This window comes from Sceloporus occidentalis, unplaced genomic scaffold (assembly GCF_023333645.1).
Source record: "Sceloporus occidentalis isolate IW3139 unplaced genomic scaffold, rSceOcc1.0.p SCAF_5, whole genome shotgun sequence".
Classification (NCBI taxonomy): Eukaryota; Metazoa; Chordata; class Lepidosauria; order Squamata; family Phrynosomatidae; genus Sceloporus; species Sceloporus occidentalis.
This window is the reverse complement of record NW_028316985.1, coordinates 185,045,672-185,166,268: the sequence shown is the minus strand read 5'-3', so window position 1 is coordinate 185,166,268 and position 120,597 is coordinate 185,045,672. Positions and strand designations below refer to the sequence as shown.

Here is a 120,597-nt window from a genome sequence, read left to right as displayed (position 1 = left end):
TGGGAGTTACAGTCCAATAACATCAGGAAGGCTGTGACTTACTTCTTGTGCCATAGCTGCTTCTTGCTGTATTGAAGGCTGATTTCTATCACCTGGCATTCCTCTTTCCTTCCTCTTTTTTCTTGGTTGTCCTTTCATCTGTGCAGAGTCTTGGTATTTTTCTTTCTTTCATATGCTTCTTTCTCCCAGGGATGTTGGCTGTACTTTGAGTCAGTTGCTTCTTCACTCCCAAAGTGTTGCACAGCTTCTCCTCATGTTGAGAAATGCTTAATTCTGACCAAAGTTAGTTGTGCGGCACCTTGTGAGCGCACACACTGAGAACACTACTAAAAACACAGGATGAGTTTCAGCTTCATGAAAAGTTGGAGGTGTGCAGTGTGGACAAAAATAAACCCAATAATGGGGGTTGAAGGAGCAGGACATTAATGATGATGATGGTGATGACAATTTCTCTAAGGCTTGAGGCAGAGTACAACATAGATGAAAACACATAAAATCATTAAGCACATAGGTTCAAACACATAAACATAGGACACATTAAAATCATCTAAATAAAATTAAAAATATACCAGTTTAAAACTCATAGATTAACAAAGACTGGTGTTTGAAATTCAGACAGCATATTTAGCTAACAAATCTCTCCTGGCAGGTCATTCCACAATTTGGGGGTGGCTGATGAAAAAGTCCTCTGGGAAACCGTTGCCAGTCTAGTCCTGGCCAGTTGAAGTCAATGTCCTCTAGAGGACCTGACTATATGGGGTAGATTATATGGGAGGAGGCAATTCTATAGGTAACCCAGACCCAAACCATGTAGGGCTTCAAAGGGAGTAAACAACACTTTGTACTTTGCCAGGAAACTCACTGGCAGCCAGTGGAGTGATTTTAATATTGCTGTGATACTCTCACTCCTAGATATACCAGCGATCAGTCTGGCTGCCATGTTCTGAACTAACTGGAGTTTCTGAACACAGTACAAATGTAGCCCAATGTAGAATGTATTCCAAAAGTCCAGCCTTGAGGTTACCAGCATGTGCATTACTTTTGGTGTGAGTTTGAATGAGGGAGTAAAACCAACCATTTCAATGGGACACGGTGCATGCAGGAGGCCTGAATTGAAAAGCATAACATATACCATACGTAAGGAAGCTAGTGTGATGCAGTGGTTTGAGTGCTGGACTGGGGGACTCTGGGAGACCAGAAATCAAATCCCCATGGAAATCCATGGAGAAATCTTAGGCAAGGCAATGTCAAGCCTCTTCTGAAAAAAGTCTTGCCTAGAAAATCCTAGGAGAGGATCACTATAAATTGGAGTCAACCTGAAGGCACACAACAGGCAATACTACACATGCAAGAACTTTCATTATTAGTGCAAACAATAATTGAGTATAGAACTTATCATAAGCACCTAAAATGTACTTTATGAATGCAATGATCTATAGTGAGCCTTCTGCACAGCATGAGCTCCTCAGCGTTACTCTTATGTAACCACAAAAAAAGTAAACTGAGAAAAGCAGCATCTGAAAAACTTTGTGCATCCCCTATATTTGACAGATCTGTCTTTCTCTACTGGTCTTTTGGCAGTTGGATGTTTGCTTTTTAAACTGCTACCCACACAGAGTGCAGTATGGATCTTGTAAATGGGAAACGTAGCTCACAGCATGACTCTTAATGTTTATGTGTCCAACCCTGAACTCTATAGCCTGCCAAATATTTCTGGCCTAAACCTTCCGAGTTACCAAGTTGTACTTAGGTGTTATCTTTATAGAGTATTTTGGCTCCCTAGCTCAGCCCTGGCTCCAAATATAAAAATTCATGGTACAAAAAAGAAAAACCATCCAAGGGCTCTAGAGTTCACAAAGTAAGATCTGAAGCCAGGTCCTTGAAGTTTGAAAGCTGCTCTAAGCTGAGAGGTGATGGAACACCAGAATCTCTTCAGTTTCTGGCCTGGAAAACCTATCTTGAACGATAATATTATTCTTCATAATGGGTCCTTTAATGCTACACAATTATAGTACTGTGATTTCACTTTAATTGACATGGCAACATGCTATGCAGGCCTGGGATTTGTGGTTTAGGAAGGGGTATTTGGAATTTTAAACTCAAAGAGTTCTGCTTTCTCTGCAAACTACAAACCCAGGTGTACATAGGATGGAGCCATGATAGTTAAACTGGAATCATAGTGCTATCATTTTGGAGTGTGAAAGGGCTCTTAATGATAGCTATGTGAGATCATCCTATGCTGTCATTTGGTGGCTTTGTTTTAAAAAGGATTTTTAGGCAACAGGGCTTATGAAATGGAGACCACAAGTTTAATGAGTCATAAGTAAAAGTGGCTAGATGGTTCTGTCAAAAGTCCATAATTCTGCTTAGCTAGGCAGTTTTAATGCTGAGGTCTGCAGTGTGACACCCACATCCACCAATGTACTCAAAGGCGCATTGTTGTTGTATGCCTTCAAGTTGTTTATGACTTATAGTGACTCTAAAGTGACCTTATTACAGGGGTTTCTTGCCAAGATTTCTTCAGAGGGTTTGCTACCCTTTCCTTCTTCTGATGTTGAGAGAATGTGACTTCCCCAGGAGGGTTCCATGGCTGAGCAGAGACTTGAACCTGGTCTCCATGCATCCTAGTCCAGTATAGTCAACCCTCCATATCCATGGATTCTGCATCCACAGATTCAACCAACCATGGTTCAAAATATTCACACAAAACATTCCAAAAAGCAAACCTTGATTTTGTAGTGTTGTACAAGGGACACCATTTTACCATGCCATTGTATACAATGAGACTTACACCATCCATGGATTTTGGTATCCAAAGGGGTCCTGGAACCAAACCCCAGCAGATATCAAGGGCCTATTGTACTTAAGCCAGTATACCACACTGGCTCAAAGGTACTGTAAGGTTGAAATTATTGCCCGTTTAGCATTCAAGAATGGAATCTGGAGTAGATTGATGGCAGCAGTTTAACATTGCAGTGCCCTGTAGAGTTTGCTTGAAAGCACAAAGGCTCCCTCAACAGGCAATAAAACCAGACTTATATACATGCTAAGCCAATACAGCAATAACTATTAACCAGGAAAAAGGTTATGAAAGTACTAGTAACTAATAATGAGCAAGCAGTATTTCCAAAGTATGCATGCTGGATTTCCTTGTTGCCGCTTGTATTTTAACCAGTATCTCTTATCTGCAGAAGCATCAGGATAGTTCATGATGTCAGTCAAAATGCCCTGTCTGGTCTTTAATTTAACTTGAAAGTTCTGAGCTTTCAGTGTTTTATGTGGAGGAGCAAACCTTTTTCTTTTGCATGACTCCTGCCTTACTTAAACCTTAGACAGTTGGACCCCCGCATCCATGGATTCTGCATCCACGGAGTCAACTAACCATGATTTGAAAATGTTCACACAATCCATCCCAACTACCACCCCCCAGTGAGCAAACCTTGATTTCAGCATTTTATATCAGGGATGCCATTTTACTATGCCATTTAATGGGATTTGAGCATCCATGGATTTTAGTAACCCCAGTGGATACCAAGGACCCATTGTAGTCACTTTCTGAACTTTCCTCCTTATACAACTCTTAGTATCTTCTGGGCTTTCCTGCTCCCTTCCAGTTCTTAATGAAAAGCCAAAAAAATGCAGGTATCTATAAGTGAAATATCTCAGCAGGAGCAATCTTTCTTCCCTTTCTTCTGTGTGCTGTTGGGACCTGGAGATATTATTCAGGAAGGAGTATGTATTTTCCCTGGAAAATGATTAACCATCCATTAAGAACCCAAGCCCTCCCTCCAGTCCATCTGCCTTGGTCCAGGCCTTGGAGGTAGAGAGGAACTGCTGGACCTCTTACCCTTTCCCTCCACCGCTCCCTTCTCCTTCTGTGTCATGTCTTTTTAGATTGTAGCCCGAGGGCAGGGAACCGTCTAACTAACAGCGCTTCATAAATAAAGGTTAATAATAATAATAATAATAATAATAATAATAATAATAATAAGGAAAATAGCAGGCAGTTCCAGGCCAGGAACTCAGCATCTTCAGAAACTTGATTCAAAATAAAAATGGGCTTGAAGGAAGAAAAAGCATCTTTGTTGCTCCTGCTTGCTTGCCTTGTAGTGTGAGGAGTGCGCTTGCAGGAGTGACCTGGGTTATTTGGGAAGAGCCAGGAGGTCATTTACAGTAGACTGTAGAGGGCTGCAGGCCTGCGATGTAGGTTTGGGCTGCTATGTACCTCTGGAGAAGAGAATCTGGGAGAAACAGCCATCTGTGTTAAAAGTGATCATGGCATGGGTTGGGGGAAGAAAGACCAAGTGTGGCAGGTCTAGGGTCCAAGTTTCTGTTTTAGGAGCTTTGTGGGTGATTCAACTGTTTTTTAACAACACACACACACACACACACAGAGAGAGAGAGAGAGAGAGAGAGAACTCTGGAAGTCTGCTTCTGGTTTTGAAAAACCAGCGGGCATCCTGTGGGCCATATTACATCCGTATTCCGTTTGCAGCTGCACAAGTGCCGTTCTGAGAGTGTAACGGTTGCATGCGCAGTTGGACATTCTTGGATAGTGTGTAAATACTCATCTGGGACTTCAGTGTACTACTTGATTCACTGGCAGCAAGCCCATAGCAGCTGTGCAGTTAGTTGCATAATGTTGGTATTCAGTAGAAGGGGTGTGTGGCTACTACTACAGGAATGTAGGTTTGCAGGCTGGATTATTTTACATATTAAAAATATTTTAACAGTTTAATTTTAATGCAGTATCTATTGTGTGCTGTGGGCTATATTTCAGAGCAAGGAACTGGCAAAACTTCCTTGCCTAAGAAAACCCTATGAAATTCATAGGATCACCATAAGTTAGTAGGTGACTTGAAGGTAATATACACACACATTGCTCACTATATGTTTGACCTGGAAAGTGTATATCATCTTATTTTGTCATAGCGTAGTAGTTTGCAAACTCAGTACACAGTGAACTCTGTTATCTGATGATAATCCATTCTATTACCTTTGCTTGTGTATATACCTTTCCAGGGGTCATGTGTTCCACAAGCACTGTTTTAAGGAGGGCCAATCAACCTTCTTATGGTCTTTGAAGCATCTGGGATTCACAGAAAAATGGTGATCTGTGGGGCCAGGTTAAATCAGGGGTAGAGAATTGGCAGAAGCAGAAGGATGGGTATATTTCAGGAGTGATTTAGTTGTGTTTTTCAGCATGGCAGGGGGTTGGACAGGATGGCCCTTGTGGTCCCTTCCAGACATCTTGTCATGTAACTTTGCTTAGCTTGGACAGTGACAGGAGATAGCCCAAGATATCTCCTCCTTGCGCATGCAAGAATGGGCTTGCACCACAAGTACCCAGTGCACCATTTTCAAAGTATAAACTCCAGAATTCTCAATCTGCTGTGCTGGCTAGGGATTGTGGAAGCTCTATTTGGAGGGTTGCTTTTTTGGAGTATTTGGTTTATATGATCCTAGAGCTGGAAGAGACCCCAAGGGCTATACAGTCCAACCCCATTCTGCCATGCAGAAAGACACTATCTAAGCCCTCCCTGTGACAGATGTCCATCCAGCCTCTCTTTAAACCCCTCCAAAGAAGGAGACTCTTCCACTGTTAAACAGCTCTTACCATCAGGAATCTCTTCCTAAGGTTTAAGTGGAAACTCTTTTCCTGTACCTTGAATCCATTGCTCTGTGTCCAAGTCTCTGGAGCAGCAGAAAACAAGCTTGCTCCATCCTCAATATTAATCTCTTCAGCTATTTAAACAGGGCTATCATGTTCCTTCTTAACCTTCCCTTCTCCAAGGTAAACAAACCCATCTCCCTAAGCCTCTTCTCACAAGGCTTTGTGGTTTCCAAACCCTTCACCATTTTGGTTTCTCCAGCTTGCCTTTATCCTTTTTGAATTGTGATGCCCATAACTGGACACAGGATTCTACGTGAGGCCTGACCAAAGCAGAATAGAGTGGTACTATTACTTCTCTTGATCTAGACACCATATTTCTACTGATGCAGCCTAGAATTGCATTGGCTTTCTTAGGAGATTATCACAAGGGAGGGATCCTGTGCAAAAACAGGATTTAAAGTGAAATAAGCACACAAAAGCGAATTTATTATCAGATGACTTCTGGGTTAACACAACATTAACCTGGACAGAAAGTACAAAAGACACGCAAAAGCGCGATTGATTTTCAGAGGATGTCACTGTTAAGGTGCATTAATGGGACGACATTAACCCAGCTAGAAAGTAGACAAAATGCAATTCTTTTTACTTCCGGAAAATCCAAAAAAAGTTTTAAAAAATCACGTTTTGTTGACATTTTAGCCAGTTCAATGTCGCATTAACGCTGATGTGTCTGAAAATAAATTGTACTTTTGCATGTCATCTTAGGGTTTTTTTTGGGAGGTTTTAAATCCTGTTTCTGCAAGGGATGCCTCCCGTGTGATAAACTCCTTAGCTGCAGCATCACATTGCTGGAGAGGAAGAGATGCAGGCTATGCAAAGCTGTCAAGTGTAGCCACTGTCCATCTGGATGTATTCTCTGATGGACGTCTCTACAAAAGTCCTAGGATTGCCCTCCCTAGGAGGAAAGTTGCCCACCGTTGTTCTTTGTGGAGAGTCTTTGCTCACACTCTCGGATGATGGATGCTTTGTTTGGGCTGCTGGCGCTGTGCCTACCAGAGCTGCGTGGAGGGGATGAAGCAATAAGTGGCTAATGCTGCTATTTCCGAACACATTCTGCAATGAATCCTTTTCCGGGGGTAAGTTACCACACCTTTTCCTGGTGATAGGACTCTGACTCACCAGCTCCCGGGAAGACATCAGCAATATCAGCTTCATCTACCTCATCCTCCTTCCTGTGCTGATTTCCATTGTGTTTCTTTCTCTTTTTCCAAGGGTGGGAAGGGAGAATGCCGAAAAGATTAATAACAGGATATTGGGTTTCCCATCCAGCATCTCTGTGACATTCACTTTGGAAAATCAGATGCAACCTTCCTGTCTGTCGCTGCACAAGCTTTTCAGAAAACCATGCAAGATGGCCATGCCTGAGTATGTTCCCCAAACTTGGAAACTCTTAGAACCAGCATGTGGCCCAGGCACCATGCTGGCTGAGGGATTATTGGAGTTGTCCCCAAATGTACTATCTTTGAGCTCTGTTTATTGCTTAGATTGGGGTCTGGTTTCAGCAGAATTTAAAATTCTCATAAGTCAAGAGCAGGTTTGGGGACCAAAATTATGGATTTTGCTATGACCCATGCATAAGTCGGGTTATGGCCAATGGCTCCGATATTACATTTGCCAGTTCTTTTAATACCCTTGGATGTAGTTCATCTGGTCCTCATTTCATTATCTGATTAGGCTTATCATTGCTTTGTAGAAGTATAAAGTATATTGTTATCTGGTCATTCTGGTGTACAACGGACAAAACATTTGTGATAGTTTACCTGTGGTCATTTTCAGACAGTTTGAGATTAGCCATAGTGTTCAATTATGCTTTCATAATCATACACCAAAAGCTATCTACTTTGTTCACATTTTATTGTAACAATATTTAAAAAAAAAAACGAAGGAAAAAAACTACAGCTTTAAAATTTCATGTCCTACCATTATCTTTACTGAAAAGACATAATTGAGGATTTAAGCTCCATTTAAAGCGGCCTTGTTCTGCCTTGCAGAATTTCTCTCCGAGGCCCTGATTGTTAATGCCTTTTAGTGCTGTGGACCGTCGCCACTTAACTCTTGAGCAGATAGTCAACTCAGAGAGACTGCCCCTCTTCCAAGTAGATTATGCCAGTGTTGAACAGCTTGCTATGATTTTATAATCCTTCCTAACTTTCATTGGGATTTCCCCCCCTCATAATTTGAATCCACTGCCTTGAGTGCTATCCTCAGGAGATGGAGAAAACCAGATGGATCCATCTAAGAACCAGAATTGTAGAGCTAGAAGGGACCTCAAGGGCCATCCAGTCCATACAGGAATACACAATCAAAGCACCCCTGACAGAGGGCCATCCAGACTCTGTTTAAAAAGTGTCTTTGGAGAAGGAGACTATACCACCCTCCAAGGGAGCGTCTTCCACTGTAGAACAGCTCTTACCGTCAGGAAGTTCTTCCTAATGCTTTTTCCCCCTGTAGTTTGAATCCATTACTCCATATCTAGTCTCTGGAGCAGCAGAAAACAAGCTTGCTCCCTCCTCAATATGACATCCCTTCAAATATTTAAACAGGGCTGTAATATCACCTCTTAACCTTCTCTTCTCCAGGCTAAACATCCCCAGGACCCTAAGTTGTTCCTCATAGGACTTTATGGTTTCCAGACCCTTCACCATTTTAGTCACCCTCCTTTGGACATGCTCCAGTTTCTCAAAGTCCTTTTTTAATTGTGCCCAGAATTGGACACAGTATCATTCCAGGTGAGGTCTGACCAAAGCAGAACACAGTGGCACAATTACTTCCCTCGATCTAGACACTATACTTCTATTGATGCAGCTTAGAATTGCACTGGCTTTTTTAGCTGCTGCATCACGCTGTTGACTCATGTTCAACTTGTGGCCTACTAGGATTCCTAGATGCCTTTCGCATCACATTGGCGACTCATATCCAGCTTGTGGTTGCCCTCCTCTGGTTCTTCTACATCTCAGCTCTTCAGATATTTGAAGCCCCCCTCCTTAAAATTGTTCAGAAGACAATAAGCCCAATAAAGGGATGAAACAGGTCAGAAATGTATAGGTGATTACAAAGGGGCGCATATCTTTGTTTGGGTGCGGATTCAGTTTCCAGCTCTAAGAAAACACAGCGAATTTTCCACTTGATCTGTTTCATATGGATTCTAAATGGGATGTAAAGATTGCTTTATTTCTCCCTGGAAGAAAAGTCTCTCTGTGGTTCAGCCCAACAGCTGTGAGACCATGTAAAATATGAGCCGCATGCTGTGTGGGATTTCCTTGTCTTGACACATGGGGCAAATCTTTCTGTGCACTTTGTAGCGGCTTTAAACCAATGCAAAATGGCTCCGAACTCTAAATAGCTGCAGCTGGCCTAAGAGGGATTCACAAAGGAACAAAAGCTGTTTCTTTGCCCTAATCCTGCATCTGCTACTCAGAGACTGCTGCCTCTTTTTTTAATCCCAGAGACTCTTTCTGTGTTTGTTTGCTTTTGCAAAGTTCTAGGTCTAGGCAAGGTTCTAGATCTCATGGACAAAGAGAAAAGTATCATAATGTCTTACACCAAAAATTGAAATGTCATAAAGTAATTGAATCTTAGAAATGGAAGGGGCCACAAGTGACAATCTAATCCAAACCCCTGTCATGCAGGAAAACAGTTTAGGGCCTCAACAGACCGCTCCTTTTTGTGCCGGATTGGGGCCATGGCAGCCGCACGCCATGGCTTCAATCTGGCCTTTTGAGGGCGCATAAAAGAGCTGCAAAAAGTGGGTCCTTTTTGCACCCTCGAAAGGGCGCCATAGCTGCAATAGGACAGCTATATGGCACTCCTTCAGTGTTGTGTCATTTGGAAGCAGCACTGGAGGAGCGCCATGATGCCGTGCGTCGTGTGGAATGATGCATGGCATCATGGTGCCCTGGGGGCAGAGTCAGGGTGTGCGTCATCTGGACACGACGCCCCGACTCCGCAGTCTGTACAGGGCCTAAAACACTCCCAAAAGATGCCCATCCCAACACCAAAGAAGGAGAGTCCATCCCAAACCCTGAAGCAGTCTATTCTGCTGTTGAACAGCTCTTGCCATCAAGAAGTTCTTCCTAATGTTCAGGTGGAATCTCTCTTTTTTTTATCCCTTGAACCCATTGGTTGATGCCCTAGTCTCTGGAGCAGCAAAGAGCAATTGGCTCCATCTTCTACATGATTTTCCTTCAGATATTAAAGATGACTATCACTGACAATGGAGGATGTACATAAATTCAACTTAGATAATGAAACTGATATAATCAAAGATTTCCTGTACCTTGGATCAAATATTGATCAGAACGGAGATTGCAGTTAAGAAATGAGAGGAAGACTAGGAATGAGAAGAGCAGCTATGAAAGAATTAGAAAAGACCCTAAAGAATAAAGCTATACAACAGAGCACTAAAGTTCGGATTGTCCAAACTATTGTATTCCTCATCACCATGTACGAATGTGAGAGCTGGACCATGAAGAAAGCAGAAAGGAAGAAAATAAACTCATTTGAGATGTGATGCTGGAGAAGAGTGCTGAGGATGCCATGGATAGCCAAAAAGGCAAACAAGTTGGTCTTTGAACAGATTAAGCCTCAAATACCCCTAGAAGCCAAGATGAGCTAACTGAGGTTGAATTCAAAGATATTGCCATGATAGTCCGTAGAATCAGTACATAGAGAGATCTTGTAGCACTTTTGAGACAAACTGAGCGAAAGAAATTGTAGCATGAGCTTTCGTAGACTCGGTCTACTTCATGCAGCTGAGGAAGCAGACCACAAAAGGGTTTACTACAACTTATTTTGCTCATTTTGTCTCAAAGATGCTACAAAGTCCCATTGCATACTCCTTAGGACTTGGTTTCCAGACCTTTGATAATCTTGGTTTCCCTTTTCTGAACCATATTCTCTGGACCATATATCAAAATAACATGTCTCAAAAAGTCAAAGTGTTTGGGTGCATGTGTGTTTTATGCATTACTTTAAAATAATAATAATAACAACAACAATAATAATCCTTGTGTCTCGTACTTTTCCCTCTCTGTATCCATGCCGTTCAAAGCAGGTGGATGACAGAGATCCAAAAAGAGCACAATTTTGGTTTAAACAGATGTTATTGCTATGAGTGAACGTGGCCAAATGGAAATGTTGCATGTTAAGCTGCCTGGACAGCAGTAATTCAAAATCCTGAGCAAGACAGAGAAAAGGAAATAAGCTAGACCCACCCGACGTAATACTAGAAGTCAAGGTCAAAGCAACTCAAGGCAGAGAGCAGCTTTTCCATATGTTGCAAATCTTGATGCCACAACATTCAGTAACAGGCCACAGAATTAGAGAGCTTCATTCTGTAAAGCTGTAAGAAGAGAAAAAGTGTATAGGGGCAGTATGAAGTAATTTTAAAGGAATAGTTGTGTGTCCAAATGGATGCCCACTGGAGAGAAATGGACACATAAGATTTAAACCTCCAGAGGCAGTATATCTGGCAACTGCATGAAGTGGAAACCAGCAGCTGGTAAGGCCTATGTGCTCATTCTCTGACTTTCTGGCTCTTAGCCTGGCCATAGTTGGGAACCTTATACTGGGAGAGATGCGGGGGGATAGCCAGTGTGGTGTGGTGGTTGGAATGTTGGACTACGACACTGGGAGACCAGGGTTCAAATCCCCTCTCTGTCACGGAAATGCATTGGGTGAACTTGGGCAAGTCACACTTTCTCAGCCTCGGGAAGGCCATGGCAAACCCCCTCTGAACAAATCTTGCAGAGAAAATCCCATGATAGGGTTTGCCTTAGCATCACCATAAGTCGGAAATGACTTGAAGGCACACAACCAGAAGATGAGGGATGGGCAATGTTTGCGTCTGTCACCAGATGTGACCCCCTAGGGCTGTCTTACAGTTCCAAAGCACTCCAACACCATGGTTTTTCTACTCAAATGACTACTCCTGGAATCCTACAGCGGCAGGGATTTTTTTTCTTTCAAAAGAATCGCAAGGCATCAAAACATTTTTTGAAACCAGAAGTGGGCTTCCAACAAGTGGTGGCTTCCTGGTCAGTGGAGCAATGAGTCCACTCCAAGTTTTACTCATGCTTTAAAGTTTTGTCCAGAGTGCTGAACTCTTGTTTCTGGGTAGGTTCAGCCCATATCTCCTTTAAAGCTAGCCAAAATAACTCTGGAGACCAGGGTTCAATTCCCAGCACAGCCACGAGATTCACTAGGCAGGTCACACTGTCTCAGCCTCAGGGGAAGGCAATGGCAAACCTCCTCTGAACAAAACTTGCCATGAAAGCCCCATGTTAGGGTTGCTTTAGGGTCGCCATAAGTTGGAAACGATGACAACAATTATTTTTGGGAGACATTGTGGCCCCCTGCAGCAGGAGCAGAAGATGGTCCTCTAGACCTGCCATGGTTGCTCATCTCTGGGGCAGAGAGAAACCAGTATAATGGAGTCTCCTTCCTTGGAGGTCTTTAAGCAGAGGATGGATGGCCATCTGTCGGGGATGCTTTGATTGAGAGTTCCTGCATGGCAGAATGGGGTTGGACTGGATGGCCCTTCTTGGGGTCTCTTCCAACTCTTATGATTCTATGATCTTTCAAAGAATGCTTTCAACCATTCATATTGAAAGTTGTCAGAAATGAATAATCAGCCAAACCGACTGTCAGATACTCATCAGTTCAGGAAAAGGGTGGAGGGAGGGCAGGAAAGCAAGTTCAGAAACAGCCCTAACTCCTAGCAACAAAAAGTAAACCAGAAAACTGCCCTGCCACGGGAGGCCTGCACTGCAGGGTTGGAAGAGCTCTAAGCCCATCGGATGGATTGGTTGGCACTGAACCAGCCAAATGGGGCGTGTCTGTGTCTGTGTGTGTTGGCTGACACACTTGGAAAGGAAAATGGGGCAGGAGCTGAAAGGCTTCCTGAGAAGAGATTCCACTCCACCCTGGTGCCAGCTGGGAGATGGTTGGGGGCACAGAGCAGGGCTGGGAATCTGGGATGGGTGGATGCCCTGCAGTGCGTCGGTGTGATGGACTGTACAGAACCATTGTGTACCCAGAAGGAGTGGTGGCGGGGAGCTCAAAAAGTTGAAACACTAATGTGGAGTGCTTATTTGGGAAGAGCCAGCCTGGTGTAGTACACTGAGTGCTGGACTGTGACCCTGGAGACCAGAGTTCGATTCTCAGCTTGGCCACGAAACCCACTAATTGGCCTTGGCCAAGTTCTACTCTCTCAGCCTCAGGGGAAGGCAGTGGCAAACCTCCTCTGAACAAATCTTGCCAAGAAAATTTCATGACCTTAGGGTCGCCGTAAGCTCAAAACAACTTGAAGGCATACAACACACATAAACACGGCAGTCGTGTGGTCAGATGGTAGATCTAGTGTCTACGTGACACAGAACTCTTCCTCAGAGATGTAGACAGCTGCTACTCAGTGACTACAAGTCATTGGGTAGAATCCTGTTTGTGACATACAGTACCTACCTAGGTGTGGCCTTGTCATCATTGTTACTGCCACCAAGTTTTTGACTTATGGCAACTTTATGGATGAGAGGCCTCCAAGATCCTTGGTCATCGACTGTCCTATTGCTGTCTTGCAAACTCAGAGCACTTTAGCTTCCTTGAATGAATCAATCCACTTGTTGAATCATAGAGTTGGATGGGACCCCAAAGACCAGCCAGTTCAATCCCCTTCTCCCATGCAGGAACTCTCAATCAAAGCATCCCTGACAGATGGCCATCCAGCCTCTGTTTAGAAACCTCCAAAGAAGGAGACCCCTCCACACTCCAAGAGAGTGTCCAATTCTGCTGAACAGCCCTTACTGACAGGAGGTTCTTCCTAATGTTGAGGTGGAACCTCTTTTCCTGTAGTTTGAATCCATTGCTCTGTTGTAGTTTGCAGCCATTGGAGTGTGGACTCCATGATTTCCTACTGCCTTCCACTTTACTAAGCATTATTAAGTGTGGCTTACATGTGCATAGTCTCTTTCTTTTCACCAGGTGCAAGGAACTATTGGATTGTGTCCCATCCAAAACCTCCCTCCAGGCAGCTTTCAAGCCCATTGAATGGCTGCTGTTTAATGCTTACTGGTTAGGAAAAGTGGAGATGCCTTTCAAAGAAGATGTGGTTGAAGAATCTAATCCTGGTCTCCAGAGCCATACTCCCAACACTCAAACCACGATGCTGTTCCCACCCCTCAAAAAAAAAGGAATTTTGGTCAAACTTTAGGTAACTTATTGCTTGGGAGCATCTTGGAACTAGAAGGCATGACTTGCAGGAAGGGTTACCTGTTTCAGTTCACAGTAATTGGAAATAACTTGAGTGCAGGTTTTGCCTTATTTTGGAAGCCACCTTGAGTCCCAGAACTGGGGAAAGGCAAACGAATGGGCAGGAGAAGGCAAATCATCCTCACTACCACTTTAAGAGCCAGTCTGGTGTAATAGTTTGTCAGACTAGGGCTTCATTCCCACCTTCAGATAAACTGGTGTGCGATCCAAATCGATGGATTGATTCGACATCAGTTCATAGTTTACACTATACATGCCCCGATTGCATTTTCTGGCATCAAAATAACCCACTTGTGGTTCCCATTCACAAATGAATCGATTCAAAATTATTTGGCTCCAAATTTGAATTGATTTAGATCCACTCCTGATTCACACTTGCATTGAATCGATTCAAAAGACGCAGAAAAAGTCAGTGTCAAAAAGACGCGGACTAAATGGGTCTGGTGCCTAGCCCCCCTCACCGAATTGCTTCAGCAAATCGATTTAAGTGGGAACCAGGGTCGTTTGAAACAGTCCAAACTGAATTGCGATCTGGTTTAAAAGGTAGTGGGAATGAGGCCAAGGGCTCTTGGAGATCAGGGTTCAAATCTCCTCTCAGCCATGTAAGCCCACTGGGTGACATTGGGCAAGTCACACTCTCTCATGTTCAGGGGAAGGCAATGGCAAACCCCTGTGAAGAAACTTGCCAAGAAAACCCTGTGATAGGTTTGCCTTAGGGTCGCCATAAGTTGGAAATGACTTGAAGGCACACAGCGCATAGTCTTTTGGGGAAAGCTAGTGTGGCATAGTGCTTTGAGTGTTTAAACTACAACTCTGGAGACCAGGGTTCAATTCCCAACTCATCCATGAAACCCATTTGGACAAGCCACATGCTCTCAGGGGAAGGCAAGGGCAAACCTCCTCTGAACAAATCTTGCCAAGGAAACCCCAGGATAAGTTCTTCTTCAGGTCACCATAAGTTGGAAACAACTTAAAGGCACACAACAACAACAACAGCAGTTATTTGGGAGCTTGGAAAAGCATATTTGAACATCTCTACTCAAGCCATCCACTTTGGGCAAGTTTGTGGCTGTAATATTTTCTTTCCCTTTTGCTTTTTGTCTTTCAATATTCTTTACAGAGTTCTATAATTTCATTTTATCAGCATCATATTACCATCATTCATCGACAGTTTACAACTTAACATTAAACTGGTGGTACTCAGACTTTTTACCCTTCAGACCCTCCTTTACATCTACAGACGGATGTTGCGCATCCCTCCCCACTCGACGTAGTATTATGAACAAAAACATTGTATTTATTTAGTGTGCGTATTTTCATTTGCGCATTCATGTATACTGTATTTATATTTTCCTTTATATACTGTAAGGAAATGGGCTGTTCTCTGCGTCCAAGTCATTTCCGACTTAAGGCGATCTTTTCACAGGGTTTTCTTGGCAAGATTTGTTCAGAGGAGGTTTGCCATTGCCTTCCATTGAGGCTGAGAGATTGTGACTTGCCCAAGGTAACCCAGCAGGTTTCATGGCTGAGCCGGGATTCGAACCCTGGTCTCCAGAGTCATAGCCCAGCACTCAAACCACTATGCTGCACTGGCTCTCATTATAAAGAAATAACATTATACAAATGAGAAAAGTTTTATTTAAGTCATTTATACATGTATAAATTTTACACATAAAAAAGTTTGGGAGGAAGAAAAGGAGAGATCATGGCCTCCAAGTCTCACTCCCCATCATTTGAGAACCGCTGCATTAAACATTAATTGCTAATATCATTCTACAGTTATAAAACATTTCTTGATAAATAAAACGCACAACTTAATATTGCTTCTTGTTTCCTCTCAATCTTCTATCCGAGGCCCTTTCTGGGCAATGTGCATCTTATCTCTTGTTGTAAATCTCCATCCTCCTGCCTTGTTAGTTGGAATGCTATTCTTAGACAATTTTCTCTGTTCTTCTTTTGCTGGTATGTAATTGTGATCCTTCTAATCTTTATGCATGCTTTCTTTCAGTTTCCATATTAGTCGAGTTTTTCCATTTCTTTTTCCATTGCTTTTTAAAAATCATTTCCCAGTCATTTAGCCTTCTCTGTCAGAGAGCTCTGGTGCCAAAGCAAACTACAGTTCCCAGAATCCCATAGGATGGAGTCCTGGCAGTTAAAGTGGTGTCAAACTGGATTATTTCTACAGTGCAGATTCAGCCATCGAGATTTATTCATTTATTCTTTCCAAGTATTTATAGGTACAACTTTGTCAAAGGTAGCCTCCCTATAACATGGCTCCCTCTTAATGTGATGGACCTGGACTATAACTCCCATCAGCAGCAGCCCCAATGGCGGGACTGATGGGAGTTGTAATCCAGCATGTCTGGAAAATTAGGGAGGAAAGGATCCATGATGGATGAGATCCTACGCTGAGGAAGTGGACCATAATTCTTTGCTCATGGAGTTAGGTGGCAATCATGTAATGCGGCCTCTTTATTGAAGTGTAATGTTGCACAACTAAATGCACATTATGCATCGACATGCATGCCCAATGTACAACCATGCACAATCATACACAATGCACACTGATGTGCGGTGTGCATTCATGTGCAAAACATGAACGCCTCCATTGCACAATGGTGGAAAAGTCTGATCCAGAGGCATAAGCAGTCGATGCCTCTGTATGTCACCAGCAGGCAATTCAAAGATTTTCTGTTTTGAGGGTTTGTTTTTGCTGCTAAGCATATTCTGAGATTTCCCTCACAACCCCACAACACGCACACAGACACAGACAGACGCACAAAGAACAAACCAACACTTTTTAAAAACAGAAAAGAGGATCTCTCTTGACGCTGCAGGAGCAGAACTGGGACAGCATTGATTTTTATCTCTAGTTTCCTCCTCTGGGGAATACAAAACTTCAACGATAGAGAAGAAGGTCAAGTGCAGACTGTGAAAACACAGATTGCTTTCAACCCAGTACGAGGTGCTCTTAAGCAGAGTTTTCGGATAAATAGATGCAGAGATCAAGTTATTTGCAATGGAATCCGTTTTTGTAGCAGTGCGGGTAGAACAACCCTCAACCTCCAGTGTTAAGTTAATCAAAGATTATGTCCCTGCCTTTGTGGCAGAACTTAATACCCAAATACAAAGAAAAATCCATCAGCAATACCTTTATTGGCCAACTAAAATGTACAATATACTTGTTGCAAGCTTTTGAAGCTCTATGAGCTTCTTCATCAGGCAAGATGTTACAAGCCAAACAGGAGGGGGGGGGAACACACAATTGGAGATGTTAGTTAGGTGCCTGCATGTTGTTTCCGTCCTTAGTAAAGGTGTTATGACTGGGAGGATATCTTTTGCAGACAGGCTTCTCCTCCTTCTGGCCATGGGGCAATAGGGAGATTTGCAAAGTCCAGGAAATTTAAAGTCCATTTGAATCTCAACAGGGACCCCTCTTTTGCAAACCAACATGTCTCCATTCCAGGTCACAGGCATCTTTGTCATGCCGAATGTTACTTAGGAGTGTGGCCTCACTAAATGAGGAAGGAAAAATATGACAAGAAGTTATATTCTTGACTAAAAGAGGGAAAGAAGGCGTGTTGGAGTTCTTTACTAAAATGGAATGCTTTTGTGCCTAGGTGGGCATATCTGTGCATGGACACAGGTATGCATTCAGGCTCCAGCTCTCTCAATGGCACTTGAGTCCATGCTGGTCCTTTAATAAACCTCACCAAGGACTAGCACCTTGCAAAAGCTGCCTCTGTACTCACTGTTTGGCAAATTTACTCTGGATATTTTGTCCTGCCAGAATGATCAAGCGATTGGCTTGGTGCACTGGTGTTCAGAGGTACTCCAAGGTGTCACTCAAATTATGATCATGTACCACAACTATGGGCAAAACAGAATACCTGTTTCTGTAAAAACTGCAAAGCTTGTGATGCACTGGGACTTGGACTTGGACTTGGACTGGAACAGGCTTGGACAAAAATAGCTGAACATGCACAGTGGGCTTTTCTTTACCTGTACCATAACTGGCCCCAAACAACCAAGCAAGATGAGGCAAGATCAGTATTAGAAGCAGAGTTTGGAAAGTAATAAAGCATCCATTGGAAGCAACTTAAAGGCGTGCAACAACAAAAAATCGTTTTTCGTTTTGTTTTTATGTGCCTTCAAGTCAACTCCAACTATTCCTTCGCGTCAACTGCAATTATTATTACTATTTCTTACATGCTTCTCCCCATGGATTGAGGCGGGGAACAACAACAAATTAATACACAACAGATCACATCAGTTATAAATACATAAACCCCTTAAAATGCATAACATCCATTTAAAAGAACGAACACAATGGGTGCAATTTAAAACAATCAATCTGTAGCTTAAAATTCTCTCTCTCTTTTTGCAACCATTTGCTAAAGTTTTCTCAGCCAGATTTATTCAGAGGAGATTTAAGGTTTGGGCAAAGTTCCTTTCTTGGAGGGGTGGGAACAGCATTGTGGTTTGAGCGTTTGGCTACGGCTCTGGAATCAGGGTTAGATTCCTTGCTCAGCCATGGAAGCCCACCAGGTAATCTTGGGCAAGGCACACTCTCTCAGCCTCAGGGGAAGGCAATGGCAAACTTCCTCTGACCCCAGGACAGGGTTGCCTTAGGGCTGCAATAAGTTGGAAATGACTTGAAGACATACAACAACAACAGCAAACATGTCCAGCAGTTAGGGTTGCCATAGGTCAGGACCTCCAAACTGGGAGAAATGTAGGACAAATGTAGAACAAAATTTCAAATGGAGGACACATTTTGAAAAAATGGAGGACGCTCAAAAAATTGGTGGTTTTTTAAAAAAAATTTCATATAAATGCATGTTTCTTAGGCATGATAAAAATGGAGGACATTTGGCATTATTCCTAGACAGATGGCAGAAATGTACTTACCTTTCTGGCCAAAAACCAGAAGAGGAGGAAGAGTGGAAGAAGCAGAGGAGGAGGAAGCGGAGAAGAAGAAAAGGAGGAAGAAGAGGAGGAGGAGGGGGGGTAAAGGAGGAGGAGGAAGAAGAGGAAGTAGAGGAAGAAAAAGGGGAGGAAGAGGGGAAGGATGAGGTGGAGAAGAAGAGGAGGAGGAGAGGAGACAGAAGAAGAGGAGGAGGAGAAAGAAGAAGAAAGGCTCTTTCCCCTGCCTTGAAGCCTCCCTGGCCGGAGGACGAAGCTTCAAGGCAGGGAGAAAAGGGTCTCCCCGAGGCGAGACCCTTCGTCCCTGCCTTGAAGCCTCCGTGGCCGGCGGGGAAAGCGGCAAGGGAGGGGAAAAGGGCCTTGCCGAGGCGAGACCCTTTCCCCTGGCCCTCCCAGGCCGCCTCCCTGGCCGGCGGAGGAGGCCAAGCAGGGAACAAGCCTTGCTGAGGCGAGGCTCTTTTCCCTGCCTGGCGTCGGTGGGGGGGTGGGGGGTCCCAGGGGCGGGGCCAAACTGGGGCGGGACCGTGTGGCCACACCCCAAACCGGGAAAGTCCCACCCCCAGGCAGGATATGGCAACCCTACCAGCAGTGGCATCACAGTGTCACCCAGTGCAGGGCTTGGAAAAGGTTGTGGTGGTGGTGGAGACTGTGTGTGTGTATGTGTGTGTGTGTATGTGGACTGACCCCTTGTCTGGCCACCTGACCAGACCATTGCAGTCTCCAGAGGCCATGTTTAGCATACAGTGTGGCTACTTCCTGAGCAGCCTGTGCCAGACTCTGAAGGGAAGGCACTGGTCCTGCCCAGTAGTGGCCACTGCTGAGGACAGTGCTGTATCCTCTGGAGGGCCTGTTTGGAGTCTGGTGCAGCTGCTGGCTATGAAAGGGAGGCTACATCTTTTCTCACTTGCCCAGTAGTCTTGCTAGTCTCACTGGGTGTACCAACCCACTAGGTGACACCCCAGTGAGTTGTCATCCGGTGCAGTCTGCATCTCTGGCACCTCTTAGTGACAACTCTGACTCCCAGCATCTTGCCAGCCAGGGATTTTGGGAATTGTCATCCACAAGGGGCACTTCAAATATATAGCTGTGTTAGTCTGTAGAATCAGTATGAAGAGAGATCTTGTAGTACCTTTGAGATGAACGGAAAGAAAGAAGTTGGCAGAATGAGCTTTCTTAGACTTCAGTCAACTTCCTCAGATGCATTTGGACTTGGAGAACGTGTGAGAGAACTGGGCTCCTTTTTTTTTTTTTGGAGGTTTTTAAACAGAGGTTGACTCAATGTAGCATAGGGGTTTGAGTGATGGACTATGCATCTTGAGACCAGGGTTTGGTTCCCTGCTTGCTTGGCCATGAAAGCCACTAGGTGACCTTAGGCAAGTCTCATGCTCTCAGCCTCAGGGGAAGGCAATGGCAAACCTCCTCTGAGCATATCTTGCCAAGAAAATCCCAGGATAGGGTTCCCAGACCCAATCAACCTGGCAAAATGAAGTGAGGACATTATTTGGGCATGATTCTATGCAGCACAGGTTGTACTTTCTCTAAGACTGAGCATACTCCCTTGGGCTGAACAGGCTTAGATGCAGAATTCAGAAAGTAATGAAGTGGTCCCCATACGTTGGAAAGGACTTGAAGGCACTCAACAACAACAAATAGAGGCTAAAAGTGAAGTTGAAGGCTTTCAATGTGAAGTCGAAAGCTTTCATGGCGGGCATCCATGAAAGGCTAGAAGGTTAGAGTGTATCAGCTAGAGAGGAAAGAAGAGAACTGGAAGGATAAGATGTTTGAAAGGTTAGAAAGGAGAGGGAAACATAATAGAAGATGAGGAAGAATGGAGGGGGAAAGATTAAAGAAGAAGGGGAAAGGGAAGAGATTTCTATTAAAAACTGGTTATAAATAAGGGAAAGGAATACAATAGGCCCTTAACATTTGGTGGGGTTGGGGGCTCAGGACCCCTGTGAAAGTGGAAAACCCCCAAATAAGCAACCACTAGATTTTTCAACCTGAGGGAACACCTCTCTAGGAATCTCTGGCACAATTCTATGCTCAGCATCTGTGGGAATTTGACCATAGAATCATGCTGGAGGACCTACACATGCCCAGAGAAGTGTTCTCTTTAAGAGTGTCTAGGTCCTCCAGCATGATTCTATGGTCAAATTCCAGAAGAGCCACACTGGAGGACTAAGATATTCCTAGACAGAACATAGTAATGAAATCCGTTAATAACCAAATTTGCAAATGACAAATTCACAATTGTGGAGGTCTGACTGTGTATGTGTGTGTGTATGGGATGAGGTGGCTTAGTGGTTAAGATGCCATTTCTGATGATCAGAAGATCAGAAGGTTGGCATTTCGAGGCCCGAGTGCCACATGGGTGAGCTCCCATCACTAGTCCCAGTTTCTACCAACCTAGTAGTCTGAAAGCATGCAAATGCAAATAAATAGATGGGTACCACTTCAGTGGAAAGGTAAAAGTATTTGGTGCAGTCATGCTGGCCACATGGCCACCAGAGTAGTCCTCAGACAATGCTAGCTCTTTGGCTTAGGAATGGAGATGAGCACAGACCCCTACAGTCAGCTACAACAAAACATTCATACCAAGGGACTACCTTTACTTTTATATATACATTTACATATACGTAGGTGTGTGTGTGTGTGTGTGTGTACGTAATATGCACCTTGAACATATGCATATGCATGAATACAGAATTGATTCTTAGGTTTGTCTGGTTTACCTATGCAATATATATAACCCAAAACCCCAACAACAACCAACAGTGGCTCAAGGGCAGGAGGGCTTTGCCAGCAGGGCAGAAGCGGGTTGGACTGGATAGCCTCTGGGGGTCTCTTGCAACACTAGGATTCTTGGAAATATGTGTGTGTGAATGTGTGTGTGTGTGATGGGGGAGAAGCCTGGTCTGGGATTTCTTTGTGGGGGCAAGTTGGGGGAGAGTTACCAGAACCTTGGAGTGAAGTGGACACCCATTTTCTCTCTCTCTTTCTCTATGTGTGTGTGTGTGTGTGTGTGTGTTTTTTTGTCTCTTAGCCTCTCCAGCCATGTGGTTCTCATTAGGGAAAGCTGAGCCAAGAAACTGGGAGAGAAGGGAGGAAGGAGAGAGAGAGAGAGAGAGAGAGAGAGAGAAAGGGCAGGGAGGGCTGGAAGGAGGGAAGGAAGGGAGGAAGGAAGGAAGGAAGGAGGGCAGCCCGAGAAGGAGGAGGAGGAGGAGAGGCAAGGCAAAGGCGTGCGTAAAAAGCGCATCAGGCTCCAGCCCGGAGGCGCCCTGGAGGGGATCCGACTGGGATGGAGAGGGGGCCCCTGTTCCAGGGCTGGAGGCACTCCTGGTCCCTGGGGGTCCCTTGGGGGTCCCTTTCTCTGCCTGCCCTCCTGCTCCTGCTCTTTCTCCCTGGCCAAGGAAGCACCTCTGGAGGCAGAGAAGGTGAGCTGCTTGGAGGGGACTTTGGAGAGGTTTTGGAGACAGAGAGAGAGAGAGAGAGAGAGAGCTTTGCGCCCCTCCATCTGGGCAGGAGACGGGTTATCTTGGGGAATCCTTTAGGAGAGGAATGAAGAGGGACTCCTTTTCTATGGGACAAGCCAGGAAAGGGGCTGAGGGGGGCTCTGGAGAGAGTTTGGGGGCTGGAGAAAGGGGGTGCAGCTTGCAGAGGCGCTTCCTTTGCGCAAGCAAGGTTTTCCTTTTGGAGTCTGGGGTATTTGGTTGGTGGGGACAAGGGATCCTCTCCATGCCAGGGATGATGGGGGCCAGAATGGCTTTCAAGGGAGCTATTTGAGGAGATAGAGCCAGGTGGCACCTTCTTTCCACACCGCAGGAATGATCCAATTTCAGAGCACTTCCAAATGCCAAGGGCTCCAGGCAATGTGCCACCACCAACTCCAGCTCTCAGAATCCCATTGTCTGGACCCCTTGTCCCTTGAAGTGCTGGATCATTTCTGCAGTGTGGATGCAGCCCTAGAAGTAGCTGGGTGGCCACAAAGCACAACATGCTGCTGGTGCCAAACTTGGAGTGTATTTTAGACTCAGGAGGAGATTGAAATAGGAACCCAGGTGAGAAAGAGGGAGGTTTCTTTTGGGAGAGAAGAGAGGCAACAGGGTCCCCTTTCTTGCTGCTGGGTTTCTTGTTTTCTTTTCTTTTCTTTGGACTGGGGCACAAGGCAGGTTGGGGGTCCATTGTGGTGAGGAATCCTCTTCTTGTTGTTGTTTATCTGTTTCCTTTATATTCAGTCTTTCTCCCAAGAATGGGACCCAAGGCAGCTGACAACTTTTTACAGCCTAGACAAAAGGCAACAAAAGTGAAATGGAAAATGTAACCTATTTTAATACTGTAATGATTTCATCCTGTTTTTATGTATTAGTTTTGTATCTTTTGAATTGCACTGTATTATTGCACTGAGCTGACCCACAACCAGTTGTTGTTATTATTACTGTTATTAGGGCCTGAGCTGACTCACAACCACAACAGCTTTGGGAATTGATTTTTTTTCCTCAAGGAAAAGGGTTTTTATGGCGCTTTTCGGCTTTTATTCTTCATAGAGGCTATCTATCTATCTCTTTGAGGAGAGAATAAAGGAAGAAAGCCATTTGGGGTACAGGATTGTCCTAGGACCCAGCTGGGGACAAATCCCATGGTCCAGCAAATGTGGATGAACCACACCTCCCATCATCCAGACTTACTGTGGTGGATGGGAACTGGGGTCCCAGATTTGAAGATAGCTTGATATTCCATGAGAGCCAGCTGTAGTAACTCACTGGGTGATCTTGGTCAAGTCTCACTCTCAGCCTCAAGGGAAGGCAAAAGCAAACCCTTTCTGAACAAATCATGCCCAGAAAACCCCACGACGGGTTCACCTTAGGATCTCCGCACGTCAGAAACAGCCTGAAAGCACACAACAATGATATTCTACTGCTTTAGAAAAGGTCTTGTATCACCAAAGACTGGAGGCATTATTGCACACGGGTGAGCTGCCTGGCATATAACAATCCAGTGTTTCTCTTCTGTGGGCCAAACCTTTTCTAAAGCAGAATTCAAGGATATAGCCGTCTTCATCTGTAAAATCAGTACACAGAGAGATCATGTAGCACCTTTGAGACTAACTGAAAGAAATTGGCAGCATGAGTTTCGTAGACTTCAGGCTACTTCTTCAGATGCATTACATGCATCTGAGGAAGTAGACTGCATCTGATGCACCTGCGGAAGTAGACTAAAGTCTAGGAAAGCTCATGCTGCCAATTTCTTTCTTTCAGTTAGTCTCAAAGGTGCTACAAGATCTCTATGTACTGATTTTACAGACAAAGACAGCTATATCTTTGAATTCTGCTTTAGAAAAGGTTTGGCCCACAGAAGGGAAACACTGGATCGGTTGTTATATGCCAGGCAGCGCACCCATGTGCAATAATGCCTCCAGTCTTTGGTTGCGTGCGGCTGCGTGGCTGCTGATGTTTCAGCTTGTTTATGGGGGGATTCCTTCCTTCTCTCTTCACATCCTCTCTCTCTCTCTCTCTCTCAGCTGCTAAGCTTTGGCGGTGCTCCATTATGACTCTATATGGTCTAGTCTGGGATAGATGCCTCCTGCTAAACCTTCCGGGGGCAGGCTAGGGAATTCAGCTGCTCTTTCCCTCCCACATGGACTGAGAATACTGCAAGTCACTTGGGTGGACCAGCAGCACCTTTCCATGTGTTCACTTGCAAAGGGTTGGCATGGAAGGAGAGGTTCAACTGGAGCTGGAGCACTGCACTGTCTTCCCAATGGGAACCAACAATTCCAGGCCTCCCCAAGACCTTTGTCTGGTGTCCTGTTGGTGTTTTCTCCTCTAAAGACACCAGATTCAGTCTGATCTTGGAAGCTAAGCAGGGTCAGCCCTCTTATTTATTTATTTTATATCCCTAAAATATATAAATTTATTATGATCAAACCTCAAATAAACATCAGTCAACAAACATGAAAATAAATCACAAATAAACATCATAGTTTCCTTGGTTTGGAAACTAGGCTTCTGTCAATGCAGCCTAAAATAGCATTTGCTTTCTTTGCTGCAGCATCACCTGGCTGGCTCCCCCTAACAGCTTAGCTAGAGTTGAATTTTGAACCATCAGCGGATCAGATGATGATGGTGCTGATTTGTCTTTGAGGGCTTTAGCACCTTTTCCACCCCTGGGGTAATATATTAAACAAAAATCCCTCGCTCAGGGCCAATGGTGGGTGGCATAGATTTCCTGGGCATTTTCACTTCTGCTCCTTCTGATAGCATCTCAGCCAAAGAGCAAGGCATCCCTTTCTGTCTCATTCCTCTCTTGGTTCCAAGAACACTTTCTCTTCTCCTCTGTGGCCTTGTCTGCACTGCAGAAACAAAGCAGTTTGACACCACTTTAAAGGCGATGGCTCAATGCTATGGAGTACTGGGATCTGTAGTTGTGTGAGCTATGTAGCCTTCTCTGCCAGAGAGTGCCGATGTCCCATCAAAACTACAAATCCCAGAAATTCATAGCATTCAGCCACGACAGTTAAAGTGATATCAAACTGCATTATTTCTGGAGTGCGGATGCAGCCTGTGTGGTGGCTCTTGGACTTTTCTGTGCAAGTTTATCACCCTAAAAAAAGAAGCGAGTTGGGCTTCTGGGTTTGTTGACTGGTTTGTTTTGAATCAGTTCCTTCTTTTTCTGCTTTTTAGAGGACTTGGCATTGATTTTCGGTTCCTCTGTTTGACCACATGCAAAATGGGAATGATTCCCTCCTTTGAGTTGCGGCAGAGGATTAGAGGGTTTTAGGAAATGGACGGAGGCTGCATCTGCACTACAGAAATAAAGTAGCCTGACACCGCTTCAACTGCCATGGCTCCATGCTGTTGAATCCCGGGATTTGTAGTTTGTGGTGGCACAGAGCTCTCTGACTGAGAAGGCCAAATACTGTATCTTCCAAAATGACAAATCCCAGATTTCCGTAGCACTGAGCCATGGCAGTTAAAGTGGCATCAAGCTGGATTATTTTTACAATGTGGTTGCAGTCAATGCAGTTGTTAATCACTGTCTTTTAAAAATATGTTCAGTTGATATTAGGTTTCTTTGAGGTTTCTACCCCTAGCAAAGGTAAAACTCTTTCTTTTGGACTACACACACACACACACACACACAGAGGCACACAAACATATATCATATATGTGTGTTTCTAGGGGGAAAAATGAAAAAATTGAAAAAAGGAAGAAAATCAATTATGGAATCTTTTATTTTAGCATGATTCAGGAAAAACATGGACAAAAATGTTTTTCCCCCATTTTATTTCTGCAGGCCTTCACATCTCTACACACACACACACACACAATCTATCTATCTATCTATCTATCTCTATCTATCTATCTATCTATCTATCTATCTATCATCTATCTATCTATCTATCTATCTATCTATCTATCTATCTATCATCTATCTATCTATCTATCTATCTATCTATCATCTATCTATCATCTATCTATCTATCTATCTATCATCTATCTATCTATCTATCTATCTATCTATCTATCTATCCGCACACACTTTCTTTTGGACTATGTATATTCTTTTGCACCAGAGAAGGAGGAATGATACGAATTCCCTTTAGTAACTGGATTATATTGTTTAAAAAGGAGGAATGGAGAGGAAGAGGGGAAAAAAGGGAATGTAAGACTAACTGATTTCCCCCCTTATTATAGCATGAGCCTTTGTGGATATAAACCAATTTCTTCAGATGCAGCTCGGAATGATATTTTCGTTGTTTGATTCCAGGGTTGTCCCCAAAAGGAGAGTTTGTCTTTCCTCGCTGGATTTTGGGAGGACGCAACAGGCGAGATGCCATCGTGGCGGAAGAGGTAGGCTTTGCTCTTGAGATGCTCGTAAAGCCTTGTTTTTGATCTTCTTCTGGTTCCCGTTTCTTTCTGGATAGAATCCTGTTGGTTACTGCCATCTAAAGTAGACCTATGGAGTTAATGGTGAGCCGACACATAGGTAAATGCAGTTGATTCAATGCCTGTTCTCTAGCTGGGATTAACAATAGGATGGAGGCCTCTTTATACAAGTGTCGAGACTTTGGAGGACCAAGACGTACAGTCCATGGATTCTTTATCCATCAGTTCAAGCATCCATGGGTTCAATATATTAATATATATATATTTGATAATTAATTTTGCTCTAGACCAAGATACATAATTTTATTTTTCTCCTTTCAAGATATTACGACACATTAAAGTCTAATATTACATCACGTTATGTAAGATTATAAGTTTACTTATTGGTACAGCTGTGTCCTCTCCCACAAATGTTTAAAGATGTCACCGGATGGACATGTAAAGAAAGTGACAGATAGGACGTAAATTGAAATATCTTGTTTAAGAATACAGGGAAATGTCATCCAGGAGGCCACATCTTAGTTAAACTCAGTTACCAGGTGTGATAATAACAAGAAGCATTACATGAAAAGTATGCTGGCAACAACAGAGAAAACTGTTAAACGGGAAGGAGAAATAAAAGGTTACAAATAACATTTTCTGCAGAGGTTGGGAGAATAGGTGTGAATGGATGCGACTATGTGCAGGAAAGTGAACACAAACGTCAATGCAAATGTGCAAATATGTGCACCAGTTTGCATAGCACACTTATGGGAAAAGTGGCTCTATGACTCTATGAAAATGTTGGAGGATATGAGATGGTTCAGGTGGGGCAGCTGCATCTGAATCTTCTGCAAAGAAGGGGGAAGGAGAAGTGAATTTGGATATGGAGAAAGCCTGAGCCCCTTAAACAGCTGTCATCTTTTGCTTTCCTGCATTCTCACAAGGTTGGGACAGAGAGACATTTGCTCTCAGTTCCTGAGTTTCTTCCCTCTTGCTTGCATGGATCACTTTGTTGGCTTGAGATATTTGCGTTTGTATTTAGCAAGAGACACAGTCCTTCTGAAGGCAGCCTTTGCCTTTGCAGCTTCTGGGAAGCCTTTGCGGCTTCTTGGAAGCACTAAGAGAGAGAATTTGTAGTTTCAGACATTAGGAATGCTCACGATTGGAGGGATTCATCTGGCGTCTGAAACATTAGACCTCTGCAAAATCACACCCAGCGCATGGAGACTTGGAGGAAAAATAAAACAGGATTGATCAGTGCAGGAGGGAGGGAAGAGGTCCTGGCCGATCAGACATAAAATGAGTCGTAATTTTTTTCTTTCCCTTTTAAAGACTCCATAAGTGGATTAATGGGAAGTGTGTCGGGTGGGGATGAGTTCCAGTAAAGCGAAGCATGAAGAGAAATAGCACGAAGCATGAAACGGGATGTGACGCAGAGCAATAGGGGCAATTGAGGGGAGAGACAACTTGGAGGAAAGGCTTAAGGCTCCCATGCCTGGGCAGCATGGTGTACTGGTTTGAGCATTGGACTATGACTCTGGAGAGCAGGGTTTGGATCCCCATTTGGCCATAAAAACATGCTGGGTGACCTTCGGCGAGTCACACTCTCTCAGCCTCAGAGGGTGGCAATGGCAAACCCTCTGAAGAAACGTGTCAAGAGACTCCATGATAGGTTTTGCCTTAGGGTCACCTTAAGTCAGAAATGACTTGAAGGCACTCAACAACAACCTGGGAATGATGGGCCCAATGCTGGCTGCCATTGGTGCGACACATTTAACAGAGCATCTGTTTTCACCAGGGTTCAGAAAAGTCTCCTGTTTTGGTCAGCACATTCAGCTGGCAGGGGATTCTGGGAAGTGTAGTCCAAAACAGGATACTTTTCTAGCCTTTGAACTGAACCTGAAGTGCAGCATCCAAACCTAAGGAGGACATGATGGAGAAAATACTTTTGTTTCCAACCCAGTAACACAAAATGTTGGTTTCTGCGAAGCATGGCTTGCTGGGGGAATATGGGAAGTGTGATTTAAGACAGGACACTTTTCCAACCTCTGAACTGAACATGAAGTGCAGCATCTAAACCTGAGGCAGACGAAATGGCGCAGAATCCAACATGTTGTGTGTCTGGTTGGTTTGTGCAAAGCACAACTTGCTGAGGGATTCTGGAAGGTATAGTCTAAAATAGGAAACATGTCATTCCATAGGATGGTGCTACGGCACTCAAGGTGATGCCAAACTGCGTTATTTCTACAGTGTAGATGCACCCCAAATCCTATTGTTACTCCCGGTTAGAACAGAGCCATTGAACCAACTGGATTTGCCATTCTGCAATGCATTGAATCTCTCTGCTCTGGTTGGGACTAACCCACAGGTTTCCAGCCTTGGTTAATGGGGACTTGCAGGACTGGCTTGTTCAATTCATTCTGCATTTCAGCAAGAAAGGAGAGCAGGGACATGAGCGGCTCATTTCTGAGTCTATATTTAGACCCCAAAGTGGTTGTGACCAGGGAATGTAGGGCAGTTGTAGGGTTTATTTTTACTTTCTCCTCGGTGTCCTCAGTGCATTCTTTTGGGAAGTCAATGGAGAGGGTATAATTTGGGGCCAGGCATGGAGGCTCCTTCTGTTCATGTTTTCGCTTCTTCCTGCAGCCCTTGACTTCCTTGCTGACATTTCCCAAAGGCCCAAACCCTCAGTTGCAGGGGGCAAATTACAGAGAATGGAGATGGAATCGCTGGTTCCTTTCTAGGCATTACAGCTATTTTAGCTGGCCAGAAATACATGATAATTTATTTTAAAAATTCCTTCTGGTCTAGATTTAGGTCGGGGCTGTAGAAGGCGCACAGGATCATCCCAAACCACAAAACAGTGGCACCTTTATTGGGCCAATCCAAATTCACGTTTTGCACATGTCTCAAGCCTTCCGAAGCTCCACTGACCTCTTCATCAGGCCAAAGTGTTTAAAATGACACAGGAGAAAGAAAGGAAAACAATTGACCATGTTAGTCATGGTTCGCTTTAGTCAGATTTTTATTTCAAAGTTTCTAAGCTGCCTTGGTCCCTGGGCAGAAGAAAGGGGGAATATAGATTGAAGGAATAAATAAATAATAGATCAATCCATTTTGAGATCTCCTGGGATGAGGAAGGCTTCTGTAAAAATTTAGCACCCAGAGGTGCCGCCTTCAACATTTCACTCCTCCCTCCCTCCCTCCTTCCCTCTTTCCACAATGTTGATGCCAAGCGCCAGCTCTTTATCTGGGAGGATGCCAGAGTGGCACCAGCGTAAAGTGAGTAAGCGGCATGAGCTGGCACTGAGTAACTCAGCAGCTGGCAAGATCTGGGCTTGGCAAAGGAAAGCAACAGGGAGGATGCAGCTGTAGGTTTCCATGGCAACAAGCATCCTGGCAAAGCAGTCCAGGGCACAGACTGCCCAAGACCTGGGCAGCTGGTGGAAGCTGGAAGTTGTGGCATAGCAAGGCCTGGGTGGCAGATCCTTGCCTTACACCCATAAAGACATGTAGACAATGATGGGACTGAGAAATGGGGAGGCTGTGAAGGAAGCAGCTGCTGAGTGGAAACACTGCTGCAGAGGAAACTGAATAAGCATGTGGGCAGGAGATGGCAAGCAGAGGGTTATTTTAATGCCCCATTTGCATTTTCTTGATGCTTCTTCAGCCCCCCCCCCCCCCCCAAGTGCTTGTTTCTTCTTTGTAGAAGAGAATGGCTTCTGGACTGCCAGAGCAGGCAAGGATGCAGTGTGTCTTGTGGTCCTTGTTGTCTCCCAAGGGGTTTTTGCTGGCCTTAGGCCACCGCGTAGTCCCCAACTTCATCCCACTTTGATGATTCCCCCTCCCCCCCACAAAAAGTGGGACTCTCCACTCCTAGGTCTAATCTGCACTGCAGAAGTAATGCAGCTTAACACTGCTTTAACTGCCATGGTTCTGTGCTATGGAATCCAGGGATTTGTAATTTGTTGTGGCATCAGAGCTTTCTGGCAGAGAAGGGTAAATAGCTCCCCAAACTACAAATCCCAGAATTCCATAGCATTGAGCCAGGGCAATTAAAGCGGTGTCCAACTTCATTATTTTAGCAGTGCAGATTAGACCTGAGAATCAAAGCTAAGCACATCTGTGCAGGTCTCAGAGCAGGAAACTCAAAGATGGAAACCTCTGGCCTTTTAGACCTCTTCTGCAAATAACGGTACAGCTTCTCTTTTCCTGATCAGTTCTTGTTGTTAACTGCTGTCAAGTCGAATTTGACTTATAGATGAGAGACCTCCAAGTCTTGATGGAGTCCATCTGGAATGCAGTCTTCATCTTTTCCTCTCACTTTCCACCTTACCAAACATTACTGCCTTTTCTAGGGAATCATGTTGTTTCTTGGTTTGGCCAAAGTACAACAGCCTCAGTTTAATCATCTTGACTTTTAGGGAGATTTCTGGCTTGATTTGCTCTAGGATCCATTTATTGGTTTTAAATAATAATCTTAAAAATCATTATACAATTGGTCCTCCAAGTCCATGGATTCTTTATCCACGGATTCAAGCTTCCATGGTTTGAATATATATATATTCTCCAAAAGTCAACCTAGATTTTGCCATTTTGTGTAAGGGACACCATTTTACTGTGCCATTGTATTTAACGGGACTTGAACATCCATGAATTTTGGTATCAAAAGGGTGTGTGTGTGCTGGAACCCAAACCCAGCAGAGAGCAAGTTCATGATACCTCTGAGTGTGGTGGAGTCTCCTTCTTTGGAGGTACCGAAGCAGAGGCTTGATGGCCATCTGTTGGGGTGCTTTGACAGTGTCTTCCTGCATGGCAGATTGAAGTTGGACTGGATAACCCTTGAGGTTTTTTTCCAACTCTATGATTCTAAATTGTCTTTAGAAGACAAACCCAGCTTGCAACAGGAATCTAAGTTTTCTCCAGTCTAGGCCTGCCCCAAGCACCACTAGGGGATTTCCTCTTCTTTTCTCCGTTTATCTCCTCTTCCATACGTCTTCATTTCTCAGCTACAGTCCTCATCCTTTCCCAAGCTAAGATACCAGGCCTGACTCAATTGGCCGTTCTTTGGGAATGACTCAAAAGAGTGAGGGTGCTGGGTGGGGACTTTCTGAGGTTCCTTTGGAGACCTTTTGCCTGGCTTGCTAAGAGCTGAGAAGAGTCAGGAGCCAATTCCATTTGGCTAAGGAAGGGAATGCATTTTTGCATTTTGAGCAGTGATGGGTTCCCCCTGGTCTTCAGGCAACAGGGATGGGTAGTTTGTCATATATTTGGACACAGAGCCTGACTTATCCCAAGAGCTCTCTTAGTTTGGCTTCAAAATAGAGTGGAAAAATCATTATCTTTGCCCAGAGAGAAAACGTACAGCTGTTGTTGTTGTTGTTGTTGTTGTTGTTGTTGTTGTCATCCCTTTTTGGAGAGCCAGCGTGGTGTAGTTGCTTGAGTGATGGACTTTGACCCTGGAGAGCATTGCTTGCCATTGCCATCATCTGAGGCTGAGAGTGTGTGACTTGCCCAAGGTTTCCCAGCTGGTTTACATGGCCAAGATGGGATTTGAACCCTGGTCTCGAAAGTCATAGTCCCACACTCAATGGTGGGACTGAGAGAAGGGCCTCTTCTGAGGATCTTCCCTTTTTCTTTTTTAATTATAGCTTCCAGGATTCAGAAACCAGTTTGGCCAGTTGCCCTGCAGATTGAGGATTATGGAAGTTGCTGTGAAAAGTTACATGGCTGCCATCTTCATTCACCAGACTGCTAAGCCAAAATGCAATATGAAGGTGAAACTTCACTTCTTTGAGCCAAACATATTTGACATTGTCTCAGAGAAGGCAGTTTCCTTTCAACCATCTCTAAAGTTTGAAACTTTGAGCGAGAGCTGAGACGATTCTAGGAAATGGGTGACATTGTGTGTGTTGATTACAAATGCCTCCTCCCTCTCCGTTGCCTCCATCCATAAGAACAGTTCTTTCAATTTTTGTCCTTCGTTTTGCTGGTTTGGCAGCTCTTTGTTGTTGCTCTTGTTGCGTTCTGGCACTGTTCCTCCCATTGAGGGGCTCGGATAAACCTCCGATTATTGCTTCCCATTGTTTTCCTTTGCCTTGGGCCCAGTGGGGAGAACTGGAGGGGGCTGGGAATTGCTGGGAACTGAAACCTCAGCCTCTCGGGATGGATTCAGCTCTTGCTTGAAGAATTCCCAGTGACTGTGGCGGTGGAAGGGCATGTTGGGGTTGGGGAGAGAAGAATAACAGGGCCAGAGGCTGAAAGGGGATCTGATTTCCTTCCTTGGGAATATGGGGACTGTGCTGGGAACAAGACGGTACCAACCAGGCCGGTCGCCAAGGGTGAAGCGGAGGCCAATGTTGTGTCAGGATTAGGTTTGGAGAGCAACTCCATCTGTGGCTGGAAGTGTCAGTTTCTGGAAGGCTTTCTGGAGCACATCTGGTTTCCATAAGCCTTTCCATATGGTTCAGACTCTCTCTTTCTGTGTACAATAGAATCCAAAATCCACAAAACTGTGAAACCTTTATCGGACCAACCAAAATGCACAAAATACACGTTGCAAGCTTTTGAAGCTCCACTGGCTTCTTCATCAGGCAAAGGTGTTATAAATCATACAAGAGAATTTGTGTGCGTGTGTGTGTATGATGTTACTCACAGACCTACTGTATATATTGGCATGCAGTTGTTGGAAAGATGGTTTGGAGGGATATCTGTGCAGGCAGGCCACTCCTCCTTCTGGCCACATAGGTTCTGGGAGTAAATTCCATTAAATTCCAAACACAAAAAAATGCTTCATTTCCTTGAAAGCTTGCAAACATGGGTCTGTGCATTTTGGTTGCTTGTTACACTGTTTTGTGGATGTTATTTTACTTTTCTATATGGACAACACTGCTACCCGCAGCAATGTTTTCTGTGTGTATGGAATCAGAGAATCATAGAGTCAGAAGAGACCCCAAGGGCCCTGATCCAGTCCAGCCCCATTCTGCCATGCAGGAACTCGCAATCAAAGCATCCCCATTGACAGATGGCCATCCAGCCTCTGTTTAAAGACCTCCAAGGTAGGTGTGTATGTGTGTATGAAAATGAGAGAGAGAGAGATTCCAGTTTTGGGGGCATTCAGAAGTGATGGTCCACTGGTATCTATCTGTTTGAGGAATGTGACCGTACACCACCTTGAGTCCCCTATATTGGGATAAAGATGGTATATAAGTAAATATAATAATAATAATAATAATAATAATAATAATGATGACTGGTTAACAAGCAACAAACCAAAAAGACTGGCATCCTGTCAGTGGGTTGTTATGTGCACATATTTTCCCATATGCATGTGGTTGTACTAAGCTGACCATGATTCAGAACAGGGTTGCATAAGTGGAGTAGTTGTTTCACTTGCAGTTGTGCTTTCTTGGATGGTGCATAACTACTCTGGAAAGCAGCTGTGCTCCAGGATTTGATCCAGGATGGCTGTGCTGACCAGGCATGTATCACAGAGAGCTGGCTAATCTTTCTCAGCTCTGTCAGCCTGGGTTCTCTGTGCAGCAGCAGACAAAGCGAGTTTGGGATCGGTGGGATGGAGATGCAGTGGTCAATCTGGCCTCAGTCTCCCTCACCAGGGACCCCATCTCTCACTCTATGGGATTTCAGTGTGCCAGTGCAATTCTAGGCTGCATCAATAGGAGTATTGTGTCTAGATCCAGAGGAGTTGTAGTACCACTCTATTCTGCTTTGCTCAGAGTTTATCTGGAATATTGTGTCCATTTCTGGTCACCACAATTCAAGAAGGATATTGAGAAGCTGGAGTGTTTCCAAAGGAGGGTGAAAAATCTAGAAACCATAAAGCCCAATAAGGAGAGACCTTGGGAGCTGGGCATATTTAGCCTAGAGAAGAGAAGGTTACGGGGTGACATGATTATGATAGCTCTGTTTAAGTATTCGAAGGGATGTCACACTGAGGATGGAACAAGTATGTTTTCTGCTTCTCCAGGGACTAGGACACAGAGCAATGGATGCAAGCTACAGGAAAAGGGATTCCTCCTAAACGTTAGGAAGAACTTCCTGACAGTAAGAGCTGTTTGACAGTGGAACACACTTTCTTATGGATTTCAATGGCTTCCCTGTGCATTTTGATCTGATAGGTGTTGGCATGGTCCAGAATTTCAGTGTTTTCAAAGAGTATATATTTCCCACTCTCTTCCATGCCAGCATTCTCCGAAGATGCCGCTCACAGCTGCTGGTGAAATGCCAGGAAAAAACTCTTCTAGAACACGGTCTCATAGCCTGAAAAACCCACAAAAAACTATGGACGCCGGGCTTGAAAGCCTTAGACTTCACACAGATCTCAAGCTCTTTCAAGATACTTTCAAGTCAAGTCTGAAGTCAAGCCTCAAGTCTGGGGCCCAGCCTTTAACGTGGGGTGCATTTTTGGAAAGGAACAGCAAACATGTTAGGCAATGGGCGTGAGGTGGGGGTTGAGGTCTGCTTGGCAGCTTGTTCCCGTTGAACATCAGAGGATCCTTCTAAAACTTTTCCAAAGCTTTAGAAGGATCTTTCCACCTCAGACCCATTGCCTAACGCATTGGCTGCCTTTGGTGGCAGGTGGAGCCTGCTGCTCAAAGCGAATGGCACTAGCTGGTCAGTCACTATCGAGCCAGTGTATCATTTTTGCCAAGCCAGGTCCAAGTCAAGTCACTGCGTCTGACTTAAGTCTGAGTCAATTGGCTTGAGTCTACATAAGTGATAAGTAAGCTCATTAGCAGATGCACAGTCATTTGAACATTGTTGGTTTTCAGGAGAAGGGTGGAGTAGCCCAACCGCCACTTAGCTACGTGCCAGATGTTTGCATCCCCCTTTCTTCATTTCCAGCATCGATTCCTCTGATTTTACATTTGAGGGGAACCCCTCCCCACTTTTTGGCAGATTTGCCGTTCTGCAATGTGTGGAGGTCTTTGCTGTAGAAACTGCTGCAACGTCTCCACAACCACAGCCAGAGCTTGCCAGACTCATATGTGCCTTGGAGGCAGAGGCGGTGGTTTCTTCTTCCTTTCTGGTTTTACAGTTATTCTTATTTTTTCTCTTTAATAGGAGCACCTGTTTGTCATCTGGAGCCTGGAAGCTGCGGTGCCTGTTTTTTTAGCCTCTGCATGTTACAGGGTGCATCTACACGGTAGAAATAATGCAGTTTGACATCACTTCGAAGTGCTGTCACTCCATCCTATGGATTCAAGGGATTTCTTGTTTTACAAGGTCTTTAGCCTTCTCTGCCAAAGGGTGCTGATGTGTCACAAAACTACAAATCCCAGGATTGAGCCATGACAGTTAAAGTGGTGTCAAACTGCATTATTTCTAGTGTAGATGTCCCCGCAGTCACCCAGGTTGCAGCCACATAGCAGAATTAATGCAGTTTGACACTGCTTTAACTGACATGGTTCAGCGCTATGAAATCCTGGGATTTGTAGTTTGGTGAGGTATTTAGCCTTCTCTATCAGAGAGCTCTGGTTCCCCAGCAAACTACAAATCCTAGGATTCCATAAGATGAAGTCATGACAGTTAAAGTGGTGTCAAACTGCATTAATTTTGTAGAGTGGCAACAGCCCCAGAGACAAAGGGGAGCGGATGAGAGACAAAATCCCCTCTTTTTGGTGGGTGCCATGGATTACTTGTTTGTTTCTTCCCAACCACTGGCCCTTTTTGACCTTTGATAGGGACTGGACTATTAAAAGCAGGCTTGCATAATTCTTCTTTCTGCATAACCTCCTTGAAGTGTGCAAAGTGTGTTTATTGTGGCTGGAACTTTGAAATAGTTCTTTTCTGAATAACAACTCCCAGAGTCATTGTTGTGGTTGTTGGGTGCCTTCAAGTCATTTCTGATGTATGATGACCCTAGGGCAAACCTTTCCAGGGGTTTGCGATTGCCATCCTCTGAGACTGAGAGCATGTGACATGCCCGAGGTCAAGTTTCCATGGTTGAGCAGGATTCGAACCCTGGTCCCTCAGAGTCCTAGTTTAACACTCAAGTCACTGTGCCATGCTGGTTCCCTCCCAGAATCATACCCTCCAATATTTTGCAGGTGAAAACTGGGACACATGTAGCCAAGCAACATCATAATGTGGTCAAGATGGCAAAATCTGTTAAGGAGGATAAACACACAAGTGAGGAAAGGGTGCAGATGTTTGCTTTTGCCTAAGCCAACAGGGAAGGGCATGTTTCTGTCCCTTCCTCTCCTTTCCACTGCTGAGTTAATGGAGTGCATACTACTTTTTGAAATCAGTTGGCAACAATGGAACTAAGCTGGGGACAAAGAGGAAAGGTGGGAGCAGGAGAAAGAAACTGGGACATTTTAAAAGCAGCTGAGAAAGTGGGATGGCAGAGGATTCAATGGGAGAGATGGAGGATATGCACAAACTGGGAAGATTCTGAGATTTGTTGTCCAATTTTTTTAAAATCATTTTGTAGTCTTCCACCTCTTCCGAATATAGACTAAACATATGCTCCTAACTTTTTCATATGGAGGATTGTATCACCGTCCTGAAAGAAGAAGAAAGGGGGGCAATCCAAAAATGCAAGAAATTATGTAGTAGTTTATCACACGCACAGATGAACACAGCATCTATCCGAAAGACAAAGTAGTGTGAATGTGAATGAAATTGTCACACACCCATCGGCTTCTTGATTTTGAATTAGCGTGGTTTTGCGCATGCACAGGGAGGACAGGATCCCATGGCCAACAGTAATCCCACGGCCGAACTGGAGATGCATTTCATACTAACACAAATGTGAATTTACTGCAAATTAGCAGTGGAAAAAGATTTATAAATTTGATATTTTTCTGAATTCAGTTATTCCTGGGATGTCTCCTGATTGCGTTTGGATTGCCTTCCGTTTGCATGCAACGTCGTTTGAAAATCTTTTGCGAACTTACATGAAATAACTTGGATTAACCTTTGGTGTACCTTCCAATTTTCCCCGTGTGATAAAGTCCCTAGTCTTTCTCTGCTGGCTTCCTGGTAGAGGAGCTTTACAAGAATAAGCCATTGTGGTCTATGCTTGGCAGAGAGGGAATGTGCCATTCAACCCATCTTCTGAGCAGCTTTTGTTGAATGGCCCACATGTCGGTTTCTCTGAGCCTGGAATGCACATGGAACAGGGAGGGTCCTGTCCAACCCACTCCTTCTGGACTCTGTCCCATAATTGCTGTCTTCTGAATCGTGAAAGAAAACATTTTGTTTTCCAGGCAGGACGGAAATAGACCTCCATCACTTGACAGCTTGTGCTCTTCAGCTGTTGAAATGGAGTTCTCAATTTGGTGCTGGGGTGGGCAAAGTGTGATCCCAGGGTTGCATTGTTCTTTTGTGGCCCTCTTTGTGTCCTTTTCCGAGCCCCAAAATTGGGCTGAATAGCCTTGTGAGAGGTTCTTCTACCTATCCTACCAGATCATCTGGGAGACATTGACTAGTCAGCCAGGACTAGGTTGGCAACTGTCAGTCAGAGGACTTTTTCTTCAGCCGCCCCAAAACTGTGGAATGACCTGCTGGAAGAGACTTGACAGCTGAATATGCTGTCTGGATTTAAAACAGCATTGAAGACTAGGCTCTTCTGGCAGATGATTTCTAAGTTGTGAATTTTAAATGATGAATTTTAGATGTGGATTGTTTTTATATGTGCGCACCTTATTCGTCCTTTTAAACTGATGTGTATTTTAATCCATGCATTTAAACTGATGTTGTTGATTACTAATTGTTGTTGTCCCCACCTTGATTCATGGGGAGAGGTGGGCAAGAAATAATAATAATAATAATAATAATAATAATAATAATAATCCTATGGCTGCCACCACTTGTGAGGGCTTCCACGTATCCCCACCTCTGCCACCCAATGTGAGGATCTCCTCCTGTGCTACCTCTTTGGCATCTAGATGCCCCTATTGCTCCTGCATAAGTCTTTATGCATTTGGTCACCCGACTGAATGCCACCCCTCTGCCACTACAAGCACCACATGTCTGGAATCAGGCTTTCCAGTATCCCTTCTGCAGCATTCTCAAAGGTTACAGGAATGTATAATACAGAAATGATGTAATTAATAGAGATTGAGCAAAACATCAAATATAACATCAAAGATCACCATCACAGAACCTATTTCTATATATGGTTATGAAAGCTTGACAGTGAAGAAAGCTGATAGGAGGAAAATCAACTCATTTGAGATGTGATGCTGGAGGAGAGTGCGGAGGATACTGTGGATTGCTAAAAAGACCAGTAAATGGGTCCTGAAGCAAATTAAGCCTGAGCTCTGCCTGGAAGCAAAGAGGATTAATCTGAGACTGTTGTACTTTGGACACATCATGAGAAGACATAACTTGCTGGAAAAGACAACAATCCTTGGCAAAGTAGAAGGCCAAAAGAGAAAGAGCAAATTCCAGATGTTGTTGATAGGATGACTTTCCACACTGCAGAAATAATCCAGTTTGGCACCGCTTAAACTGTCATGGCTCAATGCTATGGAGTTGTGGGAATTGTAGTTTGTTGTGGCACCAGAGCTCTTTGACAGAGAAGGCTAAATATATCACAAAACGACAGTTCCAAGAATTCCATAGCACTGAGCCATGGCAGTTAAAGTGATGCCAAGCCAGATTATTTCTACAGTGCGGATGCAGCTGTGGAGGTCTCAAGATGTTGCTATTCCCGGTTCAGGTGTTTTTGGAGGGACATTCATGCTTGCCAGACCCTCCTCCTTCTGGCCATGTGGCTATTCCAGGAAAAAAATTAAGTTCCATTAGCAAGACAAAAAGAGATGCTTCTCTCGAGATCCAGGTTGCCTCAGTCCAGTCTTACCTGAACTGAGAACAGATTCATTTAATCAGCTTTGCTTCCAGGCAGAGTCTTGACAAAATGTAGGCTTGAGGATAACATGATCATATTTTTTCTCTCCTCCTGTATGATTTTCAACACCCTTTGCCTGATGAAGAAGCCAGGTATCACTGTTTTGTGGATTTCGGATGTTATTGGACTTTGCTATATGGTCAAGATATACCAATAAACATCACTGATTTTCTAGTAAGAGGGCTGGGAAATAGTAATAACAGCCAGGCTTAAAATAATAATAATAATAATATAGTGGACTTTTGGTTTCTGCTGGAATTTAGTTCTAGGATCTCTTGTAGATACCCAAGTCTGTAGATGCTTAAATACCATTAAATGCAGCCGCATAGTGAAATGGAGTTGTTTGGAATTTACAGTATGTTTTTGGAATATATTCAAGCCATGGATGTTTGAATCCATGGATAAAAATTCTGTGGATCTGGAGGGCCAACCGTAATAGTTAATACAATCTAGTTTAAAGTAGCCAGCCCTGCTAGCAACCCTATTTCCAAACGCTGCTCTGTTCCTCCGATTCTTCTGATCCAGTTGTGCCTGTCTAGGCAGAGGAAGCCTAGATTAAAGCCTCCCTCTCTAAAAACCTGTTGCTATTTTCAGCAAGCTGAGTTCCTTTCTCTGTCTCTCTTTCACAGATGCCATCGCCTGCCCGCGGAGAGGTGGCGGTGACAGTCGAGGGCAAAGAACTTGTTTTGGTGCTGGAAAAGAACCAGTAAGTGTGTGAAATGCCAGGACTGGACAAATATTTTGTTCAAGGAGAGGCAATATTCTGGACACAGTATGTACAGTTTGACTGTGGAGTTTATCACCTGGGACAAATCTTGTGCAGAAACTAAATTTAAACTGAAAACTACCTGCATTTGCAGGTTGTTTTTCAGACGACGTTCAAGGTTAACCCAAACAGGAAGTTGAAAAAAACCCGCATTTGTGTGATGTTTTTCAGATGACGTTTGCATGAAAGAAATAATGTGAAAATAACTTGAATGCAAAGTCATCAAAACCAGCTCCTTCTTACTTTCGCTAAATTGCAAAAGTACAAAGGAGCTTTCCAAATCCCATTTCTGCACAGGATCTTACAATTTCACCCTCTGTGGGATGAATTCCTATATCATGTTGATTGAGAATACTTGCATATCTTTGCTTATTTTGCGTTATTAGTCCTGCTTCCACTAGAGAAAACAAGAGTCAAATCTCCACCTTATGACTGATGGGAATCCTGCATGTACCCCTCATATTCTTGAATGCTGAAGCCCTATGCATGATATCTTAAGCATCAACCACGGTTGCACACTGGATGCCCCTCAGAAAAAAACCCCAATGTTTAACATATGAGGAGTAACACACTTTTCAAGGCTATGCTCTCATCTCAGGATTCCTCCCTCTCACCCAGAGGATCAGAGAAGTCCTGGTCCTGAGATGTGGGAAACCTGGTTGGAAGCCATGCTGGCTAGGAACAATTGGAGTTGTAGTCCAAAACATTTGAAAAACAACAAGCTGAGTCTAGAATGGTGGTTCTCAAACTTCAGTCCTTCAGAAGTTTTAAGCGTAAACCCTTCGAAGCCCCAGCCAGCTTGGCCAATGGTCAGGGATTCTGGGAGCTGAAGTCCAAAACATTCGGAGGAGTGAAGTCTGAGTACCACAGCTCTGGACATAGTCTCCAGATTTGTCGGGCTTAAATCTGCATCATCCCCTGCTAGCATGGCTCTCATCTAGTGTTTTGAGAATCACAGGTCTGGAAACTCTCTACATACTGAGATTACCCCATTCTCTGAAAGCCTCCCTGACACTTTTCCAAATAGGAGAGGTAGAGAGTGACTTGTTAAAAGCCACTATGAAAATATCAGGATTGTTGCTATGTCTGAGGCTGTGTCTGCACTGCAGAAATAATGGAGTGTGACACCATTTTAACTAGCATGACTCAATGCTGGGATTTGTCCTTTGTTGTGGCACTAGGGCTCTCTTACAGAAAAGGCTAAATAGCTCACAAAACTACAAACCCCAAGACTCCATAGGATTGAGCCATGGCGGTTCAGGCGGTGTTGAACAGATTAATTCTGCAGTGCAGATGAAGCCTGAGGAAGTCTGGAGCTGGAATCTTTCCTACAACCTCTCCCTGCCCTCCTCTGCCTGGCTCTCTTTCTTTCCCTTTTGGCTCGGGCTTCTTCGGTTCTGTTTGAAATGCACGATCATAAAAATGGCTCTGTTTTGATTTTTTGGAAAGCTGAACGCAAGCAAGGGAGAGGCTGTCAGGTTATTTGGTTTTCTGCAGCCAGGTCTGGCTGGATCCTACAAATCCTGGGGAGTTCAGAACAAAGAGAAAAGAACAGCTTTCTGGGATAAATCTTTTGGGAACACAAACCCCGTCCAGGGGCCAAGCTGGGCGGAATCTAAATTTGAAAAATGTTGTGGTTTTGGACTACATACCTGTGAATCCCCAGCTGTCAGTTGGGGTTCTGAGAAATGTAGTCTGAAAATACAGGTACAGGTACATTTTGTCCAAGCATCAAATACAGATACAGGTTGAGTCTCCTTTAACCAGAATTCTGAAATGCACAGTATTCCAAAAAACCAAAACTTTTTTCATGAGTAGCTGAAATAGTGACATCTTTGCTTCCTTATAGTTCATTGACCACACACTTTGTGTCATGCACAACATTACTCAAAATATTGTATAAAATTACTGTCAGGCTATGTATGTATTGATATCTTGTAGCACCTTTGAGACTAACTGAAAGAAAACGGTTGGCAGCATGAGCTTTTGTTGACATAAGTCTGTTTCCTCAGATCCTATGCATAAATAAAGCAACTTATCCTTGATTGGATACTGTCACTTTTGGGGTATTATTTCATGTGAAATTACTGCTGTTGCTGCTTCTGCTGCCAGGCGACTTCAACCCAGGTCCCAGATGCGCTCAGCTGGCCGCTTTGCAAAAATGGGAGCATGCTGTTTTCGCAAAGCGTCCGGCTGACCGTGGCTGGGACCCAGGTTTAGTTGCCTAGTGGCAGTGGCAGCAATTTTACATGTGATAATACCCACGTTTAACCCCAAAAGTGACTGTATGCCATCAAGGATAAGTCGTTTTACTTAGAGTGCAATGAACTCCAAAGATCATGCTGCCAATTTCTTTCTTTCAATTAGTCTCAAAGGTGCTACAAGATCTCTCTGCATACTGATTCTACAGACTAACACACCTGTATCTTTGAATTCTACCAGGCTATGTGTACAAGGTGTATATGAAACAAAAATGAATTTAGCCTTGTTTGGACCTCACAAGAAGTGATTCATACAAGCGGTGGTGCCAATGGGTGGCACAGTGGGATGCCTATGCAAACAGCCGCTTGGCATTGCAATGGTGTGCCTAAGATAATGGGGGGCATGTTCAGGGCCAGAATAGTCCAGGTTGATCTGGAGCATTTTGGCCCATGCAGACACTATGTCTGTTAGGGTTTTACAATGTAATAGCTACATTGGGACCTCGGTTTCTGCTGGAATTCAGTTTCAGCCCCCCCCCCCCACCCATGGATACCAATATCCATGGATGATCAAGTCCAATTCAATACAATGGAATAGTAACATGGTGTCCCTTATATAAAATGGCAACATCAAAGCATAAATTCCAAATAGCAAACCCTGAATATATAAAGGACCCCATTTTATTATGATGCTGTATTTAGTGGGAGTTGAGCATCCATGGATTTTGTTATCCACTGGGGGTCCTGGAACCAAACCCCAGCCGATAATAAGGAACCACTGTATTTTGAAGCCGTGGATGCTTGAATCTGTGGATGCAGAGGGCTGACTGTATTTTGGATCCATATTTCCTGATGAAAGGGCTAAAGAAGAAGCAAGTGACCGCACTTTTGCAAAACCCAAAGAATCTGTCTGCTGAAATCTAATCACTGCCTGCAATACTTTTGATCAGAGCTTTCTGACAAGGAGCTGCAGCACTTCTAAGAAATGCTGGCCAGCATATCAGCGTATTTTGCTTTTCCTTCAGTCTGCCAGCAGCTTAGAACAGAGTTGTTGCTGGTGTTGTGGGGGCTGTAGTTGAACAAATCTTAAAGACATGAGCATAAGGAAGGCTGCTTCAATTGACAGCCAGGGGGATGTTGCTAGACAAACTTGCATCAATTGAAATGTCTAGGAAAAAACATGGGGAAGGTGAAATGTGCTGGAACAGAGGCAAAATGAAGGCATCTCTTTCCAAACCAGGAGCAGAGAAAGGTGATCTTGAAATCTGGACTTCTTCTGCCGGGAGAGTGATAATGTTGCATTTCAAATTTGTGGTCACCTTTGGAATGATTTCTGGAGCCGATTTAGATTTAGCCCGGCTGCTAAGGAGGCTGTTTTCTCCGGCCCTGCTTTGCCTTTGGATTCAAAAACCCACTTGACTTACTAGGGATTCTGGAATGTTATTTCTCTGCTTTTATATATACACATGGATTTGGTGGCGGCTCAGGGGAGGCGTGGACCAGGAGGGAAGACGAGAAAAGCAAACAGAGGCCAGACTCGGCTCATGTTCGTGACGGTTGCCAGCTCCCCTGCTGAAAACCTCACTTGGTTTGGAGGCTGGCCCAGGCAGGAAGCGTTTGGGAGATATAGACTTGATCTTGGAAAGCAGCACAAAGGTTGAGAGGTTGGCTGTTGTGAATTTCATCCCCTCCTGCTCTCCAATCTCTCCAAAATAACCAAGAAAAGAGAAAGAGAGAGAGGAGGAGATGTTTAGCTTGGGACAGCGATGCCTGAAAATGACTGTGTTTTTAAACCCCTTTGCTTTAAAGATCCCTTCTTGGCATGCATAGAGCTTGTCAACCACCAAGGTATATTTCGCCTGCGCACTCAATATTTTGATCGAAAGTCTGGCATGATTTTTTGAGGTGTTTGTGTGAAATAAATCGACAACGTGGGGTGATTCCAGACAAGGCATAGTCAGCCATGGCAGATGCCTTTAATGTCAATGCAGGTAGAGTATCTGCTCCAGGTTTTAGTTTGAATTTCCAAGGTGTTGAACCTAATTCCTATCTAGGTTTCACCCCTTGGATCACTCCTTTGGACTAAAACTCAGAGCAGATTGATCTGCCCGCTGGTTTTGAAACCATAAACTGCCACTGCACATCGGTGTAGCTATCGTGTCTCTTTTTCCTTCACAGATACTATTTTTCTAGTTAGCAAAATGATGGGAAAAGCAGTGTCAAAACATGAAGCAGGGGTTGTTTTCATCGATGAAAGATGTCGTCGTCTGGAATCCCTCTACCGTTGCTATAACTTCATGCTTGGCACCAGTTGGTTGCAAATGAGCCATATCTTTTGGACATCTCTCCAAAACAGAGAAATTCTGGAGATCCATTTTGGGGGAGCTGAGGCTTGTGCCTTAAAGGTCTTCTTAAACTAGATCAGGAACATGGAACAGGGCACGTACGGCAAGGGCGCATATGGCAAGGGCAGACTGTATTCAAAAAGCAAAGAGAAATAAACATGTTTCTTGAATGTCAGGAAGAAAGAGAATCCTGGAGGGACAAGAACCTGTGTAGTTTGGGCCTTAATTGTGTGCAAAATCCACAGTGTTTATCTGTGCAAAAAGAAAGTGTGAATTTTACACAGAATAAGTCCCAGACTGTGCAATTCTTAAAGAGATTTGGGCTTCCTTGCAGAACAAAACTAGTGGGAATTTACATCCATAGTCCCAGTGCTGGGTTGGACACTCGGGGAATTAAAGAGGGAACCAAAACCTTTTACATTTTGGAACTTTCCCTGCTCTGTCTTTCTGTTTGAATGCTGCAGGAAAAGGGATTGCTGGGCTGCAATTTGGAAAGGTCAGGTTTAGGGCTTGTGGGTTTCACTGATCCTCTCCTCAAATCATTGGCAAAGTCTCTCTCTCTGCTGGACTTTCTGCCTCTCCAAACAGATATAGACTGGTTCTTGTGATACGAATAACAGCAGCCTTTATCTTTTGAGTTTCTTAGAACAATGGAAGGAGGTGGTGAATTGCCACATTCACCTTCTGAGATATATATATACAGAGAGAGAGGTTTGAAGGTTTGTTTTATAAAAAAAACTTCTTCTGAAAAGCAAACCCATTTCATGTGCTATCGACAGAGGTTGGGGGGCGGGCGGATGAGGGCATTGGGCCCCCAATGAAATTTCCCTTCAGTCCCCAAACTCCTAGTATTGCAGTTACTTAAAGCATCAGCTGAGCATTTAGAAATCCAAAGAAAAGGGACAGGCAAAGTGGCGGCGGAATGCAAATACAGTACATGGAGATCTATATGTGAACCATTTCCAAACTTCCATGGTGAGGCAGAGTCCATATGGAGAGGCAATGCCATCATTTTGCCCTTCGCCCTGGCTATAAAGACTATCTGGTGTAGTGGTTTGAGCACTGGAGTATGACCCAGGAGACCAGGGATCGAATCCTCACTCTGTTAGAGAAAACCACTGGATGAAGGGCCCAGAACTGACCAGTGTGGAAACTATGCTTCTATTAATGTAAGCTAAAATAGTATTTGCCTTCTTTTCAGCAGCATGGCATTGCTGGCTCATGTTCAGTTTAGGACTAACAATAATCCCAAGGTCCTTTTCGCATGTAGTATTGCTGAACCATTCATCTCCCACTCTGTACCAGTGCATTTAGTTTTTGTAGCCTAAATGTAGAATTTTGCATGTTTCTCTCCTGAATTTCATTTTTGAAATCTCTGCCCAATTTTCTAGTTTATCTAGGTCAGTGATGGTGAACCTTTAAGAAGTCGAGTGACCAAACTGTAACCCCAAACCCACTTATTTATTGCAAAGCCATGTCCCTCTGGCTTTTTAGTAACAAACTCTGGCAAACTCTGTGCTGGGGCAACAGCACATGTGCCCACAGAGAGGGCTCTGAGTGCCACCTCTGGCACACATGCCATAGGTTCACCATCACTGATCTAGGTCCTTTTGAATTCTATTCCTATCTTCCAGCGCAAAGAGATCTTGTAGCACCTTTGAGACTAACTGAAAGAAAGAGGTTGGCAGCAGGAGCTTTCGTAGTCTACTTTCTTTCTATCAGTTAGTCTTAAAGGTGCTACAAAATCTTTCTACTTACTGATTCTACAGACTAACATGGCTATATATTTGATACCTTCCAATGTATTAGCCACCCCTCCCCAGTGTTGTGTTACCGGCAAACTTGATAAGGATTCTTTCCAATCCATCATCTAAGTCCTTGATAATAATGTTGTAGAGTAATGGCCCTGAGACAGAGCCCTGAGGCATTCCACTAGAGACTTTCCTCCAGTTTGAAGTGCAGCCATTGATGATAACTGTTTGAGCAGGATTTTCCAACCAGTTATGGATGCATTTGACAGTGTTCCCAGCCATTCCACATTTAATCAGTTTGCTAATCAAAACATATGAGGGGACCTTAGATGCTTTGCTGAAATCCAGATAAATGACACCCATAGCATTCCCACCATCTACTGAACTGCTGATGTGGTTGAGAAAAAGAAACAAGGTTAGCTTGGCAGACTTTGCTCTTGATAAACTCACGCTGGCTCCTCCTGATCACTGCATTGTTATCAAGATACTTGCAGACCGATGCCTGTGTAATCCACCCTAATAATTTTCCTGTTATTGAGGTTAGGCTGACTGGTCTGTAGCTCCTGGATCTTCCTATGTTTTGCCTTTTTTGGAGAGAGAAGGGCAGCGTTTGCTTATCTCCAGTCCTTTGGCACCTCATTTGTTTCCCAAGATTTCTGCAGAATGATAGCAAATGGTTCAGAGAGTACATTTAGCAAGTTCCTTCAGTATTTTGGGCTGCTGTTCATCTGCAGATTTGGATTCCTTGAGATTAGCCAGGTGATTCCTGACTAACTCCCTATCAATCATGACCTGCAGTCAGATCTTTTGCCAAGCAGTTTACCTAAATTAAAACAAAACAAAAACATTAATTACATTGATGTTCTTGTCTCTCTCCTTTATCAAAGTGAGATCAGGGAGTAGGCCGGTGTTATCTGCTTTCTGAGAAATCTGTGGTTCTTGAGGGGCAACGGAGGAGAAGCGGTGCAAACTTAGTGTGCCCAATGCTGTGAGGTTTGGGCAGGATGAAAAACCACGAGGGTAAATGCTGCTTGATGGTAAAACAACGCAAAAACGAAGGGCGGAGGTTTCCTGTGATGTTATCTACTACAGTCTGCATGGCTTTCTGCAGATGTGTTTTTGGTGCAACTTTTCTCCTCATTCCCTTTTTTGCTAATGTATTTCATCCCAGTCAAATAGAACAGCTTTTCCCAGTCTGAAGCCCTTTCACGCTAAACATCATCATCATCATCATCATCATCATCATCATCATTATTATTATCATCATCATCTCATCTTTCTCATGATATAGGGACTCAAGGGAGCTTATTTTTGTTAGCTAAAGTTAAAAACAGTACAAGTGTTAAAATGTAGATACAAAGTTGTTTTTTTTAAAACATTAAACAATTTAAAATTTAAATTAAAAAATATTACACATTAATATTTAAAATGTATTTGAAAACTCTACACAAAACTCTATGCGTGTGTATTGTATGCCTTCAGGTCAATTTATGGTGACCCTCTCATGTTTCCTCTTCCTCTATCTGATACGCATCCTGTCTTTTTCCCAAAAGGACTCAGAACAGATGATCAATTACAATTAATATAATGCAGCTAGAACACTCTAAAAGCCACCTTGAAATGGAATTAGACTATTTAAAAAATCCCCTGAAATAACAAACATCAAATTAAAAATGACTTAAAAAAACAGTTTACATCCCTCCACCTTCCAATACGAATCCTGGCTTGGCTATGGAAACCTCCTGGGCGACTTTGGGCAAGTCACACTCTCTCAGCCTCAGAGGACAACAATGGCAAATCTCGCTGAGAACAAGTCCTGCCAAGAAAATCCCATGATAGGGTCACCGCAAGTCAGATACGACTTGAAGGCACACAACCACAAAACCCCCCAATGCGATTTAAAGAACCTTCCCAAAATGAGAACTGAGAAGGGAAAGGGGAAAAAGTCCCTCCTGGCCTTTTGCTTTTGATTAATGCTCCTGTCTCCATTTCTGCCTTCCCTTTAAAAATAAGAAATAAAACCATTGGATCCATCATCAGGAAGTGATTTGTCAGCAGCGGAGCTGAGTCCGATGTTAATTCTCCCGCAAACCTCCCAAAGAAAAGCTGCTGAAAGACAGCAGACAGCTGTGGGAAAAAGCCTGGAATGTGACTCCGGGTGCAACCTTTTATTTTGTAAAAGGGGGCGATTGCTAGCATGAGGCTGAGTGAAGGGAGACCCAGAAGATAACACCAAGGCCTGTTCTTTCTCTCCAGGCGAAGAGAGCATTGCAAGTCAGAGGGTCTCAAATGCAAACAAGGGAACTGGTGCGTGGGTGGGTCTTGCTGAGAGCATCTTTTCCCACAGACAGAGGAAAAGTGGGGTGAAAGGTACTACAGAGACTTCTAAAATGAAGCCTGATGTGGAGGAAGCATACGGAGGGAGAGAAAAATGTCTCCCAGAGGTGGTTGCCACGTTCACAAAGTGGGGAATCTGCCCTCAGTTTTAGGATGCATCTGCACTGCCGAAATGTTGCCGTTTGATGCCACTTTAAGTGCCATGGCTCAATGCTGTGAGGTTATGGGATTTGTAATTTGTGGAGATATTTAGCCTTGAGTGCTGGTGCCACGACAAACTACAAATCCCTGGATTCTGTAGGATGGTGCCGTGGAGTTAAAGCAGTGTCAAGTGGCTTGGTTTCTGCAGTGCAGATGCACCACGCATCAGAACGTGAAAGAACTGTCCAAGGTGCTGGACCTATTTTCATGATAAATTTCAGTAGATGGGATTAAGGCCCAGTGCAGACGGGTCTTAAAGGCCGGCTTGGGGGTGGAGTCAGGGCCTAGCATCCACATGATGCACGCCCCGACTCCACCCCGAGGGCAGCGTGATGCTGCGCACCGCTCCAGACAGCACACAGTGTCACTGCACTTCGCTGGTGCTGTGTCCACATGATGCAGCACCGAAGGAGCACCATAAAGCTGAAGCACTGTGGCTACTGTGCCCTTTGCAGGCCACAAAAAGGAGCTGCTTTTTGTGCCCTGCAAAGGCCAGATGGGGGCCACAGTGTGCAGTTGCTGCACCCCGCCCCCCCGATCCGGCAAAAATGGAGATGTCTGCAGGCCACACCTAACTCTTTGAAAGTTCACAGTAAACCCCAAAGTGGACTCACTACCCTACAGGCATGGAAGCCACTCCCTGGCCTCCATTGCATTTCCACCACTTTTTGGAGTCATTTGACTAAAGGATTGGTGGGAGATGAAGCTGAACAACTACCTGTCCGAGGTGCTGGCATTGAGACATGGCAGTTAAAGTGGTGTCAAACGATTGCATCATTAATGGTTGGGATTTGTTGCCTCAATATAGATGTAGTGAAGGCCAACAAGCTTTGCTGGTTTCCAAATATGATGAGGCAAATTCTAAAGAGGAGCAAGGGTGCAATGGCACAGAGAAAGCAGCGGTAGTGGGACCAACTTGTGCTGCCCCTAAGGCAAACATATCATGGGATTTTCATGGCAAGAGTTGTTCGGAGGAGGTTTGCCATTGCTTTCACGTGAGGCTGAGAGAGTGTGACTTGCCCAAGGTCACCCAGTGGGTTTTATGGCTGAGCAGAAAATCAAATCCTGGGCTCCAGAGTCATGGTCCAACACTCAAACCACTATGCCATGCAAGTCAGAAATGAGATGAAGGCACACAACAGCAACACGCTTGTCTAACTTTGAGCACAGCTGAATTTTCCCCCCAGAGCAGCTGGAAAAAGGCAGAAGCTGAAACATCTTGCCATTATAATCAAATATTCCTCTTTTGGTGGTCTCTCATGAGAGAGAGAGAAGCAGGGAGAGGGAGACCCAACATCCACAGTACTGAGGAAGCACCAGCCTAGACGGAAAAGTTTTGTCCCAGGCATAGAAGTTTTGTCTTATGAAATCATGCCATGATTTGCTGTCTGCGTCTCCAGACAGACAGTTTTGAGACAGGAACCCAGCGATGGTGACGGTGGCGGTGGGGAATCGAGGGGTTAACTGAAAGATGTTTGCAAAAAAGTTAAAATAAATAAATCAAGAAATTGCATGATTCATGACAAATGCATGTTTTCCAAAGCCTGGCCTATGGAAAGCCAGACAGGGAAAGGCTGACTGGACAGAGAGGAGATCCTTGCTGGTCTTTCTGATGTGTGTGTCAGCATGTGATAACACCGCAACACGGCTCCATTTAAGGCAATTATGCAGCTGATCCATTTGGCTGTGTTTTGTTTTGGGGGAGGGCTGGGGAAACATTGCTGATTGTCTCTGAATCCAACAAGTATCCTCTTAGGAGAATGGGGTGCCTTTCTTGTTTTAAGGAGACTTTGGTTCAGCATCCATGCGTTTAATTCTGTGTGCCTTCAAGTCGACACCCTTCAACATTTCACAGAGGGAAACCAGGACACATGTGTCCAAGCAACATCAGAGTTGGCAAAAGATAATAATGAGAGAAAGAACACACAAGCTAAGAGAGGCTGCAGCAGTTTGCTTTTGCTATAGCCTTCTGGGACATTTTAAAAACAGCTGAAAAAGGGGAATGATAGAGGATGAAATGGGACTGTCCCAGTTCATTTCTCTCATACAGTGGTTCCCAACCTTCCTATTGCTGCGACCTTTTAATACCGTTTCTCATGTTGTGGTCACCCCTCAACCATAAAAAGCAGTGTTTCAGTTCCTAAGACCATTGGAAATATATGTTTTCCAATGGTCTTAGATGACCCCTGTGAAAGGATCGTGACCCACAGGTTGAGAACCACTGCTCTAATGAGTGGCTTTGGTAACTAGTTTTCAAAGTAATTTTAGCCTGCAACAGCCATGGCTTTAATTCACAAAATTTTCATCACGATGTTCAGTGGAACGAGAGCAGGTTTTCTACTGTTAGTTGTTACTGAATGGGGAGGAGGAAGAGTGACTTGGGTGGCTGCCTCCTGCTGCAGTCCAGAAAGCTGGCTTTGTCTTTTCTTTTGCCTTTCTCTTGTGATTTGCAAGGTGTAATATCTGAACTGGCCACTTGGGGGTATCAGAGAGCACTTTCCTGTGTTTTCTAATGGCACAAAAGTCACAGTAATGGTAACTTGATAGTAACGAGCAACTCACCAGGTCACCTTTCTGGAGTAAAACATAGGGACCAATTGGGTGATTGGAGTGATGAGTAGAGTAAATACAGCGGGTCCTTGCTATCCACTGAGATGTGGTTCCAGGATCCCTGTGGATACCAAAATTGGTGGATGCTCTAGTTCCATTATATACAGCCGTGTAGTACAATGATGTGTCTTATATAAAATGGCAAAATCAAGGTTTGCTTTTTTTGGAATATTTAAAAAAATATATATTTTCAAGCTGTGGATGGTTGAATCTGAAGATGCAGAATCTGTGGATATGGAGGGCTGACTGTAATTGGGACTCTTACATATTAAATTGGGACTGCTGGAGTCACTTTGTAAATCACCTGTTCGTGTACAAATGATGCCATCAATTTCATAGTGTTTTCTTAAGCAAGGGCACTCAGCGATGATTTGCCATTGTCTTTTCTGAAACACAGCCTACATCACCAGGCATTCCTTGGTGGACCTTTGCCCAAGTACTGACCAGGCCTGATCCTACTCAGCTTCCAAGATCAGATAGGATTTGGTGCTTTCAGGGCATTTCGGCAGCTGATTCCTTCAGAATCTTCCAGCTAAGGCAAAAATCAATGGAACTGGAAGGAGAAAGATGTTCTTGAAGGATCCAGCACTAATACAACCCTGTCAAACTGCTATTTAAAACTCAAAGATATAGCCATGTTAGTCTGTAGACTCAGTATATAGAGAGATCTTGTATCACCTTTGAGAGCAACTGAAAGAAAGACGTTGGCAGCATGAGCTTTCCTAGACTTTAGTCTACTTCCTCAGATGCTTTTTGCTATTTAAAACCTCCCACGAAGGAGAGTCCGCCGTCTTCTACTTTAGTCCATTCTACTGTTGAAAAGCTGTTACCATCAGGAAATTCTTCCTAATGTTAAGTTGGAATCTTCTTATTTATAATTGGAATCTGTTGGTTCAGGTTAGCTTTCTAAAGTTTTTTCCCTCTCTCTCCCTCAACTCTTCTTTCCACAGAAGGCTGCTGTCCCCAGAATACACAGAGACGCATTATACAAAAGACGGGCAGATAGTGACTGTATCGCCCAACCACACCGTAAGTAAGATACGTGAGGCTGCAAAGGTGGTAGTCAGAATTGCAGCATTGTCCCCTGGGTTTTCAGTCAATCAAAATGAAATAATCTCAAAGAGGTTAGAATATTGGAAGATACTTCACAACGGATGCTTTCCCAGGCTTTGCGATTTGACTTGCGCATTACATTACATGCACAGTGAATGCTGGAAAGGTATAATGTGTGCTTCCTTTGGTGTTTCAGGTAGAATGTCTAGGTTTCTATGAATACTTGGGGATTTGCCTGGTACTGTCTAAGTAGATGTTGAATGAAACCAACTTTGCACCAGACTGGGTCCAAAATCTTTCTACAATCTTTATTTGGGTCCCTTGAGATAACAGTCCCAAATCTGGTGACTCTGATCAAGTATGTGGTTTTGTATGGCAGACCCAAAGAGAGACAGACATTTTGATTATAGATATTATAATTTGTATAAAATGCATATAACAGAATGAGTGTGTTCAAGTGCCTGAGATACTCCTTCATTTGAAAACAAAACAAAACCTTAAAATAATATTAGAACTCTTGTTTGGTAGTAGCAGAAAACAAGCTTGCTCCATCCTCAATGTGACATCCCTTCAAATATTTAAACAGGGCTATCATATCACCTCTTATCTTTCTCTTCTCCAGGCTGAACATCTTATTCACACTGTTGACTCATGTTCAACTGGTGGTTTACTTGGGCTCCTAGATAGATCCCTTTCATACATATAAATCTTGTTCAGCCAGGCATCCCCCATCCTATATCTGTGCGTTTCATTTTTCCTCCCTAAGTGCAGTACCTTACATTTCTCTGTGTTGAATTTCATTTTGTTAGCTTTGCCCCAGCTTTTTAGTCTATTCAGATCATTTTGAATGTTGATCCTGTCCTCTGGGGTATTAGCTACTCCTCCTAATTTGGTGTCATCTGCAAATTTGATAAGTATGCCCCCAATTCTGTCATCCAAGTCATTGATAAAGTTGTTGAATATCACTGGGCCCAGGACAGAGCCCTGTGTCCATTGCATGTTTCTAGTTCATCCATCAGCTGGTGCAGAAAATGGGGTGCTCATGGCTGACCAAGAATATTTTGCTGCCTGAGCCAGAACAGCAAATGGTGCTACTTCGATTTCACAAATGGTGCTACATCATCCTCAGTTCAAGGAACATAGTCCTCAAGGCCAACCAGGTCATTTTTAACACTTGATGCAGAGGAACTCTTTGAAATGCCTCTGCCTTGTCCTTAGGGGCAAAAATGCAAGAATATTAATTAAGAAGAATTAACTGTTCCCCCCAAAATCTGGTCCTTGAAGCAGCTGCCTCATTCTGCCAGATGAGAGAGCCAAGCCCAAAACCACTGGATGGTTCATTGGGAATCCAGGGTTTAAGGAAATGCCAGTCTTGGTGAATGGTTGAGATAAGTGTGGTGAAGCATGGCACACAAAGGGTTCATTAAGAGGATAATGAGACCGAAGGCTCCTGCAGATTAAGAGATTACTTAGGAACGATAGGATTCATTTCTCCCAATGAGTCATTCCAAAGCAGTCTCTGGATTTTCTTGAGAACTCTCTTAATCATATTTTTGTCCCCAGACAGGATTGTAACATGATTTTCTTTCTTTTCCAAAAATCAGTCTTTCTTTCTTTCTTTCAAGTAATTTTGTTGTAGAAGATCAGTCAAGGCAATATATGGTTTTCTTAACCCTTCGTACCTTTATCATTATGCATTGATTTCTGTAGCATTACCAGAATACAGTAAAACTTTAAGGCATGATGTAACACTTGGATCCTTGTGTCTGGGATCAGTAATAGACTGGATGAAGGCCTATGCAGAATCTCATGGAGATGCTCTCTTTTAGGTGGTTCAGCTGTTCCTGGAATGCAATTTGATGCCACTTTCATTGCCATGGATCCATCCTACAGAATCCTGGCATTTGTAGTTTGGTGAGGCACCAGCCTGGCTTGGCAGAGGAGGCTAAAGACTTCATAAAATGACATATCCCAAGATTCTTTGGATAGTTCTTATAGTATAGTATTTAAAGTGGTGCAAACTGCATTATTTCTGCATTGCAGATGCACCCAATATGATCTGAGGAGGTGATATCCCTTTATCATTAAGTGTTTAGCTTTGTCTTGTTTTGACATTGAATAAACTGAGGCTGTCACACTTTCAACATATCATGAAATGGCATGACACTTTGGGAAAGGCAATACCCTCATCCCTATTCCCTCCACATTTGCAACTCTGACTTTTGCAGATTTGATTATTCACAAGTTTTCTTAATATGTTCTTTCTAGGAATATCTAGGTCCTCCAGTGCAACTCTAAGGTCTACCTTAACCAAAAGTCACACTGAAGGACCTAGAGATTCCTAGAGAAAACGCTCCGCTAGGCATCTGTAGCTCCTCCAGCACAACTCTACGCTCAATGTCTGGCAGGTATTGACCACAGCATTGCACTGGAGGACCTACAGATTCCTAAAGAGGGGTTCTCTCAGGTAAAAACTTAGCATTTTTGTTATTTGTGGTTTTCCTATATTCACGGGGGTTCTGTGCTCCTGACCCCAGCAAATGTGGAGGGGCAAGATGGGATATGCATGAAATGAAATGAAATGAAATAGAGCTGGGGGCATTAATGACATTAATGCCAATTACTTGACAGTTTCACCAGTACCCAGAAACTGTGTTGCTGCTGCAGGATAATCTGGTTCTTGCTGAAATTTGCATGCACAACCCACAGAAAATGAGGTGTCTTAGTTACCAATTGCTTCCCTCTGTTGTTCCAGGACCACTGTCTCTACCACGGCCGCGTCCGAGGACACGAAGGCTCCTCAGTGGTGCTCAGTACATGCTCTGGAATCAGGTAAGACATGGATTGACCAAAGAGATTAACGGCCACTTGCTTCCTCCCCAACACATTCAGGTGGCAAACCTGTGGTCCGTGAGCCAAGTGTGCCTGGTGAAGGTCCCTAACTGGCTCACAGCTTTTTACATGCCCTGCCATGAATGGCTGTTAAGCGTTCAAAAAGCTTAATTTCAGAAGGCAGTGGCAATTGATATGAATGTGCGTAATGGATTTGTGTGAGAGGGCGGGAGTAAGTGAAGTTATATGAAGGGCTGTGGTTGTGTGCCAAGCAATGCCTGATGAAATTCCCTCTCATAGAATCAGAATCCTAGAGTTAGAAGAGACCCCCAGGGGCCATCCAGTCCAACCCCATTCTGCCATGCAGGAACTCTCAACCAGAGCATCCCCAACAAATGGACATCCAGCCTTTGTTTACAGACCTCCAAAGAAGGAGACTCCATCGTACTCCGAAGGCGTGTATTCCACTGTCGAACTGCCCTTGCTCTAAGAAATTCCTCCTAATGTGGAGATGGAATCTCTTTTCCTGTAGCTTGCATTTACTGCTCCTTGTCCCAGTCTCTGGAGCTGGAGAAAACAAGCTTGCTCCCTCCTCAATATGACATCCCTTCAAATATTTAAACAGGGCTCTCATATCACCTCTTAACCATCTCTTTTCCAGGCTAAACATACCCAGCTCCCTAAGACATTCCTCATAAGGCATGCTTTACAGGCCCTTCACCATTTTAGTGGCCCACCTTCCAGTTTGCAATTGCCCACCCATGAGAAACCGGAGATTGGTATATTTGAGCCATTGATGCAGCATGGTGGGTTTTTAAAATTATGTTGTGGAGAATCTCTAAAAATTAGCGCAACAGTCTCCATACCTAGAAGAAATATGCATGTCAGTGGATTTTTGCCCAAATTTCACCAATTAGGACTCTGAATTTGAGGCTCATTTCCCTGCAATTTGGAGAATTCATGTTTCCTGCAATGTGCATAAATACAGCTCTTCCTTTTTGTAACCTTAATTTTTTGTTCTGTAAAGCATCCTCACAGCCATCAATTATTTCGCATTTAGGGCTTTGGCCATAATGCTGCCACCACCCAAAATGGCATGATCACAACCGCAAAGCTATCTTTTCTGAGATAAAATGTAACTGCTGGGAATCTCCCTGGTCTAATCTCATTCTCTTGTAGATAAGATTCCAATGCCTTTTTGTCACAAAACGACTCAGGGTCATTTGGCTTCTCCACATCAAGATTGTTTTTGGGTGGGAAATCATCTCCCCAAACAATTCAGGATTCAGAAGGCCACATTCTCAGTGGGAGCTTTCCCAAATGCTATTGTTTTCTGCCTTCAAGTCAATTCTGATTTATGGTGACCTTAAGGCCAACCTGAACAAATCTTGCAGAGAAAAACCCATGATGAAGGCAGCAGGAGAAGAGGAAGACCATGTTATAGATGAATGGACTTCATCCAGGAAACCACAATGGTCGCCCTGAGTCTGCAGGACCTGAGCAGGACTTGGGGGTCTCTCATTCATAGAGTCACCATAAATCAAAATTGACTTGAAAGCACTTCCTAACCAGAAGAAGGGGGCATGCTGCTTGTTTACTTGGCTTGTGTGACAAGTGACACCTTTGGAAATTCCCTCTTCTGTGCAACCACTAAAGATACAGGATCCCTCTCCAGTTTTCATTCTGGCAAGACTTTTCACTCCATCCTTCCTTCTCCAGCTTGCCATTCATGAGAATGGCCCCAAAGCTTTAAGAGCAAGTATTCATTCTCTATTTGTGAACCCTTTCTAGGAAGTTGATCACACGAGGGCAAGACTGGAAGTCTAAATGGGGTTTATCCCATCAAAATTGCACAATTACTTTTAAGATTTTCACACACGGTGGTCACAGGATTTTCCTGTGAATGATTTCTTGCTGTTTATTGCCTGGTTATTCCTGGGTTAATGGCGCTTTAATCACTTTTGATCGTGATGTCATCTGAAAACCTTATTGCGAATGCACGCAATCGTGCAATTTTCACGGGATATTCCCAGGATAATGATACTTCAATCATGATGTCGTGTGAAAAGCTTAACCCCGAATGCACAATTTTCACAGGATAAACCCATGGGATAAACCCCTTGTTTAAATATATGAAGGGCTGTCGTATTGAGCATGGAGCAAGCTTATTTTCTGCTGTTCCAGAGACTAGAATATGAAGCAATGGATGGAAGCTACAGGAAAAGAGATTCCAGCTCAACATTAGGAGGAATTTCCTGACAGTAAGGGCTGTTCTGCAGTAGAAGACACTCCCTTGGAGTGTAGTGGAATCTCCTTCCCTGGAGGTCTTTAAACAGAGACTGGATGACCATCTGTTGGGTGTGCTTTGGTTGTGTCTTCTTGCATGGCAGAATGGAGTTGGACTGGATGACCCTTGAGGTCTCTTCCAGCTCTGTGATTCTATGATTCTACACTTCCAATTGCCCCTGTGTGATAAACTCCTAGGTCTGGAGATGGAGAGAAAGGAAAGGGGAGATACTTCCCAGGGGTTCTTTTACAATCCCCATGCCCTTTTCCTCCTCTGCTTTTTGTGCCGCCAGTCCCTCCATTACAGCTTATCATCACAGGACTCAAAATAGCCCTGGCAGACCTTCGTTTCTGTGAGCTCCTTCTTGAGGAACGCTGGCAAGTGAAGTCATCTCTCAGCTATGCATCCTTACACGGACACACACACACACACACACACACACACACACACTATTAAATTGTGACTCAGGATATTAATGGACACAAAAATGAGTTGCACAGCTGGAGGCGAGCCTCATGCCTTCCTCGTGTGCCTTTGCCCGAGGCTGCAACTGAACTGAGAGGTCAGCTGGGTGAAGATCCCATTGGTTATAGGTCCTCAGTCCCGTTACGGAATTAAAATTGGCTCTCTTCATTCAAAGCTCTTGCTTTGGTTGTCTTTTGGTTTTGTTTTGCTTGCATTGCAAATTTGCATCCCTGAGATTTTTGAGTTTAATATCCTTGGGGGGGAAAGTCATACGAGGGCATTTTCTTCTCTTTCCATCGTCAGAAAGAAAGGTTTTATATTTGAACAAAGAGCAAAGTACATACCATGCAACATTTCAAAGGTGAAAACTGGGACGTGTATAGTGGGGCAATATCAGAGTGTGGTCAAGATGGCAGAAGTTATTGTTGTTCGTGTGTGCCTTCAAGTAATTTCTGACTTACGGAGACCCTAAGGTCGAGGGTTTCCTTGGCAAGATTTGTTAAGAAGAAACTGAGAGTATGTGGCTTGCCCAAGGCCACTGAGTGGGTTTTTATGACTGAGCTGGGAATCGAACCCTGGTCTCCAGAGTCGTCATCCAAGACTCAAACCACTATGCCATGCTGGCTCTGCCAGTTATTAATAATAATAATTATAAAAAAGACAAGCTAAGAGAAGCTGCAGCGGTTTGCTTTTGCCCGAGTTTACTGGAATGAGCAAAATTCTGCCTGCTCCTCTTTTCTCTCCCCATTGAATACTTTTGCACTTTGAACTCAGTTTGCAGCAATTGAAATAAGCTGAGGACGGATAGCAAAACTGGGGGGAATAGAGAAATCGGGACATTTTAAAAGTAGCTGTAAAAGTGGGACAACAGAGGATTAATTGGGAGTGTCCTTGCCAAACTGGGACAGCTGGAGTGTGGGGATGTGTTCAAAAGGTACCTACAGTGTCTTCATTCACTCCATGATTCTGGGGTGCTGCTACTCTCTGCTTCTGTCTTTTGTCTCCTCCTTGCTGTGGAATCCCATATCTTAGTATTTTGTCCTATCATAGTGGAGAAAGGCAAGCAGGCACAGAGAACTGGTACACACAGCTTTTAAGCCATGGTTACATCAGGAAAAAATGGCTTTGGTTATGTTTATTGCATGACGATGGCCTATAGCTGCTCTGTTCCCGACTCATAGCTCCTGTGTCACTTTTCATTGACAGGGGAAACCCATCAATGACCTTGCAAGTGACACTCTTTTAGTTGCAGAAAACTCCACAATAGGTTCACCATAAATCAGAAAGGACTTTAAGGCATGCAGCAGAAGCAGCAGCAGCAACAACAAACTAACCTTCACTTCAGCATTTAGAAATAGAATTCAGGCATTCAAAGATCCCCAGAAAAACCCATGATATGTTTGCCTTAGGGTTGCCCTAAGTTGGAAACACTTGAAGGCATACAACAAAAACAACAATTCAAGAAGTGACTTTAAAGTACTACAAAGATGGCTGGAAATAATGTACTACAAAGAAGGTTGGAAATAATGATAATTATTTGTGTTGCTGTTGTGTGCCGTCAAGTCGCTTCTGATTTATGGCGAGTCTAAGGCAAACCGATCACAGGGCTTTTGAGCAGGGAACTGAACCCCAGTCTCCTGAGTCCTAGACCAGTGCTCAAACCACTACACCACTCTGGCTACTGTAATGAATACTGGGAATGAATTATTAATTTTTAAAGTATTTTTTAAAAAGTAACTTGGCAAGCTCCAGATTTTGGGACACTCGCCGTCCCTCTGCCCCACCTGCCTCCCTGGAGTGCCATGAAGACAAAATGCTCAGCAAGGGAGAAGCAAGTAAGCCAAACTGAGTTCCTCAGAAAAAGGCTCAAGACGGAATAAACAAATAGCCCTGTGTGTGTTCCAGCAACGTGTCCTTAAACTTTATTGCCACATTGTTCTGCCTTTCCACATGACACAGAGAGAAAGGAATGCCTCTGTGCATCATGCTTCTTTTGTGGCCAAGCCAAGCTCTCTCCTGCTCCATTGGTTCGGGCGGGGGAAGAAAACGTGGCCAAGATTCCCCAAGAGAACTCCATCCATGCAAATACTCCAGGACCGCATTGTCTCATTCAAACATGGATGGATCTGGGGGAAATTATAGCAGAGCTTACACAGTCTACATATAAATAAAACACACGGGCCGGTCAAAGGCTCCCCTATTTACCCATTAAAAGTGTATTTAAATAAAAACCTCTTTACTTGAGAGTGAAAGGAATGCAAGGAAGGGGCCAGCCTAGTCTCCTGAGAAAGGGAGTTGCAGAGGTTTGGAGCAGCCACCGAGAAGGCTCTCTCTTCTGTGCCCTCACAAAGTGAGCCTGTGATGGTGGTGGGACTGAGGGAAAGCCTTCCCTTGAAGATCCCAGGGCTCTGGAAGGTTTGTATGGGGAGATACGGTCTCTCAAATCGTCTGGATTTATGTTTGGCTATGACTCCACTCTGGGCTCAAAATGCCCAGAGTTGCAGGCATGTGCTAGCTATTTGTTTGAAGTCCTCTTTGATGATTTCCCCCCTTTTCCATTTCTTATGCATCTCCTATTTAAAACTTAGTTCAGTTGAATGTTCCTTACTCATCCATCCTGGTTTCTTGTTCATTGGAACAGTTTGAAATTGTGCCTCCAGTATCTCCCTTTTGAGAAACTCCCATCCGCCCTGAGCTTCCTTCTCTTTCAGTATTCATGACCACGATATCTCCCCCAATATTTCCCTTAAGTTTACTGAAATCAACTCCTCTAAAGTCTTACAATGCGTGTCTGACTCTGCCTGGCTTCTCCTTTGCACAGTATAACAAACTCCAGGAGAACATGATCACTTCCACCTAAGGATCCCACCACTTGCACCCCATTAACCAAATCATCCTTGTTGGTTAGGATCAGATCCAAAATAGCTGACCCCCTTGTTGCCTCTTCCACTTTTTGGACCATGAAATTGTCTTCCAGGCAAGTGAGGAATTTGCTAGACCTTGAGGATTTGGCTGAGTTTGACTTCCAGCAAATATCAGGATAACTGAAGTCACCCATCACTGCTACATCTCTCCTTCCTGAGTGTGTAGTCATCTGTTCTAGAAAGGCATAATTCAATTCCTCCGTCTACTTAAGGGTCCGTAGTAGACTCCCCCAATAATATCCCTGTTGTTTCCCTCCCCTTTAATTTTTATCTAGATGCTCAATGTTTGGGGTGTATAGTTGTGCTATGTTTGGCTTATATTTGTTATTTTTATGTAATTGTTTTAATAGCTGTGAATAAAACCTCATTAAAAATGAGAAAAATGGGCCTGAGAGCAAATCAAGCCTGAACTCTCCCTGGAAACCAAAATAGCTGAACTGAGGCCATGGCACATTGGAGATATCATGAGATGGCATGATTCATGAGCAAAGACAGCTATGCTGGGGAAAGTGGAAGGCAGTAGGAAAAGAAAATCTCATTATAGGTGGAATAACTCTGTCAAGGAATCCATGGTGGCACTGAGTTTGCAAGACCTGAGCAGGGCTGTTGATGACCAGGTCTCTTCTCCATAGCACCACCATAAGTCAAAGCTGACTTTATGACAGTTAGCAACAACTACTACTACTACTACAACAACAACAAACAATATTGACCTGGACTAAGGCAACACAGAGGCTCTAAAATAGAGGTCAGACGTTCACTTCCAAAAAAATGCTTTTTAGAGGCTTCAACTAAAAATGAAATGTATTTGCTATACTGAAAGTTGCTGCCTTCATTGGTGATTTGCTTTACTAGTCGATTCCCACTTGGCGTGGGATTGGACTAAATGGACCTTAAGATCTCTTCCAATTCTTATATATCCCCATATCTGTAATACTGGAGTAATATTGATAAGGTTCAATTAGATAAGGTTCAATTAGATATGCGAGCCAGTGTGGTGTAGTGGTTTGAGTGCTGGACTAGGAAACTGGGGTACCAGGGTTCAAATCCTGGCTTGACCATGGAAACTCAGTGGGTGAGCCTGGGCAAGTCACACTCTCTCAGCTTCACAGGATGGCAATGGCAGATCCCCTCTGAAGACAGTTGCCAAGAAAACCCCATGATAGGCAAATGCCTTAGGGCCGCCATACATCAGAAATGACTTGAAAGACACACAACAACAACAGATATGGGAAAATGCTAATTAAAATAGTACTTCTTATTGGCATTGCTGTTGCTATAATCACCCACTTTTGCTCCTTAACTAGTGGGCTGATTATACTGGACCATAATAACAGCTATTACCTGAAACCTCCAGCAAGTCCAGGGCCTGGGCCTCACATCATCTACCGGACGGAGCACTTGCCAGTCAAAGGTGGGACTTGCGGGCATGGCGACCAGCTCCAAAGCAACGTAGCAGATATTGCCAGATTCCTCAAACCACTGGTGCATCAGCGGGTAAGCCTTTGTCTCAGTGGTTAGCAATGTGTAAGTCTGGAGCATGCATGCGGCCCCTGGGCTGCATCTGTAGCCCCAGACTCTCTTCGACCAAACTTCTTTTCTCACAGAAAAAGATAAATCCCTTTCTTTGAAGCCTCCAGGAACAAACCACAATTTTAATTAGTTGCAGACCTCTATTTAAAAAAGCACATTTTTTCAAAATCAGAACTAGAGTTCCCTTAATTCCAGTTTTTTGGGGGCAGCGGGATGGGGGGGATTTTTGCCCCAGAGGATCCCAGGGATAGAAAACTGGCCCCAGATCCACCAAAGTTGTCCACTCCTTGCTTCATGCTCTGGGTGGACATTATAGGATCCAAGATCAGGGAGTGAGACCGCCAACAAATACCAAGTGCAGTACGCTCCATTTCAGAGGAAGGAACTGCCAAACCCGACTCTGAGTATTGCTTGCCCTATGAAAAACCTAGGAAATTCATTCAAAGATAAAGCTGTGTTCATCTGTAAAATCAGTATGCAAAGGGATCTTGCAGCACCTTTGAGACTAAAGGAAAGAAAGAAGTTGGCGGCATGAGCTTTCATAGACTTAAATCTACTTCTACAAATGCATCTGAGCAAGTAGACTTAAATCACTGAAAGCTCATGCTGCCAACTTCTTTCTTTCAGTGAGTCTCAAAGGTGCTACAAGATCTGTCTACTAGAGAGGTGACTTGAAGGCACATACATACACACAAAGCAGTGTTGTGTAGCTGCTCTAGGGATCAGGTTTTGTCAGCACGGATCCACAGTAGGCTGCATGCCTCCATTTTCCATCAAAATCAGTTGAAAATTATCACTGGAAGTGATTTTCAGACACAAATCAGGTGACTTACAGAAGGCTGTTGGATGGTTTTTGGCAGGGCAGGTTTAGAGGTGTTTAAAGTGGAGGTCTTCAGTATCAGCAATTGATCCGAAAATGTAACAGGAGCAAGGGGTGTGGGGGCCTTAGGAGCAGGGTTTGGGCAAGTCTGGGGACCACAAAATGTCTTGTGGGACATTATGTAGTCCTGGGCCATGCTTCCCCCCCACACTTTTGCTAAAGTAATTTGTTTTGCAGAAAAGGAGGGACGTCTGGAGGACCCTAAAATACATGGAGCTCTTCATTGTTGCAGACTACACCCTGGTGAGAATTTCTTTCCTTTTCCCTTTAGCGTAAAAGAGGCTTTCATGTGGCGCTTCTATGAACTCACAGAAGCCTCGAGTCCAGTTTCACAACAGCCTTGGTCTTACCAGGAAGGAGCCAAGATCCTACATTGGGGTTTTTCTAGCATGGATCTCCACATGTGGAGTTATGCACGGATTGCACTATGTAGCTCTTACGTTGAATGGTGCCGTTGTGCTAGCAAATGCACAACCAAACAGACATGTGTCTGCAGTTCTGCCTGCGAAATGGCACCAAGTGCGCAACTCCACTCCTGCATCCCTGAACTGACTGGAGACATTTTGGTGGAAAGGTGGGATACATCATCATCATTCTTCATAGGGTGCACATGCACATTTGGTTGCTCATTCGTTTGTGCTACATTTCCACTCAACACAAGAGTTGTGGAGCATAATCAATGTGTTAATTCAACATATAGAGGTTTTGGTCAAGCAAACTCAATGCAAAATCTCAGCTACTAACTTTCAGAGATATTATGCCTTTGATGTATCAATGCCAATAGATATATAATCAATTGCTGGGGAATGTGATGTGGAAATTGCAGTCGGTCATATGTCCTGCTGATATATTTCCCAAAGGCAACTATTTGGCTATTGTGGGGATATAATATTCAATCAGAAAAGACTTTGGTCTTGTTCTTCTTAGGTTGGGACCTGTCTCGTTCCCATCAGTCCAGACTTAGATGCTAGCAGGACATCTGTAACAGGGCTTTTCCTGTTGACCTCAGGTTCATTGCCATTGTTGGTAGCTTCATCTTCCTTGAATGCACCTAATCCCCTTTCAAAGACGTCTAAGTTGGTGGCCAGCACAAAGTGTTGTGACAGCAAATTCTGCAGACAGATGACGTGGGGTGTGTGAATGACCTCCTTTTGTCTGCCTTGAATCCCCTGCCAATAAGTTTCAGGGGGTGGCCTCCAGATCTGTTATTACAATATTTGTTTTACTTGTCTGATCCTCCCAGGGTGGTCCATCCCTGCTATGTCTGTCTTCCCCAAGAGAAAGGGCAAGGGGCAGGCAGGCAGACAGTCTTTCCAAGCAGCAAACATCTAACTGATGTTTGTCCCAAAGTCAGATTTATCTCTGTCTGACCCTGAAAGGCCTAAATACCCTGAAGGTACCAGATCCCATCTGATCTGGAAGCTAAGCAGGGTGAGTCTTGGTTAGTACTTAGATGGGAGGCCTCCAGAGAGTACAAGGTACTGTGGGGTATTCAGTCGCCCCTCTACATTTGCAGCTTTGACTTTTGTGGATTTTATTATTTGTGGATTTGATCAATATGTTCTTTCTAGGAATTTCTAGGTCCTTCAGCATGATTCTGCTGGAAGCTGACCATAGAGTCAAGCTGGAAGACCTAGAGATTCCTAAAGAGGCCTTCTCTCAGGTTAAACAAAATAGGGTTTTTTTATTTGCAGTTTTCCCATTTTCACAGGGTTCCTGTGCCCCTAACCCCAGTGAATGTGGAAGGCCCACTTTATTTTAGCGGATAGCAATGGCAAACTGGGATGCAGTGGCTTAGACACCAATTCTGATGATCGGGAGAGCAGAAGGTTGGCAGTTTGAGGCCTAAGTGCTGTATGATAGGGTGAGCTCCCATCACTGGTCCCAGCTTCTGCCAACATAGCAGTTCGGAAGCATGTAAAAGTGCAAGTAGATAAACAGCTACCACTTTAATGGGAAGGTAACAGCATTCAGTGCAGTCTTACGTGCCACATAACCACCATGGCTCATAGTAACGGAGATGACCATGTTACAACTAGACATTCATGACAAGGGACTACCTGTACTTTTACCTTTAATGGCAAACCACCCCTTGAGAATTCCTGGCCTAAGAAATCCCTATGTAATTCATGGCGTCTCGATAGTTTGTCGGCAATGACCTAGAAATCTCTATACGGCTTGAGTCCAGGCAATTTGAACGATCATATCTCTGTTCATGAGTCCACTAAAGCTCTATGATCTTCAGGAGAGGCTCTTATCTCTGAAATGACCACCTTCTCAGGCTTACCTGGTGGGAACAAGGGAGAGGGCCTTCTTGGTGGCTGCTCCCAGTCTTTGTAACTCCTTCCCTAGGGAAACCAGGGTAGCTCCTTCTTTGCTCTCCTTCCATCAGCAACTGAAAACATTCTTGTGCCATCAGGCTTTTGGAAACTGAATAGGATGAGTTTTTAATGATGCCCTGCGCTGTTTTAGAGCTTGTATGACCTCTTAATTTTAATGTCATATAGCCTTAATTGTAATGTTTTTAATGTTTTGACTTTATGCATTGTTTAAACTGACTTTCAAATAACGTTTACAGTTCTACTTTAATCAAAGTTTTGTTTAGGTTTTAATCTATATGGTTTTGAAGTGTGTTGTTAGCAGCCACCTTGAGTTCCATTATTGGGAGAAAGGTGGGATATAAATGCATACAACAACAGCAGCAACAACAACAACAACAACAATGTTAGCAGGTTAATTGAAGGCACATACATACATGAGTCCTGCCACAGTGTTAGGGCTCCTTTCCTTTCCTTTTTTTTTATCATGGAAAGCTAAAGAGGGTTTAAAGACCCAGGAAAAATGTGGAGGCATTTGAAATTGGTGTTTTCTGATTTGGATTTGGCCCAAAATGAAGGCAAATCCTTCTGAATGGAGTGTGTGTATGTGTATGTGTCTATGTGTGTGTACATGTGCAGGGGTACTCCTTTTTCATGGGCCACCCAACTGTATGAAATTTGGCTTTAATAATTAATAGATGAGAGATGTTGTTAATTGCCATCAAGTCACCTTCAACCTATGAAGTTGACCCTATGAAGAAGACACCTCCAAGACTCTCTGTCATTAACAGCTCTGCAAACTCATAGCCTGATGGAGTCAATCTACTACGTTGTGGTCTTCCTCTTTTCCTTGTTGTTGTTGTTGTTGTTGTTGTTGTTGTTGTTGTTGTTGTGTGCCTTCCAGTCATTTTCAATGTATGGCGAACCTATCATGGGGTTTTCCTACTGCCCTTAAATTTACTGAGCATTGCCGTATTGTAGAACGATGATGCTCAATAATGCTTAACGTGAGTCATGTTATCTCATGATCTGTTCAATTATGATAGCTCTGCATCATTTTGGCTTTTAGGAGAGTTCAGATATGAGTTGCTCTCAGATCTATTGATTTGTCCTTTTGGCTTAAGATGTACATCACTGACTGTGTTTCTTTTTTTCTATCTTCTTCTCCTCTCATTCCTCTCCAGTTTACAACTCAAAAGCAAAACTTGGGTCGCACAAAGCAACGGATTCTGGAGATTGCCAATTATGTGGACAAGGTAATCCCTTGGATTATGGTGGCTGTGTCTATACTTAAGACAAATACAGAAAGGCTCATAGCTTCCTAATTATCTAACAGGATAAGACTATAGCCACATCTGCACTATTAATGCAGTTTGGCACTAATTTAGTTGCCATAGCTCAACCCTATGGAATTCTGGGATATGTAGTTTTGTGAGATATTTAGCCCTCTCTGTCAGAGAACTCAGGTCCCCCAACAAACGGCAGATCCCAGAATTCCATAGCATTGAGCCATGGCAATTAAAGTGGTGTCGTATTGCATTATTTCTGCAATGCAGATGCAGCCTATGGTTGTTTGTGGTTTTGGTGGTTGTGAACTCCAAAGGGACAGGTTCTGCTGCCAATTGTTGGTTAGGGAGTTTCAAGACCATCTGTATGCTTAAAACATGGCATTGCCCAAATAGTGTAGAAAAGGGGTAGCTGTCAAAGAGAGACGTCGTCCTTTGTTAACTTAGTTCCTGAAAGAAGAAGTTTTCTTCCCACTGTGAGAACGTCTTTGAGAGCTGCAGTTTTCACAGGTTGGTTGTAGTTTGAGACTTATTGGGTGGAAAAATTGCATGTGGGGTTTTTGCACACAAAGCAGCCTTTTCCCTGCAGGAAATAATTTTTTGGGGCAGAAATGTTATTTTCTGCACACAGAAATTGCTGTTTCCTATGCAAAAAATGCTATTTTCTTTGCCAGCCCACCCACTGCAAAGTTAATGCAGAATAAGTCCTGAACTGCTAAGATTTTAGTTACTGAAGAAGTTTTCTTTTTGGTCAGGATTTCCCAACACTTGAGAAACACCTTTTGACTTCATACACACACACACACACACGAGAAATATTTTTCCATCCCTGTTGTATCATCTAATTTTAAAAGGGAAGGGTGATACAACTCTCTTACACAGTAATAACGCTGCCCCCCCCCCCCACCTTGTGTCACCCTTCCTCTTTCCCCATTCTCATTATGCTTTTAATTGCTTTTAAACTGTTTTAATTCAGTGCTTGGTTTCAATATGCCAGCGTATTCGATTGCTTTTTAAAATTGCTCTTGAATGGTGCAGCCCATCGGTTTGAGCTTTGTTTAGATTTATGTCCTTGTAAGCTTCCCTGGGTCGTGCAAACGAAGAAAGGCCGAATCTAAATTAACTAATTAAAGGAATCTGTGTCTACGGGTGGCCTCTGTTCCCTGCCCTGTTGTTTTTAATTGAATCCCCAGCCTCCACCGCGGATCACATTAAACCTGCGGAGCTGTCTCTGTCCTACTTCATGCATCATATAGTCTTTTGCCTGGAAATCTTCTGTCGCAAGAGCTTCCTCTCTCGCACGCTCTCTATATGTCACATTGCTTTCCACAGTGTTTTGAATGAAACCTTTCCTCCAGTTTTTATTGATTTCCTCCGAAGTGAGCAGGCAGAGTCACTGCCACTGGGCTGGGTCTCTGTGTTCCCCTCTTCCCTTCTTAAACCTAAGAGCATAAGGAGATGGGATAGAAATATTTGAACTAATGAACAACCCTGATGGACAGAGGAGATAATATCACTTGATGTCAAATGGTTTTTGAGGTTGACAGTGGCTTTCTAGGCCTGGTTTTTAAAATCATCATTATCATCTCCTCCCTCTCTTCTTCCTCTTCCTCCTTCCCCTCTTTCTCCTCCCTGCTCCTTCTTCCTCTTCTTTTGCTCCTATTAATCCTCTCTTCTCCTTCCTTCTGCTCATCCTTCTCTTCTTCCTCTGCCTCCTTTCATTCCTCTTCCTTCTCCTCCTCCTCTCCTCCTCCTCTTTTCATGTTTCTTCTTCTTCCTCCTGCCCATCCTTCCCCTCTTTCTCTACTGTCTCCCCAAATTACTCCTCCCCTCTCCTCCTTTCTCCTCTTCTCCCCTTCTTCTTCCTCCTCCTCCTCCTCCTTCCTCCTTCTCTTCTTTCTCTCCTTCCTTCCTCTTCTTCTTCCTCCTCTCCTTCTTTCTGTTCCTTCTCCTCTTCCTCTTCTTCCTCCTCTTTCATCCCTCTCTTTTTTCTTCTTCCCCCTCTTCTTTCCTCCTCCTCCTTCTTCCTCTTCCCTTTCTCCTTATTCTCCCTTTCCCCTCTGTCTTCTTTTCCTTTTTGCTTCTTTTCTCTCTCCTTCCATTCCTGACTTTCTCCACCAGTTTTACAGGTCCTTGGACATCAAAGTTGCCCTGATAGGTCTTGAGGTATGGACCGAACGGGACCAGTGCACCGTGAGCAATGATGCCCATGCCACCCTTGTGTCCTTCCTGCAGTGGAAAAAGTCTTTGAAATCTCGGAAGAAGCATGACAATGCTCAGCTCTTGACGTGAGTCTTCCTGGCCGAAGGAACCAAGATCGAAAAATACTCCAAAATCCAAAACATTTCTGGCCCAAAGCATGGAAGATTCCACCTGTATTTACATCATTTAGCAAACATTGCTTACTCACTCCCTTCTTCCAAATTCTCTCTCTGAAGGACAGTGATTCTTGTTTTTGGTCTTTGCAGCATCTAGTAGTAATGTGTTTCTCAGGTTTCAGGTATTTTAACGTTCTGAGATTATTTTAGATTGGGCTGAAATTCTGTTCAAATCAATACAGGACCCTAGCAATGGTGTCACTTTCTTTTGTTTCTTATCTTCACAGTGGAGTTCCATTCAAAGGGACAACAATTGGAATGGCTCCGCTAGAGGGCATGTGCAGTGGGGAAAACTCTGGTGGTGTCAGCATGGTAAGAAAGATATTGCCTCTCCCCAATCTCCCCCAGTCACATGAAATATTCCTCTCCATCATTTTGACATAATCTCCTTCCTAACCACCAGCAAGTAGAATCATAGCATCATAGAGCTGGAAGCGACCACAAGGGCCATCCAATCCAACTCCCTTCTGCTATGCAATGCAAGCACTCTCTGTGACAGATGGCCACCCAGCCTCTGTTTGAAAACCTCCAAAGAAGGAGACTCCACTACACTCTGAGGCAGCGTCTTCCACTGTCCATCTGCTCTGACCATCAGGACATTCTTCCTAATGTTGAAGTGCAATCTCTTTCCCTGTAGTCTGAATCCATTGTTCGATGTCTGAGTCTCTGGAGCGGCAGAAGACAAGCTTGCCCCATCCTCAATATGCCACCCCTTCAAATATTGAAACATAGTCCTTATGTCATCCCTTAAATTTCTCTTCTCCAGGCTAAACTCACCCAGCCCCCTAAGCCATTCCTCATAAGACTAAGTGGTTTCCAGACCTTTCCCCATTTTGGTCACCCTCCAATGGACATGCTCCTAAAAATAAATTATTATTATTATTATCATTATTATTATTATTATTATTATTAGTATTCAATATCCCCCTTGAATTGTGGTTCTGTTGCAGAGTGAGCCTCATGACTGCCCCCATTGTTACCATAGGTCTTGGAATTCGGAGATATAGCCATGTTAGTCTGGACTATCAGTATGCAAAGAGATCTTGTAGCACCTTTGAGAGGCTAACTGTGTGAATGAAGTTGTAGCATAAACTTGCGTAGACTTGGTCTACTCCTTCAGATTCCTCATATGCTTGGCCTTGGAGTTTAGCTCACAAAAGAGAAGATCTAAGGGTTCTGTGAAAGCCCTATTTAAATATCAGATGGGAATCTCATGTAGAAGAGGGATCATCCTTGGTTTTTGTTTGCTGTTCCAAAGCCTAGAAGCCAAACCAGTAGATGCAAATTGCAGGAAAACCAATGCCACCTATTTATTTACTTTTTATTTATTTATGGGATTTATATCCCACCTTTCCCCCAAAATGGAACCATCTAAACATTAGGAAGAACTTCTTGACTGTAAGAGCTGCTTGATAGTGGAATCGACGGCCTCAAAGGGTGGTGCCCTCTCCTTCTTTCTTCAAACAAAGATTGAATGGCCATCTCTCAACAGTGATTTAGTTGCACATTTCTTCTTGGCAGGGAGTTAGCCTAGATTAACCTTGTGGTCCCTTCCAACTCTATGATTCTCAGTATGATTTGGTTATAGATTTGTAGAGCTGGAAGGGGATCCCAAGGGTCAGCTAGGCTAAACCCCAGCTAGTGCAAGAAATGCTCAGTTAAAGTCAGGCAAACCAAGCTGTTGGAGCGATTGAGGGAGTGGAGTATGTTTATTCTGGAGAGGATAAGTAATAAGATAGCTAGCCAAGATCATGCTTGCATAGCTTGAATCTATTCTCCTGTAGTTAAATGGTAGTTCTGCTACCCCACCCTTCTGCTAAAGTCCAACATTCCACAACAAGTAGGGTATCTGTGAATGTCCTTGCTATTTCCACACTCCCAGTGCATCTGTTGTTATGCTGCAGGCACTGATGAGTATCCATACACCATCCCAGCATGCACAACTGCATGTGCAACTGTAACACTTGGAATTCTGCTTACACAAGAGTGATCTGAACACAGTAGTTAAGCAAGGGCTGAAAAAGTACAAGCACGTGCATAAGGGGGTTTCCATGCCAGCCAGTTATCTTGAACAAACCTAAAGGTTTATCATGTAGAAGATGGTGGAGTGAGCTTGTTTTCTGGTGCTTTTGAGGGAGGACCTGAACCAATGTAATGGAATCATAAGACATTAGGAAGAACATCCGGAGCTGTTTCACAGTGGAATAACCTACGCCAGAAGATGGTAAATTCTCTTTCCATGAAAGTTTTTAAACAGAGGTTGGATGCCCACCTTTCAGTGATGCTTTTGCAAAGGATTGCTGCATGTCAGTGGGTTGGATTGGATGGCTGCTGAGGTTCCTTTCAGCTTGGTGATTCTCTAACACTTTGGGTCTCATTCCCAAAATGAAATTCACAAGGAAAACAGTTTCAGCCCGGATGTCTACACTGGTGTCAGAACTTGTGATTTTAAAGCTGGCTAAACCGGGTTTAGCTAAAATAAGTGTTGGAGCAAAGACCTGTCCTAGCCTAGAGTCCTAGAAATGATGTCCTTTCACTTTGGGAGTAAACTCACTTCTCTCATTTTTACCCAACAAGGTTTTCTTTGCTTCTCTCTTCATTCTTTATCCCAGGACCATTCAGAGTTGCCCATTGGAGCTGCTGCCACCATGGCCCACGAAATTGGCCACAACTTTGGCATGAGCCACGATGTTGAAGGCTGCTGTGTGGAGGCCACAGCGTCCCAAGGTGGCTGTGTCATGGCTGCTGCAACAGGGTAAGATGGTGTGTAGCTTTTGGGACTAGCTATCGTGGAGGTATTTTGTAAATACCTAAGAAGCATGACCCTTTTACACTGAGCAGCTCTTTTGTTTGAGCATTTGACTTGCCCAAGGACACCCAGTAGGTTTCCATGCCCAAGCTGGGAATCAAACCCGCATCATATCCCTGCACTATATATGTGTGTGTGTGCGTGCGCATACATGCACCAGATGCTCCCAAACACTGTAATGTGTGTGCCTATTAGGGGAATTTGCCATGTTTTTAGCCCCACTGGGAAAAGTATTTTTAATAATAATAATAACAACAACAACAACAACAATGTTTATTTATAACACCTTTTCCACCAAAGGGCAGAACATCAAACATATATAATCAGAAACAGTCAATAAAACACATTGCTATAAAATGCTAAAATGCTAAAGTACTAAAATAGTATAATTCCAAAACAAACTCCTCCTTTATTGGAACTCACTTCCTGTTGCAAAGCAGAGCAAGGAAAATTTACTTTTTTGGATGATAACTCGCAGAAAATCAGAACAGCATAAAAGTGATGTAACTTTTGCATTGGATTCATAGGTTGCTCCAGGCTTAGTTAATGGATCTTGAGAGAACATGAAGGGCTAGAGTTTTGTTTTGCTTCGAAAGCACCCAAACACAGAAGCTGAGCAAGCTTTGTCTCAGCGTGATGCAGATGTGCAATACTAGACAGTAAAGCGTTCTTGAAAGTGTGTCTTCTGTGCTAAATGATAATGAACTTTGTTGAACTTCCTTTTAAATGGGGCAATGTGAGTCCCAGCACTGCATTGCTTTTGTTTCCGAATGGATACAACTCGCAGTGACTTTTGGATTTTCCCCCTCTTCAGTTTAGAGGGTGGGAATTCTCTCCTTCCATCTTGTGCACTTCTCTCTTCCAGTAACATGGAGCCTTGCTGGTTGGAGGAACATCAGCAGCTGTAAATTAAAGCCAGCTTTCTTTACATTGCAAGGCAGCTGGGTTGCAGACAGCTGTATGGTAGCAAGGAGAAGTTGTTAAGCAAGAGGCAGGGAAGGGGAAGAGAGAGGCCAAATGAGGACTCAATCAGAAGAGTGCCATTTGTAACCTCTTCTTAAAATTAAGCCATGCACGGAGTGGCAGGCCAAGGTTTTGCATCTGTTAAGCACATTGACGCAGTCCTGCAAAGAACAGTGTGGTTTCTCCCAGCCAGAAAACTTTGCACAGGGAAACTTCTGTGTGCATGCACACATACATGTGTGTGTGTTTGTAAGCGTATGGCCTCAACATTGAGTCTGAGATTATCACACTGTTCTTAAACAGTGGGATATAAGTGAGACTGACACTGTAATGACAGGATCTTATTGCACCACATCGTGGCTACGTATCCTGTAGTCATTCTGTGCTTCTGCTGTTGCTTTTCACGAATGGGAAAATCCCATGAATAGCTGCTAGCCCCACAGTTAACCTGTTATTGAAGTATGTGCCATAGGTTATTCAGGATAATTCAGAGAGAAGGGGATTTAAACCAATTTCACTGCACACACATCCCCCCCATTCCCAATGAAAGTAAGACTTCTTACTCCTGAGCAGGCAATCATTTTGTCTTGGGCAGGGGAAAGGGGACTGAAACAGGTTTCTCTGCACCTTTTCCAGTGAAAGCAAGGGGCTGTGCAGACTGCCCCAAAGGGGCCCTGATCTGGCCTTTGCAGGGCTCAATAGCCACGGCATTGCAGCTTTATGCCTCTCCTTCAGCACTGTGTTGTGTGGATGCAGTGCCAGAGGGACACCGTGATGCCACATGCTATGTGGTGTGTCAGGCGGTGTCATATCGCTTGGGGGCGGAGCTGGGGCATGCGTCATATGGATAGCAGACCGCGACTCCGCCCCCAGGGTGCCCTTTTGCGGCAGTGATGCACAGCCCCAAGACTTTTTAGAATCATAGAATCATAGAATAATAGAGTTGGAAGAGACCACAAGGGTCATCCAGTCCAACCCCCTGCCATGCAGGAAATCTCTTATTCTTATTCCTGAGGAGGCAATCATTTTGTCTTGGGCAGGAGAAAGAGGATTGAAACAGGTTTCTTTGCACCATTCCCAATGAAAGCAAGATTTCCTGTATGGCAGAATGGGATTGGACTAGATGGCCCTTGTGGTCTCTTCCAACTCTATGATTCTGTGGTTCTATGATTCCTACTCCTGAGGAGGCACTCATTTTGTCTGCAGCCACACTCCATTCCCAACAAAAGCAAGATTTTACTTACTTAATCTCAGGTAGCTGGTGGGTAAATGGAACAGTAGTGCAATAAGATGCATGGGCAACTTGTTATCAATTCACAGTTGTATGCTGATGCGAAAAGAATCGTTGCTGTTTCGTGTGTTTAAAAAGCAGCAACAGCATTGGGAGGGAAGCTTTGTGCGATAATCTCCTGTGTTGTTCACACAAATAGTTGTAACAGTGGCTTGGGCGTTGGATCAGCTGTTGCAGCCATTGATGGGAGAATTAAAACATGAAAGAGAGACTAGAACAAGAACCAGTCGATTCAGGTTACAAGAAAAAAGACTCCAGCCAAACATTAGAAAGACTTTAAAAAAACAAAACTGTAAGAGCCGTTTGATAGTGGAATAGATTGCCTCAAAGAGATATGGATTCTTATTCTTTGGTTGGATGGGCATCCTTCAGAAGTGCTGCAATAGTGTATTCCTGCTTAGCACAGGTTTGGTTCCCAAACTTTGGTCCTCTAAGTGTTTTGAACTTCAGTTTCCAGAAGCCTTAGCAAGCTTGGCCAACAGGTATGAAATCTGGAATCTGAAGTCCTGAACATCTGAAGGACCAAGGTTTGGGAACCAGTGGACTAGACAGCCCTTGCAGTCCTTCTAACTCTGTGGTTCTGTTTTGATGATTTTCAGTTGTTTGGAGGGGAGTATATTTCAATGCAAAATTCCTTCTTAGGAGCCCCAGGATGCATGGATCCTGATTCTAAGGAGGTCAGATCCAGTACATGGGAGCAAAATATTCTAAGGAATTAATCTTAGGAAGTGTCCCTGGGCTGGAAGTGGCCATGGTAGGCAACAGCTTCATAAATAACCTGCACTGGGTTTTATAGTGCTTGGCACAGGCTTCGTGGCCAGCAATTCTCTGGATTCATTGCCCAGTTTCTCCAAATGAAAAGGACTAATCAATTTTGCTTTGAACTGGAGTTACTTTCAAAGTAAATTTTGTTTAGCTTTGAAGAAAGCCGTTATGCAAAACCCAAAGTGTTTGCAAATTCACACTTAAATAGGCCCTTAATTATTCTTCATTGTGGTTGTCAGCCATAAATATTCCCACACCAATTAATATACTTTTAACTAAAAATACACCCCCCCCCCCGCCATCTCCACTCTCATAATGTATTAAAACCATTGGTGGTTTGCTTGTTATGAAGTAATTAGGGCACCCACTTGTATTAAAGTGTGTTAGGGCTGTTAGGCTGTGTGTGTGTGTGTCTTTGCTTGTCTTTGAGTGTTTATATATGTGTTGTCATTATTCTTTATTAATTAAAACATTTATATCTCCCCCAATATCTGAAGATCTCAGGGCGGCTTACAGTAAAATTCATTGAAAACAACAAATAATAATAAACATACAGTCACACTTGGATCTTGTGGGGGATCCGTTGCAGACCCCCTCGCGAGTTCCAAAACTTGCGCATATTCAAGCCCCATAGGCTTGAATGGGGTGCATGCATGCAGGGCGTGTAACATGGACAAATGCCCCATTGGGGTTAATGGCGGTTACCCCTCTGTGGTTTTTCAAATCCGCAGACTTGAAGGGGCAACTGTATATATAAAGAGGCATTTCCTCAAGTATTGATTACATAGGATCATAAAATATTAGGAGATTATTACACAAGGGCTATTTACACTTTAATAACACTATTCTAACATTTTTAGCAAGAACGATACAGTGATGAAATTGCAACACTTACTTTCACACGGTGTCACAATAACAGGGCATTAACGATTCATGAATGGTGAAATAGCACTTTTACATTCCACATGTCAAAAGAAGGGGTTGTGATTGAAAAGGGGGGGGGACGGGTAATTTCTCACCGCTAAGAAACTCTCCTGTGACTCACAAGTGTGACACAGGAAATTATTCTACCGAACAGCACACTGGGGGACTGGGAGATTCAATTTACAGTCACCCCTCCAAGTCTGTGGACTTGATATCCATGAGAGGCGACAGTATGCTCGTGGCGCACACATTGAATGTACGCACCTCATTCAAGCCTATGGGGCTTGAATATGTGTACATTTTGGAAGTCGCGGGTGTGTGTGTGTGTGTCCGGAATGCATCCTCCATGAGTTCCAAGGGTCAACTGTATTTCCGGAAGGTTTAATGACCAGTTCTCAGTGCTGCTATTGATATGTGATTGTCTTTCACACATTTGCTATATTGCTAAGGAAGCGCTCTTGGCAAGCCATTAATGCTTTTTTGTCATTAATGAGACATTGCACTAGCACAGCGCTTTGATAATGGGACAAATACAGTATGTGCATGACATTGTGTGAAAATCTTCCTGCGATCGCGCAAACATGACAAGAGCATAGTGTTTTTATCCTGTTTCTTATCCCTGTATGATCATCTCAGAGTTGGAAGAGACCCCAAGGGCCATCCAGTCGAACCATATTCTGCAGTGCAAGAACATACAATGAAAGCAGCCCCTGACAGATGGCCATCCAGCCTCTGTTTAAAAACCTCCAAAGAAGGAGACTATACTACTCTCTAAGTACTGTCAAACAGCTCTTACTATCAGGAAATTCCTCCTAATGTTGAGCTGGCATCTCTTTTCCTGTAGTTTGAATCCATTGCTCTGTGTCCATGTTACTACCATTTTCTGTTATAAATAATTTTCTGTTATAAATAATTATTTTCCTCTTTGTCCTTAAATTGCGGTCTTTTGATTATTATTATTTTGTCTGTGTAGCCTTTCCTTAAAGAACATCTTGAGCCTTCTGTTCTTCGCATACCAGGATTAACGGACAAACCTTCCTTTGGCTTTCTCCTCTTTGTCTCTTTCGGCAGCTACCCTTTCCCTAAAGTGTTCAGCTCCTGCAGCCGGAGGCAACTGGAGAGTTATTTCCAGAAGGGAGGCGGCATGTGTCTCTTCAACATGCCCAACACCAAGGACCTGGTGATGGGCAAGAAGTGCGGCAATGGATTCCTGGAAGATGGGGAGGAGTGTGACTGTGGGGAGATAGAGGTATGTTTTTAGGTGGTTTAATTTCAGAAACTGTGCTGGGCCAGGTGTCCATCACCATTACTTATACATCTTCCTCTTCCTTGCCAGCCCCGACCCCCACTCCAGCAAGCCATGCCCCCAAGCTCTGCCCTCCATTTCTGACCTAAAGAGTGGAAAACATTCCTTTCAAACTACAGCTGAGACCTTGTCTGCAGGGGCCAAAAGTCCCATCTGTCCCCCATTTTCATATTGTTCTATTCAGATGACATACATCCCAAACCCTAGTTCTAGTGCAAACAATGCATATGATGTCTGGCACGTTCTGCACCAAAACCAGGCTAAAAGGTAAAGGTAAAGGTTTCCCCTTGACATGAGTGTCTAGTCGCATCCAACTGTAGGGGGCAATACTCATCTCTGTTACTAAGCCGAGGGAGCCAGTGTTGTCAAAGATGACTCCGGTGGTCATCTGGCCAGCATGGCTGCACAGAACACTGCTTCCTTCTCACCAAAGTGGTACCTATTTATCTACTTGCATTTGCATGCTTTCAAACTGCTAGATTGGCAGAAGCTGGGACTAGTGATGGGAGCTCACTCCGTCACGTGGTACTTGGGCTTTGAATTGTTAACTTCCAACCTTCTGATCATCACAATTGGCATCAGAACCAAGATATACCACTCTTAACCCACATAAAAAGTATATCTATTACTCCAAACCTTCAGGGAAAATGTAGAGTCCTCCATTCCCACGCTGTCATGGATGTTTATCACACTATATCCTTAAAGTGCCACAATTCCAGTTTGACTCCTCTAGCTGCCTCCTGTTGCATTCTGGGATTGGCAGTTTTAAGGAGGGGTATTTAGAATTCTCAGGCAGAGAAGTTCTTTGCCTGAGAATTCTAAATACCCCTCCTTAAAACTGCCAATCCCAGAATGCAACAGGAGGCAGCTAGAGGAGTCAAACTGGAATTGTGGCACTTTAAGGGTATAGTGTGATAAACATCATGGTTGCCTGCACAGTGTCCCACTGAGCTGCTTCTAAGGTCAGAACAAGCGCATCCTCCACTGCAGGTCATAAAATCTGCATCTGCTGCAGGTCATAAAATCATAGAATCATAGAGCTGGAGGAGACCACAAGGGCCATCAAGTCAAGTCCTGTCAATCAAAGCACCCCCAATAAGATCAGAACAAGGCACCCAGCCATGTGACCATGGCATCTCATTCTGACCTCAGAAGCAAGTGACCCATGGTAGATGCACGAAGCAGCTCAGAGGGATGCCTGTGGAGACAGCTGTCATAGTGCAGGAATGGAGGGTCAGGTAACGGGAGGAAATAGGGGCAAATTCAGGGTTGGATACTCCAGCTTACCCCCAGAGTATCCTGGCTACTGCAGACAAGGCTGGAGTCTATCACCAACATGGCCACATGGTGGGGGATTCTGGTAACTAATGTCCAACAGCTTCAGCAAACCTGGCAGCTCTATCACTTAACCATGCGGCCAAAGTTCTTAGCTTTGCCAGTCTTTTGACTACAACTCCTAGAATCCCTCACCAGCTTGGCCAGTGGAGGCGGGTCACGAGAACACGATGGTCAAATAGCAGAGCCACAGACAAACACCCAAGATAAGCACTTATGTAAAAAAAACCTGGTGTACACCATTCCTTACACAGCTATTGTAATGCTAAACATTATACATCTTTTACCACATACTTTGAAAAAGCAACAAATAATGGAGTTTGTTCCTAGGAAAATTACTTTCTCCCTATATCTGGACACTTTCCATGGGATATTATGCTAGTATGTGTAAGGGAAACTTATGTGTGTGGATGTCCCTAACAGAATTACATCCCATAGGTATAACCTGAACATACATGTAAGGAATATTACCACATGAGCATCGTTGCATGGGGAAATGGCAGGTGAAATATCAACGAGGACTTTAAAACATTTTTACTTACTGACGTGAAATAAGAATGACAGGAGCCATTATCTCAGCCTCAGAGGGAGGCAACGGCAAACCTCCTTAGAATAAATCATAAGAGCCAGCATGGTATAATGGATGGTTCAGTGTTGGAGTAGGTCTTTGGGAGTTGTTTTTGTTGTGTGCCTTCAAATTGTTTCCGACTGATGGTGATCCTAAGGCGAAACTATCATGGGGTTTTCGTAGCAAGTTTCTTCTGAGGGAGTTTGCCATTGCCATCCTCTGAGGCTGAGAGAGTGTGACTTTGCCAAGATCAGACAGTGGGTTTATATGGCTGAGCCAGGATTCGAACCCTGGTCTCTAGAGTCGTAGTCTAACACCCGAACATCATGCTGGCTCTCTAGGGCTCTGGGAGACCAGGGTTCAAATTGCCACTCAGCCAGGAAAACTCACTCAGTGTCCTTGGGCAAGTCGCACTCTCTCAGCCTTAGAGGAAAGCAACAGCAAAGTGCCCATGAATAAATATTGCCAAGAAAACCCTAGGATAGGGTTTCAGACAACAACAAAATGAATCACACATTCAAAGGGCATTAAAACAAAAAGTCTGTTTGGCACAGTTAAACGATAAAAGAGGCATCGAAGCACCAGTAATACCAGCAAAATACAGCAAAATACGTTGGATGGTGATGTCTCTTTGTGTGTCTGAATAAAGAATTGGAGATGTCTGGCAGTTAGCAAACCACAGTGACATTTGTTACAGGGAAAATAATTTCACACTGTTTCATTCAAGCTTTAAATTTCCTAGCCAAGGGAGATGAAATAGCATCCTGCAAAATAAGAAACAGGTAACAAATTATCTTTACAAGCAGGAAGGAAGGGGAAAAGGGGGCAAATGCCAGCCAAAGTACCATGGAGGCATCTTTATATGTCAAGATGGTTTGGAAAATACATGAAAACCAAACAAACCATTCTGCAAGTCGGATTTATTAGCGACCGTTCATGTCTGGCCATATTTTTGGAAATATGTCTCTGTGTTTATGAACATTTATGCTTATCTTAAAATGGCAGCAGGAGGGAGGCAGACAAGAACAAGGCCCAATGAAAGGGCAGCAATTTTTATAAGGCATTTGCCCTGCGCTGCCTGGATTGATAGTGATGGTTTATGGCTTAAATGAAGCACTTAAGGTTTTAAATGAAAGCTTGAGCGATCAAACTGACAGTCTCAAAATCTGTTTTGTACCAAGTTCCATGGTCCCAAATTGTGTACAAGGCTATTCAGTGTTGCCTAGCCTAGTGCTGATGGTTTCATTCATGATTTGAATGAAACAACGATTTCTGGGGTAGCACCTACAATCCATAAAATTTGCTGTACATCAAGCTCCATGCAAAATGGAGCAAAGCCAGTAATTCTACCACAAAATTTGCTGACTTGGATAAGTTTGAAAATAAATTTATTTATTTATTTATTTATTGGATTTCAATCCTGCCTTTCTCTGAAAATGGGATTCAAGACAGCTGTAACATCAAGTGTAGTCAAAATCAGGTTGTAAATGTGCATTTTGGAGCTGGAGATGATGATGAGGAGGAATCAGAGTTTCTGGGTGGAAAAAACAAAAGCAATGGGAAGATAAACATCTGAATGAAGTCACCATCGACAGGATCACAATAGCACCATTACAGAAAGTGAAATAATGATCATGATAACAACAGCCATAGCATTTACATTTCTATACCACTTCATAGTGAACTCAGCACTATCTAAGCCAAGGGAAGAAGATCTGTTGATGATGTCATCATCATCATCATCATCATCATCATCATCATCACCACCACTTCTAAAAAGGGTTTGTTCAGGAGGTATCTCCAAGTACTTCAGTAGGTATGGACTGGGTTCAAAACCTGACTTTTAGATAACCCTCTAAATGTGGTGATGCTATGATCAAGCGTGCAGCGTCTTCTTCTTTTTTAATATATATCGTTATTGCATTAAGAAAAAAACCATATAAACACTCATATACACATAACTGCAGATTACATTTAAACAAACATTCATAAGACATAAACAATCAAACCAACAAATTTAAAAGAAGATGTCCAAATTCCAAAGTGACCTCTATTACTAAGCTTCTTGTGTTACAACAGACTGACAAATGGAGAGAAATATTGTAACTTATAGTATAGTTTGATGCACAAGGAAAGAGACAACATTTTAAAGGTGAAAATGTGATGGGAAATTTCAAAGCTGAGGTGCATACATGCCCAGGGTGCTATAACAGCTTTCAGTTGATTAGTTTTAAAAATTGCATTTTAACTGTTTTATTACTTTTGTGTGTGTGTAAACCGCCATATGATTGAAAGGTGGTCTAGTTATACATATAATTAATGTGTTCTTCCTTCTCCCCATGTTTGTTCACTTTTGCAGGAGTGCACAAATCCTTGCTGTAACCCACACAACTGCACCCTGAAATTTGGAGCGGAGTGTGCCCATGGGGACTGTTGCAGGAGCTGCAAGGTAACCTCAAATCCTCTCTCCAGCTGATGTTGCAGTGCAGCTAGGAAGTAGTTCATTTCTCTGACGTGTTACTTTGGTAACTAATTACTTTTCAAAGTAATTTTGACTATAGCAGCCATGGCTGTAATTCACAATTTTCAGTGGAACGAGAACAGGTTTTCTACCTGTAAGTTGTTATTTGAATGGGTGTGTTGTTGACAGGCTGAGCACAGGGTTGGGAGGAGGAAAGTCACTTGGGTGACTGCCTCCTGTTGCAGTCCAGAAAGCTTGCCTTGTCATTTCTTTTGCTTTTCTCACATGGTTTCCAAGTTGCAATATCTGAACTCGCCACTTGGGGGAATCAGAGAGCACTTTCCCTGTGTTTTCTAATTGCACCAAAATAACAATCATGGAGTGCAATAACAGATGATCAGAGTGATGAGTTGAATAAATACAGTGGACTGTATCTGCTGGGGTTTGGTTCCATGGATATCAAACTGCATAGTTGCTCAAGTCACATTCTGTACAATGAGGCAGTAAAATGGTGTCCCTTATGTAAAACAACAAAATCAAAGCCGTGGATGGTTGAATCCATGGACGCAGAATCCGTGGCTACAGTGAGCTGACTGTAATTCCTTTGAAAAAGGAATGCTGCAAGCACTATTTTGTGGCTGAGTTTCCTTAGTGGCTGTGAGAGAGTTTTGCAAGGAAGCTCAATTTGAGAGCCACATTTCTGCTTTTCGATTGTTATTAGCCCATTTTTCTCATACATAAAGGGTTGGCTAAAAGTGCTGAAGCTGGAAATCCGCCCAGAGGTAACCTAGCCAAATCATATCATGCCCTTTTCTCTCTCTCTCTCTCCCCTCACCCAGTTTGCTGTATCTTTGGCCATCATGGTGTGGAATCAGAAATATGTGCAAGAACCATATTGGTCGTCCCATGTAGAGTTAGAACCATTTGGAACCATCAAGTCAAATGCCAAATGATGAGGTTACACCAATGTAAATCCCACTGATCCTACTGTAGTTGGGACCACCAAGAGTATTCTAGCTCTGGTCAGCTGTGATCTACATTCACTTTTGCCAGAAAAAGTGTGGTCTGGAGCACTTTCCCAAGCTCTGTCTTGCAGGGAGTTGAGATAGAAATCTTTCCTTATTCCATTCTCATACATAAATACATTTCCCCCCACCCCAAAGCTTTTTAGGGGGTGGGTGAGATTGTTAGGGGTTTTGTGCAATTTGTTGTTGTGTGCCTTCAAGTCATTCCCAACTTTTGGCAACTCTAAGGTGACCCTGTCACAAGGTTTTCTTGGCTCTGATGGCATTAAAAAAACTTTTATGACTTTCTGGAGAAAATTTCATTTTCACAACAATTTAATATACAAGCAAAAGAGAATTGTTGTTTGATTGATTAATTTGCTGTCTTTCTCCTAATAGGAGACCAATGGCAGATTGCAGTAGCAGCTGAAAACCAAAATGCAACTAAAACAGTGCAAATAAAACATAATGTAAATAAAATATAAAAGTGGAAAGAAATTAAATTTAATTTCAAATTTAACTGAAAAATTGATTTGAAAGCATTTCAAAACATAAAGAACAAAAGGTTATGCAAACATGACATACTTTTGCACAAAAGCAATAGCGGCTGTTCAGACGTTGGTGCTTTAGAACATCGTTCCTTGTTGTTTTTCATTCTTCTAGACTCCATGGGAATTACCTCTGTATCTTTTTTCTCTTTCTGGGGTCGTTGGTAGTTAAAGACAGCTGGGACCATGTGCCGAGAACCAGCCGGATCCTGCGACCTCCCAGAATACTGCACCGGGGCTTCTCCGTATTGCCCCACCAATGTGTACTTGCTGGATGGCTCAACCTGCTCCTATGGGGAGGCATATTGCAACAATGGCATGTGCATGACCCACCACCAACAGTGTGTCCAGCTGTGGGGCCCAGGTGAGCAATTCCCTCTCCCCTCTCATGTCTTTTCTGCACCTTCAGTTCAATGAATTCAACCAATTCAATGAGATTGGGACGCTGGAGGAATGCACGATTCCTCCTCTTGGTCTTTCTGCACTGTAACTCTTTATTCCGACTTTCCTTTGCTGTCCTTTGCTCCACAGGTGCCTCCCCAGCTCCAGATGCATGTTTCCAGGACGTCAACAGGGCTGGAGATATGTATGGCAACTGTGGCAAGGACAAACATGGCCACTACGTCAAGTGTGCTTTGAAGTGAGTGTTATTGTGTGACCAGTAGAGATTTAATTCTTGCTTATGAAAGTTAATAAAGATCATAAGCCTGGTTTGCACGGCAAGAATACAGCAGCTTGACACAACTTTAACTGTCATGGCTCAAAGCAATGGAATCCTGAGACTGAGATATGGGCCTGTCTCATATGCTAAGCAATTGGGTTGGAATAATAATTCCTTAGGAGGAGGCTGGCCATATGAGGCTTCCTCTAGTCCTAGAATCCTAGAATTGGAAGAGACCTCAGGGGCCACCCAGTCCATCCCCATTCTGTCCTGTAGGAACACACCATCAAAGTACTCCCTGTGACAGATGGCCATATATATATGCCTAGGAGGCTGGTGGAGTCTCCTTTGGAGATTTTCAAAAAGAGTCTGGATGGCAGGGAAATGTCTAATTGACAGTTTGCCAGGGTGGCTGACAAATTGTCAATTAGACATTTCTCTGCCATCCAGACTCTGTTTGAAAATCTCCAAAGGAGACTCCACCAGCCTCCTAGGCAGCATCTTCCACAGTTGAACAGCTCTTGCTGTCAAGAACTTCCTCCTAATGTTTAGGTGGAATCTCTTTTCCTGTAGTTTACCTACTGCCCAGATACTTTGGAGCCAGTGTGATGTAGTGGGCTGAGTGTTGGATTGTGACTCTGAAGAGTAGGGTGCAAATCCCCACTTGGCCGTGGAAAACCATTGGGTGACCTAGGGCAAGTCACATTCTCTCAGCTTCGGAGGAAAGCAAAGGCAAACCTCCTCTGAAAAAATCTTGCCAAGAACACCCTGTGATTGATTCACCTTAAGGTCACCATAAGTCAGAAATGACTCGAAGACACACAACAAAAACAACAACAACCAGTAATTCAGGAGACTTGACTACCACTGCAAATATAGAAAAGTCTTGCCTCTAGTTATTCTTCCCAGCGGGGTTTCTGAACTGTATTGGAAAACCAATTTTTCAACAGGGAAACCAATAACGGAGGTTATTACTTTCCTGTCTACTAGCCCCCAAGACGTGACCTTTTATATGACAAAACCCCAAGGCTTTGTTTCTGTCTTGGGTCTTGACTTGTTTATTTGATCAAATTGTAGAGCAGCCTCTCCCAACCGGGTATCCTTCAGATGTGCTGGATTCTAGCTCCCATCACTCCAGCCATACTGACAGCAGATAACAGGAGTTATAGTCCCACACATCTTGTGTGAAAGACTGCTCTAGAGATTGCACTAAACTGAAGAACTGCAACTCCAGATACAGGCATACCTCAGTCCATCTGTTGTATGAGCAACTCTCCACAGAGCTCTTGACTTGTAGCCCATTGAAGTCCAATTCACATTGGCCAACCTGGATGCACAAAGGATCCAGCCTCTTTGGCAAGGAGTTGGATGGCACACCCTTTCAGTCCCCCTTTCAAGCTCTGTTTTTTAACTTATTTCCCAGGGATGCCAAGTGTGGGAAGATCCAATGCCAGAGCTCAGCTGCAAAACCCAAAGGGACCAACACCATCTCCATGGATACCACCATCCGGTTTAACGGGCGAGAGATAAAGTGCCGAGGGACCTTGGTTTATGCCACCAATGATGATGAAGGGGACATGGCTGACCCAGGACTTGTGACAACGGGGACCAAGTGTGGAGATGGAATGGTGAGTACTCTATGAGCTGAGGCATTAGCCAAGGCAGTCCCAAGTATGTTTTCTATACTGTACATTATATCAGGCAGACTGGTACTGCAGCCAAGTTGGCACCCTTGAATCTAGAACCCAGTCTGTGAGCCTCCCAGTGGAAACAGTGCTGCAGTGGCACAGGACACAAGTTCACAGGATCCTGGTTTACTGTTTCCAAACTCTGTGGGTACTTCAAGTCTTCACTTCCCATGTCTCTGCAAGTTGGAGTATGGGAGAGATGGTCATAGACAGCATAGTGTAGTGGTTTGAGTGCTAGAGTAGGATTGTGAGAGTCCAGGTTTCAGATCCATGACCAGTTGCAGAAATCCAGTGGGTGATCTTGGGCAAGTTATGTTCCCTTAGACGCAAAGTATGGTAAGAGCAAAACCCCTCTGAACAAATCTGAACAAGGTAACCCAAGGGTATGTTTTTAGAGCCATTGTGGTATTATGGTTTCATTGCTGGACTAGGACTCTGGGAAACAAGAGCTGAAATCCCCATTCAGCAATAAAGACCATTAGATGACCTTAGGCAAGTCACACACTCTCAGCCTCAGAGGAAGGCACTGGCAAACTTCCTTGCCCAGAAAATCCTAACATAGTCTTGCCAAAGTTTTAGACCCTTATGGCAACCCTAAGATACTCAGAATACAGGTGAACTCTTCTGAATTCTTTCAGGAGTGTACATAATATATCTATATGTCCCTCTTATGGTGTTCCCCAAAAAGAACTCAGTTTAACACGATAGCTGCATTCTATCTAATTCTTCTAGCCTTTTCTACTCCGTATTCAAGGTTGTGGATGTGGAATTGCACACAGTAGAGTCCAACACTGAAACCACAACACCATCTTGGCTCTAAAAATATAGCAGCTATAGGATTATCTTGGTCAGATTTGTTTAAAGGGAGTTTGCCCTTGCCTTCCTTAGTCTGAAAAAATCTTTGCACATGCAATTATGTTTTCATGTGAACATTGGTTGTGCATTGGTTTGTGGCTTTGGTTGCAAGGTGTTGTCATGCAACACAAAGTATGCATAAGATATTGTGAGAATTCATGTTATGTAATCTCAGTGTAAGGTCTTGGCTCTTTTATCTAAAAGAAGCAATTTTAAAATGTATTTTGTTCCCCTTTTCTGAGCCAAGAGCTGCACTGCAATATCCAAAGAATGAAATCCAAAGGATCCAATCTACAACCAATCCATGCTAAGTGTAGGAGTTGTGAATCAAATCAGTTCACACTGGAATCCTCAAAGATTTACTTTAAAAGAATCCTTAGTCATTATGACCTTACCTGACTTCAAGGAAATTCCAATTTCAGGTATGCAAAGACCAGCAATGTTTGAATGCCTCATTTTTTGAACTGGACAAATGTATCTCCAAATGCCACGGACATGGGGTGAGTAGCCAGCCAAGGTCTTTGAATGTTTCTGGGATTATACTCACATCGGATCGCAGTTTAAAGACAAGGAGACCCGTAGAGGCCCAGCTTTTTCAGTAACAGAAAATATAATATGGACTGCCTTGTAGTCCATATAATATGGACTTACCTCCAATGGTGATGGACTGTCCTTCATCTGAGGTTTCTAAGCAGAGGATGCATGGCCATCTTTCAGGCATGCTTGAACTGCGGATTTTCTGATTTGGTAGGGGATTGGACTGTATAGACTTTAAGGTCTATTCCAGCTCTACAGCTTTTTCAGTTCATGATTTCTGGAATGGATTTAAAGCCTTTGGTTTTAAACACTTACAAAGCAATTTGTGGCAACCAGCACTGAGCTGTGGTGTATGTTTCCACATCCACCTCTCCTAGTATTACTCTGTTGGGAGTGGTTTGATAGTGTATTCCTGCATGGCAGGAGGTTGCACTAGCCATGTGGTCTCTTCAAACTCTAGGATTCTGTGATTTCTGCAAAACCAAAATATCAGAAATATGTCTGTGTTTTTTTTTAAAAAGGAAATCGCTCCTCTCTTCTCCTCTCCATATTTCTTCTATAAAGTTTATCGAATCATTGAATCATAGAGTTGAAAAGGAGCACAAGGGCCATCCAATCCAGCCCCATTCTGCCATGCAGGAAGACGGCACCAAATTTTACAGTCAAGCATTTAGAAATGTTTAGGGGAAAAACAGGCTGAGCCGTCTATTTTGGCCCTTAGTCATTTTTTCTTTCCTTCATTCTTACATGCAAAGACAAATAATTTTAAATGCTTTCTTTCTGCTGGATACGTTAACAAGAATTCATCATGTTTTTCAGTTATTTTCCACCTTGCGGGACTTTTTCCCCCCTGAAAAGTTTGCACGAAAAGCTTGGTGTTGTACAAAAACAAGTTGCTTTGCAGAAAACCGAGTCCAGGAAATAAACTTTAAATTCCATTTGCGACACAAAGAGCTATTACCTTTGAGATCCAGTTTATCTTGATGTACCGAGACACCCTTTCTCATCAGATGAGAAAAATCGCTGTTTATTCTCCTAGTATCTTGAGTTAAATTAACAGTAGAAACAAAATTGTTTGCAGGTATTTGCTAGTGACATGACTTAAGAGCTCTTTGGGTCTGAAACGAATGACTTTTGAATACTGCTATGCTTTTGTAGGTATAGAAGCTGGAAAAGAGGCATCCCATTGCTGCTAATGAAAATGTTGCATTCACGTTATAGATGTGGAATATAATGCAGAGGAGAGGAGGATTTAGGCGTTAATGGTGAAAACTATTTTTGTGGGTCCTGGAAATAATTCTGGTTGATCACTGGGTGATTGTGAATGGATGGCTCCTGGTGCTATTAGTCAAAAGGCATTGTGTATTGATTTTGTCTTCTTTCCCTTCCTTAATATTTATTTTTAACCCGTTAAAAGATAAGATTGGGAAAGTGGAGGTTGCACTTATTTGGAAGGGCTTATTTGGAAGCACCCACAGTAAAGTATTGTATTGCATCTGAAGGGTTTATTTTCTGGGGTCTGCAAACTGTGTTGTTGTTGTGATGGTGGTTCAGTGAAACAAACATCAAGTTTATCCAAAATCATCTCCAACTCTTCTAGGTTTGCAACAGCAACCGGAATTGCCACTGTAATGCTGGTTGGGCTCCTCCGTTCTGCGAAAAGCCGGGGCTGGGAGGCAGCGTGGACAGTGGCCCTGTGCAATATGACAGTGAGTTCCAAACACCCCCCAATACTTGCATGGAACAAGAGGAGAGTATGCCTTTGAGGCTTTTGACGTTAATGGGTCATTGCCATTAAGTTGGCTTTGACTAAGGGACACTGCAAATGGGAGACCTCTAAGGCTGCTGCCGCATTGCAGATATAAAATAGTTTGACACTACTATAACTTCTATGGCATAATGCTATGGGATTCTGGGATTTGTAGTTTGGTGGGACACCATTGCTCTCTGGCAGGGAAGGCTAAATATATCAGAAAACTACTGATCCCCAGGATTCCATGGCATTGAGAGACAGCAGTTGAACGTGGTGTCAAATTGCATTATTTCTACAATGTAGATGCTCCCCATGACACCCTGTTATTAATAACTCTTCTGTGGTCTTGCAAACCCAGGGCAGTGGCCTTGCAAACCCCAGCCATACTTCTTTGATTGAGTCAATCCACCTGTAATGCGGTCTTCTTCTTTTCCTACTGCCTCTCACTTTATAGAGCATTATCGTCTTTTTCAGTGAATCATGATATGTCCAAAGTACAATAGCCTTGGTTTAGTCATTTTGGCTTCTAGGGAGAGCCCAGGCTTGATTTGCTTTTGGACCCATTTATTGCTCCTTGGTATCTCTAGAACTCTCCTCCAGCATCACATTTCAAATGAACGAAATGAGAATCTAGCAAGGAATTTGTCATTTCATCTTCTTTAGAAGAAATCATTGCATGTTCCATTTCATTTGTCTTTTTCTTAGAGAAACATGAAATAACATGAAATATTAAAAGTACTGCAAAGTTTACAGATAGCTGCTCCTTGTCCAGGTTTATGCTGACAGAAGGACTGAGTGATTTACTCTGAGGCAACACATATGGATATAAAATGTACTGGGTTGGAATGCATATTTCAGGGGGCTCCTGCTATGTTTGTAGATTATGAACATACCTCTCTTGGAACTGTAAAAAACTGGCCTTTTTATTTTTACAGTGGATCAACTCATGCCTTTCTTATAATATTGTTTAACCAAAAAATAAAAATAACAATGCTCCAGCAGGCAATATATAGAAACTGCATCGAATATATATATATATATATATATATATATATATATATAGAGAGAGAGAGAGAGAGAGAGAGAGAGAGCCTAGCTTGACTCCACCATTCCTTGAGGTGCATCTGCACTGTAGAAATAATGCAGTTTGGCACCAGTTTAACTGCCATGGCTCCATCCTACAGCATCCTGGGATTTGTAGTTTGGTGAGACACCAGCACACTTGGCAGAGAAGGCCAAAGACTTTGTAAAATTACAAATCCCATGATTCCACAGGACGGAGTTGCAGCACTTAAAGTCGTGTCAAACTGCATGATTTGTACAATGTAGATGCACTAGTCTGCGATTGTGCCTGCTCCTGATATAAGGTCCCTCTTTCTTGCTTATCTTCCCACAGATCATGAAACCATCCTGATCACACTGGTGTTGGTTTTCTTGGTGACCCTGGCTGTTATAGCTGCTGGACTCTATGTTTACTACAGACGGGAGAGCTCCTTCCTCAACAAGTGGGTCAAAGACTTAAGGAAGAGCCAGGAGACGTACCGGTGAGTAGTAGTGGGGATGAGGAAGGAGGAAACCACTCCTCAGTATTCCCTTCATCTCATCTCTTCCAGGATTTCTGTGCACTTGCTCTAAGGACTTTATCACGCCAGCCTACTGTCCCGCCACAGTCACGCTAGCTGAAGAATGGAAGCATACCAGTTTGGCATTATTTGTTATTGCACTTTCCCCCATGATCATGGTTTGGCAATCCATGTATGATCTGTTTTTCATACTGCCAAATGCACCTTCTGGGAGGAAGGTTGGGAACAAGCAATCACAGCTGTCAAGTGCCTCCTGAAGCTGGCTGATGCATGAATTGGCACACAACAGCTGGCTTAGGGAAGGTGTTGGCAGCCATGATCATCGTTCTTCCCTGCTCCTGAAGTGCACAAGCAGTCAGAACTGCCAACTGCCTCCCAAAGCCGGCTGTTGTGTGAACATGGACACATCTGCTGGCTGCAAGAAGCTGTTGGGAAGAGGGATAGAAGCAGAGTCATACCATCTCACACCACATGACTGCCTGAGAAGTGGAACTGCCATGGAAGGGACCTATTGCACAAAGGCTATAATGGAATAGCAGCCAGACTGAAACCTATTGATAGGTTTTCCCCAGCAGTGAAAAGGTGCACCATAGTAATGGATTGAATGCAAGGCAGCAGTAGGAAAGACATGATGCTATGCCATAAGTACTAGCCAAAAACATATTTATTCTATTAAAATGCCACTTCTATACCCTCGTGTGATAAAGTCATAAGTCAGGGTTAGGCAAAGTGCATTCCATGGGCTTCTTGTGATCTGTGGGATCTGAAAGTGTGGCTTGGAAGCCTCCATACTCCTCTCCCCCCATTTAATATTTTGCACTATTTTTGGGCTAATTTTCACTTGAAAAATGCCCAGACTTCTCCAAAGTCACTGTAAGAGTTGGCTTCCCCCTCAACACCCCCCCCCCCCCAAAAAGCTCGACTATTCAGAATGGTGGCTAGAAATGAAAATGGTGGGCCAAAATGCAATTACATGGTCTGATGATGGCCCCTAGCCCTCCACAGTTGCCTACCTCCACTCTAGGTGCAAACCTCAGTGTCTTGAGAGAAACAGTTTCCTATAGAAACATAAAGATGGAGCAAAGGACAATTGCATCTGAGTATGATGCAATTCATGGCACCATTCCCCTAAAGTTAGCAACGTATCACCCATGTGTGTGTCACAGCGGTACCCCTGGTGCTCAACAGTCCCCTTCCTAATTTAACATTTTAAACTTTTTTAGTGTTATGAGAGAGAGAGAAAATGAAAGAGGGAGAGAGAGAGAGAGAGAGATATCTTCTGGGGTTGATGGGAATAATTTTCCTTATGATTTAAATGAATCAAAAGCTGGAGTGGCAGCACAGGTAACCTGTAACATTGGTAACATTTGTTTTACACCGATCTTGATGCAAAGTGGACCAAACCCAATAATTTCTAATAGTTTTGTTGCTGAACTTGCATGAAAATGTTCCCAATGTCAGTTTAAGGATAAATATCAAGTTTCGTTAAAATGCGCATTCTAGAATCAAAAATACAGAAATCCAAAGTGCTTGTCTGAGAGATACCTGAAGTTGTTGCTGGACTGGATCCAAAACCTTACCACGGTCTTTATTTTTCTCCCATTAGAGAACACACTGTGTGTAGTGACACTGTGCTTGAGAATGTGGAATTGTATAGAATAACAGGCAGCTGAATGCTTTAAATTAAAACATAGACACAGATATGGAGTTCACTTCTCTATTTGATTTGGGAGGTGAATGCAAATGGATTGTTTTACAATGTGTGTGTCTTTATTTCTCCTTTGCGCGTTTTAATTAATGTGTTTAAATTGATGTTGTGCATTGTTTCTTTGTTGTTGTTACCCACCTTGATCCACGGGGAGAAGCGAGTAAGAAAATAATAATAATAATAATAATAATAATAATAATAATAATAATAAATCAATTTACCATCATTTAACCTTCCTTGCCTACTTTGTCTTGCCTTTTTGTATCTCCTAGGAGGAACGGAGTGATGCCTCAGAAGGCAAACCAGGGACACTCTAACTCAGCCTTCACGCTGCAGGATATTTCCTCTCCCTCCAGCAATGCTGTCAGCAGAAGCACCAGCCAGGTAAGCAGGCTCCTAAAATAATAATGCAAGTAAACTCAAGCACAAATAGCTAGCTAGCTGTTAGACTGGCTGGACATTTGGTGTATTTTTGGTTCTCTTGTTCATGCACAAGTTTCCCTATGAAAGGGGATGGTTACTTTTGTATGATGCGGAATAGCCCTATCCAGTTCAAGGTTGCAGAAGTAGAGGTGCACACATGGAGCAACCACATATTGTTGTGCATGGTTATGCATGTACGTTGTGCACAGATGCACATGAAAGCCCACACACATTGTACGTTGTCGTGCATTGCATGTTGTGAAGAGAGATGTCAATACATCCTTGGTTGCACAATGCTCCATTTCACCAACAAGGGAGTGGTGTGCAACTATTCCATAATTCTGACCTGTGTTAAGGGCTGTTTACCCTGGGATTGGGTTGTATCCATCAGATCCACATCTGGTCTCCCAGGATTCAGCCCGATCCTGACCCTGGGGTTTTGGCCTGCATCATCCAAACAGGACAAAGTGCGGATGGTGGGAACGTGAGTCTTTTGGCCTGTGCCGACAGCTCCTATGTATACCTATGTTGACTATGGGGCTGTACAGACTAGCGGGAGAGGCTGGTCTGGGGATGGAGTCAGGGCATGGTGTCCGCAAGATGCATGCCCTGACTCTGCCCCCAGGCTGGCAGGGGGCACCACATGGCGTGACACTGCACCACATGGTGTGTGGTGTCACAGCACTCCTCTGGTGCTATGTCTACATGATGCAGTGCCAAAGGAGTGCAGAAAAGCTGCGCAGTGGTGTCTATGGCGCCCTTTCCAGGGTGCAAAAAGGAGCTGCAAAAAGGGCCGTGCCATGTAGTTGCTGCGGCTCTAATCCGGCACTAAAAGGGGCGGTCTGTACAGCCCCTATGTTCATACATTATAAAACCTTAGATAACTTCACAAAAAGTGGAGAATGCTGATGGAATCCATGAAAAGTAATAGCAGTTCTATTATGATGTAATAGGAAATTATATTACTTATATGTCAGGGTAAAATTAGGAAAGTCAGTCTAATTACAAAATAACCAAAAGTTAGAGAGAGAGGAAGTCATTTTAGTCTAGCTTTGTCTAGGTGTCTAAATGTTTAGTTTAGGTGTTATGTGTAGGAAATTATAGTAGAAGTAGTATGTTGTGTTATTTTGTTTTTTAATATGTATAAAAAAGAAAAGAAAAATAATAGCAGTTCTGTTATGGTTTTAGGTTTCTAGATTAACAATTTGTTTTAAAAAATGTGTTACATTTCCATGAGGTCCTCGGCGGGGGCTTTTGTTTGTGGTATGATAGCATGATTTAAAAATTATTGTAATCATCATATTAACTTTTGAATAGACTAATGGGAGTTTGATAAGTCATGTAAAACAGCTGTAGGTCTGCCAGAAGTCATTGTTTCCCTGTTCAGTGTGTTGATTATTTGTCCTTGTTTGTTTTGTTAGCTGTTAGGTATATGTGGCTTTTCCTTGTATGTTTTTCTAGATATAGAAAACAGGTGTGCATTTGTTTGTTTGTTTGGTTGTCTTAATAAAAATATTTTGAAATACAAAAGAAAGTTTTCCTTTTGTGAGTGGAGTGTGCTAGAATCCTCTCTGAGTTTTCCTGTTCTCTCTTCAGGTGAGCAGGACTTTTTCCCCATTGAGGCCAAACCTGCATCAAAGTGCCTCCCATCCGGTCAATGTTGTCCGTCCGCTCCGTCCAACACCAAGTCCAGCTGCCGTTCCTCGGAAAGACCTCAAGCCTTGCAGGCCACCGCCGCTGCCTCTCAACAAGTCCCCTGCCTTCCCTGCCAGAACCACATTCGGAGCACAAACCAAACAGCCTCCGCCAAAGAAGCCTCTTCCCAGCAGCCCGATCCGGACCACTTTGGTGAGTTTGCCTGTCAGGTCTCACCAGGGATCAAACCTTAAGTCTAGAGACTAAGAAGCAGTGGAAAAGCTGGGCAGCAGATCCTTATGGATTCTCTGAGCTTGAATTATTTCATTTTATTTATGGAAGCATATACTGCATGCACTCGACTGTAAGTCAACCTCATGTATAAGTCGAGGGCAGGTTCGAGGACCAGAATTATAGATTTTGATCTGACCCGTGGATAAGTCAAGGATAAAACTTAAGGGCATGTAATGAAGGATCTAAAGGATGAAGCCAAGGAAAACAGTGCTCAAGAAATTAGAAAATTCTAGCAGGCATAACTTTATGGATGGACTGGGATGGTGGTGTCAAAGCTAATAGTAGATATTACACTCTTGCTTTTTACCAAGGGATGGCTCCTTTTTAGATATGAGTTAAAGTACAGTACTTACATTGGCCAATGGATAAGTCGACTCAGTGTTTTTGACTAAAATTTCTAGACTCATATACACAAGTATATACAGTGTATCTTATCCTACATGTAACTATCTCAAGGCAGCATGCAATAAAATGTATAGTTTTTTGGGGGTCTCCTCTCCTACTCAAGAGTAGAAGATAGAGCCAGAGAGCCTGTTACAGAGAGGCAGTGGTGCCCAATGGTAGCAGGAGACCCCTTACAAGTGGTTTGAATGTTGGGGTAGGACTCCAGAAGAACAGGGTTTGATTCCTCCATGGAAACTCACTGGGTGACCTTGGTCAAGTCACGCTCTCTCAGCCTCAGAGGAAGGCAATGACAAACCTCTGAATAAATCTTGCCAGGAAAACCCTAGGAGAGGGTTGCCACAAGTCCAAGTTGACTTGAAAGCACATCACAGCACAACAATTCAAATGTCCATTCTAACTGGCTTCCAACTCATGGCATCCTAACACCTTCTCAACTGCGTTTCTTTCCATACTAGGTTGATCCAAAGCTCAGGCCGCCTCGCAGGCCCCTACCAGGGAACCCTCTTTTGGCGAAAGAACTGCCATCTTCTCAGGGTCAGCCCTTGCTGGTCATGGTGCCTCCCACCAATTCCAAATCGTTGGTTGTCGTCAGTTCCTCAACCCACCTCTCAAAACCACTCAAGTAAGTCGCTTGCCATTTGATGGCTTTCCGCTGATGGGTGATGGGAGGTAGGGGAGGAAGTGAAGAAGTGTCTGGTGAAGTCTGGAGAAGTTATTTCTTTTGGGCTGCAACTCCTAGACTCTTCTAGGCAGCTGTCTGGGCTTCAGACTTGCCAGCATGGCAACTGCACTAGGAAGCACAGTGGGATGAGAATGCACAATGTCACAGTGGTGGGCTCCAGGTAATGTGGGGAGGTATGTATGTATGTATGTATTTCCCCCTTCCTCCTGGTATAGGGAATTAAGACGGTTAACAAAATTTAAATCACTCCAAGCTGAAACAAAAGAAAGCATTAAAAAAATACATACATTGGACCCTGGGGTTGGTTCCAGGATCCCCCGTGGATAACAAAATCCGTGGATGCTCAAGTCCCATTAAATATAATGACATAGCAAAATGGTGTCCCTTATAAAAAATGGAAAATCAAGGTTTGATATTTTGAATTTATACTTTTTTTGAACATTTTCAAACCGTGGATGCTTGAATCCATGTATAAAAGAATCTGTATATAAGAAGGGCCGACTGTATTTTAAAATCCAATTAAACAAAATTAAAAAGTTAAAAACATTACACATGAAAATCTAAAAACTCTATATAAAACTCTTAGGGCAGCTTTGGGGCCAGGATACTCTGGGTTCAGTCCATGCAGACAGGTCCCTAGATCCTGAAATAGAAGATTATTTGTTCATAAATAAGTAAAAGATCTAAGCCAAGAAGGAAGAATGAAGCCCCTTTTTATTAATAATTTTAATTTAGAATTAAATCTTGCAACATTTTCTAGACTAAACATAGAATCCAACCCATAAAGTGTCTGAGTCTGCATAGAAATGAACTGATTGGGAGAAACACCCATAAAACACTATTACTTATAGTTGTGAGAACAATAGGTGGTAATCTCCTCTCAAGTCTGTCACAGCTTTTCTCATTGTCCTCAATTTCTGGATGCCACCTGGAAATCCAGAATGTGAAATTTTGAAGATGGAAATTGCAAAGTCTCTAAAGCTTGAGGTGACCAGATGATGAGGAAAGCTGGGCAAATGTCTACTATAAATTTGAGAGCAGCAGCAACAAATATATGCATTCAAACTAGTAACAAACCTCTATGTTTTATTCTTCCCCAACAGGCCGATGCCACCTCAGAGGTAAGTATCATTTTGTCCTTTGCAGAAATCTATTACTTTGATTGGTTGCAAAAAATCAAACCATTTAGGGAAAAAACCTGTTGCTTTTATTTGTTGCAATATTGACAAAAATAGCATGGTTGGGCACCTCTTTGTGACCTCAGAGAGAGTGAATTAGGCAAACAGTGCTGGCACAGGGTGGCACAGTTGGATGTGTGTGTAACTTGCTGCCCAGCATTGTTCTGGATGCTCTGGTTTTCCAGGAAAATCCAGAACAGAAGGTAAGTGTTTAAAATCCATTTAAAGGCATGGATGTGATGCGGTGGATTCTGTGCAAATCTTCCCTTACATTGTGAAGACAATGTGCACCTGAATCAGAGATTTGGCCTTGTGTTGCACAGAATGATGGAATCATAGAATCATAGAGATTGAAGAGACCTCAAGGGCCATGAAGTCTGATCCAATTCTGCCATGCAGGAATGCATAATACAGAATCCAAGCACTCCTGAAAGATGGCCATCCAACCTCTGCTTAAACACCTCCAAAGAAGGACACCCCACCAGTCTCCAAGGCAGCATCTTCCACTGTAAAACAGCTCTAACCATCATGACATTCTTCTTAATGTGGAGGTAGAATCTCTTGTCCTGTGGTTTGAATCCATTGCTCCAGGTCCTAGTTTCTGGAGCTGCAGAAAACAAGCTTGCTCCATCCTCAGTATGACATCCCTTCAAATATTTAAACCGGGTTATCATATCACCCCTTAACCTTCTCGTCTCCAGGCTGAACATCCCCAGCTCCCTAAGCCGCTCTTGGTAGGGCATGGTTTCCAGACATAGTGCCATGCAGGTGGTGGTGGGGAACCAGTTCATTTGGCCCATGTAGACATGCCCTTAGAACTGATAAGAGAATAGCATAATGTTTAAATGATTGCTGCCCAGTCTTGAGTCTCTCCTCTAAACTGATGAACACCCAACAAACTCTGTGGACAGATCACATGAATTGAGTATGAACAAAATGACTTTCTGTTCCATTTCTGGCGGAGAGAAATGGACAGAAGCGATCTGCTGACTATGGGGTTCTGCTTTATAACCGATTCCACTTTCTGATAGTGGTCTACCCATCAGATAAACAGGGGCTACCTATATGTTAAACACCAACAGGATGCCAGCCTAGATTTTTGTTCAAGACTTCAAAGGAACAATCCAAAGTGCTGAAACTATTTGGCAGATTAGAATCCAGTATTGTGCCGCTCCTTTAAATTCTAGAATAAAAACAGGAGATCATTCACTCCACCTGAATAGAAGCCACTGGCTGTCAGTGTCTAGACCTGTGGACTTGATCCAGTGACCCACCTGATTCCCAACCATGGTCTAGTAGCCAATTTAGTGCATTTGGGATTCTTTAAATACTTTGCTTTGTTTTCCTTCTTATACCTTTTTCTGACTGTAGCATCCTCTGTCTTTCAGACCAGTTCCAGGCTTGAAAGTCCAGACAACTTCCTTCCCCTTTAAGAAATGACAATGGTGGAAAAACGGATCCCAGCTGACGTCTGTCTGGCTCCTTCCTCCTCATTTGCACTACTGCGGTCAACGCAGGGAAATTTTGCTACCAAAGACTATGATGATAATAATAATTATTTTTTTAAAGGAACTGTTTCTGCAAATAACGAAGAAGGGGGTGTAGGTGTCGTGACTAGGGAGGTTGGTATTTCTCTGCAAGAGTTAAGGGCTGTGGAAGTGAGAGACACAGAAATGGGCCTTTCCGAAGCCATTTTAGGGGAGAGCGCCTCTCTCGTGGATTACTACCCATGGTTTTGAGCACCAAGGTCTGCTTCTTTTCTCTCCCTTCCTATGGCTGTAGGATAGCAAGAAGGCAGAGGTCTCAAGCCCCAGAAGCCTCCTGCAATTGGACGATCTCTATTAGCTACCTCCGTGTTTTTGCACAAGCTCCGATGATGACCTCTCCTTGTCTTGTGGAGTCATATTGAGTTGGACAGGTTTCTGAAGTCTACAGTGGTGCTGGGGAGAGAGGCCTTCCCTGACCAGGCACCTTTAAGGTGTGTTGGGACTACAACTCCAATCACCCACTTTGCCAGCATGGTTAGGGGAGGATAGGAGTTGTAGTCCAGGACATCTAAGAGTGGGAGCTTCTGGTCTACTGTATGCAAATGCTAAGGTTCAAAATGGATGATAGATATTATGTGGAATCTCTGGTCCCAGGATTTGGAAAAAAAGAAAGGAAGGAATAGCCATGGAGGAAAATATTGGCCATTTGGGAAGCAGGGGGGCTGACTCTGCTCTTAAAATTCCCCTCACTGCAAAAAATTGAGGCAGAGCTTGGAAAGCATTAAAACTAATGCTCTTATCTGAGACTAGTTACTTTTGAGTTAATGAAGAGATGATACAGTTACATTCCAAAAGTAACCTAATAAGAGTAAGGTTACCTTGTGGTTGTAATGAGTGGAGGCTCCCAGTTACTTTTATAAGTTACTTTTTAAGGGCATTCTGATAAGAATTTTTTTTAATCAGGTGCCAGTGGTTGTAATCCTGCAGCCTTCCAGATGTCATCCCAAAAAAGGGAACCTTTTCAAACTCTCCCAATGACCCTACAACCCTCCTGACGGTCCACCCCAAAATTTAGCACTGCCCAAAGTGCCTCCAAGTGTACCGATGCCCCTCTGCCTTCCATTCCAGCTCCATCACACTCATTGGAACTGTAGTTGTAAATGGGTTGTACCATTTAAGCAATCCTGCTGCCTGCCTACCTGCCCACCAACTCTCAGTATTCAAGAGGGCAGAAATTCAAGGGGCCATCTCTTGTCAAGCTTCCACTTGGAGGAAAATGCAGTTGCAAATCGGGCTCAGAGAATTGACCTTCTGTCCTTTGCCTCCATCTCAGGAAGAATTTGGGAGCTCAGTGAAGAGATCAGATGGATGTGGGCTGTGGGGAATGAATGAACATCTGCTTGGTTGCAGATGCACCTTTCTGTTAATAAGAGAAATAGCACCAATTGAGGCAGGTGCTGATTTTTGGGTGCTGCTATGGATTTACCATCAGATCCCAACCATCTTCCCCACTGTAGTATGAGAATTGCCTTCCTTTCCTTGTTCCTTCTGTTGTCTCTGGAAAAAATGAGCCAATTGCTGAGTTTCAGTCTATCAATCAGTCAATCACTTTCATTTGGGATTCAGGTTTCATGCACTCCTGAGTTTCACAGCTCCCCTGGACCTAGTTCAAACCCCAAAACTCCCTTTTGATGCCCAATAACTAAAGAAGGCAAGAGTCCCATTGAACATGAACTGAGTGCTCTCCTTCTCCTGCCAGTTACTGCAGTGTATATGTTGTTTCCTAGACCCATGGGGGTTTCTGAGCCTGAGCAACTGCCCTTTGGACAGATCTGAGCCCCATCTCCTTTTGAGAAGCACTGATGTACTATGGGCCAGAGCTGCTACTCCATGAAACAGTTTTTTTGTTTGTTTGCTTGTTGGCTGCTTTGCTGAAAAATTGTTCCCTATCTCCGGCCTCGTTCTTGGGCTGCTAGTTCAGCTGTGCCACCTTGTGACTCCTGCAAAATCCATGTTTTACCCTTGTTTGCTAAACTGAGCTTACATAGTATCATCTGTTTTTTCAGTGCTCAGGGCTGTTATTCCCCTGAGTGCTTGAAATTGCAAACTCTAGTCCTCACGGTACTGTACAAAACCCCTGGGCCATTTGTTCAGGTCTGGATTGCTCTCTTGAAATAGCAAGATTTGGGGGGAAGGGGCATTGGGGTTGAAAAATACTCCCCAGTTCACTATCCAGGACTTACACCTTTCCATGGCATCTGTGGGCAGATTGTGAACCAGGCAGGAGTGTCACTAGGGGTGTGCGGGCAGTGCGGAGTGCACCGGGTGACACCTTATGGGGGGATCACCTGATGGAAAGGGGCTTTCTTCTGGGTTGGCAGCTCTCTTGGGTGGGTAGTAAAGAGAGGCATCTTCCTTTGCACTCACCCAGCAGCTCTGGCAGTCCTGGAAAGGTTGTGTTGTGGTAGGAGCAGCCCACTCCCACCAGTAGCCACTGGTGGGACTGGGCTGCCTTCCAATTATGGCAGCTCCGATGGTCGAGTGGGAAAGTGAGTCACCTCCCATTTCTGCCTAGCCAGCAACTCTACCAGACCCAGAAAAAGCTCAGAGAGAGGTATTAAAAATGATCCGCACCAGGTATCAAATGTATTAGGAATGCCACTGGAACCAGGCTTGATTTGGAGAAGAATCGAGATGGCTGGATGGAATGATGTGGAGGGCTTTGCTCACAGTCAAGAGAAGTGGGACTTCCCATAGCTCATTCTACCTCCACAATGGGTGCTCTTTTCTCTAGCTGTAACCTTCCTTTCTCCCATCATGTGGCCCTTTGGGTGCGGTTGGACTGCAGCTCCCAGCAACCGTAGCCAGCATCGCCAGTGGCAAAATATGCTGGGGGTTTCAGTCCAACATCACCTGGAGGTGATAAATCCCACCCTGCTTTAGACTGTGCTGGGAAATACCAGGTTGCTTTTAAATCCATCTATTTTGGATTTATTTTGGTTAGGAAAATGAATGAAGGCCATGCAGAGATGTTTAACTGGGCATAAAACAGTGTCTCCAAAATGGGGGTTTTCTTTGCTCACCCTTGCTGAAGAGGTTACTTGCCACAGACCTCTAGGAAACTGTGAGCCCTTCAGAGCCATTTCTTAGCCTTTCTGTTGGAGGCTTGAGAATCCTACTTTATTCAGAGAAGCAAGCCAGCTCTTGCCTTGGATCGGTGCCTCCAGGATGGTGACAGATCTAAGTGCTCCTCATGTGTTGAGCTCATGCAGGCTAGAAGCCACAGTGTTCCTGCTATGCACTTTTCCTTCCCAATGTCTGTGCCTTCGAAGTGAAGATTTTAGAAAACCCTCCACACCTCTTCTGAAGGATAATGAAGGAATAAAGATTTTTTTTCTTATTTAAATACAGAGTGCCATGTCTTACTTTTAAAAAAGAAATAGTGGTGATTTCATTATTTAGGCAGATGATGGTGTTGATGTTGTGTGCCTTTAAGTTATTTCTGACTTATGGTGGCACTAAGGCAAATCTTCCATGGGGTTTTCTTGGCAAGATTTGTTCAAAGGGTAAACAAGGGCCAGCATTGGATCCCAGCTTGGCTAGGTAAAACCCACTGAGTGACCTTGGGCAAGTCACACTTTCTCAACCTCAGAGGAAAGGAATAGCAACCCCCCTCTGAACAAATCTTGCCAAGAAAACCCCATGATAAGTTCTCATTAGGGTCTCCATAAGTTGGAAATGTCTTGATGGCACACAATAGAAATGGTCAAACTTCACTTGGATGGTGCCTACACAGGCCTGGATACCTCAGGAGCATCCCAGGGTATCCTGGCCCCAGAGCAACCTGAAACTCTCTGTTACCTGGGGGGCCTCTGTTCTGGTACCGGGGGGCTGTTTGCATATGTGTTCCACTGATATGGCCACAGTGGCAGCAAATCACTCACTTTGGGATCAGAATGAGATACCTAGCATTGGTCACATAGCTGGGCATCTTGTTCTGACTTCAGAGCAAGCAACTCACTGCCGTGGCAGCCTCATGGCGCTACAGTGATCTTCATTTTAAATGCCACTCTGCATCAAAATGCAGGACTCTGGACCTTCTGTGAAGATACGGAGCAAACAGTGAGTGTTAAAAGTCTGATTTATAGAAGGCTATACCTCTATAATCTGCACCAGATTTGGGGACTGGTCTTTGCGTTGTCCAGATTCCCTGTTGAAAGGATAGGAGGAGGCAATTTTAATTTGCTCATGCAGAGAGGGTCTTGGAATCCTGTGTCCAGTTCTGGGTACCACAATTCAAATAGGAATAGTTTGGTCTATTGATCAGTTTGCCCATCATGAGACTCATCCATTAGGGATAGGTTTGTTCCAATTGCTTATCTCATTGCTGAAACCCGCTGGTTAGTTTTTGAGGAGCACCACTGCCCCCAAAAGTACAAGTCATAAAGGTACAAGTGCTTGATGTCTTTATCTTGTCTCAAGCTGTGTTCCTTGGCCGCCACCTTAATTTCTTAAAACCTAAATCTTAACTTCAAGCACCAACCATTTATCACTGCCTTTGCAAAATTCTCTAGCTTTTTGTTTCTCCTGTTTTGTTTCTCTTGTTTGATTCTCATCATCAACAACCATGTTCTGGTTTTGGTCTTCACTATAGGTCTCATATTGGGAGAAACATGGGAGATTAAACATCTCCATAAGTAAATAAAAGAATGGGAAACTCATCATTCCTTTCCTTAATCTAAACGCCTGTCAAATTGCAGAATTAATGTGGTTTGACACTACTTTAAACTGCCATGGCTCAATGCTATGGGATTCTGGGATTTGTAGATCATTGTGGCACCAGAGCCCTCTGACAGAGAAGGTTAACTATCGCACAGAACTACAAATCCTAGAGTTCCATAGCATTGAGCCATGGCAGTTAAAGCAGTATCATACTGGTGGCACACTGGTCAAATGCTGGCACTTCAGCCACAAGGCTGTGAGTTCAAACCTAGGGTTCCAAGGTTGACTCAGCCTTCCATCCTTTTGTAGGTCAGTAAAATTAGTATCCAGCTTGTTGGAGGCAATTGGCTTACAGATTGCAAACTGCTTAGAAAGTCATAGAATCATAGAGTTGGAAGAGACCCCAAAAGCCATCCAGTCCAAACCAATCCCATACAATCAAAGCATCCCCGACAGATGGCCATCCAGCATCTGCTTAAAGACCTCCAAGGAAGAAGACTCCACTATCCTCTGAGGAAGGAGTGTGTTCCACTGTTGAACAGCTCTTACTGTCAAGAAGTTCCTCCTAATGTTGAGGTGGAATCTCTTTTCCTGGAGCTTGCATCCATTGTTCCAGGTTTTATTCTCTGGAGCAGCAGAAAACAAGCTTTCCTCCATCCTCAAAATGACACCATCTCAAGTGTTTAAACAGGGCTAGTACATCACCTCTTAACCTCCTCTTCTCCAGGTTAAACATACCCAGCTCCCTTCCTCATAAGGCATGGTTTCCAGGCCCTTCACCATTTTGGTGGTCCTCTGGATATGCTCCAGCTTCTCCACATCTTGTTTGAATTGTGGTGCCCAGAACTGGACACAGAATTATTCTAGGTGAGGCCTGATCAAAGTAGAATAGAGTGGCACTATTACTTCCCTTGATCTAGAGACTATACTTCTATTGATGCAGCCTAAAGTAGCATTGGCCTTGTTAGTTGCCGCATTGCCCTGTTGACTCATGTTCAACTTGTGGTCTACTTGGACTCCTAGATCCCTTTCACACGTCGTCTCCTTAAGCCAGGTGTCTCTCATCCTATATCTATGCATTTCATTTTTTCTACCTTAGTGCAGTATCTTACATTTCTCCCTGTGAAGTTCATTTTGTTAGCTTTGGCCCAGGTTTCTAACCTATTCAGGTCTTCTTGAATTTTGACCCTGTCCTCTGGGGTATTATCTAATCCTCCTAATTTGGTGACATCTGCAAATTTGATAAGTATGCCCTCTATTCCTTCATCCAAGTCATTGATAAAGATGTTGAATAGCAAACTGGGCCCAGGACAGAAAGTCAATGGACACCCCACTGGTCACTTCTCTTCAGGATGAAGAAGAGCCATTGCTGAGCATCCTTTGGGTTCAGCTGGTCAACCAATTACAAATGCTGAGTTCACTGATAAGTGGTCTAGAAATGTTAATGCTATTGCTAAATTATTGCTATCAAACTACATTATTTCTTCAGTGTAGATGCAGCCCCAGACTCTTTGTGTTATCCCCCTGCCCATCTGCTTCAAAATCCTTCTTCACAGTTTCCTGACAAGTTTTTCCCTAGCAGCACCTCCCAATCAAATCAATGAGGAGTACTAGAAAAGGAGAGAATTACCTTGATTGGTGGAGTGGTACATGAAATTACGGGCCTTTGAAATTCAAAGCAAAAGTGCATGGGCTGTTTGGGAGAAGCAGAGGACCTTTCACATCACACAATTAGAACATTATGATTCCACTTCAACTGCCATGGCTGCATCCTGTCAAATCTTGGGGTTTGTGGTTGAGAGAAGAACTGGAGTTTGCTGATTGAGGAGTCCAAATGCCCTGCCATAACTTGCAAATTCATGACAGTTAATATGGGATTATAGTAGAGAAACAATTCTTCACTAAAGCTGCATTCGCACTGCAGAAAGAATCCAGTTTGGCACCACTTTAACTGCCATGGCTCCACATTATGGGATTCTGGGAACAAATTACAGTTCCCAGAATTCCACAGCATGAAACCATAGCAGTTAAAGTGATGCCAAACCAGATTATTTCTGCAGTAGGGATGCACCCCAGGGTTCTTATCAAAGGAAATAGAGAGTAATTTAGCAATTTTCTTCCAGCCAAAACAAGGTGCTGACAATCTAGGTTACAAGAAATACTTTGGGGGAAAAATACTTTGGGGCAAGTGAAAGGGTATAACTGAAGCAACACAATATCTACTATTTCTGTTCCAAAGAGATGCCTTCTGTATGGGAAAAACAAACAAATATTAATTGGGATTTATCCTGCACAAAATTCACACATGGTTGTCTTCGACAGACATTTTTGAATGTGTGCAAGAAATAGTGTTTTCTGAGCTGGTAACATCAGACGTGGCCAATGGACACCAGAAGAGCTCAGTGAATGGCAGGAGTGCCCAGTGAACATCAGAAGCTCAGTATGCATCAGAAATGTCCAATGCTTGTCAGAAATACCCAATGCACATCAGGAATGCTCACTATGCACCAGAAGAGGCCAACGCACATCAGAAGTGCCCAATGCATACCAGAAGTATTTAATGTGCATCAGAAATTTCCAATGCATCTTAGAAGTGCTCAGTGTGCATCAGATGATCCCAGTGCACACCAGACATGCCTGATGCACATTGGAACGCTGTTGCTGGCCTCTTGATACACATCTTTGGAATTCACTACCAAGGTTTTGTTGTGCTGCTGCGACATAGCTAAGGATGCTACTGCCTTGAGTCCTTATGCTGGGAGAAGGTGGGATATAAGAAAATAATACTAATACTAATACTAATACTAATACTAATACTAATAGCTGCTTTGGGTCTCATAAGGGTGAAAAGCAGGAAAACAAACAAACAAACAAATATTGTAAAGCTATGCAGCACTAATGGTGATGTAGAATCTCAGCTTCTCGGTTTTTGGGATGTAGGGCTTTCATAATGATATTATGCAACTTATGAAAGTGAACATTGCATTAATGTTATGGCGAAATACATGGCTATGTTAAATGAAATCAATACTTTCATTTGGGATTGAAGCAAAACCCAAAGTTGTCCATCATGCTTTCCTGCTTGTCAACCCTGTGTGTTCTGATCTTTGGCTGTCTGTTACTGATGTTTTGAAAACCCAGCAACACAACCCCAAGGACACACAACCCAGATGAGAGGGCCTGGTCCCCAAAAGCCACTTGAAGAGAGATGCAACCGAGGATGAAACAGCAGGACCGGGATTCTTCTTGCATCCCACTTGGATAACCATTAGCCACCAGATGGCACTGGAGGTTCACTGGTCCAAAATAAGCCCTGAAACTACTTCTTCCTTTTAGAAACACTTTGCCAGCCTTCCTGGGGACTCTTTCCTTTTGTGTGAGGTGGATTTCCAGTCTTCTCATCTCTAAATCCTATTTAGACGGTCTTTGTCATGAAACACATCGAACATCTCCGGTGGGTGCCGCAGAGTGAAGCCGTCTCGGAGTCAATTTTCTCCTCACTACAAAGCCAGCAGGAGAGAGGACAGTGTGGCACAGAGAGGCACAGAAGGCGCTGTCTCCCTTCCCTTTGTGCAATGGCATCACTAGAGTTGGCATCACCCAGTGCCATAACTCATGGTGCCACCCCTCTGTTGACCTCCTCCCATGTCACACCATACAGAATCCTTAGTAATTTTTTTTGTACTAATATTATTCATAAATCATGATTCCTGTATATCACTGGATGTGATGGCAACAGGTGTGACATAAACAACTAGCAAAATTAAAGTTATACCTTTAATTAATAATTACAATATAATACAAATAGCCTGGAGAGCCAGCCTGGTGTAGTGGTTTGAGAGTTGGACTAGGACTCTGGAGAACATACTCTGGAGTAGTTTGCATCCATTGCACCACGTCCATTGCTCCATTCTCTGGAGCAGCAGAAAACAAGCTTTGCTCCATTCTGAATATGACACCCCTTCCAGTATTTAAACACTGCTATCATGCCATCTCTTAACCTTCTCTTCTCAAGACTAAACATACTCAGCTCCTCATAGAGCATGGTTCAATTCCCAGCTCAGCCATGAAACCCACTGGGTGACCTTGGGCAAGTCACACTGTCTCAGGCTCAGGGGATGGTTATGGCAAACCTCTTCTGAACAAGGAAAACCCCATGATAGGTTCATTTCAATAGCAAGTACATAATGACTTGAAGGCAGACAAGAACAACAAATGCACAGTCTAAATGTATCAATACACACAGTTTCATGTGATTAAAGTGAAAATTTGGCAAGATGTGATGTTTTTAAGAACATTTAAAAAGGATAATTGGGTTCGAGTGCCACAACAAACTACAAATCCGAGGATTCCATAGAATGAAGCCATGGCAGTTAAAGTGATGGCAAACTGCATTCATTCTCCACTGTGGCAGAAGCTTTAGTGGGAAGTTAAAGTCATCCAAATAGGTTCAACCCCTCGGGTTGCTTCTTTAAAGCTGAACTAAAATCTAAAAGCAGATTCAAAACCTCATGCACATGGAAGCCATTATTGGCCTAAGTTTGTGCTGGACCTAGATTGATCAATGGCACTACACAGTGCTAAGTTGCCTTTCTTCCATCCGAAACCCACAAAACAGGGATGCCATTATTGGACCAACCAAACTGTACAAAATACATGTTGCAAGCTTTTGAAGCTTCTTCATCAGGCAAAAGTCTTAAAACCATACAGGAGAAAATAAAAATATGTTTTTTGTTACAGGCCTGCATTTTATCTAGATGTTGTTTTTCTGAGTTAAGATGGTACGGAGGGATGACCAAGCCAGCAGAGCTTCAAAAGCTTGCAATGTGTATTTTGTACAGTTTGGTTGGTCCAATAATCGCATCCTTGTTTTGTGGAAATGGAGTATTATTGTACTTTGCTCTATGACTAACATGGCTGCCCCTGGATACATTTTCTTCCATCTTGTTGTTTTCCCTATGGTTTCGTTTCCTCCGTCTCCTCCATCTTGTGCCTTGATAAACAAGAACCGGCTTAGAAAGGGGAGCTCCTGCTGTGCTTCTCAAGAGTTTCCATTACAGGCGATTTGCATGTTGCTGCACAGACAAGTTTTGTTTCTTAATCAGTGCTTAAGCAATTAAGTAATTACCATAAACACGGTTGCCAAAAGGCTCCTCTTCAATTGTTCGCCTTCTGGTTTGATCTTGGTGGTTTGCTTCAGCTGCAGTGCCACAAAAGTTTTATATATAGTCTTTGCCTTCCCAATGAATAAGCTGAAGTTTCTGGATCGTATAACTGTACTTGGAGGACGATTGGAGGACAACTTTGTTATGTCTGGATTCTTCCACAGCTTGGATGCAAAAACCGCAGAACAGCACGCTCGCCTTCCCTAGCCTGGTCTCCAATCTCCAATGTTTAAAGGCCTTCAAAGAAGAAGAATCTTCTGCCCTTAGAAGCAGTCTCTTCCATTATTTTTGCTTTTGTTGTTGTGTGCCTTCAGGTTGTTTCCAACTAGTGGCCATACTACGACAAACCTATCCTGGGGTTTTCTTGCCAAGATTTGTTCAGAGGAGGTTTGCTCTTGCTTTCCCCTGAGGCTGAGAAAGTGTGACTTGCCCTAGGTCACCCAGTGGGTTTTATGACTGAGCTGAGAATTCGAACCCTGGACCCCAGAGCTGTAGTCAAACGCTCAAACCACCCAGCCATGCTGGCACAACTCTTATCCCCAAGAAGTTCTTTCTAATGCTTAGGTGGAAGCAACAGCAGCAACCAGTTCTTGGAAATCACTGACCGTTATTGGGCAAAAGAGTAGGATGGAAAGGAATGAAGTGCTGAGCACCAAGGCATTTTGAGAAAGTACATGAAACCATCGTATCTTAGAGTCGGAAGGGGTCACAAAGGCCATCCAGTTCAACCCCCTGCCATGCAACAATACACAAAAAAGACCTCCCAAAGGAAAAGAGTCTACCAGCCTTTAATGCAGACTATTCCTCTGTCAAACCCTAACTGGAAATTCTTTGCTTGCCATTTGAATCCATTGGTTCATGTTCTGCACCTCTGTTACAGAATTAATGCAGTTTGACACTACAGACAGCTCTCCACAACTGTGGCTTTGACGTTTGCGGTTTTGATTATTTGTGGATTTGATGAATATGTCCTCTCTAAGAATTCTTAGGTCCTCCAGAGAAATTATGCTGGAAATTGACCATAGAGTTGCACTGGAGGCTCTAGAGATCACTAGAGAACTGGTTGATGCTTCTTTTTTGGCAATCAGGTATTCGAAATCTAGCGTACTTACCCTTTGTGGGTTTGCTAATCCTTTTGGAAAAGCCGTTTAATAAGTTAATGATGCCCATCACAGCTTTGACACAGGACTTGTAGCTTGGCAGCAAAAGAAGACAAACTTTGCAGAAGATCTCGGTGTTTATCCCTTCAGCTGAAGCAGGGCTGGAAGATCTGTGGCCTGGTAGAGGATGCTGGACTATAGTTCCCAGCAGCCTTGTCAGCCCAGGCAATAGTGAGGAATGCTGGGAGCTCCTGTTCAAAAACGTCTGGAAGGCCACAAGTTGCTTTGTTGTGAATTTAAATTGAACCTACAACAGCCCTATGACTTAGAGACAACCAAGAACACTTGCTCAGGTCTTGCAAACTCAGGGTTTCCATGATTGTCTCCATCTGTAATATGGCCTCCTCTTTTCCTACTGTGTCCAATTTTGCTGGATATTGTTGTCTTTTCCAATGCATCATGTGGCCTCAGGACATGTCCAAAGTATGACAATCTCCCTTGTGCCACTTTGGCTTCTAGGGATAGTTTAGCCTTGATGTGCTCCAGCATAGCCTCCAACATTTCATGCATGAAGAGCAGGACAAAAGTGGCTAAGCAACATAAGAGTGCAGTCAAAAGTGTCTGGTCAGGGAATGAGGGAAGAGAGGGACAGTTATTAATGAGGAAGAATGCATAAAAGTATTATTTTAGGCAGGGGAACCTTGGAAATTATGTACTGAGTTTAGGAAAGCTAAAAATAAAAGGGGTAAAATGTGTCCAGAAAAGAACAAAACTCTTCTCACTCCTCTCCTCTTTTCTTCTCCGCTCCCTCCTGCTGAGTTAATTTGGGGTAAATTTCTTTTGCATTTTGCAGCAATTCAATTAAGCTGAAGATGAAAAACAAAAGGGGAGGAGATGAGAGAAACTGGGACATTTTCAATGCAGCTGAGAAAGTAGGATGGCAAAGGATTAACTAGTGCCTTGCTTGCCTTATATTCCGCATATTTAGACAGACTGTTTTCTTGCCATTTGGATCTGTTCCACCCCAGGATTCCAGCCCTTGTTATCATGCCTCTTGCACTCTTCTCTGGTGACAGTTGCTTTTGCTTTTCTGGTTCATATGCACTTCTTGAGCACAAGATAGAAATGCTAACTGACCGGGAAAAAAGACATGGCCCCGGCTGCTTTGTTCGTTTGCTTCTAGGCCATTGGCCAGAGTTGGTGGAAAGCCAAAATCTGGAGCTTCTTGTCAAATGTGTATCTTTCTAAAAACAACAATGATGGAAAACAAAACCAGAGATGAAGCTGGGTCTGTCTTGACTGATCATGTCATATTCTTCGAAAACAGGAGGCAAGATTGCTTTTTTCCCCTGGCAGAATAAGCCCTTGTGGGATGCAGCTTAGTTCATCCAATGCATTGTGGACTGGGTTCATGAAACCTTATGCTAAATAAAACTTAGTAGGCCATATTCCTGTCCGATCTTGGAAGCTAAGCAGGGTCAGCCCTGGACAGAACTTGGATGGGAGACTGCCGAAGAATACCAGATAGTTCTTCCTAATGTTTAGATGGAATCTTTTTTCCTGTAGCCTGAATCCACTGCTCCATGGCCTAGTCTCTGGAGCAGCAGAAAACAAGTTTACTCCATCCTCAATATGGCACCCTTTCAGATATTTAAATCATGTCACCCCTTAACATGGGATAACACTAACATTTACTCGTTGGAGTAAAGGTGGAAAATAAGTGGCATAAATAAACAATCACATAAATAAGATTAAAAGCCAGCAGCGCTGATATGAAATCGATTTGACTTGACTTTATGCAGTGCATTATCATAAGCCATTTAGGGGACCCAAAACGCAGGATATCAACTGAACTAAGATGACAACTATTATTACCCTTTCCATGCAGAGCAGGGGGGAAATAGGTAACCTACAGAGGAGCTCATAGAACTTGCAAGTGGTAATGGAGAAGAGACTTGCTTCAGGAAATAGAGTATCGTTCATTCATCATTTAAAAAAAATTCTTGTTTAAAAAAATGCTGCAGAGAGCAATTGCTTCCCAGGCCTTATTGAAAGGCACTTGTGGTTTGCATGTTCTCTCTGTTCTGGCCCCCACACTGGGTACCTTTTGCAGAAGGAAAGGGGGGAAGAATTGAAAGCACAGCTTGATTTTAATTCATACCTTCAAAGCATTCAGTGTAATGTAGGAAAGTCTGTAGAAAACGCACGACATTGCTGTAAGCTTCTTCCTCCTTATCTCCTCAATCTGGGAGTGGCTGGGTGGATCCAAAAGCATCATGGTTTTTTTATGACCTTTGTAGGAAATGGAACTAATGTGAGCCCTTGGTATACGCTGGGGTTTGGTTCCAGGACTCCCCCATGGATACCAAAATCAATGGATGCTTGAGTCCCATTAAATAAAATGGCACTGCAATAGTGCCCTGTATATAAAGTGACAAAATCAAAGTTTGCTTTTTGGAATTTATATACAGTTGGCCCTCCACATTTGCAACTTGGACTTTTGCAGATACTGAAATCTGCAAAAGTCAAAGCTGCAAATGTGGAGGGCATTGCGGTTTTGAATAATATGTTCTCTCTTTGGCCCCATTCCCACTTGCTCATTTGCCCTGGGTAGATCCGGTCCGGAATTGCTGAGCCAGTACCGAATCTACCTGGAAAGTAGTTTCCACTACGCTTTACCTTGATTGGTGCAATTTTCCCCTCTGAAGTTCACATTTGCAGGACCACTTTAAAATGGAGCCTCCCTTGTTGTCAATCAAATTCACTTCCGCTTTCTCAAAGGTGACGTATCCTACAGCTATTGGCCAACCGAATGGGGGCTTCCCCCCTCCTTTTTTAAAAAAAACCTGGCAGCAGTGTGCACATATTCTGTCAATTTGTCAAATTTAAAAACCTCCAGGTGTGTGCGTGTGTTGTGTGCATTTGGGTCATTATAGATTATGGCAACCATAAAATGACCCCATCCTGGGGTTTTCTTGGCAAGATTGGTTCCGAGGAGATTTGCCATTGCCTTTCCCCTGAGGCTGAGAGAGTGTGACTCCCCCAAAGTCATGGTTTCCACAGCCTTCCCTCTGAATGCCAGCCTCTAGCTTCCCCTTCTCTTCCAGCCCAGCATTTCCTCCTCTTTGGAACCTCTTCCCTTCCCTTCCTTTCGCTTCCAGCCCAATGCCACCTCTGAAGCCCTTGCCTCCCCCCAGATGCCAGCCTCTTCCCTTCTCTTCGCTTTCAGCCAAATGCCACTTTAGGAAAAGATGCTCCAAGGGGGATTTGCCCTGCATCTGGTGTGCAAGACCCTGTTCCTGATGTGTTTAAAATGGTGCCAATAGGAACTTCCCACTTTTAATCCGGGTTACAATTTGGTACAAAAGGTAGTCTGAATGGCCTCTCAGTATCTCTAAGTCCTCCAGCGCAATTCTGCTGGAAGTTGATTGTAAGAGATGTGCTGGAGAACCTATATGTTCCTAGAGAAAATACTTCTCTAGACATTTGTAAATCCTCCAGCATGAGTCAATGATCAATCTTTGGCAGATGCTGACCATACAATTGCACTGGAGGATCTGGAGATTTCATCCATAACAGTTTGACCTCACTACCTACAAAAACCTAGGCTGCATCTGCACTGCAGAAACAATGCAGTTTGAACCCACTTTAATTGCCATGGCTCAATGCTATGGAATTTTGGGATTCGTAGTTTTGTAAGATATTGAGCCTTCTCTGTCAGAGTGATCTGGTGCCCCACTAAACCACAAGTCCCAGAATTCCCTAGCATTAACCCACAGCAATTACAGTAGTGTCAAACTGCATTATTTTGGACTAAAGCCCAAAGTGGATCCACTGTCCCCTTGACATGGCAGCTGCTAGTCCTACCAGCTGCAATCACTTTATGTCAACACTCTGCTTCTTGGAAAAAGTGATATAGGACAGGATGGTAATAGAGGAATTTAGAAGACAAGCTCTTTTAGCCCAGACAGAGTAATGAGTTACAGTTCATTAGGAAGTTCCTCAGATGTTTGAATGGGTATAACAGTTTCTTATCACACGGCAGGGCTTAATTGACTTACCTAATCACAGAATGTTTGCATTATCAGCAACAGTTTTTGGAAATGAACAGCATTAGTATGATAACTGTCACCCTATCAGTACTTCTTCCTTTGATTTCCCTTTGACCTCACTCTCTACCACACACCTGACATTACAGATAAACCTTCACACATTGAGTCACATGTAGAATCATAAAAGCCTGGAACAGAAAGGGGTCCCCTTAAGATCATCAGGACTAACCCACTGCTCAATGCAGGGTCTCCAGCTAGAGCCTCCCCAGAAAGCAGCTTCTGATGCATCCTCTCTTTGAAGATGTCCAGAGGAAGCGACCCCACCACTCCTCTAGGCAACTGGTCCCATGGCCAAACTGCTCTTACTGTCAAGAAGTTCCTTCTAATGGTCAATGGAAATCTATCCTTCTGAAACGTAAAACTATTAGACTTAGGCCTCCCCTCGCGGCAGTGGATAACAAACCTAGGGCCCAAACAGACAGGCCAAAACAATGCTGCTTCGGGTCACTTTGGAGGTATGCTGTTTAAATGATGCGCGCATCTTAAGCGGCCAGAAGCTGTGCTAAAGCTGCGCCCCAGTCCTTAGGACTGGAGTGTGGCTTTGGTGCAGCTTCCAGCCTTTTAGGACACATGCATCATTTAGGACACAGCTATCATTTCTCTTCCTTTGAGTTTCATCCTATTAGACTCTTTTCTCCTCTACAGCTCCGGGTTGCAGTCATCTATCGCCCTCCTGGTTCTGCCACCCAGTTCCTATCTGACTTTGAATCATGGCTGACATTCTTCCTTTCGGATTCAGTCCCCACTTTGATCCTAGGTGACTTTAATATCCACGTTGACGATTCCAATAACCCTACAACATCTCGCTTTAACTCTCTGCTAGCTTCTTTTGGCCTCCAACCACACTCCAACTCTTCAACTCATTCTCTTGGTCACTGTCTTGACCTAGTTCTTGCTGCAAACTGCGCCATTTCTGACTACCTGGCACTTGACTTTCCACTCTCTGACCATCATTTAATCTCCTTTGCTCTCACTTATACTCCTCCTCCTCGCCATACTATTCAACGTCTTTTTCGTGATCTTCAATCTGTTGACTCTAACCATCTTGGTCTGACCCTGGATTCATCTCTCTCTTCCCTAAATCTCGGGGATTCTGCTGATTCAGCTATGTCTTTATTTAACTCCACTCTTTCCTCAACTCTTGACCATTTTGCCCCTGTCTCTGTACACACTTCTTCCTCCAAGACTAGACCTCAGCCCTGGCTTACCCCCAACATTAAGTTTCTCCGGTCCTGCTCTAGAGCGGCTGAACGTCTTTGGAGAAAGTCCAAAAAGTGGGCTGATTTTATCCATTTCAAATTTGTTCTTTCGTCCTTCTCACGCGCCCTCTCTATGGCTAAACAGAATTATTACAAATCATTGATCTCTGCCAATGAGAGGTGCCCGCAGCGTTTGTTCTCCACCTTCAATACTTTGCTTAAACCTCCCTCTCCTCCTGTCTCTTCATCTTTCTCTCCTAATGACTTTGCTAACTATTTCATCTCTAAGATTACCACTATTCGCTCTGAGATAGTCCCTCCTGATTCTTCTGCTCCTAATCTTCTATCGCCTTCGCCTAACAAATTTTCTGTCTTTCCTCCTGCCTCTTTGGATGAACTCTCTACACTTCTGAACTCTTCCAAACCTGCTACCTGTCCTCTTGATCCTATTCCTACTCGTCTTCTAATCTCTATAGCTCCCTCCTTTCTGCCCTCGCTCCTCCATATCTTCAATCTCTCTCTCTCTACAGGCTCCTTCCCCTCGGACTTCAAACATGCTCTCATTTCCCCAATTCTGAAAAAACCTTCTCTTGACCCCTCCTCCTTGTCTAGCTATCGTCCGATTTCTCTTCTCCCCTTTCTTTCTAAGGTTTTGGAACGGGTTGTCTATTCGCGCTGTCTTGAGTTTCTTGAAGCCAACTCCATTCTCGATCCCTTTCAGTCTGGTTTCCGCCCAAGGCATTCTACAGAGACAGCTCTCACTAAGATCTCGAATGACCTTTTACAGGCCAAGGCTAATGGCCTTTACTCTGTTCTCATCCTTCTTGATCTGTCTGCAGCCTTTGACACTGTTGATCACTCTCTTCTAGTTAATATACTTTCTGACCTTGGGTTCTCAGACTCTGTTCTCGACTGGTTTAGATCTTACTTGTCTGGCAGATCTTTTGCAGTAGTTGCAGGCGGTCAGACTTCTTCTCCTGTTCCCTTATCTGTTGGAGTTCCCCAGGGCTCTGTTCTGGGTCCCCTTCTATTTTCTCTCTACACACTGTCCTTAGGAAAACTCATCAGCTCTTTTGGCTTTTCCTACCATCTGTATGCTGATGACACCCAGCTGTATCTTTCTGCCCCTGACCTTTCTCCAAGGCTTGAACAGCAAGTCTCGTCTTGCCTTACAGCTGTCTCGCAGTGGATGCGCCATCGGCGGTTGAAGCTCAACATGTCCAAGACGGAGCTTCTTGTCTTTCCTCCTAACCCCAACCTTCAACACTCCTTTTCTGTCTCTGTGGACAACATCTCCATTCAACCAGTCCAGCAAGCCCGCAGTCTTGGCTTTATCTTTGACTCTTCTCTGTCGTGTATCCCTCAGATCCAGACCACAGCCAAGGCTTGTAGATTCTTTTTGTACAATATTGCCAAAATCCGACCATATCTCTCCGCCTCTACTGCCAAGATCCTGGTCCATGCCCTAGTGGTCTCACGACTTGATTACTGTAATGTCCTCCGGGCTGGTCTTCCTTTTTCTCACCTCCGTCCCTTAATCTCTGTCCAGCATTCAGCTGCACGCATTATCACTTCCACCCACCGCTCTGATCACATCTCTCCTGTGTTGGCATCCCTTCACTGGCTCCCTCTCCCTTTCCGCATTCAGTATAAGCTCCTGCTGTCGACATTCAAAGCCCTCCATGGACTGGCCCCTCCTTACTTATCAGACCTTCTTTCTCCTCACCTTCCCACCAGGGCCCTCCGTTCTGGTAGTCAAGGGTTCCTGTCTCAGCCCAGGATTTCCTCTGCCCCATCTCGGATTCGCCCCTTTTCACTTGCTGCCCCTCACGCCTGGAACCTTCTTCCTCCACAAGCAAGAGCCATCACTTCTTTAACCAGCTTCAAAACGGAGCTGAAAACCATCCTGTTCAGAGAAGCCTTCCCAGGCATCGCATAATTGTCGCTTACTATCTGATGTTCTGTTGTTGGCTGTTTATCGATCCATTTCCTGTATTGCTATGTACTGTATATGTATTATCCTACTTGTGAGTATGTATTTTCCCTGGATAATGATTAACCTTCCATTTTGGAGCCAAGCCCTCCCTCCAGTCCATCTGCCTTGGTCCAGGCCTCGGAGGTAGAGAGGAACTGCTGGACCTCTTACCCTTTCCCGTCACCACTCCCTTCTCCTTCTGTGTCATGTCTTTTTAGATTGTAAGCCTGAGGGCAGGGAACCGTCTAACTAAAAAGATTGCATGTACAGCGCTGTGTAAATTTACAGCGCTTCATAAATAAAGGTTAATAATAATAATAATAAATGCATCATTTAAACAGCATACCTCCAAAGTGACCCGAAGCAGCTTTATTTTGGCCTGTCTGTTCAGGCCCCTACTCCCTGGCTGCTCTCTGCAACAGCTCTTGAGGTATTTTAAAGTGAGTAACCATGGAGTGCCGGAGTGATGTAGTGGTTTGTGTGTCAAGAGACCACAGTTCGAATCCTCGTTCAGCTATGCAAACTACTGGGTGATCTTGGGCAAGCCACACTCTTTCAGCTTCAAAAGAAGGCATTGACAACCCACCTCAGAACAAATTCAAGTTCAAACAAATTCATGCCTCTTCCAAGAAAACCCTATGATAGGTTTGGCTTAGGGTTGCCATAACTCAGAAATGACTTCAAGGCACACAACAACAACAGTCTTGTCACTCTTCAGTACTCTCTTCACCAGGATGAATGTGCCCAGCCCCTTCAATTTTTCCACACAGGTTTTGTTCTCCATATGTCTTGTCATTTTTGTCACCCTTCTCCGAACCTGCTCCCACATGTCTATATCCTTATTAAAATGACACACCGAGAACTGAGCTCAGAATTCCCGATGAGCCCCAACCAACTCCGAATATAATGGGATTAGTACTTTCCTTGGTTTGGTAACTGTGCTTCTATTCATGCAGACTAAAATATTATTCGCTTTCTTTGCTGCAGCGTCACACTGTGCATTCGCTTTTTGTGGCCTAAATGTAGAATTTTGCACTGGTATCGGTTGGATTTCATTCCATTAGTTTCAGTCCGTTTTTCTAGTTTATCAAGGTCCTTTTGCATCCCGTTCTTATCTCCCAGTGTGTTAGCCACCCGTCCCAGTGTTTTGTCTTCCACAAACATTATAAGGACTCCCTCTGCCCCATCATCTAAATCATTTCTAAAAATACTGAAGAGTGATGGCCCTAGGACTGAACCTTGCAACGCTCCGCTGGGAATGTCCCTCCGTCTGGAACTGCAACATCGATGACAAGTCTTGTTTATTAATATTTTTTAGATTTAAACAAGCAACAAAATTGTAAAACATACTAACAGAAATCCAATAAACCATAACTTAAACATAATGATATCCAAGAAATGTGTGTGTGTGTGTGTGTGTGTGTGTGCATGTGATAATACATTTTATGACATACAACAAACATGACAACTTTTTTTAACATGGCTTTGCAGCCAGTTATAGATCCCCATTGGATAAAGTAGACTGCAGTCCATGAAAACTCATGTGATAATGGAACAATGGTTGTTGTTGTTGTGTGCCTTCAAGTCATTTCTGACTTATGGCGACCCTAAAGCAACCCTATAATGGGGTTTTGTTGGCAAAATATATTCAGAGGAGCTTTGCCATTGCCCTCATTGGAGGCTGAGAGAGTGTTATGTGCATGGCCAAGTGGGGAATTGAACCCTGATCTCCAGAGTCATAGGCCAATGCTCAAACCACAGTGCCATTTCAAAGTCTTCAACGCTTTGGATAGCTACTTTAAAGTTTAGGCTGAAAACCCAGAGCAGAGTCACTACTCAACTGATATGAGCTATATTCCACATCAGTAGGGTAGTGAATCTGTTTTGGGTTTCAGCCTGAACTTTAAAGTAGCTATCCAAAATTCCTAACACCATCCCCCAAATGGAGTCCAATGCTTTTGATAGCACCCTTAAAGTTCAGAGCAAGCCTGGAGTTAGATCACCATCCCACTGAATGGTTGCACTCCACATCTCCAAGACAAGGGCCTTTGTGCAAAGGTCTCTGTGCATTCAAAACCTTCTGGATACTCTGCTATCATTGAGGAGCAGGACTTTGCTGGCATTTAGAAGCCCCCTCTTTTCTCACATCCTGAATTCAGAAAGTTTGAGGAAAACTGTTCACATTTCCAACCGGTTTCAAACGGTTACTCTGTTGTAGTTTTTTGTGGGTATTTGTGGCCATGTTCTAGAAGAGGTTGTTTCTGATGTTTCACCATAATCTGTGGCTGCCATCTTCAGAGCATGCTGGAAGAGAGTGGTGTGTGACCCTGGGTCTGGAGGAGCGATTTCCATGTTAATCTATATATTGTTCTGTTGTTAAATGATAAAGCCTCAGGGTGAGAGGCTATGCAAAGAGAATTTGTGTCTGTTTAATTAGAGATCCATTGTTTGCTGGGAAACCTGGGTGGTTTGCATTTGCATTTGCTGGGTCTTGATTTTAGTGTTTTTCAGGACTCGCAGCCAAACTTTGTTCACTTTAAGGGTTTCTTCTTTCCTGTTGATGTTGACCAGTTGTTTGTGGATTTCAACACCTCCCCTTTGCATTCTGACCTGATAGTTGTTGGCATGGTCCAGAATTTCAGTATTTTCCAACAGCATTTTATGCCCAGGATTTCGGTTCCTCTGCCCTTCCAGTGCTGCATTCAGAAGGCAGGAGATTTCCAGACCATTAAGGAAAACATCCCTAGTCATTAAGGAACATTAATATTCCTTTGTCAAGTTTCTGAGTGCCCATTAGTCTGTCAGGCAAAAGCATAGCGAATGAACGATCTGGGTTAATCAAGATAGCAAAACTCACTGCATTATTAAGAACTGAAATTGAGATCCCCCAGGATCTTATTGTTAGAAAACTAGTAACCTCATTCTTGATACAGAGAGGTGATGGAGGAAAGGGGATTCCCAGGAGAAAGAGGTTGGAGATGCAGATGGATGGTGCTGCCATAGAGTTCAGCCTTGCGGTCCTTTTCAAGACCTAACACACACATCCTTTGTGGCTTCAAGATGTGTTAGATCACAACACCCCTATCCCCCAGCCAACATGGCCGATGATTGACCTAATACTTTGTTCCCTACCAGTCCTATGTGCTCAAGGCAGATATTTCAAGGAGATGCTGGACAATATCAAGACACAGAGGCTAGGATCTTGGGGGTGCTTTGACCGTTTGGCACCACTTTAACTGCCATGACGGAATCCTGATGGAATCCTGAGATCTGTAGTTTTATGAGGCATCAGCACACTTTGGCAGAGAAGGCTAGAGACCTTGTAAAACTATAAATTGCAGGATTTCAAAGGAAGGAGCAATACACATAGCATTTGGTATTTGGGATTAACAATGCAAACCTCATCTTCTGAAATCTTGAAAAGAATGTGGTCATTCTGCACTGGACAAAAATGTCCAACCACCTCTGTAGGTAATTTATGCATACAGAAGATCCCAACAGGAGTTTATGGGATTGTGCATAGAGCTCCAAAGTGGCAGCCTCCAATTGCCCCTGTTACAGCCAGATTGGGAACGTGGCAACCGCATGCCATGGCCCCGATCTGGCCTTTGCAGGGTGTAAAAAAGAGCAGCAAAAAGAGGTTCCTTTTTATGCCCTGCAAAGGGCGCGATAGCTGCATTT

General features: G+C 43.7%; 1 protein-coding gene across 2 annotated transcripts; it reads left to right on the top strand.

Annotated features, from left to right (window-relative positions):
* Window positions 1–22,076: 22,076 nt before the first annotated feature.
* LOC149313277 (disintegrin and metalloproteinase domain-containing protein 33-like) lies at window positions 22,077–102,043 on the top strand. 2 transcript variants are annotated; one of them, XM_089526399.1, is made up of 24 exons: window positions 22,077–22,299; window positions 26,633–26,715; window positions 40,243–40,319; window positions 52,775–52,853; window positions 55,633–55,709; window positions 62,693–62,882; window positions 63,976–64,041; window positions 67,301–67,372; window positions 69,524–69,690; window positions 70,008–70,092; window positions 72,393–72,535; window positions 77,604–77,781; window positions 82,101–82,190; window positions 83,923–84,118; window positions 84,286–84,394; window positions 85,839–86,043; window positions 87,381–87,458; window positions 89,096–89,204; window positions 90,645–90,792; window positions 92,812–92,923; window positions 94,559–94,810; window positions 95,752–95,918; window positions 97,082–97,099; window positions 98,545–102,043. In XM_089526399.1, the coding sequence occupies exons 1-24, from the start codon at window positions 22,164–22,166 to the stop codon at window positions 98,594–98,596; spliced, it is 2,889 nt and encodes a 962-aa protein (XP_089382525.1). In that variant the 5' UTR covers window positions 22,077–22,163; the 3' UTR covers window positions 98,597–102,043. The 2 variants fall into 2 exon arrangements, with proteins under 2 accessions (XP_089382525.1, XP_089382526.1); XM_089526400.1 differs by lacking the exon at window positions 22,077–22,299 and adding an exon at window positions 22,837–22,923.
* Window positions 102,044–120,597: the final 18,554 nt, after the last annotated feature.

Coding starts and splice junctions, on each gene's coding strand:
- LOC149313277 (XM_089526399.1), top strand. CDS start 22,164: ATGGAGAGGGGGCCCCTGTTCCAGGGCTGGAGGCACTCCTGGTCCCTG. Junction 62,883..63,975: donor AACCACTGGTGCATCAGCGG/GTAAGCCTTTGT, acceptor TTTGTTTTGCAG/AAAAGGAGGGACGTCTGGAG. Junction 77,782..82,100: donor GTGACTGTGGGGAGATAGAG/GTATGTTTTTAG, acceptor TCACTTTTGCAG/GAGTGCACAAATCCTTGCTG.